Below are 140,160 nucleotides of genomic sequence, written 5' to 3'. Positions count from 1 at the left end.
CATGTTCTCCCCATCTTAACTTTCAATTTATAAAATAGTTCACGAATTAGTTCCTTTTTTCATTCTTTTTTTTTTTTAAACTAATTCGTAAATTGTTTTTCAAATTGAAAGCTAAGATATCATTGAGAATACTTGAAGCTTCTTTAATATATATGAAGTACAATTTATAGTTAGGCGAAATATAGACAAGACTGACTCACCCCACCCCTCTTAAGCTTTAAATGCTCCACGGTCCTCCCTAGTCCCCCCCCCCCCCCCCCCCCCCCCCATGGGCTTATGGCGTTTGTTTCTTTCCCTACCAAACAAATCCTAATTAATGTTGAACCACACTTATTTCCAAAAAAAAAAAGTGAACCCTGCAATAGTTGAATTACCTTATCCCTTTAGGAAAGTTATTGTGTGAACGAATTAATTTCACTTTTGGTCCCACGACTTTAGAGGATCTATCACTTTTGGTGCACAACTTTAAAAGTTTTCAATTTTGGTGCCTAACTTTGTTGTTTTTATCAATTTTGGTCCTTTCAACCAAATTGACGACGAAATATTGCCGGATTATATATTTTTAGGGGTAAAATCGTCATCCCAAGGAAACATCTTCAATATCTAAACAAAATCACTCTAAAATCATATCTATAGGTGTTTGATCGATGAGAATAATTGAGAAGACGGACGGAAACTAGACACAGATCTATGAGATTTATAGCATCGACGATTGCCAAACTCTTATATTTCTCTTAACATGATTTTTCTTTTGTTTAGATATTGAATATCTTTCCTTGGGATGACGATTTTGCCCCTAAAATGTAAAATCCGGCAATATTTCGCAGCCAATTTGGTCGAAAGGACCAAAATTGATAAAAATAACAAAGTTAGACACCAAAATTGAAAAAATTTAAAGTTGTGCACCAAAAATGATAGAACCTCTAAAGTCGTGGGACCAAAAGTGAAATTAGTTCTTGTGTGAACCATGGTCTACATAGTTGTGTAAACTATGCATATAATATACATTTTTAATATGCTAAAAGTACATTATTTATGTACTGAATGTACATTATTTGATAATATATAAAAATATATATATATACTTTCAAATAATATACTTTATGTATACAAATAATGTACTTTTAGTATATATTAAAAATGTATTTTTTATTTATTGTTCACACAAATGTGTGGATCATGGTTCATGGAATAATGATTGATCTCGTTATCATCTCGACGTTCGACATTCTCACCGTGGCATGGTTATACCAACTATGGAGTAAATTCTGATAAGAAATTAGAAATATATAGGAATAAGTCTTGTGTAAAATATTTTTTTAGTTAAAATATAAGGGATGTTTGGTAAATAGTTGTTAGCTGATTAGGTTAGTGAGTTTGACTAGTTGATTGTAGAAATATGTTTGGTAAATTAGCTGTTAGCTAATAGCTGATTACATGCAAAATGACATTCTCAAAAAGTTGATTGGAAAAAAATGATTTGAACACCTTTTTGAATTTTAGTGTATTAGAGCAATAAGTTGTTACAAAAAACTAATTAATCAAACACTTATATTTGCTGTTTAACCAAGTAAAACATCTAATAGTGGTCGAATAAGTCAACATTAGCTAATAAGATAACTATGTTACCAAACAATAGATATTTCAACTAATTTGAAGTAATTGTAAGAGTCCAGAAATGGAAAGAAAAAAAAATGAGATGAGTCCCTCAAAAATCAGAACCAATATCAATCTACCACATCATAAAGATTCAAATTTAAACAGGGTAAAAGCACGCATGAAAAATTTGTGCAATATCATACCACGTGATGAGTAATATTTTAGCCACACATTGTGGTCCGGTCTTTCTCTGTCCGTTTAACAGTCCAGGTCCATCCGGTTCGCTTCGAGAGGCACAGAAGCTGGTCCAAAGGGAATCGTCACTTGTGGGAATCGAACCCGGATTATCCCAAAATTCACCCCCACAAAGAGAGCTCATTTGCCACTTAAGCTACCCTATTGGATTTTTATGTGTCTGATTTAGTTAATAGTGTTTCATTCAAGTTTTTTGTAATTTAATTTTTTTAATATTTAGCATATTATTAGTGAATAAATTTTATATATTTAGAATTACATTAAAAGGTATGATAAAAATTAAAATAACAATTTCATAATTTATAATAATTTTATTTAAAATAAATAAGTAAAAAAAAAACTTATTTGACTATTTCAATACTAAATAACAATTTCATAATTTATAATACTTTCATACCATGTCGCGATATTACAAATGACATCGGGAACGTGTCCGTTCACCATGTTAAGAGGTCAGCAAATCAGGTAGCTAGCTCATGTGTTGGCACGGGCAACTGGTTCTTCGTTTGTCTCGGGGCGTGATTTTCTGTGCCACCGATCGATATTTCCTATTTTGTTGATTATTAATGCATTCAGTTACTACCCTTCAAAAAAAAAAAAAAGAGATAAGTAAAACAAAACAAAGAAATAAATATACTATATTAAAGATTATTGCATTTTCCACTCCTTTCGGTCATTAAATTTGGTATGTGTTGATAATCTATTGAATCATTGATGTATAATAATAATAATAATAATAATAATAATAATAACAACAACAACAACAACAACAACAACAACAACAACAACAACAACAACAACAACAACAACAACAACAACAACAACAACAACAACAACAACACCACCACCAACAACAACAATAATAATAATAATAATCCAAGTGTTTTGTGGTTTGATGGCATCACTGTGGCTATTCCAAACAGAATGTCACAGGTTTGGGTCTCATCCACATCAACGATGTCGGTATAATCATGTTGAGCAAATACTATAATTATTATTATTATAAATTACTTATACACCAATCCCACACGGTCCACACAACTGCCTGGACCACCGTCCAAACACACATAAATTATATTATTTAAACTCATAAAATATATTATTCTAACACATAAATTACATTATTCTAAGTTATAAAAACATTATCTTGCCTCAGAAATTTCATTATTCTATCACTTATAAATTACATTATTCTAACACATAAAGTATGTTATTCTAACTCATAAAATACGTTATCTTATTCCAGAATGTTCATTATTATAACACACACGGAAATAACTAAAAAAAAAAATTTAATTAACATCAAAACAACATCATTTTGAACCCTAGTCCACACTGTTAACCGTGATTTACCCATATACACGAGTAGGTAATTTTCATCTAAGATGGGGGACTTGAACGTACAGCGCTCGCTGAAATTTTGGAGCCCACATTGACTTATCCTGTTTGATTTGATACAAACATTGGTACAGTTTTGTTTTCAATAATTGCATATTTCCTCAAAATAAATAAATAAAAGAGAATACAATGACTATTGGACTATTACTCATCATTTTACATATATTCCTAACATGGTAAAATCTTGACACTCAGGATGTGTTTGGTTGGTGGATTTTGCCCATAGGAATAGGTATGAAAGTGATTGTTGTTGTTTGGTTGATAGGTTTTTAGAACACTATTATGAATTTCGAATACCCCATCAATTGGAAAACTCATACCCAAATACAATAAGGGTTTCATTCCCTTATTCATTCTCAAGCACTACTATTAGTAACCATTCTCATTCCACTCTACTACCAAACATGTTAAATACTTTCACTAAAACCCATTACCATTACCAAATATTTGATACCCATTCCGATTTCAATTCCTATGTGCGAACCAAACACACCCTCAAAGTTTTGTCAAATATTCTTTAATGTATCAATTTTATCATTTGTAGAATTGTAGGTGAAACACAAGTTTCATGGTCTTCACATAGGAGTGATAGGACAGTAGAGGTAATGCATAATTGCATAACCAATTTGGGATATAAAATGACATCAATTTGTCAAATCTCACTTAAACATATTAGTCTCTACTTTTTGTACAAATAAAATCAATATTAAAGATATATTATTAAAAAATATCACGTTGAAATCTTTTAAATAATACTCATATTAATATACTTTTTTAGTATGGTTGGAGTATTTGATGTGGTAATAATAATAATTCAAAAACTAGCTTGGAAAGATTACGGAGATGAGAAATTAAATAATTCAAAAAATGTCTTCTGACAACAAAAACCTAAGACTTTTTCTATCAAATTGTGCATTTTTTTCGTTGACCAGAATGATTATTTTTTATTGACTTTATTTTCTTTGAATACTGAAATAAATGAAAATCTAGAAAATGACTTTCAGAAGTCATTATTGAGTTTCCAAACAAACCCTTATTTAATGTTTATCGGTATAATGATTTATTTGCATTATTATTGTAAAAATAAACCTATAGTATTTTAAAAATGAACCAATAGTATATTGAAACTGAAGCTAATATAGTGACTTAGTATTAATTTTTTTGAAGCAAGAAACTAAATTTCATTAAGAAAACTCAGGAATAAAAAAAATCTAATAAAACTATCAATATGGGTGTCATTTAGAAAATCTTAATTAGAGCTTTCCATTGATATATTTTTATATATTAATTTTGTTTGTATAAAAAAAAAGATATAAATAAAATAAGCTTAAGTTGGAAAAAAAAAAATTTAACTTGGTTCACCTTGCAAAATGCACCCCGATCCATAGTATAACCATCCATCCAAATATCTCTATCAAGTTTTATGTTCCCAAGTTTAATTTATGGCAAATTATATCGTGCACCAGGGCGCACAATGCATTGTGCGCCCTGGCCAAAACGACGTGCGCCCTGGCCAAAACGACGTCGTTTCCCGTTTCTGCCGTTAACTTCTAAAAATTAAAAAAAAAAAAAAAAAAAACATGTTTCTGATAGATAGAATTGTATAGTAGAATACACATAAACTCTTAACATATTACACATAATACATAATACACAAACTCTTAACATAATACAGATAAATTCTTAACATAATACACATAAACTTTTAACATAATACACATAAATGCATAACAGAATACACATATACTCCTAACAGAATACACATAAAACACAAGTGTTAAAATAAAATTAAAAAAAAATTAGAAGTTTAACATAATACACAGAAACTCTTGACAAAATAAATGTAAACTTTTAACATAATACACATAAAACACAAGTATTATAAAATAATAATAATAATAATAATAATAATAATAATAATAATAATAATAATAATAATAATAATAATAAACTGTAACGGGATTAGACGGACGGAACGGTGTCTGTCGCGTCAACTCTCCACACAACTTATAAAAATGATGTCATATTTAAGGATTGTTAATTTATTGGTTGACTATCTGTTACCATTTTCACTAAGTTTACAAAATAAGGTGTTAGTTAATGGCATCTCTAACCATTCTTTCTTTTTCTCCCCATCTTGTGGGTTACATTACTTTGCATCATCTATTATTTCATTCACTTTTTATTATAATTATAATTTTTAATTTATAATTATAATTTTAAACTTAAATGTATATATAAATAAATTTCAAATTTCAATGTTAAATCAAGATAGATTTAAGCAAATAAATAAAATAATTTTTGAAATGAGAAATAAAAATTTTGAATATTAAATTAAAATAAATAATAACAATTTATTTATATAAAAAAAAAAAAATCATTGGTGCCTCGACAATCAAAATGACGATTGATTGCTTGCACAAACGGAATCCCCTCAGTCCTCTCTTACTTTTTTTAGAGAGAATTTTCTTTCTGAAGAAAGCTTCTTTCATCCCCTCCAACCTTTTTTCTTCTCTTTCTCTCCCTAGTCTTCTTTCTTTGAAGATGTATTAATTGTTTCTTTATTCAATATAAATTTTTTAGCCTTATGGTAGGATTTCTTTCATGCATCAATTTAGTTAATAATTCGATGATAATGACAATCAACCAATACTATATAATTAATGTTTGGAGAATTTGTCGTGTTTGAAATTCAAAGTTAAAAAATTTTTAATTTCACAAAAGACTAAAAAGAGTGAAAAGACTTATCTTTAAATAAGTAATACCAAATCTTACCAAAAGATTCCTAATTTAGAGAAAAAATATAATGATCTCGTAAGATTTGATAGTGCTTATTTAATAAAGAGAAGCCTTTTATGAAGGATTTTTTCAACTTTGGAATTTCTAACACATCAACTTCTCCAAAAAATTAATTTTTTTAGTAGAGATAATTTCATATTTTGTCATAGATTTATAGGTCACAATTCATTTTAAGTCATTTTTTATTAAAACATCCACTTTTGGTCCTAGTATTATTGTGACATGACCATTTTTGGTCCTTTATCAACAAAACAGTTTAAATATCGTTAAATACAATAGCATTTCAGTATTCAATTATAAATTTTTTCAAAAAAATAAACATAAAAAATATAGCGGTTCAACCTACTTTATATATATATATATATATATATATATATATATATATATATATATATATATATATATATATATATATATATATATATATATATATATATATATATATAATTGAAATGTCTTTGTATTTATCGATATTTCCACGATTTTGTTGAAGGAGGACTAAAAATTGTCATGCCACAATAATACTAGGACTAAATGTGGATGTTCTAATAAAAAATGACTAAAAAGGTCCGTCACCTGTAAATCAATGACCAAAAATGAAATTAACTTTTTTGAGTACTACTGACTCTGTTACAATGCAGTATCCCCACCTTCACAAAGTTGGTTCGCAGCCTAGATCGTATGTTGGTATTGTTGTCCATGAGTGTCAGGTGACTATGGCGCAATTTACTACATGTCAGTTACGTTTTATTCCTAGGCGTTTAAATATTATTGCTCATACTCTAGCATCAAAGGTCTATGACCAGGATATTACTATGTTTTGGGACGATGTCCCTCCTGATTTTATTATTACGCATATTCAATAATAAAATTTCGCCCTATTTTGCTTTCAAAAAAAAAAAAAAAAAAAAAAAAACTCACAACCTCCCATATAAGATATTAACTCGGTGCCACTAGACCACAAGGTCCTTGGCTCCAAAAAAATAATTTAATACTCCGTAATACATTATCATCTGGTTGTTTGGTACATAGAGATTTCAATTCATTTCCTACCTAATCCAAAATACATTTAATTTACCTGTGTAATACTTAGCTATGCTAAGCCTTAATCCAAATATACTGAAAATCACTTATGTGAATCCTATTTCTTCATTCAATTTTATAGATGAAATTGAAACTTGATCGGGTTGTTTGGTACATGGAGATTTCAATTCATTTCCTACATAACTCCTTAACTTCTAAAATTGTCTTCTTCTTTTTTTTTTTTTAAAGCTTAAGGTAATCTCAGTTTCGGCGGACTAATCCTAAGCTCACAAGACCAACCCCTAGAATCACTGCGGAGATAAATCACGAGTCGTGCAATCAGCTCAAATCACCAGCTAGTCTTTATGTGCACATAAGGGATCCAATCCAGACCTTCTATCATCTTTGGGCCTTTTCCGATCCCCATACATGTTTCCAGTGAGATTCGAACCTCCACACTACGGAGATAAATTTCCTTATTTGTTTGGAGAGAATTGCAATTACCACCCCTTCCCACAAGAATTTATATTCCATGTCGGATGGGAAGAAAAATATAATGAATGGACAAATTTACCCTTACTTTGCTTGCCAAATACTTGTGTTTACTTTGTTTTAATTTGCTTCATAATAATAATAATAATAAATAAATAAATTGTTAATATTTAGTATATAAAATTGTAAATATTCAATATGTTAATTATGAATATTCAGTATATAAATTGTGAATTTTTAAATTCGGGTCCACAAAATAATTTGCCGCTCACAGCCATTATGAAAAATATTGTCCATGATTTTTTATGAAATAACTTGGGCTTCACTTGACGTATATTGGGCTCGTCGGTAATCATGGCCCAAAAGATTTTTGGGTTGGGTCAAAACTCATTTGTTTCTCAAAAATAATAATAATAATAATAATAAAACATTTCGTAATTAACATATTATATACTTTTAGTTAATAAATTATGTATCCATTACAATTAACATATTGTGTATATATAATTAATATACTATGTATTTACACAATTAATATATTATGTATTTGTAATTAATATATTATGTGCATTCAGTTAATAAATGTTAAACTATAGGTATTATGTACATGTATAGCTATTATATATAGTATGTGTCAAACTAATGTTAATATGATTTAACATATTGCATATATCCGACGCCTAGTGGCACATGGAAGTTCTTATGATACACTGAACTTTTCATTTATTAATGTTGAGCCAGCTTGTTTCTTGCACCTAATCGGTTAAAGTAGCAAAGAAAGTAAAGACTGAGAAAATATAAAACTTATCAGTTGAGTTTTCCATCTCTCATAAATATTCATTTTTCTCATATTGTATGGTATAAAGCTCCCTAAGAAATCTAAGATGATCGAGAAATGAATGGTTAACTTTCTTCCAATTCCAACCACGGCCATCCTCCATACTCCGTCACTTTCATCATTAATTGATTAATTGATTGTAGTAGGAACAAATTTTGTAGTATTGGTTGTGGTATGATGACTTATTTATAGTGTTCACGTATGTGTACATGTTCATGTAAATAGTTATTTTGAATTTTAAATTCATCTCCAATTAATTAAGAGAAAATATTTGATTCACTGGCATTGTGTATAGGTGCTAATGTGCTATACAACAGCGGTGAAAATTTTGATAATCTTCTTAGGAATTGTTTAAAGGTCAGATTAGGAATTGTTTAAAGGTCAATAAACAATTCCTCGATACCCAACTCGAAGAAGACAATGATGTCGTCCTCATTGATGGCGTGTTTTCTTATTGGTGTAGAGGTGATGTTCTAAAAACTGGATTCAAATTTGGGGTCAGATTATGTTGTAGGAGAAGTGGAGCTAGTTTTGAAGGTCAGATTATGTTGTCCAGAACAACTTTCCATACATCAAGATCATCGACATCGCATGCAACTACTACTCCGACAAAAAACCCGTCATCGTAAACTGGATCAAAGGTCGAGGAAAATAAATTTGATTAATATTATTTAGTTTGAATTGGTTATAATAATTATTTTTAATAAAAAATAATTATAATTATACTATATTAAAATTATTATAATTTGCATAAAAGGGTTCAGTCAAATTTGACTTTACAATTTAATGAGCTGGTGCGTTCTGGTTCACCGTTGTTGCATAGCACCTATAGAACGCCGGTGCATCAAATATTTTTAATGTTAGTCTTGGAGATTGTAAAAGTCATCTGCAACCAAAACGAGTGTTGCTATTTGTACCATCATCTAGTCAAAAGTAGGTGTAAATCACATTGAAATGGTAAAAATGACAAAAAGTGCAACAATCTTATAGGTGGTGTAAATAGGGGTGTTGCTATTTACATGTTATATATTAATTATTTTTCAACTAATAATATTTAGTAAACTTACAACTTATTTTACCATAACTAATTGTCTACTATAATAAAGCTAGACCATTTTGGAAAAAAAAAAAATTATTTTCATTTTCCCGCCCAGTGAAAACAACGTAGTTTTGATAGATTTGTAGGATATTAAAATTAGCAGGCATGAATGCATTTATTGTGTTTACATTTCCTGCAAAAAATAAAGTATGCTTAAAATTTTCAAAAACAACGTGTTTTGAAGTGAAATTCTATTTGCACCACCATAATGGCTATTTACACCACTCTTTGATAGGTGTGATAGCTTTATAAGTGGTGTAAATAGAAAATTGGTATTTGCACTACCTTCATTAAATTTAGTCTAACATTATGGTCCGTTTGCTAGCAGGAAATTATTCTCTGTTTTCATTCTCTGTTTTCTGTTTAGAAAACTTGTTTACTATCACTTATTTTTTCAAATTTATTTTTTAGATTAACGTTATAAAATTAACACACGTTTAATTTCAAGTGATTTTTAGATCATATATTTAAAATATTTTTACATATGTTTGGTTTAAATGGATTTAAAAAAAAAAAAACTTTTATGTCTAATATATGTAAGATTTTTACATTTGATAACTAAACAAAAGTTATATATGTATATTAGTATATAACATAATAGCTAAAAAATATATTCGAACCAATAACCTACTAAGTTCACCTAAAATTTATTTTAGATAATATTAATATTTTTGAGCTAATATTTAAAATATTTGTTGGATATATTCATTTGAATGACATGTATATATAACACGTTGTTTTTGAAAATTTTAAGCATACTTTATTTTTTGCAGGAAATGTAAACACAATAAATGCATTCATGCCTGCTAATTTTAATATCCTACAAATCTATCAAAACTACGTCGTTTTCACTGGGCGAGAAAATGAAAATAAATTTTTTTTTTCCAAAATGGTCTAGCTTTATTATAGTAGACAATTCCTTTCCAGTGAAAGACCCTACTAGGGTCCTTAGAATATCTAATTAGGAAAGATATTTTTAAATGAAGAACTATTATTTAAAATGAAATTTTGAAAATTATTTTTTAGAAAGAATTTCATTTCTTGGTGTATAGTAGACAATTAGTTATGGTAAAATAAGTTGTAAGTTTACTAAATATTATTAGTTGAAAAATAATTAATATATAACATGTATATGTGTTTTGTGTTGTAATTTTTTATATCTTGTATTATGAAATTTTATACTTTACGAGTATAAATTTTGTACTTTGTCGTTTCAATCTAAAGTCCATAATATTATGTGGATTTTGGTCCATAATATAAATTGGCGATGTAGTAGTAGGAGGAGGTATGAAAAGAAGAATTCATAAAATTAAAATTTTATAAATTTGTTGAGTTAATAAAAAGAAATACTAAAAGGGAATAAGTAGAAAAATGAATACGACGAAGTAGCTTTCTCTTCCGTTTGTTTTCCGCAAAGCGGCGAACCGCGAGAAATCATCGGAGTGCTGACCCCTTTTTCCAAGGATTCAGCACCTGTAAAAGTCTTCATTTGTAACGCGAGGGAGGAAATTAAATTAAACAAGTTTCTTCTCCCATGGTTGGATTGTTGTAGTAGTGTGTTTCATTCTCGGAGATCTTCAATCACGGTGGCTCTTCTTGGATCCCTGCCTCCCAATCCCACCTTCCAAATCCATCACCGCCGTAGACCCTTTTCTCGCAATCTCGTTCTGGTGGGCGACAAGCGCCAGATCCCTTCCCCTCACGGCGGCAGGGGCGCCTTACCCTCCGAAGGGGGCTCCCCTTCCGACCTCCTCTTCCTCGCCGGCGGAAGTCCCCACTCCCTTCTCTCCATTTCTTTTCCCCTGGTTTCTGCTGTAACTTGTTAATTCTCTTCCCTGGATTTGTTTGTTTGTTTTTCTTTTTTTTAATCCTCACAGTAGTACATACAAAGGTTAGATACATATTGATGTTGACTATCAAGAGGGTTCCAACCGTCGTCTCCAACTACCAGGACGACGCCCCTGAGGATTCCAAACCGGAATCCCTTGGTTGCGGCCGCAATTGCCTCGGACAATGCTGCTTGCCTGGTATACATATTTTCTATTTCAATTCGATTTCATAGAATGTAGCATATATAATCTGTCATCTGAATTAGTTGGGTCGAAACCTAATGTATAAAAAATAAAACTTGTTTTGATCACCTTCTTCCTTTATCGTGTATTTGAATGATGTTTACTTGCTTGTTTCAGTTTCCTGCCTTCCATTATTTGCATTCAAGAATGATGAGCATAAGTGTGATGGTGATTGGAACTACTTGAGTTATGGGGAGTGTCCGATTTCCTTTCTAAGTGATTTGTTGCTTGGACAGTGGGAGGAGCGAATGAGCCGGGGATTATTCCGGTATGATGTGACTTCGTGTGAGACAAAAATTATTCCTGGCACGTTCGGTTTCATTGCACAGCTCAATGAGGGGCGTCATCTGAAGAAAAGGCCTACAGAGTTTCGTGTTGATCAGGTTCTTCAGCCTTTTGATGAGAATAAGTTCAACTTTACGAAAATAGGCCAGGAAGAAGTGCTTTTCAGATTTGAACCGAGCAATGACTGCAAATCCCATTACTTGCCTAGTGGACTAGTTGATGCTCGTTCTGGTTCGCCTACTGTTCTTGCTATCAATGTAAGGCTTTTTTGGGCCTTTTGTGTGTCGGTAATATAGTAACAAGTCATTTTAGACCTGATTGCATGAATTTGTGTAGTTCAGGGACCTAATTGCATCTTTTTTGAGTTTGATGGCCTAATTGTAGTTTGGTGTGCAGTTCAGTGGCCTGTTTGACCCTTATTCCTTTGGTTTATGATGTTTCGTTCTTCAGGTGAGTCCTATTGAGTACGGACATGTGCTTTTGATTCCTCGGGTTCTTGATTGCTTGCCTCAGAGGATTGACCATGATAGCTTCTTCGTTGCAATGCACTTGGCTAAGGAAGCAGCCGATCCCTTCTTCAGGGTTGGTTATAATAGTTTGGGCGCCTTTGCCACCATTAACCACCTCCACTTCCAGGTAACTTCTTCATCCCGTATGTTGGAAAGGTAATGTTTTGGTACATATAAGTCGATCTAATTCTGTTCTTTGCAGGCGTATTACTTACAAGTTCCTTTTCCTGTCGAGAAAACCCCAACTCGCGAGATAATGAGGGGGAGGGAGCAGGGTGATGGTGGAATTGTAGTCTCTCAGCTATTAAATTACCCTGCCCGTGCTCTTCTCTTCGAGGGCGGGAGTACAGTGCGTGATTTATCTGATGCTGTTGCGAATTCTTGTATTTCCCTTCAAAATAATAATATTCCTTTTAACCTTCTCATTTCTGAACGTGGGAACAAAGTATTTCTCTTTCCTCAGGTACATTCCAACTCCGTCTTTTTAAGCTCTCGTGAGTTTTCCATATATGTGAGTCGGTGAAACGTACACTTTTCTTCAGTGAAATTCTGAAAATACGGAAACATGGTTTGTCTGATTGCTTGTTCCTTTGAGGTAGTCTAATCTTTACATGGATTTCGATAACTTTCTGTTGCATTTATTAATGATATGCTGAACTTTAGAAGTATGGAGGGGGATATTTATAATCAGTTCTCTTATCTTTGAACTTAATTCTCTGCGGATAAAAGAAGGAACTCATTCTTTTGGTGAATTTTCAAAGTGTTATGCAGAGAAACAAGCATGTGGGAAAATCGATCAAGAAATCTTGGATACTTGGGTGAACCCCGCTGTTTGGGAAATTAGTGGGCATATGGTGTTGAAGAGGAGAGAGGATTACGATGATGCGTCGGAGGACTATGCATGGAGGCTGCTTTCTGAGGTTTCTTTGTCGGAGGAAAGGTTTGAAGAAGTGAAGGCTTATGTTTCTCGAGCTGCTGATTTGCTGTTGGACTCCGAGTGTAGCAATGGCGGCTCCCAACCGTGGGAAACGTACCCTGAAGCCTCGTGGACCGCCACAAATGAGCTGTCGTTTACCTCGAGACTGTCGGGTGCTACGCTGAAATTCTGTTAGATTCTAAAGGCGAAGGCGGCAGTGGCACCAACCAAGGGGTAGGTAGGTGTCCCGAACTCTCGGTTTACATCGAGCCTGTCTGGTGCTACACTGAAGGGCAATGGGAATGGTTCATTTTCAGAAATTTGTTTGGATACGTTAGGTCTATTACAGATTTGGTCAAATGGATTGTGTTTGTGGTTGGGTGGAACCCTGAAATTCTGAAAATGACCTTCTGTTGTATGTTATGTTAACCCTGATTGATTTTTTATTTTTTTTTTTAATATTTGTTTTCAAGCTTACGCCAGATTAATCCTAAGTCCTCTGCACAACAAGATTTTTGTGTTTACATTTGTCTTGAAAAGGATTATCGTTTGATAAATGGGTTTCGATATGAACAAAGAGCAATGTTGAACCAGCGACTCACTTTCTTTTTTTTTTTTTTTTTTTTTTTTTTTTTGTGAGTACTACTGACTCTGTTACAATGTAGTATCTGTTCATAACTACTTCTCAATCTACCGAAGCATAAATAGTCAATATCGTCCTCGGTACTTTTCATTTGGAAGAACCACTTAATGTCACTAAAATTTAATATTATAAATTCTTCTTTTAATTTTATAAGATTAAACAGACATTCAAAATGTGATTGAATATACAGATTAATCATTACCATTAACTATGAGAGTCGTATGAAAGATACATGCATATACATTCAATGTACAATAAGTAATTAAATATAATCATTCAATAATGAATATTTTTTTTTTGTCTGACCACAAAGTGTCTTGAGCATGTTCTAATTATAAGAGACACTTTTAAGCACATACCATACTGAGATTATTGGAATACTTTGAATTCTACTTGTGTAGTATGAAAGATAAAGAAAAACAATTCAATAGTAATTAAATGTGTCAATGTCATATTATCGGATTATTGGAAACTTGTTGTTTACCTACTAATAATGCTACTCGCATAGAGTATAGCATTAATGGTTCAATTGCATAATTTTTTTTTTTTTGTTCAATGATCTAATTACACAAAGTATAAAAGTTTAATCGCCTAGTTTTGTAGGTAAAAAGGGGCAAATTATTGTGTGGACCATGGTCCACACAATGTTATGTGGATCATAACAAAAGGTACATTTTTAATATACTAAATGTACATTATTTTTGTACTGAATGTACATTATACAATATAATGTATACTTAGTACAAAAATAATGTACATTATTTTTCTACTGAATATACATTATTTTTATATTAAATATACATTATTTTACAGTATACAAAATATGGTCCACAAGTTTGTATGGACCAAATAATGATTGGTAAAAAAGTTATTAGTTTTGTTCACATTTGGGCTTTAGAAAGTTTCAACCAAATGAGAATATGATTACTTGAAAAGTGAGAAAGATATTTCAAATTAGGAAGGGCAGGGAAGGTAAAAATTTGTGTGAGATTGTCTGATTTTTGCCCGTGAAATGAGTTGGTCAAGATGAAAATGTAATATTAATACTAAGAATGAATAAAGTATTTGTTACTTATAAGTACTTTTTGAAAAAAGTTGTAATACTTTTACATTTTGATTTAAAAGTATTACATTTTTCAACAAAAATTTTACACTTTTCGTTATATGCAACATCTCATTCCTAATTAGTATTACATTTTTTAGTATAAATATTACATTTCTATATTGATCTAACCTGTCTTATAAATAAGGATCTGTGGAACGATCTTACAGACAAGTTACTCATTTAAAAAACTTTCATTAAAATGTGTATGTAGACAAATTAAATATTTAATAACTTTTTCTTTTTTGGAATTTAATCATTACATTTTCAAAGTAACATTGATTACTAATTTTTTTCAACAAAGTTATATTTTTGGAAATTCTATTCACTCCACCTCTTTTACTATTTGCACCACCTATTTAATAGTCAAACCACTTTATAGGTGATGCTCATTAAAAATTATTATTTGCACCACCATCATTTAATGTGGTCAAAGACTAATATTTATTTTATATATATATTTTTTATAATCAAATTATTAATTTAAAATAAAATAAAATAAAAACTAAACGTCACCTTTTCCGGTGAGAAGGCAACACTGCCTCCTCACCGGAGAAGGCAACTGGGCAGACAATCTCATCTTCTTTGGCGAATCAACGATTGAACAGGCACTGGAGATGAAAAGTTGCATTGATATTTTCTGCTCAGCATCAGGCCAAAAAATCAGTCTTCAAAAGTCCTCCTTATTTTTCTCAAAGAACACACCTGTGGCAGAACAGCAAAGCATCATGGAAGCAACAGGCATACCGAATATTACTGATATGGGAAGATACTTGGGTGTCCCGTCAATTCATGAGAGAGTGAAGAGCGATAGCTTTACCGGAATTCTAGAGAAAGTTCAATCCTGTCTTGCAGGCTGGAAATCAAAGTCATTATCGTTGGCTGGATGTCACGCCCTAGCTCAATCGGTTCTCACTTCCATCCCGTATTTTACTATGCAATCTATGTTGATCCCAGTTGGAGTTCTCGCTGCTATAGAAAAACTAATTTGTGACTTCCTCTGGGGTAGCACGGAGGAGGCAAGGAAATGTCACCTTGTCAACTGGGAGACCATTACGCACATCAAGTCCAATGGTGGACTGGGGTTACAAAGCCTGAAACATATGAATCTGTCTTTTTTAGCAAAACTTGGTTGGAGAATAGTTCAAGATGAGGACTGTCTTTGGGTAAAACTACTCAAAGCGAAATATGGTGTTAGATCATCGGACTGGGCGTCATGGCAGCTCAAAAGCAACAATTCAAACGCTTGGAGGGGAAATGGTTCGAGCACTCTATTTTGGGTGGACAAATGGCTAGAAAGCAGGCCTTTAAATGAACTGATTATAGGGATCTCTTCTGCCGATTTGACGAGGACCGTATCTAGCTACTGGATTCCCAATTTGGGCTGGCACTGGGATCAGGTAAATCATCTCCTCCCTACTAGAATACTCAGAAAGCTGACTACTTTTATACTTTGTGAAGAACCGGAGGCCTCGGATTTAATTGGTTGGGAATTCAAACCCAACGGACTCTTCTCTGTTAGCTCGGCTTACAACATTGCTCTGGGCGCGAGGGAGTCTTTGGATGCTACCAAGTGGAATAGCATTTGGAAACTTAAGATCCCCAATCAGATTCACTTCTTCCTATGGTTGCTAAGGCATGAAAGAATAATGACTAACCTGAACCGGACCAAGCGTGGATTAACCAATAATGATAAATGTTGGCTATGTATGGACTGCACTGAGGATACTAACCATGTCATGCGTCTCTGCCTGGCAGCGGAGGAAGTTTGGAAGGTTACTCTACCCATGGTGCATGAAAGGCTTAGGAATCGGCCGTTTACAAGTTGGATCGATGAAGGTACCACCCTCAAAGACAAAGGCAGTCATCCATGCCATGACAGTACCATCTTTGCAGTCACGGCATGGTGGGTGTGGAAGTGACGCAACGATGCTATCTTTAATGGTAAAGTGATCCCGATTGAGTCGAAAACTGCAATTATAAGGGCCCAGGTGAACGAAATTATAGGCGCATTTGATAGAGTAAGGGGATCTAAACCGGCAGGTAATTCGCTGGATTGGAAAAAGTTCTGTTGGACAAAGCCTCCTGACAATGTGATCAAAGTTAACATTGATGGATCAGTCATCCCGTCATCCTTCGCAGCTGGGTGCGGGGGGAGGGGGGCATAAGAGATAGTCTGGGGGAATGGAAGTATGGTTTTGTGGCAACCATCGGTAACTGTACTACACTGGAAGCAGAGGCATGGGCTTTGCTCAAAGGAATTCAACTTTCTGCAGACTTGGGTTTCAATCGGGTGCTGTTCGAAAGTGATTCGAAGGAAGCAGCCGATTTTATTAACAGCGACAATCCCTCTCGTATTGCAGCACACAACATTCTGATTGCATGCAGAAAAGAGCTTCGAAACTTCGAAATTTGGCAGGTTACGCACATCACCCGAGAACAGAATTATGTAGCTTATGCACTTGCTAAACTTTCTCGACATTTTAGTGATGGTCTGTATAGACTTCCTGAGCCTCCTGACATAATTAGAGGCTACTTAGAGGATGATTTGGCTGGGTTCCCCTGTGGTGGAATACATATATCTCTATATAAGTTGTTATTTGGGTTTCCCCCTTCCTCTTAGATATTAAAAAAATAAAAAATGTCTAGCCTCTATGTTCAGCTGGGTTAGGGGATTATTAGGGTTGTGAATTTAATCTTTTGGGAACAATTATTATTTTCAATCTGAAAATAACTTTCAACAAGTGCGTACATCAAAATTTTGTGTGTGTAAGTAACAGTTGGGAATATATGTAATATTTTCCTTTGAAACAAATCAATTGTTGTCCTGTTCTCATAATGTTTACCGTTAACACTCTTTGTTGGTTATTTTGTGCGATTTCTCGGGAATTCACAAAAACCCCGATTTCACAGGACGCCCATGACTCTTTAATCAATCTTTCCTATATAATCCCTTTCTGGATATCATCAGTAGCCAATCGACAACATCAATCAACAGAACAAAATCATCGTTCTCAATTCGATCGCCATTATATTCCCGCTTACGTTGTACACGACCAGCTGATCTGAGAGCAATGGCTGATGATCCACAGGATATCGCCGACCGGGAGAAGATCTTCGCACGCTTCGACACCAACGGCGACGGCAGAATCTCGGCGGCGGAGCTAGGGGAGACACTGAAGGCGCTGGGGTCGGTGACGGAGGACGAAGTGAAGAACATGATGGCGGAGATCGACACCGACGGCGACGGCTTCATCTCCTTCGACGAGTTCACGGAGTTCGCCCGAGCCAACCGGGGCTTGATTAAAGATGTCGCCAAAATCTTCTAGTCGCCGATCGATCTGCTAGTATATACATCACATCATGGTGGATTTGTATGCATCTATATATATATTTATATATCTATATATCTTGTTACGTTTCTTAAGAGTTGTCAGTGTCAAACAACGTTAAACTTACTGTAGATCTTCATCAGTTAATGAATACATGCATTCTAGTCTCATATAGTTTTGTTAACACATCATCATATTCAATAAAAATAATTTTCCATCTTTTCTTCATCATCTCCTGTTAATTTAATACTTCAATCAGTGTCCAACACTACTACAGGCATTTTATAGCCGATGTTAAATCATTCAGCTATATACTAATAGCTGACGTTATAGAGAAAAAAAAAAAAAAAAAAAAAAAAAACCTACAACGTCCGCTATCTTTATAGCTGACGTTGTAGTTATTTTTAATTTTTTTTATCCTCATATTTAACAGCTCTAACACTTATTTAACGGAAAGGAAGGAAAATAACCACTTCAAAAACAATTGAGGGGATAAAATGGTTACATAAACAACACAGGGGATAATAATATGCTAAACAACACAGGGGAAGTTAAAGGCCTGTTGTGTAGTAGTGCAACTATGATTCAATTCCATCAAGTTGTCTTTTTAACTTCAGTATGCACACATCCTTTGTTAAGAGAATTAAACAGTCTTGCATTAAAAAAAAAAAAAAAAAAAAAACGTCCGGATTAAAAAATACAAAAAAAAAAATTCAATTTGAAACAAATAACATTTTACACCTCTAAAATATTTAAAGGCACTAATTACTAGTTATGCTAGTTAGGCAGAAATACGTAACGTCTTGCCATTACTCCACTAGAATATATATATATATATATATATATATATATATATATATATATATATATATATATATATTAGGGAAAATGGTATTTTTTTCCCTGTGTTGTTTACTTATAGCATATTTTACCCTTGTGTTGTTTATGTAACCACTTAATTCCCCTCAATTATTTTTGAAGTGGTTATTTTTCTCCTTTCACTTAAATAAGTGTTAAGGTTGTTAAATATGAGGGTAAAAATGTCATTTCACTTATAATAATAATAATAATAATAATAATAATAATAATAATAATAATAACAACTGTTAAATATGAAAATTTCCAGGATTTTTGTCGTCGACAAACATGCCGCCGCAGGGAGATTATATAGAGCTGCACAGGAAGAGAAATGGCTACCGCCATGATCACTTCAAACGCAAACGCAAGAAGGAGGCTCGTGAAGTTCACAAGCGATCCCAGATTGCCCAAAAGGTAATGTTCTATTTCTGTCTCAAAAAAAAAAAAACGACCCTTCCATTATCTAATAATAATAATAATAATAATAATAATAATAATAATAATAATAATAATAATAAGTGAAATGTCATTTTTATCCTCATATTTAACAGCCCTAACACTTATTTAACGGATAGGGAGGAAAATAGCCACTTCAAAAACAATTGAGGGGGATAAAATGGTTATATAAACAACACAGGAGAGAAATATGTTATAAGTAAACAACACAGGAAGAAAAAATGTCATTTTTCCTTTTTTAAATGTACATGCCAATGAGCCAAGCCCGGCCTAGTCCAGGGCCAACAATTAAAATATGGCCTATACATATTATAAAATGGGCTAGCCAGTCCGTATATAGTAGCAAATGGACCGGGCTGGATCGAAAATGGATTTGACTTCGGGCTAACCGGTTTGATACATCTAGCTTATGGTAGTGGAACACATACAATAATTTATTTAATTTGTATATGTCAAATTTTATGCTAGTAGACTAATACATGTTAAAGTATAAACAAAGAATGAGACTTGTTTAGATTAGTTGTATCTTGTGATATATGATGGTTTTATTGAGATCGATAAGTATAGAAATATAGAAACAACGAGGATGGGTTATAGCTAACTATGCTATAAAGTATAAACAAGAATCAAACCCAGGCAAAAGGGGTTAAGAACATGAGATCAAGACCACTAGACTGCAGTGCTTGTCGTGTCTAGATGATGACTTATATAGTGTCGAGAGCATTCTGGATTGTTGACAAGTGTACGACAGCGACTAGCCTTCCATATCCATCTTCTCCGTGTCCATGCCTCGTGCCTTCACCCACGTCTCCACTTCCCTACCACCCCTCTCTACCCCTTACTACCACCTCCAGCCGGTAGGGTCGCCGTTGTCGTGCCCGGGAGCGCACCACCCCATCTACCCACGGCCCCAGCTAGTCGGCGGCCGGTGGTTAATGCTGCCAGTCCGAAAATATAGGAACAAATATAAGGTGTAGCACCTTGGTACACAAGTGATGGTGTGGCTTGGCGGGTTGAGGCGTACCTGAAACAGTTGGGAGGGAGTGACTAAATTGATGTTGGAGCGTTATACTGTGCAACCGTGTGCACCATGCATGGTGCACACGGTTGCAAAAACGACGTCGTTTTGACGTCCAACTTAATTTTTTAAAAAAAAAAAAAAAAAAAAAAAAACAGAATTGCATAACTACACATCCATAACTTCATAATTATACATCAAAAATTGCATAACTACACACCCATAACTTCATAACTATAAATCCATAATTGCATAACTACACATCCATAACTTCATAACTATACATCCAGAATTGCATAACTACACATCCATAACTTCATAACTATACATCCAGAATTGCATAACTACACATCCATAACTTCATAACTATAAATCCAGAATTCCATAACTACACATTCATAACTTCGTAACTATACATTCAGAATTGCATAACTACACATCCATAACTACATAACTATAAATCCAGAATTGCATAACTACACATCCATAATCTTCATAACTATACATTCAGAATTGCATGCATAACTACACATCAATAACTTTATAACTATACATTCAGAATTGCATGCATAATTACACATCCATAACTTCATAACTATACATTCAGAATTGCATGCATAATTATACATCCATAACTTCATAACTATAAATCCAGAATTGCATAACTACACATCCATAATTTCATAACTATAAATCCAGAATGTGAAATTATAAAATTATGAACATATGTTAACGTAACTAACAACAATCGAAAATAATTTTTTTTATTTAAGTAAAACGACGCCGTTTTTGCATTCGTGTACACCTTGCATGGTGCGCTCGGATGCACAGCATAATTTGCCATTGATGTTTGGTTGAGCTTATACAAAATGCTAAAAATGCATATATAGAAAATGATTAATTGTGACAATTACCATTAATAATTGATCATGTCACTCATTTTTAAAGATAGAGAAACAAAACTGTGAATATTTTATTAATTTACATATTACATTTTCGCGTTTTAAATCTACAATAAGTTGTTTACATGCCTAATATATACTCCGTATAATTTTAGATTTTTAGACCTTTTATCCAATCAGATGTACCTCAAGAAGGACTACCTACACAAAATCCGCAAATTATTTTGTAGACCCGAGTCCACTTTGCAAAGTTAATTCAGTTCAAATGTTTACAATTTATCTTTTAAAAATTTACAATTTGTGTACTACGAACTAGGGGTGGGCATTTCGGTTCGATTTATCCGAATCGAATCGAACCGAACCGAATTAATAATAGAAAACCGAACGGTTCGAGATTCTTATAAACCGAACGGTTCTGTACCAAACAGAACCGAATATCATATGATTTTTAAAATAATAATAATAATAATAATAATAATAAGTAAATTCAAGTCCCTTGATGCCTGCTCCGCCGTTTAGTTCTTATTCTCACAGATATCTCCCTTAAATTTTTTATTTGATTTCTTTATAGCTTATTCTCTACATTGCACTTTTGTTGCTTGTCGCAATTGTTCTTTACCTCACAATTATATCTAACTTGAGTTATATTTACAATATTCAGTATTTTCCTTAGTTTCATGTTTCTATAAATTTAATGTGCTTTACAGTCATTCTAATTTTGATTTCCAGTGCACTAGAATTATTTTCTAGTACTGGAATATATTGCAAGTGCACTAGAAATGACGGATTGTGTCCAAAAATTAACTATATAGTACTTTACCCTTGTTCTTCTAATATCAACTATACAGATAGATGATTATTCATCTTGTCAATAAAAATATTCCAAATGAACCAACTAAAGAGTCGGTTGTGCAAAAAAGTTAACTGATGCTTGGTAATTAGTACTTAGTATTGTGTTTGAATTTTGGATTGCTATTTTGTTATATAATGTTTAGAATTTGGGTTTGGATTATGTGATGATGTGAATATGTATTGTTTTGTAGTATGTTCGAAAAATTAGAAAATGTTGAAATTAGGGGATCTTGAACCGAACCGGACACCGAACTGAATTAAATCTTAATCGAAACCGAACCGAACTCTAATGTTAAACCGAATGGTTTAACTTATTTAAAACCGAAAAACCGAAACCGGAAAAAAAAAAAAGAAAAAAAAAACGAACCGAAACCCAAAACGCTCACCCCTACTACGAACACAATGTTAACACATGTAATTGATTACCTTGTTTTGTATTTACAAGTCCCTTTTAAATACTGCAGTCACACAGTATTAACATATTATGTGTTTGACTTAGAAACACGATTTATATCATAGAAGTTCAAAATTTCAATACTAAAAATACATAATATATACGTCGTTTAGGACGAGGATCCACCTTGCAAGGTGGACCTTGGTCCATGGTATAACAACTCCACAAAATCATCTCTCATTCAAAACATTTTTATTTACGGATAAATTTGCAATCACTATTCGTTGCCTATGGTTAATCAACTCAAACTAAAAAGATACATCATACGTGATTGTTCTTACATTTTGGCCACAATCTCTTGTAGAGCCGATGTGAGATCGTGTCATTGTTCACCCCTTGAGAAGCCTCGCCTCCGAACTCCGGCACCGGATGACTGGACGGCTTTCACTCCGGACTCTTCCGGTTCTCTTTGAACCTTATCAAGCACCGGATGTTACTCAAGTCAAAACCCTGACTCCACCACAAAAGTTAACTCCTGAATAGAGATTTGACCCTAACTTAAGTACCACTACCTTGTGGAGTCGATGTGGGATAAAAAATTAATACGGAGTAACATAATTACAGATTCCTAGTCAGAACAAATGGACAAATAAGTTAGCACACAAAGTCACAACTGAAACAAAATTATTGTTTTTTTTAATAACTTGTTGCATTTGTCGCATCTAAATATAATAGAAAATGTTTTTATTTATTTATTTTTAAAGTACGTAGCTCTGACCAAGTGCTTGGTAGAAGTTGTTATATGGAGTAGGTGATGATCTAAGTACATAAGAGATGCCCTATTTATACTAAAGTTTAAAGTCCATAATAACTTATAACAAGTGGTTTTGATGTTGTGGGTTTTGGTTGGCTCCCGTGATTGATTGGTCAGACAACACATTAGAGCATTCATACTAATTAGGTTTTTACACTATTTTTAAGAAGGTCATGTAGGATAAAGGAGATGAAATAGAGGAAGAGGATAAAAAAAAAATTAAAAACAAGCTGAATACTGTAGGCGAAAAATTATATATATATATATATATATATATATATATATATATATATATATATATATATATATATATAAACTAAATTTTTACGCGCCCAGAAACCTTTTCTTTTATCTCACCTTGTGGACCCCATAAAAATTTAACTTTGCAGGAGAAAAAAACATAGAAAAAACCTTCCTTCTCATCCATCACAAAATCATATATTAGTTTTTTCTTTCTCAAAAATTGAGAAAAACAACAGATGTGGTTGCTCTTAGTGTTTTTAGACGGTTATGTCAACTTGTGTCAACAATGTTACAGGTGTAGGTCAATTGAATTAATTCTTGTATAGCAAGTTGAGGTGACTATACATTTTCTTAAATATCCAAGTTAATTCATGTCTTTCCAACCCAATTGTTATATCATGAACCAAGATCCATCTTAGAAGATAGAGCTAGTGTATAATAACAAAGTTTAAGGTAACAATGTGTTAGTGGTACATTTGCTATTAGCAAATCATTGATGATTTATGTGTTTTTTTTTTTTTTTTTTTTTTTTTGGTCACACTTGTGTGAGACTATCTTACGAATTCTTATCCGTGAGACGGGTCGAGTAACAAAATGACATCGTTTGCAACTTTTTCCGTTAACAACGGTAGATGACAAATTATGTTATGATCCACGTAACAACCTCTCACGTTATTCAATTTCGTTTTATGCACATTGAAGTATCATTATTACATCACCACTACAATATCATTATAATTCGGGATAAGGGTCAAATAGACCCTCAATCTATACTAAAATGTGCAATTAAACCTTTGAACTTTAAAAAACTCCAATTAACCTCTTGAACTCCAAAAACATAAGCAAATAGCCACCTTTACCTATTTTTACATGTTCTTTACATTTTATATTATATATATTTTTTTAAATTAATAAAAATATTTTAACACCATTAATATTTTTTATCGATGTCGTAATAGTCGTCGTTGTTGACCTGTCTGAAGCTGTCGCTATTTACCTACTACCGTCGCCTTCTTCCAAATCTGAAAGAAGGCAGCGACAACCTTCTTCCAGACGTGATGTTCTTCTTCAAAATTTGGAAGAAGGTGGCGTATGTGATCTTCTTCCAAACCTGGAAGAAAGCTAATACTGTCTTCCAGGTTTGGAAGAAGGCAGTGACACCCTTCTTCCAAACCTAGAAAAAGGTCACGTCGGCTAGCCTTCTTCCAGATTTGGAAGAAGGCAACGTCGACCTTCTTCCAAATATGGAAGAAGCCACCAGCGACATTTTTCCAGACTTGGAAGAAGGCCGCGGTGTTTTTTCCCAAAAAAAAAAAATGAAAAGTGGTAGTGTCTGCGAATGACTGACGGTGGCCGAGCAGTAGGCACTTACGGTGAGGCGCCGATGGTGGACGACAAACGAACCAAATATGGGATATATATATATTTTTCATTTTAATTTGATTATTATTATTATTACTAATTAAAAATAAAATTTAATACAATATATCATTTTAAATAAATATGTTGAAGCCACATCAGCTTAGAAGATCTAATCATCAAGTAATTTACTGGTTGCTTGAAGGTAACCTACAAAATAACCTAATTGCACTTTATTTGTAAGTTTTAGGGTTTGATTGGAGCCTTTTGAAGTTGAAGAGTTTAATGGCACAAATCAATATAGTTAGAAGGCTTATTTGACCCTTAACCCTTATAATTCAAATACATTTTCATTTAACAATATACACTCAATATGTAAAACATGCTATTCAGTTGTATTTTATACACAATGTAGATTTATTACAACACTACTAAAGTATTATTATTCTTCAATTATTCAACTACGATTTCATTTGAAAATATACACTCAATATGTGAGCTATGCTATTTAATTTCATTTTATACACATGGTAAACTGTAGTTTTATTGCAGCAGCATCAAAGTATCATTATAAGTAAATTACACTTTTATTTAATATATTTACAATATGTAAGACTTGCTATTCAGTTTCATTTTATGTACAATATAATTTCATTACGGCACCACTAACAAACGTGCAGGGCCATTGTAGTCATTTTGAATCCAGTGCAAAACTGATATGAAAAGTGAAAACCAGCGAACGAGTCAATGGACGAAAACACTGAAAATCTGTCAGTCTGTCAGAACCAACTCCATTCAATCATAGTTCATCCCAAACTCCGATCTCTCTCTCCCTCCATCTAGAGAGAGAAAATCTTTCGCCCAGAGACCTCGCCGGATTTCTCTCCCCGTCCTCGAAACATATTTCTCAACGTAGCCGGTAGCCCTAAAGCTTATACGGACACTAAACTCTGGCACTGTGTTAAAGGTTTGTATCAAGTTTCGAACTCTGTGACAGCGAGGGGGAATTAGGGTTCTACAAGGTGGGGGATTCGCTGGAGAATTTTGGATCGGAGGGAGTTTCGGGACCGGAATCGACTATGCTGAAGGAGGACTTGTCTATGGAGATTGATCCTCCGTTAAGGGAGAACCTTGCTACCGCCGAGGATTGGCGGAGGGCGCTCAACCAGGTCGTCCCCGCGGTTGTCGTGATCCGGACCACAGCTTGCCGAGCTTTCGACACCGAGTCTGCCAGTGCCGGCTACGCAACAGGCTTTGTTGTGGATAAGCGCCGGGGAATTATACTCACTAACAGACATGTTGTTAAACCTGGTGATTGATGCATATATAGATATATACCGTTTCTATTTTAGCTACAAACATTTGTTTTCCTGCAACTAAAGGGGAAAGCTGAGTGTCAGTTTGGTAAATGCATTTCTTTTTAGTGGGGAATACTGATGTTTTATGATCACTTACGTTTTAGGACCTGTGGTCGCTGAAGCAATGTTTGTGAACCGTGAAGAAATCCCTGTCTATCCAATATATAGAGACCCTGTGAGTTTCCACACCTGTGCTTTTATTACATACATGATACATCCTTGGTGAATTTATCTGGTATGTTTTATTCCTTTGAGTATTTCCTCAAGTTCTGAAAGGTGCAGATTGAGAGTTAAATGAAAATGTTGACTATTTTCTAAAAAAGTTAGGAAATGTGAGTTCTTGCTATCCCAGAATATGAGATGGGCAGGGGTGTGGTGTTATAACAGTTGTTGAATATCTAGAGTTAGCAGTTAGGAGTTAGACCACCACAACTCAAGTCTAAATGTCATTATGCTGAGAAAAGATCCAAATTTAGTTATGTAGCTCCTGTATGCTGGGAGTTCTGAAAGTCAAGGTTACAAATATTTTGTGATGAAATCACTGACAAACCCAATTTAGTGTGAATCTGTTATCTAACAGAAATAACAGTATTGGATAATGTGGGTCCTGACTCGTTTGAGTGCTGCAAAATGTTATTGATTTGTCAATGGGAGTGAGTTTGGCAAATTATTAGCTAAGCCATGATGTACCTCAATAGGTATGCCATGGCAATGATGTTTAGATTGCTTATCACTAATGTTCATATTTTACTACAACAGTGGTTATAATGTTCAGATTTTATTACATTGATGTTTATGTTGTTAGTTATAATCTGAACATTATTGTATTAGAATCATAATTTTGTTGTTACGTAATCCAAACATCATAATAGGGCATATGTAGATACATATGTTATAGCGAATCCAATAAGGCTGATCGAGTTCAAGGAGCTAAAATCTGTGGGCTTGAGAACTCATCAAACTTGAGCTCATTTATTCATTTATTATAACTCTATGTATACAACATAAGTTGCAAAGATACACTTAGTTATTTTGAAAATTTATTCTATTTGAAACAAAAATCCATCTAAAATACTTGCTTTCTTAATTACTACTCCATTTGTTGGAGAGATAGTTACTACCTCTGCTTATCAAGAATATAGTTCATTTCTTGACTGGTGGAGGGACTGCAAAACTGCAATGCTAAACAACTAGCTAGGTGGCGTTGTTGGAGAGATAGTTACTACCTCTGCTTATCAAGAATATAGTTCATTTCTTGACTGGTGGAGGGACTGCAAAACTGCAATGCTAAACAACTAGCTAGGTGGCGTTGAAGAAAATATTATGTTGGTTGTTGAAGCCTCTACAATTGTTTTTCAGTAGCCTGGTTTGCTATGCACTTTGATCCTTGCATAAATATGCTTAATGCTTCACACTCTCATCACTCATTTTGCTGATGTGAATAACCTGTTGATCTTTTTCCTAGGTTCATGATTTTGGTTTTTTTCGATATGATCCTGGTGCAATACAATTTCTGAACTATGAAGAGATTCCTCTCGCTCCTGATGCAGCATGTGTAGGACTGGAAATCAGGGTGGTTGGGAATGATAGTGGAGAGAAGGTAATTATCATCAGAGTGTATATGTTTTTTCTCCAGTTTTATTTTCATAATTCCTGATGGTATTGATGTGTAGAAAGCAATAGTAAAAAACAGACACAGATTAATTGAGTTGGAGAAGCAGGAAAGATATGGTAGAAAAATAAAAGAAAATATGAAGTGTACATTCGATGTGCCTTTCTTGTGTAATGTGATGATCAGTTTGTCTGCCTTTTTGAGCGGGTCCTGTAGATTTGTTGGATGTTGGCCAATTCAGCATTTTCTCTTTTACTTGGTAGGTAGAAGTTTTTATGGTCCTTTGTAGTGGAGCTTTTGTTTCCTACACTGGTTTGTATTGCTTGGAGGTAGGCTGGAACAAGATAGGATCACAGTATTTTGCCTACAAGATTGAATGCTTAGCTATTACCAGAATGCAGAAAAGTTAGGCTTATTGTATACAAGAATATGAGTGAATTCACTTAATTTTATATGTATCATGGTACTATTAAACCCTTTTGCTGGGTACAAGGTGCTGGTTACTTATTTTCACAGAATGTGCGTCTGCATTTACTGGCTTCTTAAGTCCAAGTTTTGGAATCCTGTTCACAAGACACAAATTGCTGTATAATTTTCCTTGTTGAAGTATCAAAGTTCTTCTGTCTTTCCTGATAGAACCATGCAGCTGAGGCCTTCTTCTTCTTCTTTTAAATAATAAAATGTCCTGTATGACCATTCTTTTGTTTAAAACTGACATTTTTTTTAAAAAATAATTAAATGTCCTGTATCACCATTCTTTTGTTTAAAACTGACATTGTGTTTTGTGTTGTGAATTTACAGGTATCTATTTTGGCTGGCACCCTTGCTCGTTTAGATAGAGATGCTCCACATTACAAGAAGTATGCTCTCTTTTAACGTTCTCTCTCTCTCACACACTCTTTTTTTTCTGAAGTGATTATGCTGAAAAATGATGATTCTGGACTGCTTTTTAATATAAAGCTTCACAAGACTTCTTCTTCTGTTTAGGGGTGGCGATTTTTTGGTATTGTTTGCCATCTTCTCAAAATCTGATCCATCCATGATACATTTAAAAATTTATTATTTTGATAAAATATACATATAGAATTAAGAAGAGAATTAATTGGATAGTAATATTTGCTTTAAATAAATCCCAGTGAGTTGTAGTTTTGTAAGCTTTGAAATTTATAAGATTTAATTGTGGCATGCTGTAGTTTTGATGTAAAGGTCTTATGAATAAAGGTTAATGATTTGGATGCAAATGGTCTTTTGTAACTTATGATTCAGCACTTTGATTTGCCTGGGTATTCCCTCTCTCATATCCTCATTTCTTTGATTAATCAACTTAAGATTGTGTGGTTCATTTATTGAGGAAGCTTTATTTTCTGTTTTATAGTAATGCATGCATAGGGCATCATGTCTTTTGGCTGAAGATCTTTAACTTATCCCCTACCCCAATGTTAAAAATGGACAAAAAGAGTAGAGTTCAAGTAAATTCAAGTTGCTTATTTATTTTTATCCATGACGATATTATCTAAATTTTCTTCCATAGTTTACTTTTTTAATGATGATTTTACTTTTGGCTGCAGGGATGGTTACAATGACTTCAATACCTTCTATATGCAAGTGAGGATAATGATCTTACTAACCTTATTCTTGGGCTGTAATTGGTGATCAGGTGTCTCACCCACTTGAGATGGTAATCTTAACCTTCTGTTTTGTTACTTATCCACAGGCTGCATCTGGGACAAAAGGGGGTTCAAGTGGCTCTCCTGTAATTGACTGGCAGGGCAGAGCAGTTGCTTTGAATGCTGGGAGCAAGTCATCAAGTGCATCTGCATTTTTCCTCCCTTTAGAGCGAGTAAGAACATATTTTTGTATATGTTAATGGTTCTGTGTTTCTGATAACACAAAAAAATGTAGCTTTGTGATTCCATTTTCTATCAGATTTGTGATTCTTACATAGGTCGAATTAAAATATAATATTGATTCGCACTACAATTTTCTGCTGACATGCAATGCATTCAACTCTTTTCCACCTTTACATACTTGTTGGAGCCATACAGTTGATTTTTAATAAAGTTGCTTGAATTTGCCCATCAGTATGACATTCACATGGTTTTAGGTTGTAAGGGCTTTAAAATTTTTGCAAGAAGGAAGAGATTCTGCAAACAAATGGGAGGCAGTCACTATTCCACGTGGTACGCTTCAGGTCCGTTAGTTTGCATCCTTTTGAAGCTTTCATGCTCTTTATTCTTATTGTCTAAACTGAAATGTGAAATACTGGCTGGAGTATTAAGTATACTTAATTTGATGACAGTTTAAATCACTCTTCTGCCTCAGAGAGTAAACAATCACATTCTTGGGACATTTGGTTCATTTTCAGATTTAATATTAAATATTCATTAGGCATTTTCAAGGCCTTCCAGGATATTGGATATAGGGGTTTTGCTGGTTTAGATATCCTTTAGAAGCATTGGATGTTAATAAGTAGTTGAGATGCTTTATAAATGCTTGGTTATAGAATTTCAAATAAAATTCATCTTTTGGAGTTTAGGTCAAACATTCCTTGATATTCTTTCATATCCAAAGGTCAATGGCATTTGCAATTTGTTTTTTATTCTGTGTCAATGTGACTAGATTTATTGCAGTGTAATACTGCTCCCTCCTGGCTCCCTTGGCCTGTTAATGGTATGATTCAGGTTTGTATATTTGTGTCATAGGTGACATTTGTCCATAAAGGATTTGACGAGACCCGCCGTCTTGGTCTTCGAAGTGAAACAGAACAGGTATTTGGGGCTGTTGTTTTCAAGTTTCTTTATGCACCTCAAGTTAATAAATTAATCATGTTGCTGTTACTAAACAGTTGGTGCGCAATTCATCTCCACCGGGTGAAACTGGAATGCTTGTTGTTGATTCTGTGGTATGTCATCCTTGGTGTTTTTTAAAAGCATATATCTTGGTTTTTGTTTACCACTGTTTATTAGAGATTTGGGTTTATTTCAGGTGCCTGGTGGTCCAGCTTATAATCACTTAGAGCCAGGTGATGTTCTTGTTTGCATGAATGGGAAGGTCAGTTTGCACTCTATCTTTTGGGACACATTACCTTTATGAAAGAATTACATATACGCAATGTGCATGATGAGCTTTTAATGCAATGCATATTGCATTGAGTTGGTTGTTTAAGTGCACCGGGTTCAGTGTTTTTGTCAGATCAGAACCAGATTTCTTTGTTGTTTGTTGTCTGTCTTTTAGTGTTTGAATAGCTTTAATCATATTGCTAGCAGATATTGGAAAACTGTACATTTCCTTGTCTACAGATGTTTAGGAGCCATTTTAGGTCTGTCAGATACTCAGATGAAAGTTGAATGTTGCATGCAAACTATTCTCATGTAGAGCGCAGAACCTGCATTTTATCATTTTGAGCCGCATGACATCTAAAGTTGAAATTGTAGATAGTGCTTTCAAATGCTTAAGATCAAAGTACATGCTATAATTTTTATTTTATAAATATAAAATTACTCAATAATGTTTATTGGCAATTTGGCAGAGAACATCCTTGCTTTCAACACCACACTTTTCCACCTCTTTTTTCCTTAAACATCTAAACTTCTTGTTAAACGACCAGTGTTCTGTTCTGTAACTTAATTCTACAAAATCACTGCTGGAACCATAATGGGTTAGAATCCTACCATTGGATATGCTAATTTCAAGCTGTATTTGATAAAACCATCTGCATCAATTGCCTGCCCCAACCTCTGGTGGTTTCAACTGTTGTTTTCCAATTTAATTTCTTTGACAGTAAGACATTGCTTGAATAGTTCTGTTTTATTTTGTTAGGTTTGGGTGTGTTTTATTTTCTTAGGTGATTGGATAAGTCTTCATATATATATATATATATATATATATATATATATATTTATTTATTTATTTATTTATTATCACAGTATTTAATTTCACTTGCAAACTTCGATTGCAGGTGATTACACAATTCCTCAAGATGGAAACTCTACTTGACGAGAGTGTTGGAAAGATAGTTGAACTTCAAATTGAAAGAGGCGGTGTCTCATCGACCATTGCTTTGATGGTGAGTTTATAATTCTGCATGGTTAATCACCATGAGATTTTACTTCTGGTGATTAGCTACTCCATGCCTCCTTTTTTGTATGGGTTAATTTGTGCGCAATTTAAGGAAATATAGTTCAAATAGCGTTAGTTTCTTATGTAGGTGGTCGTATATTCTTTAGATAGTCTCTATCTATGCAACTTCTTTGTTTAGCTTATATGTAAGTTTTTTTCTGAGGTTTATTCTTGTGCTATATCAATCCAAACCAGTGACTTATTCATTCAATTAATTTCAGGTTCAGGATTTGCACTCAATAACTCCTGATTTCTTCTTGGAAGTTAGTGGTGCAGTGATACACCCCCTTTCTTATCAACAGGTTTGTAATATTTATCAGCTCTTAAAAAAGATAGGTATGTATTGTGCCTGAACAAAAGGGTAGGGTGGTATAATATATATTATACTCCGTATGTAGCAACTTCTTCTACTCCACATTTGAATGGCTGAAGTTGCCTATGGTTGGGCACTATTTGGTTGACCTGTACCCATATGAAATGAAATTTTGAGTGTTGAATTAGTGTGGATTCGGGTTGAAAATTTAAAACCAAACTTTGTTCAGTCAATGTAGGATTTAGGTCTTTCAAATTAGTCCAAACATTAAAGAATTTGTCATTTGTATACATATGAATATATAATATTGCATTGTGTCAAAATCTGATAACTGATAAGTCATTTGTCCAATTTCCAATATCTGATTGAGGATCAAAGCTGTGTCCCACAAGATCATCTTCCAAGCTTCTTTCTCTTTTATAACATGAACAACAATATGAAAATGCACAAGATATAGTTTTCTCCATGTTATGTGCCCAATGAAGGTGATATGTGAAACCTGCAAATGGAGAACAGAACAGACTGCTTAGTGCCTACACCTCTCATAGCTACTGTTACCCATCATCCTGATTTCTGTGTTCTGGACTTTTAGAAATTTTTAGCTGTCCACCGTTGATGAAAATAGCAATTGAAACATCTGTCTGTTTAATAGAAACTTATCTTATGTCACCACTGGGCACTGACAAGTGCACTTATTTTGTTTTTTTAAGAAACTGAATCCAATTGTCACCCCTTTGTATTACTAGTTTACTACAGCTCTCAACCCCACCCCCCACCTCCAAAAAAACAGAAAAATTACTAAAGTTGTTGGAAAGGTGGGTCATTAATGTTACTTATCATTGTGAATAATTTCTGACTTTTCCCCCCTCCTTGGTGCAGGCTAGAAATTTCCGTTTTCACTGTGGCCTTGTCTATGTCGCAGAACCAGGGTTTGTCTTTAACTTCCATACATGCTTCTGGGTTATAAAAATATTTATTGATGCAATTTTTACATTTTGTTTGGAGGAGTAACTTATAACCTGTTTCCTATTGCAATAATTCCAATTCCAGATATATGCTCTTTAGAGCTGGAGTTCCTCGCCATTCTATCATTAAGAAATTTGCTGGTGAAGACATATCAAAGCTTGAGGACTTATTATCTGTCCTCTCCAAGTTATCTAGGGGTTCAAGAGTTCCATTGGAGTACATAAGCTATGCAGATCGTCACCGGAGAAAGGTAATTGCGGTGCCATTTAGATCCTATTTGTGTCCTAAATTGACATTGCTTTACTATTACTTCCTATTGCCTGACTTGTGAAACTTTTTTGTATTGGTGCAGTCTGTATTAGTCACAGTTGACCGCCATGAGTGGTATGCCCCCCCTCAGATATACACCCGTGATGACAGTTCTGGATTATGGATAGCTAAGCCAGCTCTACAACCTGACTCTGCTCTCCTTTCTGACATAAGTCCTGTCAAACAAGATCCATTGAGTCATTCTGTGTGTTCTGCTGCTGTTGAGGTTAGTCCAATGGACCACGTGCCTCAACATGTTAGCCAAGAGTCAATGGATGGTGTAACACATATGGAAACTAGTTGTGAAGTCATTGCTGAGGGACCACGGTCTCAGGATGATCTTGATTCTGGAACAAAGAAAAGAAAGGTGGAAGAAAACTCATCTGCTGATGGAACTATTATAGCTGATTGTCCCTTACATGAGCATAGGGAAGAAAGATTGGAGGAGTCGGGAACTCTAGGGGATGCAGTTGTTAGGGACTATCAAGGCGCTGCAACAGAGGCAGCTAATGCCTCAGTTGCTGAGCGTGTGATTGAACCCACTCTTGTTATGTTTGAGGTAATTATTTGAAGATTCTGTGTATTTCTCTTTTTGTGTTCTTTTGAAGTGGGACCAATCTTTTACGTGAATGAAAGCTACACAAAAAAATGCAAAATTGCAAACCAAATTGAGGTTATGGTTGGGAGTGTTCAACCTCAGTTGGTCTTGGGAGGTGTGCTTACTTGCCTCCTGCCCCTATTTTACCTTCTTTGGGGATCAATAAAATGGCTGCTTTGTTAAAAAGACATGCGCACTTTGTTAAAAATACACTCACACAAAAAGAGAATGCTTAACTACTTTTGCCATGGTTTGCATCTTTCTTCCCCACTGTGGAAGAGTGGTTACTTGGAAGATCGTTTGTGCAGTAGTTGCACCTCCTGGAAATAGCTTTGTTTTGTGTTGAAGCTCTTTTCATATGATCACTATGTATTATTCTTCACCTTAAGGTGCCATGCAAATAATACTGATAGGAATGTGGATATTTGAAGTTGGATTCAATTTATTGCTAAGAAGTGGAAAACAAGGTAGATGTTGAAGTGTAATAGGTGTTGTTCCAATGCTGTAGTTGTTATGTTGGCAGTGCCATTTTTACCATGTTGCTGTAAACTGTAAAGATCTATGTTTCGTGGAGGTTATGGAGTTGGGGTATTCATGTTGGATATTTGTACATACCACGGTACTGTATTGAGGTATGCTACCTGGGCTTGGTTATCCATGTTGGATACAGTTATCTGTCAAACACGGCTATGCCTGATTTTTGATAGATTTGAGTTGGAGGATCATGTGAACTATGAAGTACACATTTTCCACTCGATGCATGTCTGACACTCACATGGATCCTTGATACTGTCTTTTACACATATGGAATGGTCAAATTCTTTATCCTTCAACTGCCCTGTAATTCAAAAATGCATATTAAAATTTATGTATGTTTGATGTTGCATCTCTTTCTCAATGCATGAACCTATCAATAATTTTGAGTGTATCATGTACTGTTCAGGTATTTAAGTTTAAGCATAGTAAAATCTAGAAAGACTCCAAATTCCCTGTGATGTCATTGTAGTTGACTGTTAGTTTTGATGTTTAGGACTTCTGTTAATTTAATTTCTAAGTTGACTATTTTCTGGTGTGAAAATTGTAGGTTCATGTGCCATCATCATGTATGCTGGATGGTGTCCACTCACAACATTTCTTTGGAACTGGTGTGATTGTATATCACTCTCAAAGTATGGGCTTGGTTGCTGTAGATAAGAACACTGTTGCAGTGTCAGTTTCTGATGTCATGCTGTCATTTGCTGCTTTTCCTATTGAAATTCCTGGGGAGGTAACTTTGTTTAATCATTACGCTTGTGAAACATAAATGTTTATTGTAAAGCAGCTTATTTTTTTTAACAGGTAGTCTTCCTTGATCCTGTACACAACTTTGCTCTTGTTGCATATGACCCTTCTGCCCTTGGACCTGTTGGTTATTCTGCAGTTCATGCTGCTGAACTTCTTCCAGGTGAAACTCACAATTTTCCTTAGTTATGTGTGTTTAAACACAATTTTCGTCATAGTTCCCTGTTACATATTTGGAGTAAATGACTTGCTTGCATTTTGTGGATACTTTTGAATGTCTATATGCATAGCTTGAAAGATGGCAATGCTTACAGATTTACTTCTGGCAGTACCCTTTTGATGGGACATTAAGAAAATTTTTCCACTCAAGCTTTTTAATCGTTGACTTTTTGCTGAAACAATTGTTAAAGAAAGCATTAAGTTTACTGATTGCATGTCAAAGAGGGTAAAAAAAAGTGAGTTTACAAATCCCAGGTTTGTTTTAAGGGCAGTTCTCAATTAGTTTTAATACAAAAAGGAAAATGTTGAATTATAAAGTTATTAGTTGATAATTGCTATTCTCTGGATCTCTGGTATCCTCAAATAAACAAAGAAAAGGAGCAGTGGATTAACTCCTTAACTGATACCATAATTGGTATGTACTGCCTGTTAGCACCTTCACCAGAAAAAAAGGATGATCTATCACCCTATTTGAGGATTAGCTATAGGTTGTTAGCTGATTGTATTAACTGATTTGACTAGCTAACATTAGTTATTTGTACAATGATTAGCTGTTCATAAGAAGATGGTAGGTATAATTAGTCATTAATAGCTATTAGATGTTTGAATTTATAAAATGGCATATAAGGACATAAGTATATTTTATTGTTGTCGAGTATTCTTTTCAATAATTTATTTTTGCATATCTATTTTATAAAAATATATTTTAAAAAATAAATTTTATATAAAGTGTGGGTATTTATTTATAAATAAAGTGGTAGGACTGTCCCTTTTTTAGACTCCCAAAAGCTCTTCTGGGATAAAATAGCTAATTTAAAAGCTGTTTACCAAACACAAAAATTAGGCCAAATAGCTAAAAGTTGTTCATTTAGTTGCTTATCAAATGGGCTTATGTCCTGTTTATGCCATGACAGTGTTGCACTGTATTTTTGTGCTAATTAGCTAATTTAAAAGCTGTTTACCAAACACAAAAATTAGGTCAAATAGCTAAAATCTGTTCTTTTAGTTGCTTATCAAACAGGGCCTATGTGCTGTTTATGCCATGAGAGGCCATGAGAGTGTTTCACTATGTTTTTGTGCTAATTAGCGTCACATTGAAAAAAATAAAATTAAAAATAATCTGATATTAATTGTTTGACCTCAAAACAAAATTAGTAATCTCTTCTATGTGAGTAAATCATAAATTGAATATGGTATTTTACGGTGATCACATGTTTATAAGCATTGTTTCAGAACAGAGTATTTTATCCAAAATGTTGTCTTTTACTCTAACTCATTGGTTGTAAACAGAACCCTCACTTCGTCGTGGAGATTCAGTGTCACTTGTGGGATTGAGCAGAAGCCTGCAGGCAACATCTAGGAAATCAATTGTCACAAATCCTTGCGCTGCCCTGAATATTGGATCAGCTGATTGTCCACGGTATAGAGCAATAAATATGGAAGTCATTGAGCTTGACACTGGTATGTTAGAGTCAACCTTAAGCATTCTGATCTGATTTTTTTTTATCTTTTTTCTTTTTTTCCTGTTGTCTGGAGCATTTTTCTCACCTTTAGAAAATTTCCATGGTATTATCCTTGCTGTTTCAGATTTTGGTACTACATTTTCTGGCGTGCTGACTGATGAGCGTGGAAGGGTTCAAGCCATATGGGGAAGCTTTTCGACTCAGGTTGGTATACTTAACTATCTATCAAAAAAGCCAAATAAATTAATAAAAAGTGCATGTTCTGTTTACTCATGAGCTACTCTTTTATATAAGTTTTAATGGATGTATCTGCATTTCCAGCTCAAGTATGGTTGTAGTTCATCTGAAGATCATCAATTTGTCCGTGGACTTCCAATTTATGCGATAAGTAACGTTCTTGACAAAATCATTTCTGGTGGTAATGGGCCTCCTCTTCTTATAAATGGTGTCAAAAGGCCTATGCCACTTGTGAGAATATTAGAAGTTGAACTTTATCCTACTTTGCTTTCCAAAGCCCGCAATTTTGGATTAAGTGATGCTTGGATACAGGTGAGCTGCTTTTGGCAAGGTTTTTATTTTTTATTTTTTTTATTATTGCTTGTAATTGCTTTCTCCTTTCCTGCTTATCTGATGTATTCTTTACTCTGTATAATGATGTCAAAAGGTGTGTGCAGGCAGACAAATTCACACACCCTTGACTTTAACTAAATATGTGATGATTTTTTTAAATTTAATTTAATTTTTTTGAAAGGGGGGTGGGGGTGCACATATGGTCAGAGCCAGTATTGTACCCTGGTGGTTCAAACTGCAGATATTTGCTGTATGTTTAGTTGAGTTTTACATTATACATGGTAGGCATATATTTAGCATGATATTAGGGATTGATGTGCATAATCTTAGGGATTGAGTTCCAATCCCTACCATAGTATATATTTCTTGTATAGTATGTGTATTCCTTAGTCTGAGAAGTATGAAATATACAGAGTTCTCCTTTTCACAAGTTTTATAAGGCCATACTGCAAATTGCAAAATGAATATATAGTTAAATACTTGATATTCTTGTCCTTGATGTTTGTAGGAACCTTTTAATTTTCAGAAGATGTAATTCTTGATTAAATTGTTTACCTGAGTGTGATATTCTTCTTTGGAGTGAGTATTTAGAATACCATGTGTTTTCACGTTTGCCAATCTGAAAAATTAAATTGACGTATTAATAATGCTAGTGAACAAATCTTGTGCTTTTCCTTCCAATTACTACTGCTTTGCAATTTGTCAAATTCACCAGCATTTCTAAAGTTTTTTCATTACCCTTTGATTTATTGTATTAGGCCCTTGTGAAAAAGGATCCTATTAGACGGCAGGTTTTGAGAGTCAAAAGTTGTTTTGCTGGCTCAAAGGCCGTAAATTTATTAGAACAAGGTGACATGGTTTTAGCCATCAACAAGGAGCCAGTTACCTGCTTCCGTGACATTGAAGATGCTTGCCAAGCATTAGATCGATGTGAAAACAGTGATGGCAAATTGTGCATGACCATATTTCGTCAGGTTGGCAAATATGGCCATTCATTTCTCTCTACTTAGACCCACATTATTTGCTCTCAGCTACTGAGGTCATTCTTGTACTGTATTCCTCAGAAAATTGTTATTGTCTGTTAGGGGCATGAAATTGAACTCGTTGTGGGAACAGATGTGAGGGATGGGAATGGAACCACCCATGGAATAAATTGGTGTGGGTGTATTGTCCAAGATCCTCACGCTGCAGTCCGTGCACTTGGATTTCTTCCCGACGAAGGCCATGGAGTATATGTGACAAGGTCAGGATTTTAAGTTCCCAAGTAACCGACATACAATATTCATATGAACTACCCGACATCCTCAGATTAGCTTATGATATTGTTGAAAATTGAGTAAACTAATAGCATACCAGTGGAAAAGAACCCATGAAAGTGGGGATGTGAAAAAGTTGATTTTTTAAGCTTAAAACATAGAGGCTGATTAGCTTATGACGAATTTCAAACTTTCAGGTGGTGTCATGGGAGTCCCGCTCATCGGTATGGTCTATACGCACTTCAATGGATTGTTGAAATTAATGGGAAACCAACTCCTAATTTGGAGGCTTTTCTTGAGGTCACCAAGGTATGCCAATCCCAATTAGTTTTTTCATTTTTATTTTTTACCCATGGATATATATATTTGCAAAACACTAGAGAATTATCTCTGTGAAAACAAGCTCGGAGCTATACTGGACATCTCTCTTGTAGTCGTTTTATATTCCTAGTAAATTTAATGGGAACTACTATTATTAGTAATGATGTTGCAACCTTATTTTGATAACAAAAATTGTTATCAGGGATTAGAGCACGAAGAATTTGTTCGCGTAAGAACAGTACACTTGAATGGGAAGCCTCGAGTGCTCACTTTGAAGCAAGATTTACACTACTGGCCAACATGGGAACTGAGATTTGATCCCAAAACTGCTATGTGGCGACGCAAGATTATCAAGGCATTGGACACTGCTGTAATATGAAACTTTCTGGCTTTCAGCTAGAGGCTAGAGCTTTTGTCCAGGTTTGCTTTAAGCGAGCAGTAGAATTAGAGACTGCCTCTCATTTGTTGAACAACCCGTATGCTATATATTTGTTTCCTGGTAGCCCATAGTCGGACATATAATGGAGTACTTTTATTTATATCTATACATGGGGTCATAGTGGGTAAGTTTATAGATTTGGGTTCAACTGCTTCTTCATATGGCAAAACATCTTACGGACTATATATACACACTAGCAATTCGGTTTAAATAATAAGTGGAAATTACATATAATTTGCAGTCTATTTTTCTTATACTGTGATCCTTCTTCTGGGTACCTCATTTTTGTGATTATGAACATGACAGTGGATTTTCAGGTTGGCAATTGCTTAGCTTTAAGAGGAAAAAATCGGAATAGAAGCATAAATAACATTCAGTGCGATCACTAATTGTAAGAAATCCTGAATCGTTGTTCTATTTAGTTGAAAAATACAAGTCTTAATTTATACAAACAAGAAGATTGATTATAGGGACGAGAATTATATAATCAGGGAAAGTAAATAAAAAGATAACTAAATTAGGTAAGAATAAATTCAATATCGCTAATTACAGATACTAAAATATACAAGTCCATCTTCGTAAGGATGTTCGCAATCTGTTTCTTTGTTGGAATGTAGTTGAGTATAATGGTCCACGAATTCACCTTCTCATAAATGAAGTGCCTGTCTATTTTAACGTGCTTTGTTCTATCGTGATGAACCGGGTTCTTAGCAATGCTGATGGCAGCATGTTGACACTTAAATTTTGATAAATATTAATTATTTATCAATATTAGTATATTTGAATATATTTGAAATATTTTAGATAATATTGATATTATCTAATTTGTTTAATTTGTTAATATCAAAAGAATTTGAGCTTATCAAAACTCTCTATCCTACCGCTATAAATAGGGCCTTTCATTTCTATGTAATCACACATCCTAGGAAAAATTATTGAAAGAACTCTGAAACTTAGAGATCACAATAAAAATGTGATCCTGAAAGTAAAATCCCCACCTCCATAATGATCATGCCTACGTCTATTGATCCAAACTTCCATTGAGGATCAAGCCATTTGAACCCGAAGGCCCTTCAAGAAGAACAAGCTATATATACAAGCCCTTCTTTGAAGATCAAGCCACTTGAAACCCGGAGGTCCTTCAATGGTGGAGTGTTCAAGGCATCCAATTGAAGAATCAGAGGAAATCCAGAGATCTTGTACCCACACCGCATTAATACTTGACATGTAATCGGAATTTTGAATATTAAATATATATTCAATTTTCTTTGTTCACACCCTCACATATACCTAATGCCAGTGCACGGTATTATGATTCTCCACTATTGTGACAACTAACTGTTTTTTGCTGCGCCAAGTGACTAGATTTCCCCATACGTAGGTACAGTAACCACTAATCGATTATCTATCAGTCAACTCTCCAGCCCAATTAGAATCCGTGTAGTCTTTTAGATCTCAGTTGTCATGTTTTCTGAAGTGCAACCCAAGACGTACCTGGTGTCATTTTGATGTATCTTAGAATATGATAAACATCTTCCAAATGCTCCTCATTAGAGTTATGCATATGTTGACTTACAACACTAACAAAGAAAGTAATAGAGAGATAAATTAGTTTTCCACCACTAATCTTTGATAGCTTCCCCTCTCTACTAGAATTGGTTCCCCACTCCGATTTGTTTTTAAGTTAGGGTCCCTTGGAGTATCTGTTGGCTTACTTCCAAGCATTCCAGTTTCGTTTAGAAGATCTAGGATGTACTTTCGGTTTGAGATATAACAATCCCTTCCTTAGATCGAGCTACCTCCATCCCAAGAAAGTATTTGAGGAATCCTAGATCTTTGATCTCAAACAAATTCTGATGTAAGAAATCTCTTGAGGTTTGAAATCTCACCTAAATCATCTCCAGTTAGGATTATGTAATCCATATAGACAATGAGAATTGCCAGCTTTCCTGTTGAAGAGATTTTAACAAACAGGGTATGATCAGCTTGGCACTGAGTGTATCCAATTTTTAGAATCGACTTTGCAAACCTATTCCATATTTAGAAAGGTTGTTTTGAGTTTATAAAATTATTTTTGAAAATTTTTAGGGGGTCAATCTAGTATATGAAATTATTTTCCATATTTTGAAAGGTTGTCTAGAGTTTATAAAATTATTTTTAAAATTTTTTCAAGGGGTCAATTTAGTATATGAAATTATTTTCCATATTTAGAAAGGTTATCTAGAGTTTATAAAATTATTTTTGAAATTTTTTAGGGGGTCAATCTAGTATATGAATTTATTTTTCATATTTTGAAAGGTTGTCTAGAGATTATAAAATTATTTTTAAAATTTTTTTCAGGGGGTCAATCTAGTATATGAAATTATTTTCCATATTTAGAGAAGTTGTCTGGAGTATATAAAATTATTTTTAAAATTTTTTCAATGGGTGAATTTAGTATATGAAATTACCCCTTATACTAGGTTGTCTGGGGACACCGTCTGACAAAAAAAAAAAAAAAAAAAAATTGGGGACAAGGTTGTACTAATGTTGGGCAACTAGAGTATTAATATTTTTTTTTGGGGGGGGGGGGGGGGGGGGGGGAATTAACTAATTATATTCGTAATTGTTTCTTCATGACTTCACTTGTGCACTTGTTTTACACCCAAATATGACAGCTATATCTTAGGGAATCAGAATATTTATGTGTTTGGGAGAAGAATATTTATGTTTCATGCTTGCGTACGTAGTAGCTTTCAACCAAAACCCTACTTTTGTTTATAAATTAGATAGAAGAAAGAGATAAAGGAAGCTAGCTAGGAAAGGAATCATATTACTACCCTAATATTCTTCTTGTTTCTCTTTTAATTTAATCTTAATATCTTCATTATTCCTTAATAATACAATTTATTTTTCTTTTTTTTACTCTATATTAATATTTATTAGAACCAAATAATTATCTCTTTAGTTTTATAGGTGATAATAAGTAGACATTTTTTGAATTAGCTAAGTAGTGTTAAACGAATTCCCGGGTGTTTCACTTTTTGACTTGCATTATTGTGACCTCAAATCCAAACTTTGTTTCCAAAAGATTGAATCCCCAACTTGAAGAGTCTCACGTTCCGACCCGACAGAATACTTTGGAGGATGTAAATGATAGTAACTCAACTGAACACTGATGGTCGAGTATGTGAAATATGATTCGGTTACAAGTTTATTTTTTACCAACATTTTTTTAGTCCAATCCAGGATTAGGCCTTTTTTTTGGTTGATAAATCTAACCCAAAAGTATACTTATATAGAAAAACACAAAGGTACAACAAAGATCCAAAATCATAGGTATAGTACAAAAAAAATTGTTTTTATGAACACAAACATAAGAAATATTCTCCTAAAATTTAGGTACATATGCTTTATATATATAACAGTACACTTGATGTCTTTCAAGACAATAAATAAATTACATTATTAGATCAAAATTAATTATTAGTTAACTAAAAAAGTAAAATCCCACAGCCAATCACCATGAGAAACATGACGCCTGATACAAAGACGTTGCTACGGCGGCGCAAAGCGCCGGAGTAAATTTTCAGGTCAAACGGATTATCAGTGGGATAAAAGTAATTCCAGCCTCCCGGAGGGCCGCCTGTAGAGTATACAAACCTCGGCGGCGGCGGCGGAGGAGACAACCCCGAGAAGTACACGAACCTGGGAGGCGGCGGAGTTTCCGGCCGTGGAGGAGTAGTGGTGCACTTTGGTGGCGGCGGCGGCGGTGGCGGTGGCGGTAGCAGCTGGCTGCATGAATCCGAACACGGACATTCTCCGCATTTTACGCTCAAATCCGGCAGTTGTGGCGCCGCTGCGTCGGCGGCGGAAGCCGCCATAGCTAAAAGTGGGAAGATTACCAAAAACAACATCACAAAACACGTCTTCTTCCCTCGTCGCATAATGTACATTTGTGTGGATTTATGTGGTCACTTCAATTTGGTAATGTTGTTTTTCTAGCTTGGCTTCTTGTTCTTGGCTTATAGAGGGGGGAAAAGAAAGCTAGCTAGATAGATAGGGAGTAAGCGGTGGGAGAGCATATTAATGCGTGTGTAGGAAGTGAATGATTTGGCTAAGATAGAGTTGGTGCATGTTGCATTGCATGAGCTACCAAACCAAAGGTGTGTGTATATATATACATACATACATATATAGTACATATGTATGTATAAATTATAATTTATCTAAATATTTACGACCATAAACAAACTTCACTAGTTTAATTCTCGTACCTAGATAAGAAGATCAATAAGTCATTCTTACTGAGAGTTGGACGAGTACAGTTAAACTCTAACGTATAGTTGATTAACTTGGCTGGAATTGTTAAAAAAAAAAAATCTATTTATAATTGATGTGGAGTGGGAAGAGGGTACGAAAGTAAGGCTAGGAGGGTTGGTTTGGTTAGGTCAAATAAGGACTTTAATGGGATGGCGACTTGGTATTTAGCAATGGATGACCCTTATTTTATTGCTATATGGGGAAGACCATGAAAGCCATTTGGATGCTGATGCTCTTAATATGTAGGGTCATTTTCTACTTCAAATATAAATGCGGATGAAGCTCGCACTCCCACAATTTAGGTCAATTATTTTTAAATAAATTTATAAGTTTTGCTTTGTTAGCAGCTGTAATGTATATGCACTATTGTACAAACATAAAATTTAAACATTTAAAAAAAAATGTGCTTGCCAAAAAATTCCTCATTTTATGTTTTTGTTAGAAGGTAGAAATCCAAAAACTAGGTTTTTGTCAATGGTGGTTGAAATTTTCGACCACTTTCTTGACCACCAACCGTGATTAGAAAAATTGAAAATAGCGCGTTGACTAGGATCACAAGGCGGAGTTTACATAGTGCACACTCTCGGATAGTGACTACGGATTTCTCTCGTTTTACACTTGCAATCGCCCTTCTGCCCAGCAACGAAGCAATCTAACTACTTACAAATGTAGTAAAATGATCACCAGCGGCAGTGTGGGAGCAACCTCTCAAAGTGAGGGGGGTTTCTTGTGCGCAGTGAGCACATGTCTAGCCTCTGTAGTTCATGTTCAGTTGAGTTACCATGATTTACATCCTCCCAAATGCTCTGTCAGGTCGGGGTGTGGGGGGCCCTTAGGGTTGGGGTTCAACCTTTTAGAAAAATGTAGTAAAATGAAGGCTAATGTCACTTATTATAAAAGTATTCACTCTAAATTGCATATATGAAATAATTAATGTGATTTCATCCTGTCGACTTGTAGCGAAGTCAATTCACAAGTTGTATCAATTATAGTAGAATTTAGTGTAAAAACTGTAAAACAAATATATATATTTTTTTTCATGAAATTCTATAAGGATTAATCGATCATTGCATATATAATACATTGAGAGTAATATACAGGTAGGAAAATTTTGTATAATTAAAATAAAAAAATAAAAGATTGGATAAAAAGTGAAGACTGGCGTTATTCTCTCTTTTTCTCTATTAATAATTGTGTGTATTTATTTATTTATTTATTTACTCATATTTTATTAAATATATAAAAAGATATATGCAAGGTGGCTGGCAAAGGCACATAGGATCTGTAAATATGCCAACTGCGTGCTAGTGTTACACAGGTATCTGATACGCCTCTGCTTTCTTCATCAAACAAAAGTTTCGTTGCATCACATAAATAAATAAATAAATAAATAAATAAATAAATAAATAAATATAGAGAGAGAGTCCGGTTCAGATGAGAACTATTGCTAAGGTATGAACCTATGAACCTGTGAACTCCTATGTACCGTTGATGTGAAATTAGACGATCAAAAAAACATATATGTATATATATATATATATGTGTGTGTGTGTGTGTGTGTGTGTGTGTGTGTGTGTGTGTGTGTGTGTGAGATAAGGGTCAAATAGACCCTTCAACTATAGGTCAAAGTGCAATTAGTCCCTTAAATTAACAAAACTTCCGATTAGACTCTTCATCTTTTCACTTTTATGCAATTAAGTTAATTAGCGGGTTACAACTAAATTAATGTAATTTTTTTAATTTTTAAAAATAATTAAAATAACAAATATATATTTTTAATTCGAATAATTTAATAATTTTTTTTTTAAATGCCACCGCTTTGGCTTTTCCGTCCAATTGGACGGAGAAGAAGCCCACCCAAGCCCTTTTTTTTAATTAATTTTTTTTTTAAAATAAAAATCAAATTTACTTGTTATTACCCTATGTTTACTTACAAATTGAGTTAATTGCACAATTTTAAGAAGTTATGAACTTAATTGCATACAAGTAAAGAGATGAAGAGTCTAATTGGAGCTTTTGTTAGTTTATGAGGCTAATTGCACTTTGACTTATAGTTGAAGAGCGTATTTGACACTTATCCTTTTATTTATTTATAAAGAAATCACATATAGGGCACTCTAGATGAGGTTTGATGATATATGGAAAGAATCATTTTAGCTTTTTTCAGTGAGAGTTGTTTGATAAATTCCAAAGTTAAAAAGCAATGTTTAGCGTATGAATTAGTTTGAGAACAAACTTTTCAAGTTATTAACTTGAGAACTAAGTCTAATAATTTTCGTGCTGGATAGGATCCTTTCATGGGTTTTAAGACAATTGGGTTAATAGGAAAAATGTCTACATCATCTCACCCACATTTTCATAGATTTTGATTCACCACAAATTTTAATGAATTGAATCGAATCAAATATTCATATTTTTTTTAATATAATTCCTTGAGTGCATAGGAGGATACGAATAATATCATTTTTAAAAACTTTTTAATTATCTAGGCATATATCTTGATTCTTTTCCTCCGTTTCAAGTTGAAATGGTATTATATAAGTGTTGTTGTGGTGAGTGAACACTAATAACAAGCACAAGAATTGAAAAGGATTGGCTAAGAATTGAATTGAAGTTGGCGCATCTCAACAACGTTGTCCAATAATCAGTGTTGCAAAAATTGTGCGGCGCTAGGCGCCCATCAACCGCTACGAGGAATGTCAGAATCGGCCTCCTACGCGGCCGGCCGGCTAGGCGGTCTAGGCGGCTGCTTAGACCGCCTAGCCGGCTGAACCGGCGTTTAATTTTGGCAATAATTCCAACCCCATCATATCCACCGACAACGAAAAAGCAGTTTTGGATTGCATCAGTTCAGTCATAGAACTCACCATATCAGATGTGTGGTTGAGCTTAAACAATGGCCATCTTAATTCTTACTCTTTGCCAGAATCAGCAATTTTGGCCTTACCAATAGCTGCCTATTTGGATTATATTGGTACAAGTGTTGTTAACATACAGTACAACTTGCTCCTGTGGTGCTAACTTCAAGTAAGATTTAATTAATGTCTAATGCATTAATTATTTGGCCTTTGATGTAGTAAATACGATGATTCCTACATGGTCGGATCGTACGAAGATCGTATTCTGCTCTGCTTGTAGAATAAATAAATCAACCCTCTTTTATAAATTGTCCCAATAATTTTAATAGAGTTCTTTTACGGATTGCGAGTTGTCCTAGTAATTTCAATATGTACGGGTTACTGGGATAATTCGTAAAAGACGGGTGATTTATTTAATCATTATAAATAAATTAAAAGAGAGACCAATATTGAAATTAGTGAATTGCCCCTCTATTTAACACCGATTTGACGGAATAACAAACGGAAGACTACATTTAGCAAAAATACAAAAGTTTGGGACTACGTTAGATCACCAAAATCGTTTAGGACGAAATTGAGAAAAATCACTATAGTCGAGGACCATTTTTGATATTAACTCTATTTTTAATATTGAGTATATTTGGCGCTCATCACACACAAAAAAAGGTATTTGTAATAAGTGACAGTTCTTCAGGGCATTGTATGTATAAGTCTCCTAACTAGACATAATTTGTTAGTTTGTTGAGATTATTTCTTCAGCATAATCTCAAAATTTTCAGGGTTCAAAATAAACTTGAAGAACTTGCCACTTTAACTGCCAACATATTGGCTACTTTCTCCCCAGTACTAGGTTGGTTATATATATATAAAGCTATAGTCAAATATTTATTATACACTTAGTTCTTGAAGTTAAGAGTTAATTTATTTTTTGTTTTAAATTTATATGTGTCATTTTACTTTTAGTCATTTTTTATCAGAACATCCTCTTTTGGTTCTAGTATTATTGAAGCATAACCATTTTTTGTCATATGTTTTTGCCAGCAATTGTTATACAGTGTATCGAACCGTGGATCACACAACACTGTGTGGACCATGATCATCGAATGAAATTATAGTAGAATTAAAATGATGCGCTATAATGAAACTAGTGTGTGTGGAGAATAAAACTAAAAACAGAACACATTATTGTCAAATAAACTGTAATATAATTAAAATGATACTTTAGCGTTGCTATAATGAAACTAGTATGCGTGAAAAATGAAACTAAAATTCAGAGACATACAATACCATATATTATATTGTCAAATGAGCCTAAAGTGTAATTAAAATAATACTTCAACATTACTATAATTAAACTAGTATATTGTCAAATGAAACTGTAGCAGAATTAAAATGATACATTGGTATTGTTATAATGAAACTAGTGTATGTGAAAAGTGAAACTAAAAAACATAGCAATATTATTGTAAAATGAAACTTTAGTGTAATTCGGATGATACATACTTTCACAACAAAATTTGCCATCACGCCCAGTGGGACTCAAACCCACAATCGCTTGATTAGAAGTCAAGCGCCTTATCCATTAGGCCATGGGCGCATCTCAACAATAATAAATGGGTGCATTAACCATTTAACCACATCCCTTCATGGTAAGCCAACCCAGTCGACGCCCAACAATTCTCCTCCCGCTGCATTATGTTTACTTCCCAGTGGGTCACCCATCCTGTGATAGCTCTAAGCACGCTTAACCACGGAGTTCTTTGGCTATCTGGTTGTCATATCTTACTTAAAATCAATTGGTGATAAATATGTGGATACTAACCATTTAACCACATCTCTCCATGGTAAGCCACAATGTCACGTCTCAAATCGAACAGGGACTAAACTCGGTCAACTCGGCTGACGACAACAATTCATCTAAATGTCATGCACATACGTGATTCTCACTTGGTCTCCTTATATGGGACTACTAAATAATGTAACTCTTTTCATACAAAAGGAGTTGGAGCAAGCGTCTCCCAGCATTTATCGTGTCCTACCTCAATTTAAATTCATTCTTCCAAAAGGCTGAACCCCAACCCTATATGGGACTACTAAATAATGTAACTCTTTTCATACAAAAGGAGTTGGAGCAAGCGTCTCCCAGCATTTATCGTGTCCTACCTCAATTTAAATTCATTCTTCCAAAAGGCTGAACCCCAACCCTAAGGGCCCCCCACACCCCGGCCCGAAAAAGCATTTGGGAAAATGTAAATCATGGTGACTCAACTGAACATGAACCACAGAGGCTAGACCGATACTCACTACGCACAAGGAGCCTCCCTCACTTCGAGAGGTTGCTCCCACACTACCGCTGGTGAGACTCGATCCCTGATCATTCTTCCAAAGTTTCACTTCTATGACCAGTTGAGCTACCCATGCATGCACCTCAATTTAAATTCATGATAAGTGATTTGGTACGTGATATTGACAAAAAGATCAATACTTGGACAAAAGATACTGCTGAAGAGAAAATATCAATTTTGGTCACACGACTATAGGGGCTTTGTTAATTTTAACGCCTAACTTTTTAAAGTGTCAATTTAGTACCTTGAGTATGTAATTTTTATCAATTTCGGTCATTCCAATCAAATTTGGCAGGAAAAATTTAATCCAACATTTAGTTTTAAATCTGAGGGGCAAAATCATCTTTTCTATCCTTTCTCCTAATTAAGTTGTTGACCCGGTTTAGCGACAAAGACTCCTATTGTTTGAAGAAGCTTTCCTCAACATTGCGTCGTGCGTTAACAACTGCGGCGTTATCGGAAACCCTGCCACCAACAATCTCAGACAGAAATGCTTCAACGCCGTCTCCACCTCCGTTTCCGTCTCAACGACGACAATTCCTCATAAATTCTCCGACAAATCTCCTACATCTATCGTCCGGAGGTCGTCGCATGAAACAACGCGAGAGGATTGGAGGTTAGCAGGCGGTGATGAAGCCAAGGTCGATAGTTCGCCAGTTCCACCTAGGAGAGAGCGAGGTGAGCCGGTGTTCTGGTTGCCGGAGAAAGGTAGGATTGACCGAATTCCGATGCTGTTGCGGCGAGCTTTTCTGCGGCGAACACCAGTACTCTAACCGACACGACTCCAGCTACGACTACAAAGCTGCTGGCCGAGAGGCGATCGCCCGAGAGAATCCAGTCGTGAAGGCCGCTAAGATCATCAAACTTTAAACTGGAAAAATAACAAACACCAATCTATGCAAAATAGGAAGATGTTGCTATTATTCGAAGGAATTACCTTGCTCAACGAAGGAGTCTTTGTTGCTGAACCGGGTCAACAACTTAATTTGGTCAACTTAATTAGGAGAAAGGATAGAAAAGATGATTTTGCCCCTCAGATTTAAAACTAAATGTTGGATCAAATTTTTCCAGTAAAATTTGACAGACAATTTGGGCGAAGTGACCAAAATTGACAAAAATTACATAATCAAGATATTAAATTGACACTTTTAAAAGTTAGGTGTTAAAATTAATAAGCCCCATAGTCGTGTGACCAAAATTGTTTCTCTACTACTGAAAACATGATACAATACGATGTATGTACAGAACTTTCTAAGTTTTTGCTTCATACACTATGTATTCATCTTTTTATTTTTTCCTCAAGCTAGCATTTTATAACATTAAATTATTAATTACTTAATTACCTGTCTTACCTTTTTCACTCATAATTAGATAGCACAATCCACTCCTTATGGCAGCGAAAAGGAGAAACATATGTGCCAACAAGAAACAGCTTGGACTCTTCATCTCCTAGCACCACAATTTGGCCACTATCAGACAATTGGGTATCCAATATATGGTTGGGTACGATGATCTTCAACAAATTATATGTGTGTCTATATATATATATATATATATATATATATATATATATATATATATATATATATATATATATACTTTTTTACAAAATATTACAATTAGCAATTATGGTTATTTTTTTCAGGTTAAAGAGGAAAAATATATATTTTTATACAAAGAAAACACATTAAATGGGTTCGAGAGAGTGGCGGAGCCAGAAAGTTAGGGTTGGGGGTTAAATTTATAGAGGAAATTTATCATCTTAGTCGATATTAATACCAACCACACAATATTATTTTATATATATATATATATATATATATATATATATATATATATATATATATATATATATATATATATACACACACACACCATATATGATTGTGCCAATTATTATTGATAATTATTTTTAATTATACTATATGCAATAATATATGAAATATATAATTATATGAGTACCATCATTAAGATTCTCAAACATTACTTTTGAATTTTTTACATGACACAAAAATTATACAATAGTAAAAAAAAAGAGGAAAAATTATACTTTTAATCACTAAGTTATAGGGTAATTGAATAATTTATAATTATTATATTAGTCATGCTTACTTTTCGTCCCTAAAATATACTCCGTAATTGATGTTGCAAATTTCGTTCCTTTACTAACAAAACATTAGGAACGAAGTATAGCTTAGAAAGGAAGAGTGACCACAACCTGTTATTAAAAGGACGAAATTTGCAATGTCAATTATAGCTTAGGGACGAAAAGTGAACACGACCAACAATTATGGACGAATTTTACAATTATTCCATAACTTAGGGACGAAAAGTGTAACTTTCGAGTTCATTTAATATATACATAATAGATTTTTTTAAAAAAAAAATTAGGAAGGGGGCCAAAAGTGTAATTTATCCATATTATAATAATATATACCTATATATTTACTCAAAATTAGGGGGTGGGGTGGGGTGGGGTGGGGGGCAAAAATTTTACCAGTGCTCAAAAAATTATTGACATATGAAAGCAAGAATACAACAATTGAAGGATGGGTCTTGCTAAGCAAAGGATCAGAAGTGATTGTCTATGGACATGGAGTCAAAATGTTGCGAGCCATGAATGACTACACGATTTGGAAGGAAAACATAGCTACCAAAGGTTTTGGCCAAGCATTTAAAGACCACCACAAGATGCTTGTTTCTTCCTGTTTTTGTTGCACTCTTGAATAGTCACCATATTTTTCTTTTTTCTTTAATTTCCAACTCTTGATCAACCCTCATAAATAGAGGCACAAATTGACTCTGTTTGGCTGAGCTTATTTAGAATGTTATAACTTATTTTAAGCTACTAATAAGCTATAAGCTTTGTTTGGTAATGTTTCGAAAATAAGCTAGTAGCTTAAAATAAGAACTTATTTTTAAAAACTACTTTAGATAGGGATTCAAAAATAAGTTAGGAGCTTCCTAACTCTTTTTTTTCATCTTTATCCTTATTATTTTAAATAAATGATATCTTTTACCCTTTCCAATTAAAACTTTTTTGACATTTTCTTCTATATTTTTATTGAGCAAATACCAATTTTGGTCTCACGAGTATTAACAAAATGACGGTTTTGGTCCACATGTTTAATTCCTACAAATTTTCATCCACGGCTATTGTTTTAGTACCAATTTTAATCCACGACAATTATTTTTTTACCAAAATTCGTCACGTCGGACACCCATCTATTTAAGACATCCTGAAATCTAAAACTACTAAGGGCATTTTCGTCCCTTTCAACTTAAGATTCCAATTTGAGCATAAATAAATGAATTTAAGCCCGAAGATCGATCCCAATTCGCAGTTCTCCTCCTCATCCAACCTTAATTTGAGGAGGAAAACTGCGAATAAAGAAATAGATCTTAGGGCTTAAATCCCTTTATTCATGCTCAAATAGGGATCCTAATTTGAAAAACACGAAACTACCCTTAATAATTTCATATTTCGACATGTCTTAAATGAAAGGGTGACCAGCGTGATTAATTTTGACACTAAAACAATAATTGTGGATGAAAATTGGTACTAAAACAATAGTCATGGATAAAAATTGATAGGAATTAAACATGTGGACCAAAACTGTCATTTTACTAATATTCATGGGACCAAATTTGATATTTGCTCTATTTTTATTATCCTCTCCGGCAACTCTTCACCGCCTAATATAGCAAATAGATTACGGTAAGAAGAGGACAAAGAAGAAAACTGACCCTAAAATAATTTTTTTAAAATAAAATAAATTATTTTTTAACTGTTTGATTCAATTGGGGTTAAGGTTAATCAACAAGGGGAAAAAAGTATAATAAATAAGCAGATAAAAAGTTGTTTATGCTCTCTGCTCTATGATCAACTCTCCAACAGTCCAATGAAGAGACCTGCCATGAATTATGCCTTAAACTATTCAGCTCAGATATCGATAATTACTTCGTTATGAAGTGTTATTAAAAAATTCTTTAAATAATGTGTCATTAAATTATAATAAGGGAAAATGACATTTTTTCTCTAAATTATATATTAAAAGCACATTTTTCTCCTGAATTATTTATGTGTTCACATTAGTCCTCCAATTATTTAAAAGTGACGATTTTTTCCCCTGATATATTAAAATAGACATTTCTACCTTTAAAATAAACATTTTATTTATTTTTCTTCAACAAATTATTCTTCCAAAAGGAAGCTGAACCCCGGCCCGACAGACTTAAGAAACCCCCTCACTTTGAGAGGTTGCTCCCACACTGCCGCTGGTGAGACTCGATCCCTGGTCATTGTTCCAAAGTTTCACCTCTATGACCAATTGAGCTACCCATGAGGGCTTCTTCAACAAATTATTGCTTATACATACGGATGCTCAAGACTTGGTTCGAACTTAACTGGACACTATAACAATTAAATCGAAAGTTTTCGGTTATGATTTAGAACCAGAACTCATTATTTGGATTGTTTCAGTTTATTAAAATCATGAAACAAAATAATTGAATCCTGAACCGTAAATCACCGGTTCAAATCGGAACAACTACTATCATTAACTTAAAATTAGAATTACAATATTTGCAAATTGTGTATGTTCTTTTTCGCATTTATTATGATTCTCACATATAAGTATATATGATCGTGATTTGATTTTGATTTTGAGCCGCCAGTCCACGGTTCCGGATCCAGTTTGAACTGTTGGTTCGAACTTTCTTTTAAAAATTTATTTTTTATTTTTAAAATAGTCTAAATTCAACTATTAATGTATTTTATTTTTTTATTTCGGAAAATGAATTGGCCGTTCCGTTTCACGAAATTAAACCTCATTAATTTGTGGTAAATGTTAAATCATGATTTAACATGAACCACATAATTAATGGGTGGCTTACATTTTTTCCAAACACTTATAACTATAGGTGCACCTGGACGTGTGGTGCGCGCTGAATGGTTCTCAGTTCTCTCCTTGACGGACAATCTACACTGAACGCGATCCTGCATTCTACTTTGAAATATATATATATATATATATATATATATATATATATATATAATATATATATATATATATATATAAACCAATGGAATTTATAATCTTAAAGATTATAATTCCAACCAGTATATATACAAAATAAGGAATTTATCTGTTTGAAACATAATCCCGCTTACTTGAACCGATAAAACACGAACGAAACACTCTTTTCTTAAAACTTTATTTGTTGCCTCCCAAATCGAATCCACTTTGACACGACCTAAATTGAAGTGGACCCCACTAATAACTGTACCACAAAATAGCTACTTAAAATGTCATTTTATGCTATTTTTTTCAACAATTTTTTATAAAAATCGCAATATAATAATCATTCTTCCCAAAAGATTGAATCCCCAATCCCAAGGGCATCAATATAACAATCATGACTTTAGTATTAGACTATTAGGCAACCCCACGGCGGTTTGCGAGGTTTTTTACTGGGGTGTTGCTATTTGCACCACCCTTTGACCAAAATGGGGTATAAAGTAAATTGAAAGTATAAAAAGTTAAAAACTTATAATAAATACATAGGTGGTGCAAATAGCCTAATGGGTGGTCAAAATGCTATTTGAGATTCCAGTTCCTAGTTGATTCCCTCTTCCACCTTTTATATCTATCATTAAAAGTAGGTAGGGTGGCCGTCGATCGATGAATTGAGAAAGATAGGACCGAGAATTCTATTGAAATAGACAAAGCTATCGATGGTCACATTGAGACGGAGGGAAGTATGCCCCCTTCTTCCTTTTTTTGTTCGGATGAGACGGCAGTGAGCAATCGATAGAGAGCAAGGGATGCTAGCGCTCTGATCCTAGTATTCCTCGCTTCAGTAGATTTAGGAAGCTTTGGCATCCGGACATTTCACCACCTTAATTAAATCACATTTATTAAGTTTAAATAATAATTAATTAATTCAAAATTTAATTCATTAAAAAAAAAATCATGCCTTCTCCGGTGAGATCGGAGAAGGCAACTGGGCTGCATTCTCACCTGAGAAGGCTATATGGGTCGCCTTCTCCGGTGAGAAGGCGACCTCTGGGTTGCCTTCTCCCCTTCTCCAGTGAGAAGGTATGTCCATCGCCTTTTCACCGGAGAAGGCGAGGAGTTTATCCTTTTTTTAACAAATTAATAATTTAATTGTAAATAAATAAATAAATATATATATATATATATAGTGCCGTATTTTAAGTTTTAGTGGCCCTGTTCTGGTAAATAATTGTGGCCCTACCAAAATTATAATTTTTAAAACTAATACATGTAAGTTTCGAACTTTTAACCTCCAAGTTAAAATACAATAAATGCACATTCTTACCATCTCTTCATGAAACCATTTAAGTTTAATTGAAAACTTTGAATTTTTATTTCTAAACTATTTAGGTAAAAATTAAATATTGGACCTCTAAAGTTTAGGGCCCCTCTAAAATTGGGGACCCTGTGCGGTAGCCCAGCTTGCACAGCCTAAAATCCGGCCCTATATATATATATATATATATATAGTCTTTGACCACATTAAAGATGTTGGTGCAAATAATATTTTTTAATTAGCACCACCTATAAAGTGATTTGACCTATTATATAAGTGGTGCAAATAGTAAAATAGGTGGTGTGAAAAGACTTTCTCGTTTTACTGGTATTATTTTTAAAAAAAATGTCAAACCGCACACTAATTAAACTTGGCTGGTAATTTATTACGGAGTATTTTTTTAAAAAAAGTGGTCAACAAAGATTGCTTGGTTTTCAATCTTTTACTCAGTCATACAATCTTCTTTTTACACTAAACTTTACGGGTCAACCACGAGTCTACACTCTACACCACAGTGCATTTCAACTTTTAATCCAAGTCATTACTTATGACTTTATGAGTTATGACAAATGGACCATGATAAATAACCATAAGAGTTAATACTCAAAATAGTCCGGTGGTCGGCGATTGTCCCGCGACAATATAGTCCTCCGTCGGCACGCTGAGAATTGATGAGCAAATTGGAGGGTTTGATATCACGATGAACAATTTTTCGGCAGTGAAGATAATAGAGGCATGAGAGAATCTAGTGGGTGAGATCAGCTAAGGAGGATGACAGTCGCGGGACAATCGCCGACCGCCGGACTCCAACATTGCAAGCCTATTGTATTTTTTTTTTTGCGTACATTTGCAAGCCTACTGTATGAATATATGCATAAAGGAATTGAGATACGAATGTATAAACATTGTGGAATACGTATGAATTGTGTGGAATACATATGAAATTACAAAATTGACCTTCTAGTTAACACCTACTTAACGGATTAACAAACGGAGGACTATAGTGAGTAAAAATACAAAAGTCTGGGACTATATTAGGTCACCAAAGTCATATAGAACGAAATCGAGTAAAACCACTATAGTCGAGGACTATTTTGAGTATTAGCTCTAACCGTAATTAGAAAATCTATAACAGATTAGCAGTAATTAGTGTAATTTGCAGTAAAAAAGGGTGGTCTATGATCAACAGTTCAATTTTGAAAGATGAAATATTATAACGATCCATCAAATCCGCTCTGATCTGTTAACTAAATTCGTCAAATCCACTTTGTGATCCCCTAAATTTAGGCATGATATGATTTAATCATAACTATGATCATAAATATAATATAATTGGAAGTATTACATACTTAATACTATGAAATTTAATGTAGAGATTGATTTTAGACTAATAAGGAACAAGTTTTTTTTCTCTATTAAGATTTTCTCTTTAGTTAATTTTTTCATATATATTTGCCCCCAAGGAGAAATTTCTTCACCCCAGGGCCCACACACTAACTCGACGGGATAGTGGACGGATAAATCATGGTAACTAAGTGTCTCACCCACTACGTAGGGTGTAACTCCTGCAATATAATGCGACTATTGGAGCTCGATCATGTGTCTTTATTTATAATCTACCATCTAAAAATTAACTGATCGAATTGCAGATATATACACTAATTTTTTCATATTTTTCTCCTAAATAGTGTCTATTGGACCAACTCTTTTTTTTTTTTTTGGATAGATGGAAGAGATGTATTATGTAACGTCGTAGCGCTATATTCTAACAGAAGCTTCAGCGAAGACTGCAATTGTGAGTCAAGTCAAGCCTCACTCGGTAGTCTTCTCCACAGTCTTAAGTCACCTCTGCTCCTTTCTCCCATAATCCCATTCCATACCTAACGTTTCCATTTATAGCCACCTTGAACTCGATCTTGTTTCACTTCAATTCTCAATCCTTAAAAATTGCCAGATCGAACTAGGATCATCGATCACACCCCGGTTTGAATTGCCAGAATCCATAAATCACATCTATAGTTTATTACCACCTCTACCATGGCGATTTTTTCCATTTCAGCCTTGTTTTGCGGGTCTAAAAGGCCGGCGACGAAGTCACGGAGGCAAACCGGAAAGCTGGGCGAGAAGAAGCCGATAAAACTTCGCAGCGGTATAAGCAGCAAGGCTCTTTTGATGTCTAAAATGATATCTTGGAGGAAAGTGGAGGATGATGATAACGACGATGAAGACAGGGTTTTGGATCGTGAGAACGATGACGATGATCGAGCTATATGGAAGAAAACCATTGTTAAAGGTGAAAAATGTCGACGCTGGGATTTTTCAGGCAAGATTTCCTATGATTCAAATGGAAATCTTATACTGGAATCTTAATTAGCTAGTCACCTCGGCAGCCGCACAAGAACTCAGCAGATAAGGCCAAATACGTGTTCATAAAGAATCTGTTTATTTTGAGTATAATCTGGTCATCTAGATTTGTCTATGAATCATTGAACAAAGCCCGTGCTGGTTATATGTTTATTTGTTTGGTTTTTCTTGTAAATGGAATCATGATCCCGGAGGAGAATAAAACAGTGAAATCATTCATTATGCTTAAAGCTAATTATATTAAGAGTTTTTTTTTTTTTAATTCTTTTGAAATGGTCACTAGACTATACTAATTTTATTATTACCATCCATGATTTCTAATATCACCCAATAGACTATACTATACATTAAACGACTATCAAATTTGAAAATTGATATGTAATTTCCATGTTTTTCAATCTTTCTGGAGGAACTCGAAAGTACTACTATTATATATTGTTTGTTTACCTTTAATTTCCTATATAATTTTGCATTGATATATAATCAGATTGGTTCTAACCTGATTATGATTATATATATATATTAACAAATCTTAATTATCAAAGAGGGTTGAGGATTGATTAGACAAGATAATAGTGATCAGCATATATCATAAGAGTTTTGCAGACAAAGATGAAAGATTTTGCGAGCAACCTCGGCTTCGTCTCTGCCCTCTCCAATCACCTTCTCAACCTGATTCCTCGGCAGCCTAATCTTCAACTGAACAGGGCCGCCGGAGCTCTGCCTCGCCGCCGACACATCAGACATTGATCTCCGCTTTAACATCAGACACTCGAGCCGGTCCTTTGCGGCGCGGCCAGACATCGCCCTTTCCTCGTCCGGAAACCTGGGCAATTCTACGAGAAAGTAAACCTTCTTAGGCCTCAACTCTTGTTGAGTCTCCAGCGGCTTCGCTCTGATCCCGGAACGCTTCACCGATTCCGAATCCAACAACACGTGGCCTGGATAATCCTTGAGAACGTCGAAAGCTGTGGCGGTTGTTGCTCTTAATTTGAAGGTTTCGCCGCTCATCTTCATCACCTTGGCTGTCTTGCTTCCTCCTCCAATGTTGTTCCCCATTTTTCTGCTCTGAATCTGAATCTAAACATGAATCTATTGTTGATAGATATATGTACGTTGGAGATTCCCACTTACATTAAACCACAAAGAAGTGGAGACGACGGAGATTCACAGCTTATCCTCGTATTCTCGCCTTACATTCCCTTTCAAAAGGATCGGCCATAATTATTAGCTTTTGCAGAAATCCTCAAATCCATAAGTGGGAGAGTAAAGTTAAATGGTCCCCGATCATTGGCACGCCTGTCGCCTGCCCTCCACTTCAACTCATTTTCCAACCGTATGGAGTAATAAAATATGTGCAAATTATAACATCAACCACAATATACTTCAAATTATACTCACAATTAATATATTATGTGCATAATAGTCCCGAGTCTGAGATTACAAATCCAAAAGACTAATCTTCCGTCTCAACGGTCAACACACTAAGTGATAAGGGAATAGGTGCTGAACCACCACGCCAACCATGTTGGTCACAGAGAGCATTTATATTATACAATTCACACTCCTAAGGGTCTTGTATATAATAGTGGTGCAAATTCACGGCTCAAATCAACTTTGGACAAATGTTTTTTCAAGTCTTTTCACCTCCATTTTTCAACTTAAATTGGTCTATTTCGAGAATCAATTTCACATTCGCTCATTATCTATTTTTGAACATATAATATATCAATTTCTTTGTGTCACTACAAAGAGTGCAGATTTACTTTGACCCAGTCCAAATCGAAAGTGAACCCACATATATTTATACTACAAAATAGTTACTTAAAAATATTATTTTATACTAAAATTTCAATAATATATTAACTATATGTACATAATATATCAATTGTAATATGTATATAATTTATTAACTGAAATTAGTTTTTTTTTTTTTTTAACTGTATACACAATTATTTTTATTATATACTCCGTATATAATAACGTTGTGGAACTTTTTTTCAAATAAAAATAATAAAAAAAAACGTTGTGGAACTTGGCTAGCAAAGGCTTGGTTAGGCGGAAAACGAAAAATTATGGGCAGAAGGCTCTACCAGTTGTCATGGCTTCCGTCCATCTTCAGATTCGCCACAAGTCAAGGATTCTCCAATGCAGGCAATCCGTTTCGTAATGGCTCAGCTTTCTCCTATCTCCTTCAAGCCCAAGGTTTGCGGCCTCTTTCAGAACGCGGATTACCTGTTTGTCAATTTTCCTCACAGAAAAATGGAAACTTTTTACTCTCTGAATAGCTGCAGTTTCTATACCGTGGTTTCAACTGTGTGAATTAATTTAATGAAAGCATTTAGATTCTTGATGAAGTAGAAAATATAGCCTGAATTTTTAGTAATGCTTTGTCCATTTGTTTATTGCAGCATCGCGATCATATGCTCGCAGTAGACGTTACTATGATCTATTTAAGGGTCGTGTACCTGGAGCCAAGGAATTCAGGAAAACTTGGGCTAAAGAAATGGAAGATGAGGATAACTGTTTATGGACTGGAAGTGAGGACGAGAGTGAGCCTGAAAATGGACCAAGTTCTTTGAAGAAGGAAATCAGAAAGGCCAAACAGCGAGCTATAGAACACTCAGATCGAATTGATGCAGATGACAGTGATGAGCTAAGAAGTGTGTGGTCTGGTAGTGATGAAGATAAGACGCTGTGGACGGGTAGCGAAGGAGATGATGATGATGACATTCCTACAGAAGCGTACCCGAATGAGAAAAGTGATGAGTATATAGATAAACTGTTTGAGTTTGATGAAAAGCCAAAGTATCAAACACTCTCTGAGGCTTTAAAAGATGAGGAACCTGAGGAGTTATCCCCCGGAAAGCAAGCTAGGAAACTTGCAGTTGAAAATGCCCTTAAGAAATTGAAGAAGGGGCCTGATGGTAGGTACATCAATGTGTGGGAGGTCATGAGTGATCTGGACATTCTAATAGGGGCTTTTGAGAACATCATTTCAGGGCCAGAATATGCTGAACTCAGGCAGGGGGGACCTAAGAAGTTGAATATGCAGTTCTTTAAGGACATTCAAGCTCGTATGAGAGATCCAAACTATAAGTTCTCTCCCGAACTAAAGTTAAAACCGAAGAGCAAAGTGGTACCAAGAAAGAAGTGGCAGAAGGTAGAATCTAGACGTAGGAAAGCCCAGAAACGCTAGCTAAGTTGTAGCCTTTTCTTGGCATCCAAACTTTTGTAGGTATGAATGTCCTATCCTTGTCTTTGATCATTCCATTTTCAACAAGCATGCATAGATTATCTTTGTCTAGAAGAAAATCCTTGAACATTAACCTTGATTCTCTATCTCTTTAAGGTGATTGAAGAAATGGAGCTGGCATTTGTAGAATTTAATGCAGAAAAGTGTTTCAGCTTTAATTTGAGAATACTTGGTAGGTACAATAAACACCCAAAGACTGATTCTTTATATAATATAATGTTACTGCTATGGATAGTCTATGAGACTCAAACTAGGATGCTTTATATAATATAATGTTACTGCTATTGATAGTCTATCATACTCGAACTAGGATGCTTTATTTGATATAATGTTACTGCTATTGATAGTCTTATCAGACTCGAACTGGGACGGGGTGATCAATTTACTCAAATATGGTAGCTATTCATGTTCATGTTCTGCCAGTAGCCGATAGGTGGAACCATGTCAAATTTATGATCCATCACCATCCTTGGTTGATTCATGTACACATTGTCCATGTGTTCGATGGGATGCATTCTCTGCATATAGGGGTTCACTGTCATGGGAGATGGATTCCTGTACTGGTACACCTGCATGTTATTCATCATGTTGTATGGTGGATAATGATATTGTTGACCAGCTAACTCTGGATGTTCTTTCCCTTCCATAGTAGTAAAATAGGGAAAGTTAGATTTGGGACCTAGGGAATCCATCATGGAATTCTCCTTTCTTCCCACAATGCTTGCATAGTCCTGATGTACATGTGGATTATCCATCTCCATTGTTGTAGAAAACTTCTCGTCTCTTTCTCCTTCCTGGGACTCAAATGCCATACTCTGTTTAAATGGCTTTTCATTGCCCAGAGTCTCATAGAGTTGGGGTAACATAGGCTGTCTCTTGGATGCCCTGACACTGTTGATTTGGCTGTGAACTTGGTTCTGGTAGTTTTCATCACTCAGCCACTTAAGAAGTTCCATGTTGTGGTAATCACCATTGAGGAGCTCTGGGTTCTGGTACTCACCATCCCTGTATTCAGATCCTTTTTCTTGGTTTGCCAGTTCTTGAAGTGACAAAAGCTCTGCATGTTTGCCTGATTTGAGTAGCCTCATGATCACTATTTCAGCATCAACATTCCCAGATACTATAACCTTCTGCTCTTCAACATCCATGCTCACCTGGTAAACCCCTGAGTAAAAACCCCACACAACACTATAGTTTAGGCAATCAAAGAATGACATTTTTCTAGAGTACTAAAGTAAAACATGGAAGATGGAACAAGAAGGTTTCATACCTTCAATCTTCTTGAGGAGTTTCTTCACTTTCTTCCTGCACCCTGCACAGTTAATCTGAACTTTGAGAACATGGGTCTGCAAGAACAAGAAGAAAAAGACAGAAACATGTTACAGAAAGAATGAGAGAGGCAAATGTTAAAGGAAGGGAATGTGAGTGTGACCTGAATCTTCAGAAGCTCAATTTCATCAATAGCAGACATTGCTAGCAGTGTTTAGTTGCTTTGTTCTCTTTTGGCAAATGAAGGGTGTATTGCTTCTCCCTACTTTTAGCTTGTTTATACTGCAATGATATTACATTATTTTGCCACACTATTTCTCAAACTTCTTATGTTTTTTGTCCTCTTCAAATAACAGTGAGTAATATATCCATGAATTGTTGTACCTCTTACAATACAGAGAAGGACTGGAAAATGGCAGTGTTTGTTTGTGTGGGAGAGAGCAGAAAAGTGTGATTTGACCAATGGTCAGAGATTTTGGATTGACAGCTCGACTTACAGGAGTTTCAGAAACAGGCATTGTGTGTGAAAGGATCCTAGTTACATCAAAACTACTTGATCCTATGGCAGCAGCACAAGGCACTTGGTTCCAAACTTTTCTTTTTCCAAGAAAAGATTAATACTCTCTCCAATCTCATTTTGTTCATTGTCAAATCAATACTTCATTTTCCACTTTTTTCTTCTTTTTTTTTTTTTAACAATTTTGTATAATTTTTAATTTTAATTTTTTATATTTCATAAAACTCTTGTTTTTGAATGATGCTCTTGGTATCCAAGACAAGAGGGATTATTGGGCTCCACATTGGGCCATAGTCCAATATTGGACTGGGCTTTAATATAATAAAATCTTCCAAGTTTTAATGGGCTGAAGTTAATTACCCACATTACAACTTGGAACAAATCGAAATCATTTTGGGAAAAGGGTGAAATGGGCCATCAAATTTTACTTAAATTCATGAACATTTTATTTAGGTGTAATGAAACTCAAAAATTAGTTAGTGATTTGCTATCACAGGTCGCTAAGATTCCAGTAATCCTCTGACAAAATTTCGGTGCCATTTACAATTTTTTTTTTTTAAAAGCCACCAGCGACTAATTGTCTTCTCACACCAGAGAGGCAACAAGTGGTTTCTTCAGTGAGAGAAGGCGACCATCCCATATATATATATATATATATATATATATATATATATATATATAATTTAGTGCCTTGTAATTAAATTTGAGCCATTAATCTTATCTAAATCAACGTCCAGGATTAACAATGATTAAAAAAAACGCGGTGACAATTTGATCTTTTTGCATCTAGGTCAAATTTAAGGTGTGTGGTTTTTCTTCTTACGGTGCGTGATTTTTGTGCTTAAGGTTAGTGGTTTTTGTACTGTGTGGCTTAAGGTGCGTCAGTGTTGAAAGCTTAAGTGCGTCGATCTAAAGCTTTAGATGCGTGGTTTGTGTGCTTAAGGCACGTTAGTTGTTGAAACTTAAGGTGCGTCGGCGTAAAGCTTTAGATACGTGATTTTCCTTCTTAAGGTGCATTGTTTTTCTTCTTAAGGTGTGTGATTTGTATGCTTAAGGTGCATCAGTTGTTGAAACTTAAGGTATGCCATTTTAAAACTTTATGTGCGTGATTTGTGTTCTTAAGGTGCACGGTTTGTGTACTTAAGGTGTGCCATTTTAAAACTTTAGGTGCGTGGTTTGTATTTTTAAGGTGCTTCGTTTGTGTGCTTAAGGTGCGTGATTTGTGTACTTAAAGTGCACTATTTTAATGCTTAACGTGCGTCTTTTTGTGTTAACGGTACAACCGCACGGGAAGCTATCTTCACAACAAAACTCATCCCTATATATATATATATATATATATATATATATATATATATATATATATATATATATATATATATATATATAAAGGGATTGGAATTTAGTGAGAATTATTGGAAAAAACACGTCGTTCCCTTGGAGTTTAGTGCATATATTATCTTTGGTGCGGCGACATGGGGCTAGGATGTTCTTAATACAGACACCGGCTCATGGTTCGATTATATGCTTGTGTGTGTATATCACACATTGATAAATTATACGATTGAATTAGCGTAAAATAAGCAAAATCAATGAAAGTTTCGTAGTTGGACCGTCACAACATAAATATTGTTGCTTTATGCGAAAAGTTCGTATTTAAGTAGCAAGATTATCATAAAGCTAGCTTTAATTTATTATCAATGTGCTTACGTCATATTTTATATAATACTCAACTACTTTATAGTTTTAATTTGCATTTTACTGTTTTTCTTTTCTCTTTTTCTTTTTCAAACTGTCACGGACTCGTTTCTCTTAGCTTTACGAAGTCACGTGCGGCCTTAACTATTTTTCCCCTCTAAATAGTCAAGTCAGCCTCTCGTTTGACCCTCGAAAGTATGCTAAGTAATCGGTAGAATGGCTAGAAAAACAAGTAGGCAAGAATATCGCAAAAGTACTTGAGAGCTTTATTGCTTCCTTCTTGGATTCCTTCTTTGGGTGGATTACAAATGAGCCCCTTGTGAGGTATTTATACCTATTCCACATGACGAGGGAAATCACAACCATTATTTGAAAATAAACCTCGCTTCTGCGACAAGAGAGGTAAATATCAATAGAAATATTCGACCAAGAAAGTGTTGACAAGAATCAAACTCATGATCTGTTTTTTTTTTTTTTTTTTTGTACTGTAATCCAGGATTTCCACCGTCGGTACAATGACTGATCCACCCTCTGAATTTTAGGCATCTTTATTGGACCAAGCTTAAAGTCAAGTATCAAACCCAACCTTGATCTTTGTTTAAAGATAAAGGATGAATAAATCATTTTCAATCAACCACACACCAAGTTGTTGGGTTTGTGCTATGGTGCACACAGATGGTTTTTGTTCAATTCTATTTTGACGTGTCACTTTATATTCTATTCAATGCAAAATTCTACGTAGTATTTAATTATTCGCATTATTGTCGGCAACGCGTTTAGTTGCACTTGATTTATGCATGGTTGGTTACATTGATTCCTTTTTAAGCTTCAAATGCGTATATAAAAAGTCATACTTAAAATGAAAATTAGTAGTCCTATACAAATGTGAAGGCTAATTTCATATGTTCATTTAGGATGATTAATGACTAAAAATTAATGAAAAATGAAAAAAATACGATGATATTTTTGTGATTACAACGATGAATTTGAAAATATTTAATAGTGTACTCGTGAATAACTAACGGTGCATACATATGAGTGCACTGTCAATTGTATGCAGATGCACTATTAGAGTGTTTAAATGCACCGTTATAGTTACAAAAATATCATCACATTTTTTTTTAAAATTTTCAGCTCTTGATAATTCTAAATGAATGAACAACGTTAATTTGCACGTTCTCACAAAACTATTAGTTCTGATCCTGTTCATATACATGTGCTCACCCCCATATATATATATATATATATATATATATATATATATGTATATATATATATATATATATATATGAGATAGTATGATATAAGACATTCTCGGCATAAAAGTATTGATTAGAGTGGGTTTATAATATTCCGATTAAAAATAACAATAATACACCATGGATATTACTTTATTTGGATTCCGAGTTAGTGGGTGCAGGTAAATACGGTGGCAAAGCCAAGATTTAGGATAAGATCCGATATGTAAAATAATTCTACTCAACAGTAATAATATATATGGCCGGTTTTGCCTCATCCAGAAGAGAAAGCCAAAAATTATGGAAACAGCTTTGGCAATGAGAAGTAGAGGTGATGGAAGAATTAATTTTATAATTATAAAGTTCTAAGTTTAACTTTATATAAATGATATGTATTGTTAATTTTTTTGATTTGAATTATTAGTCAGATACAAACAACATACATGTTGTATTTTTTCGATTAGGGGACACAAGGTGGACTTCAATGTTTCATTCATAATATATTTTCATGTAGATACGATGATAATTTTTTGTGTAAATCAAAGCTTTGAGATAATTTTTAAAATTGATTAAATTCAGTTCAAAATATTTGAAACGTTATCACTTTTATCAATATTTGCCGTTTTCATATGTGAAAATTTTGGGTTAGATTTGGTTGGTTTAAAAAAAGAAAAAAGATCAAAAGTAATTAAATTAATAGTTGATTGCATTATATTATAGTTGGAGCAAACCATTTGACCAGTCCCCTACCACTTATAGGACGTTTGGTTGGGAGTAAGGAATTAGGGTGGAAAGGAATTGTAATTCGGTGTGAAAAGAATAAGGTGAGAATAAAGTAGAAATTCAAATTACATTGTTTGGTTGGGATGAATAGAATTATTGGGTAGGGAATGAAAGAAGTGATATAAAGATTAAAATGTCCTTGTGTAATAATAATAGTAGTAATAATTAAGGGTACTTTTGTCATTTCATCCCTTTTTCCTTTTCCCCCAACCACCGAATTGCAATTCATAGGGTGTGCCCATGAATTGCAATTCAGCAAAAGGGGGGAATTGCAATTATGTGGAATTGTAATTCCCTCAAACCAAACGGTGTAATTGTGGCTTTCACTGAATTGCAATTCAACTACAGTCAAATTACGCCCAACCAAACAGGCCATTAGTGTGCTGACAGTAGGGACGGTGGATTAGTCTTCTGGCTATCGGCTGGAGGGATACCTTTGGGTAAAAAAAAAAAAAATTATAATTGAGAGGTTGATAAAAATGATATTAACTGTTGGATATATATTTAATTAATTGCACATCAGCCATGCCATAAACTTTACTAGATTGCAACCACGGTAAAGTGCACTATCTAGCTAATAAGCTACTAATAAAGTAGATATTGATATTCATCGCAATTATAACTCAATATTCATTGAGATCTTGAGCAATTTATATTGTAGTAAAGATAAGGGTGAAAAAGTCAATAATGAGTGGTACGTTGATTGTGATTGTAGTAGAAGAAGATAATGATATGGATTAATGATGAGTTTATAATTAAAGAAAACTTTAAGTTGCTCAATTATAGCAAGTCGCATCTATATTTTGATTAATGAAAAAATCAACTACTAATTGAAGGTGTATTTAATTAGTTAAAGTATACATGTTTTTGACCTTAGTCGACAAGAGACCATAAAAAGTTCATTGATGACCGTTTCAAATCAAGAAGGTCAATATGTAATTTTCACAAAGAATCAAACTTAGAACCTTATGGATTGGAACTTGAAATCTGGAACTGAGAAGCCTAAGCCCCTAAAGCAATAGTGTAGTGGCTGTGCAGTTGTATTTGAAACTCTATTTTAGTAATAGGGTGAGAGTTTAAAACACCTTTTTGATGTAAAAGTTTGATGCAAAACTCCTACAAGAAAGACACTAAGGGGGCATTTGGTTCACGGAATCTTGGATTACCCCAGGTAATAGGATTACCTCCTGGAAGATAATGTGAGATGTTGGGAATGTAAGATTACCTTGTGTGTTTGGTTTGGATGGTGTAATATAATATTAACTTGTTTGGTTCAAGGTTATATTTTAGGTTATATAGATCAATTTACAATAATGTCCTTAAATAAATAAATAAATAAATATATATATATATATATATATATATATATATATATATATATATATATATATATATATATAATGTGTGTGTATTTATTTATATGTATGAATGTATATCAATGCTTAAATATTAAAAAAAAAAAAAACTAAATATGTTCTCAACAAAAAAAAAAAAAACAAACTAAATATATAAATATACACATGTATATTTAATTATATAAACATATATTAATTTCATTATTATTATTATTATTATTATTATTATTATTATTATTATTATTATTATTATATAAGGATTGGCAAAGTTGGAATAGTTCAAGGTAATCTAAGATTACCTAAAAAAAATGAAGGTAATCACATTACCTTGAAATATTATCGCCACATCAGCTTTCAGGTAATATAACATTACCAGGTAATCTTATAACTTGAACCAAACAAGGTAATATAACATTACCAGATTCAGATTACCTAGGTAATCTAAGATGACCTGAATCAAATGGCCCCTAAATGGTATAAATGAATAGTGTTCAGTCAGGGTGGTAAAATAGGAAAGGCAGTGTATAGTGTATAGTGTATAGTAGCATTTAAAACACTGGAAAGTTGAAGAAGCTTCTGAAGAGCACCTATATGGCTATATTCATTGCTACTTATTGAAGTTCGAGTCAAAAAAGTTTTTTTTTTTTTTTTTTTTTAAATAAAGTTAAACAGCCATTAATCAACTCCAATGGCCACACATCAATGTTCAGCATCAATCCACAGTGTTAGATGATGCAAATATTCAAATTTATGACATAGGGATTAGTTTTAGTATTAAATTAAATGATATATTATGTCTCAATTAAAAATTTAAAATAATTCGGAGTAGTTAAATTATTTATTTATACATATATGGGAAGATTCACATGTAAAGAATCTCACAAGTAAAAAATAAGATGAGATCTTTATAATAAATTAATCTTGATCGAATGGACAAAAAGACGCACATTTTTTTTTGTCTTTTTCCTAATATCTATAAACGTTTTTGTTAACCGCCTTCTACTCTTCGCATGTTTCATTTTCAAATCTCTGTTCTTCTTTCTCTATATCTAAATTTTCGGTGCATAAATTTGCAACATAAGGCATCCTCAATAGTGAGATTTTTGTGGTGATTTTTGTGGTGCCAAGTAGAAGAGAGGAGAAGGAAAGAGAAGAAGAAGAAGAAAAAAAAATAGTGGTCTGACACAGGAAAAGTTAAATAATATACGTACTGACGTGCCAACCGGCGTGTGCCCTAGGTTGGGCGCCATAGCCAATGTGCAATGCGCATTACTGCGCTTCATTTTCTCTTTTGCTGTGCTTTGAGACGCACAAAAAACCCACTCTTTATAGGAGGAACTATAATCTTCTCTCTCCTCACCTTCTCTCATCCACATCACTTATTTTATTTTAAAAAACTGTGCAAAATGCACTAATGGGATGGCCTAAGGTGCATGACTTTTCACCTTAAGGTGCACACCTTTAAGTGTAAGGTGCATAACTGTATAACTTAAAATGCATAAATTTGCACCTTTAAGTGCATAAAGTTAAAAATTAGTGTTATAACTTTGCACTTGAACACATGTTTAAACTGTAATGTGCATAACTTAGAAACTCGGGTGCATAAATCTCCACCTTAAAGTGCATAAATTTGCACCATAAAGTGCATACCTTTAATTGTAAGGTGCAAAATTGTATAACTTAAAATACATAAATTTACACATTCGGGTACATAAATTTGCAACTTTAGGTGAAGGATGAAGCAGACCAGTTGGTCGCCTCCTCCAAACGCGACCGGCGATCGTTCAATCGCGAGTAATTATTGCCGAAAAAGTTATCGGAACTCTAAGTAACATGTAATTACAGGTTGCAATCGATTTCTGGACTTCAATGCTTTCAAATAACATGTTGATAAGTTTATTACAACTTTTAAAAATTTAAAGATTAATTGATTATTTTAGTAAAGTTTATGGACCTATTTAATTTTACCCTTTTCCCTTAACTTTTTGAAATTTTGGTAATAATTAATACCAAGTCCGCTGGGAATAGCTCTTACATTCCTAAGAAAAACTGAAACACCTACTCAAACTTAATTTCTAAACGCTAATAAATATGTATATATAGTTATAGACCACTCATCAGAATATTGTAATCCATTCCACTTCTACCATGATGCTTTCGATGTGCATACATAACTGAATTAAATTTGTTTTTTACTGTAAAAGAGACTTAATTTGCATGACTTCTGAGTTCTGATTTCTTCTTTCTTTTCTTGGGATTTCAGCCTCCTGATAGTAAGGAATAAGGTTGCCAATTAAGTTTTTGTGGATCTTATTCGATGGATTCAACTAAGAGAGTATTAGTAAAAATTAAATGTGTGACATTAAATACCATCCAGAATCAGAACATTTGTGATGCGCACAAAGGATGCCCACTTTGGCACAATCTCTACACTGCAACTGAAGTTCGAATCTTGGTCTCTTCTCTCAAATACTGCCTACTGAACCATTGAACTAAATCCGTGCGGAGTAATTTAATCATTCAAGTGGGTGCCAATTAATTAACTCTTAATTGGGAGTAATTTAATTTTAGGAGAAATGCACAATAAAAACTTTTGCATAAGTAGCAAGTGGAGGAGTACAAACTATGGAAATCTTGCCAAATACCACAAGTGGAGTTTACCCAGTACACACCCTCTGATAATAGCTGCAGATAAGATTTCTGGATCTCGTCATTCAAAAAAAGAAAAAAAAAAAAAAAAACATGGTCGATCTAGCTGCTAATAAGGTAGCTTGATTCCCATGCATGCATGCACAGTGAGATTACATAATGGAACAAGCGTTAGGGTTGTCGTCACTGAACATGTAAGTGATGCGTTCTTCAGTGGCATTAGGGGGAGGCAATGCCTGCGGAACATTCTTAACATAACCAGAAGGTGCTCTCTTGTCGTACGCCTGAGAGGCGTAAGGATAGTAGACGAGGTTGTAGGGTACATATGGCCACATTTCTGCCCTTTTTCCGGTGCTCTTTATCTTCCCAAGTACCTTCTTTGGATCTATGAACCCACTCACTGTCACCCTGTGCTGTTTCCTGTTCACCTCCACACTTTTCACACCTAATTAACCACTCAATTTACCAAACATTAATTTACATACCTAATTACAAACCTTATCTTGTCGGATAATTATATACCTAATTTAATGCAAGTTTCTATGGTGTCGTTTATCCAAAAAAAAAAAAAAACATAAACTGCACCTTTCATGTTTTTGACAGCATTCTTGACTCTTCTTTCACACCCATCACAGTCCATTTTCACCTTTATCTCAACTGTCTGAGAAAGAAGAAAACCCAACTCTACTCTAGTGAAAAGAAGCGGGCGTATGAAGATCTAGTACTATACGTCTAGCATATATAATAACCACAAAATCACAAACATATATATATAATACGACATAGAAATTAGCTAGCGTACCTGCATTGGTTTCCTTTTCTTTCTTCTGGTGGTGATAGTGCAGAAGTTTGAGAGATAATCCAGAGCTCCCATTTTCACCTCTCTCTCTCTCTCTCTCTCTCTCTCTTGAGTGGCAAGCAAATTAAAGCAAACAAGATGGTGAGATGAAGAGAGAGCTTAAGAAGAGCAGGGATCAAAGACAAGAATTTTGGGTGTGTGTTGGGGCGGTGGGTGGTGGGTCTGTGACACCCATTGCTAGTTGGAGTGGTTTATAATAAGGTGATTTGTGGCTTTGTGGGACTTTAACTTTCGATGGCTAATTTTATTTTGGAGCCCAAATATATAACACATTTGCCCTACTCTTTAATTTTAAACATTTAACTGGGTAGTCTGGAAAATACTTTGGCCATGTTTGGTAAAATGGTTGTTAGCTGATAGCTATTAACTGATTGGGTTAATTAGAAGGTATAAATAGTTGATAACATTAACTGATTGTAGAAAAGTATTGGTAAATTAGCTGTTAGCTGATAGCTGGTATAATTTTTTTCTCAAAAAGCTAATTAAAAAAGTTGCTTAGAGTAGATTTTTGAATTTTAGCCTTTTGAGTTGCAAAAAGCTAATTAACCAAACATTTATATTGATATTTTAACGAAATCAAACAATTAATAGTGGTCAAATAAGTCAAAATTGACCTATAGGCTATTTTTTTTTTTTTTTTTTACCAAACAGGGCCTTTATTACAGCACCCAAACCAACTCATTTCAACATAATCACTAAATATGTCAACCAAGTTTTGACTCACCATATAAATCAGCCATTCAATTAACACAACTATCGATTTCACTATGCACACTGCTAAGAAAACATATCATGTCTGGCTATCCACTTTGAAAGTCTTAATATTGCTTCAAAATTAGATAAATGTTATGTTTGATAGAGCTTATAGCTTATTTTATAAGCTACAAATAAGTTAGCTATGTTTGGTAAAATATAGAAAACTTAAAATAATATGGGAAAATGACACTTTTTACCCGAGTTATATAGTTATAGCACTTTTTCCCCCTCAATTATTTAGGTAAGCACATTAGCCCCCTCAATTATTCTAAAAGTGGTGTTTTTTCCCCCCTGATATATTAAATTGACATTTATACCCTTAAAGTAAACATTTTATTTATTTTACTACTCCAACAAATTATTGCGTATACGTAGGGATGACCACGGTTCGGTTTGAATTGAACCGGATACTAAAGCAATCGAATTAATAGTTTACGGTTATAATTCAGATCTAGAACCCAATATTTAAATGTCAATTTATTAAAATTACGTATCAAAAAAATTGAATCTTGAACCGTGAATCGGCGGTTCCGGATCTGATTCGCGATTTTGAACCGTCTTTATTTTAAAATTATATTTTTTATTTTAAAATAGTCTAAATTCAACAATAAATGTATTTTATTTCTTCAGTTCGGAACATGAACCGTCCGTTCCGGTTCACGATTTTAACAAACTCTAAATATCGAATTTCGATTCTAAATTGTAATTGGAATATTTCGGTTTGGTTGCTATAGTGTTTGTTTAGTTTGAACCAAATTATGGTCATAATTTGTTGGAGAAAAAAAATAAATTAAATATTTAGTTTAAGGGTAAATATGTCCAATTAACATTTCAGGGGGGAAAACAGCCACTTCAATCATTTAGGGAGAAAAAATACTATATGTATATAACTCAGGGGGAAAAAGTGCCATTTTCCCAAATAATATCTTATTTTGAAACACTATCTGAAATAGCCTTTCAAAATAAGATAGCTAGCAGTTTTTAAACTTTCAACTAGTTAACTTTTAAACTAGATATGCCAAGAGTCAAAAATGTAGATCATTAAAGCTATAATATAAATTGTTATCTATATCTGCCATTGAATTCTAAAACCCTATAAGAGGGTTAGATTACTAAGTTCATATGTACTAATAAAATATCTAGTGAAGAAAAGAATAATGTGCATTGAAATAAATATAAAATAATTTAATGAAAAATAGAGCCCACAAAGAAGGCTAATGTGCCGTGAAATCATGAGTACCCAACAATGCTTTTAGGTATTATTATTATTATTTAAGAAAATGGATGTATGAATATTGGGATATATGTTGTAAAGCACTTTTGTGTTTGCTTTCATTTTCATTAAGTGGGTGTGGGGTTTGCTTTAATCCATTTAATTATATGCCAATCGATTCAATAATTGTGTTGTGTCGTCTGATTCTATCCTTCGCTGCCACCAATTGCTTTCAGTTTTTGGTTGGACTTTATGCCCCCATTTGCGCATATACTCATCATTTCGGTGCATTCTTAGACAACATAAAATAAAATAATAAAACAGACGGACACAGTATCAATAAACTATGATGCACAAAAACTCTTAACAGTTCTGCTTCCTTGTTTTGAAAACGTTCCCACATCTGAAACTTCCCAAAACTCGTTTTGTGGTCAAATAAATCAGCATTATTTCATTTGCAAGCCTTCAATTTGCATGTTCCAGTTGCTTTCTATAGCATATTTGAAAACCATATCAGACTTTTTCCACAAAAAAAAAAAAAAAAAAAAAAAAAAAAAAAAGCAATAAATGGGAGAAATCTCATCAGGTTAGACTTGAGAGTGGGTGCAGTAAGAACTTACAATGTGTTTTTAACCATTGTGCGTCTTTATTATGTGCATGAGCTGCTCTGTAATTGCGCCTTTTTAAGTCTTTGGCCTCGCAAACCATTCCAAAATGCAGTTGCATTTACCGCTTTTTTGCCTGGGAGCTGAACTTCCAGTACCTGAATGTAAAATTGATGGTTGCAGTTAAAGATACAAGTCTACAACCATTGTTAAATACCAAGCACAATTTGTAACAGGAATTGGAAAGAGAAAGGACGAGATTCCTCACTTCAAGTGCTGTGCCCCCACCACATGGAACTATCAGTGATCCTTTACTGAAGAACAGGTCATCGGCTTCACCATCCTGAGCTATTCTGCTGTTGTAAACCCTCGTGGTGATGATTTTCAGTTCTACAATGCTAGTCTGATTACTTTTGGAATCAACGACCGCAAGTCTGGCTCGAGTTCCGGGCCACCCTGCAAACGCTCGAACCTAAAAGCTAGGATAGCATGTCATTGATTGCTCCGCAATCAACAGAAAAATTATGAGCATACCTTGTTGTGAAGGACTATTGCTTCTTCATCAAAGGATAGCCATGACTCATCAGGACTTATCTGCAGGACAAGCCAAAAATCACCTAACCATCTTATATCTATGTAACCCAAAGAATTTTACAAGCACCACATTCAGACATCACACTCAACTTGAAGATAGCAGCTCTAATATGTAATTCATGCATACAGATATATTAAATTCTCAAATAAATATTTACAAAGTTACTCTGTTCGTAAAGCTTTTCTTGCTTTTACAGTGACTTTCCATTATTGTAACTAATTCCACTAAAGGTTATATACCTTTGGAGCCAGGGTAGCCATAGAGTCATCTTGGGCATGTGCTTTTGCCCTAGCTGACCCATCAAAAATTGAGGGAAGCTCCTGGATTAGAAGTTTGGACCCTACATATTATCATAGATCAACATTTCAGAGCTGCTTATTAACATCTGATAGCAATGCTTTGAGAAAGACCGTATAGAATGTTGAATATTAAAAATAAAAATTTTTGTAATAAATTAGTCCAGGGATGGTAAACTGTATATCTGAAAGCTTCACTTTAAAATAGCAATAAATCAAAAGAAAATGAATGCTTATCATCAGGTGCCAACTTATAAAAAGCACGAATAAGAAACAAATATAAAGAAAGTGACCTAGAGCAAAGAGCAGCTCAAGTAATTCTGGAGCCTGCAAAAAGAAATTTAAATCATCAGTCTAGAAAAAAAAAAATTAACCCAAAAAATGAATTTTGGTAAAACTTATGGAGTAATTGTATAGATAATGTTAGTAATATGCAAGAATAATTGAAGTTTACTGAACGGTACTCTAATTCAAAAGATCCCATAACAATGAACAGGTTTGTCACACCCCAAACAGGAAGGAAAAAGATCTCATTAAAGTTAATCACTGTTACTTTTCAACATTGGACAAAAATTCAGCGTCACAGAGTGGAAATAGGTTTCAGATTCATAATGCAAAGAAAAAGGGGAAACACAGGAAAAGAGAGAAAAAATCATGAGACCTTTATTTTATCATCAATTTCCACTTTTTCACAGGCAATAACTGGTCCAGCATCAAGTTGGCGGACAGTATATGCTAATGATACCCCTGTTTCCTTCACACCATCCTGAAGAAATAATATTCAAAAACTACAATTAAAAACTAAATCTAAAATACAAATGCACTTAGATACTGTCATTAAATATTCATGAGAAACGAACCTGCAGTGCTCTTTGAACAGGGGCAGCACCACGGTATAAAGGCAGCAAACTTGGGTGTACATTGACAGTTCCTAAAAGATAATTACAAGATTGGTCAAACCGAAAAACAATATTGGGCAGTTGCGAAAGACATACAAGCATTATAAAATATTCAATAGCTCTTTTTCTCTAAAATTGAATAAATGGGTAAACTTGGAGAGAATTACCAATCATATAAGAAAAGCATCATGTCTTAAAGTAAATTAGATACTAAGATAGTCTATTGAAACCCTATCGATGTACGCTTTAATGCTTTATTGCAAATTTTTTCTCTTTTTCCTTTACTAACTACACTTTCCATTTCGTTTTAGGACCATCTCTATCATTAATCAGCAATACTTAAGATGCCAGTCAATTGGCTGAAATGCCACTCATCATTAAGAGTAAAAAGTTTTTGAACTGACAAGAGCGATGCCAGTGTCAGGAATTTTTAACATAATGGGGCTCATCCTGGATCTAGATAAGGACTTCAATGAAGTAATGTCTATACAGCAACATTTTCAGAATGTAGCAAATGAAGAGTGGAGAAAACCCCTAGCCATTCTTTGGCTCCAACCATAAGTCAAAGTAGTTTTCACAAAAGCAAAAGCTAGTAAAGTATTTAAATCATGGAGACAATTCATTCACCATATCAGAGGAGCTCCACAGGAACACTCATGGAAAATGAGAAGTGAGTTTTAATTGTGAAAGGTAATAAACATCTATGTACTAGGTAAGCATTTTTTCACCAAACAAACTATTGCATGTTTCAAATCTTCTATGAAAGAGATTTATATTCATTTTTGGTCCTTTTGGAATCAATTGAAAGCAGCCAAAATATGTCCTTCAAGAGTTATGTTATGACATTAGCTTGTATTCTAGTTAGGAAGGCATGCTCTAGAGTTGGCCAATGACCTAGTCAAGGGGAGAACAAGTTAGGAGTTCAAATCCACTATTCCTCCCTTAGAGGCTAGAGCCACACACCACCACGGCACCACCCCCATAAAAAGAGCTTCTGTGTTGGAAAACATCCACATTCAAGTCTCAATTAAAGAAACAAAAGTGTAACAGTAGGAATGTTTCATTGAGGAACTCAGTAAGTAACTCAATGATGTTTCATTGAGGAACTCAGGAAGTGACTCAATGAGTAGCTAAATATACAAAATACTCCATAGTACAGTAATAGAAAGCAATTTTGACTCACCCTTCGATGGAATGTTTAGAAACTTCGTTGGCAAAATGTTCCCATAAGCAGCAGTGACACAAAGTTCAGGCTCCAAAGATTTAAGGTTTGAAAGAAAGGGTTCCTGAAATAAAGAAACTTAACTTATACAATGTCCTCGTAAAATCTAGTACTGTCAATTGCTAAATGAAAAAGAATCTTCATCATCCAAGGCATACTATGAGATCTAACACTTATCAATAAGAGAAAGCAGAGTAATAGAAAACTCAGCACAAATTTTGCATCATCAAAAAGAGAATACATGCTTGCAAAACACATTGAAAATCAAAATTACCTCACCAGCTTTCACGGGCGTGAAAATCAAATCAGATGCAAAGCCTCGTTCAAGAGCATGCTGTGCAACTGGTGAAGGCATAATTTTCCTTCCTCTATCTCTTCCAGAAGGAGGCTGAGTGACAATTGCTGTAACCTGAGCACCAATATCCCCCAATTTCACTTTTTACACAATCTTCAATACTAAAACTCAACTCATGAACCACATGTTCATAACTATGTCTGAACGAAATAAATTGATGAGGCACTACTTATTTTAACACATCCAGCAGTTATCATCAAACTAGAAGTTAAGACTACAGGAATTTCATGCGGCATTGATAAATACCACAAAGCCATCATTGACTCAGATGCACAACCAACCTAGAAGTCGGTAAAAAGTGTAACGAATCAAAATTGATATAAGCAAACAGCGAGGAAATGTGCTGAGTGGAACATAAGCAAAATTGGTTAGAGAAATCCAGCATAGTTCATGATATTCACTGTAAATTCGAATCTTAGAAGTACCAGTATAAAACTGAGAAATAAGTGTGTAACCAATACCTCAACTGAGGAGTCAGGGACGGCTGATGCATCGAATAAAGCATCGAGAACTGGTATAGATACCTGTGAGATGCATTACCAGTGATATCATCTATCTGCAAATACTGAGATGCATGGAATAGGATAATGGCGTAGTAGCGTCTACCTGAGGGGAACCTAAGAAGACAAGTCGATTCTTCTTAGAAATGGACTTCACGGCAGAAGTAGTAGTAGTAGAAGAAGAAGATGCGGCGGTGAAGCAGCAGAACCGCCGTATCATCACCGACGACGATAGCATCATCCTCTTACTCTTCCGCGGCCCCGCTTTTTTTTTTTTTTCCCGTCCGTTCTTATTTTTGTCAATCCGAAAGAGAAGGGTAGAAATGTAAGGAGAAACCTTTTCACATTTTATCTGTATATATATATATATATATATATATATATATATATATATATATATATATATTTTCTCGCCTTGGGTTCAAATTTGAGGTCACAGTTATTCCATTCAATCACAAGGTGGGCATTTTGAAGCACATTTAGTTTGTTTTTTTTTTAAATGTAAAATAAGCCCTCATTACAATTACAATTAAACTCATAAACATGTCATTTTAATACATTGAAGACCAGTAACCAGTTAATGACCTACTATTACATGTCCGACATCCTTTTAACTCATTCCAGCGACATTCCGATCAACTCCGACGAATTTCCGATCAACTCATTGCAATGTAGTGATTGTTTTAAATTTTAATAATGATTAGCGTTTTTTTTTTCTCCTCTATTTTACTTTATTATTACATGCAAATATGCAATGGAATGAATTCAAGTAAATACAAATATTTCGAGGACCCTTGCGTATTATTAGTGAAGATAAAGATTGGTTTAAAAATGAACAATACTCCTAATATATCATATGTATATATCCATCCAGCTCCTTGCCTAGGTTGTTTTTCTTGTCTCAAAAACAACATAGCCATTGAACTCAGTAGTCAGTGCCTCAACCAGAAGGGATCATAACCTCTATATTGCCGTTAGTTACTCCAATCATTAGTCTAAAGTAAGGTAACAGTTATCCTCTCCACTCTCCAGCATGCCACATTTCCTGCTCACACACAAGGCACAGCCTGAATGGGGTTTACATCTGCAGAACTCCATATACAGACCTCTAATTCTAGTTTCCCGGAAGGATTCGTGTATGAAAATGGGACGAGAAGGAAATCCTGTGGTGTAAACCCGGCTTCAATCCTGCCTGGAAAATTCTGGGCGAATGATTTCAGCCTCAGAGAGCTGCTGCTTCCTTTTTCTGAGACGAGATCGTACGAGTAATGGCTTTTTGTGTTGCTTGGGCGGATGCTGGTAACCATCACCCTATGCCCGATAGTTTCAGTTCCCCTGGAGAGAAGAAACAACATGCCATCTTGTTCCGCTTGCAGTACAAGGAAAGGCTCGTTCTTGCCCACGCTCACGCGTATAGGACAATCGTATTGGAAGCGTCTCCCTGAATCCCAGTGTCTGCTGCTGAAATGATGTGACAGCTGTATTGACGAGTCCATAAAATCGCAATTCCTAATGGGGCATACACACGGTGCATAGGCGCAGGACTCTTCATGGTCTTTCCGATTCACATAATCCATGGTTGCTATGCATCCATATTTCACGTTTCCACAAGGTGCTTCATTGGAATTAGCAGCCACAATATTCTCACCAAGAAGCCCTTCATCGCCATTAATGTGAACATTTTCCTGAGGAAAGATATCAGCAATGCATTCATGTAAATAACCAACCAGGCAGCAAGTCACAAAAATCAAGCTGATCAATGAGACATTGTAAGGATATCAAGGTCTATTTTAGTTAATAAACCTAGGTTACAACATGAAGGATAAATACCTCCTCTGCAAGGATATCTTCATTTTCTTGGTCATCCATATCCTACCAAGTAAACATTTCCACGTCATTAACACACCTAATAAATTAACAAAATCTAGCAAAAACTAAACAAATGAGATATATCAGCTTCATTTAGCAAAGCTCATGATTAATACTTTGGCTATCCATGATTTTATTTCATAATAATCTTCACCAAACATGTAAAGTATTTAATTTATACTGAAAATAATCTACACATGATGATGGAAGTATGCCCAGAATGCGAAATGCACACAGTGCTTCTGGTTTAAGAACTTAAGGAGTACAGATATAATTCTATTTTACAGCAATATGGAAGTAGTTAAGCCTGGGAAGATTACTAGTTTAATACATTAGAATCCAAATTGCATGATCAGGTTTAAATGTCTAATCCCAATGATGTGTTCAGAACAAACCTCATTCGTTGGCTCCATAAGTCTTAGTGCATCACAATTGGTCAGTGCATGGTATCCCATTGAACCCATCCCAAGCCCTCTTTCCTTGCAGACACACTGCATTAGAACATTGATATTGAATAATCTGAAAATACAGCATTCTCATAAATCAAACTAAAATTGTTACCTCGCCTAGCCCATAACCTCCAATCTCTTTTTCTAGCTTTTCTCTCTCAGTAATTTCCTCTTCGCCCCATGAGAATAAACAAGGAAAAGCCACTGGGGCTAATTCATATGCTGCTCTGACAGCGATGCTCTCATAGTAAAAGAGCTGTAACCCATTGAATTGAAACATCAATATAAATGTCAACTTTTTTATAGTGGATAGAGACTGTGAGTTAATAAATACTAACCTGGAGAAACAGAAGACAGCCCCCAACTGCACGTTGCTTTCCTTGACGATAGCGAGAGACCTCCCTTACTAACCGATCGAGCAAGAATTTTCCCCAGTTGTATTGATGGATCATGTCCATATTTGTCAAGAAATGGAGAAATGAAGGACTGACGTCCAATCTTGCAGTGGGGCACAATAAAGTTCCCAATACATAAAGCACAAAAGATCTCTTGAAATCTTCTCCTGCATCTGGAGATGTCATCTGCTCCTCCAACAGGCGCACTGAAATCCCGCGATTTGTTGCATTGTACTTCTTACGTAGTTCTAGAATTGATTCATCAGGTCCTGAATTAACTACATCTTCCCCACTAGCAGCTAATCCCATAACAAGTTCCACATCCCGTGGAGTTAAAGGAACCCTCTCGCCACAAATTTCTAAAGTGCATCTTACTGTATTAAATCTTTCCAACAGCCAAAGACACAAACTCCGCCGAAGTGTCCGACATCTCAGACCGAGAATACTGCCAAACCCCATGCTCTTTACAGAAGCCTTCTGGTCAGATGAGAGCCGTTGTAACACATGTAATAAACGGCCAGGGGAGCATCTTGTCACTAATTTACTCTGCACAGAATTACCCAACATTCATATGAATAAAAGTAACTAATGATAATAAACATATTTGAGTGACAGAAAATCAAAAACTAACTAACCATGCCAGGGGGTGATATGGGAGAGGCGATGATTGGACCAAAAAAAAAAACCACACACACATACACAAAGAAATAGAAAGTGTCCAGCGAAGGCATTTAATTTAGATCTTTATGTTCTCTAAGTCTTGATATGTGTCTATATCAGCTGAAAGTAAAGGGTAAAAAAGTGCCAACACAAAAGGACACTTTAAATTGTTGAAAAGTCCTGCAGCTTTTACCAAGGAGTATGGATGCCTTTGAAGGATAGGAGCTACTACTAAATATGTACAAGGATACTGAGAGGGTTGCTGGGTCTCAGTAGGCATGGAGTTGGTTTAAAGATTATCCTGGCTGTATTGGGACTGATTAGTAGTTTAAGATTATCCTAGGAATAGTGACAAAGTAGAGTTAATTTCAATTTTAGTCCACAACTATGGTGACATTTCCACATTTATTTCTACTTTTTTCCTTGACTGCTAATTATGTTCTGTTTTAAATATAGAATTCTCTGGTTCCTGGAAATTTGATGCTTTCACTTCTTCCCTGTTACCTCCTGTGTGGTGACTATGTCAACCCCTCCCCCTTAAAAGGGAACCAAAGGATAAACAAATACGAGTAAATAACAACCTGTTTTCTTGGCTTAGGAGCACGAGCAGGTGCAGTGCTCAAGTATTCATCCCACACCTCACGGGCACGAGTAGTGTATTTTGCTTTCTCTTCGGGGCCCATCAGCTTCCAAGCATCTGATGCTGCTTTAGTGGCCTGTATACAAACAAGCATTTCATTCCTTTAGAAAGACTACCATAATGAAAACGGAAAAGGAGAAACATAGTCATCTTATAGTTTATTGATAAGCCACAATTGCTTACAGCTTTCAAGCCAGAAGATTCAGGGTGTGAAGCACTGTACTCTTTGATAAACTCGCGGCTAACATTATTTCAAAAGTTAGTATGGCAGCACCATTATCTAGAGCATGAAAACAGAAGGAAATATTGAAAAAGCATCTCGAATTCAACTGATGAACGTGTTACCTAAAATGCACCCAAGAACAAGCAGGACGAGTATACTCTACTTTTTTATTCTTCTTCTTGCTCCCTTCAGCCTCACTCTGATCTCCATTCTTTCTCTTTCCCATTACAGAATCATCTCCTTCACTTGGTACCTTAAGAGTTAGCAAAATATAAAAACAGGTAAGCTTATGTCCATTTACACCCATAATAATCAAACACTTATTCATTGTGTATCATAAATTTATCTCAAATGTTCTTTGCATTAGATCATGAACCGTTATTAAACTAACACAACATATATACACAGAGGCAAAGAGCTAGCAAATAATAACTGGAGATATAATTCATTAAATGCGCCATAAATCCATCAAAAGGAAAATTAGAATAGAAAGTGAAAATTAAGGAGTTATGAAACGAAACCATTGTCGGGTGAGGAGAAGAAGCTTTATGGTTGAGATCAGGTGTAGGAGACTCCAGCTTGGCGTGTGATAATTTAGGGTTCCGGCAGCATTTCAGTAAATGAAGTTCATGCTCGTCGTGTAATGCCTGATCGACAGAGAGAAAGTGCGTTCCGTCGCCGTCGTTCCCGGCTTGCCGCCGTTTCAGGCTTTGTGCATATTAGGGTTGTACCTCTCCAACTTGCATCATATTAAGGTACCATTGCACGGCCCGTCAAACCGGTTTCTTTTATTTTTTTATTTCTTGACTCGATAAAGTTGTTTTTTTTTTAAAAAAAAAGAGAGAGAAAGATGTTTATTAAGTTAATTCTCTTTTTTATCCTATTTTTATAGTGGGGTTTAAGTTTCCGTGCTAATGAATGCTTCCCGTGCAGTTGTGTGAGTGATTAATGTGCGAGTTTTGTAACTAATGTGCGTGAATCTTTTGCTTAAAATGTGTGAAGTTTGTGTTTAATGTGCATAAGTTTTGTACTTAAGGTGCGTGAGTTGTGTGCTTAATATGCGTGAGTCTTTTCTTAATGTAAGTTGTTGTTGAAACTTTAAAGTGCATGAGTTTTGTACTTAATATGCGTGAGTTTTGTGCTTAAGGTGCATGAGTCTTGTGCTTAAGGTGTGTGAGTTTTGTACTTAATGTGTGTGAGTGTGTACTTAATGTGAGTTGTTGTTAAAACTTAAGGTGCGTGAGTTTTGTGCTTAAGGTGTCGTGAGGGTTGTGCTTAAGATGCGTGAGTTTTGTGCTTAAGGTGCATGAGTTTGTATTCTGAATGTATTTTGTTTGTGTGTTTAATGTACATCTGTTGTGTATTTAAAGTGTGCCAGTATAATGCTTAATGTGAATTTACTCGCACAATCGCACGGAAAACAACACCCACACCTGATCCCTTCCCTTTATAGTGGTATTAAAAAATTATCAAAATTGGTCATCACTTGTTGTGGCGGTATCACTTTTTATCCTCGTTAAAGAATTTGTCAACAAATCATCTATTAAGGTGTAAATAAGTAATTTCTTTTGCTCTGTTTCTCACCAAAGCCACTCCACCATTTTCTCTCACCACCACGTCAAAACTCTAGGGAAACAACTCCTTCTACAATGTTGTTGTTGAGCTTGATCTCATCCAACCTTGTTTTGCTTTGCCTATGCTTTTATGACCTCACGGCATGTTTGGTTCATGGAATAGGTCAGGAATGGAATAACATTCCTTAGAATAGACCTATTCTATCGTTTGGTTGGATCATTTTATCATGGGAATAGCATGTTTAGGAATGGGCTATTACCTTCACAAAGGTAATAACCATTCCTAAGGGGACCTTGGTATTAGCTATTCCCATGCCCTTGGGAATAGCTTTTTTTTTTTTTTTTTTTTTTTTGAAAATGCCCTTGGGAATAGCTTTTATATCACAAATACCAAAAATACTATTTGCACATTATGTAATATTTATATTTATTTAATAAATATAATGTATTATATAAATGTATATATTTAATTAATTATAATTTTTATCCATCAATCTATCAATAAATGTATATATAAATATATATATATATATATATATATATATATATATATATAATAAAAATAAATTAACTGTATAAGACTCCTTAATTATGGAGCCTTAGCTCCTAAATTAAGTAGTCTGCTCATCTGCATGCCTAGCGGATGGGCATTGCAAGCTTGCCTAACGGATGAGCATTGCAATTGAAATTATGGAGCCTTGAGCCTCCTTTTATAGGAGCCTCAAGGCTCCATTTCTTACTTCTCCAACCGATGTGGGATAAGTGAGAAAATAAATATAAAAATAAATATGTATTTGTATAATAATAATAATAATAATTATTATTATTATTATTATTATTATTATTATTATTATTATTGTTATTGTTATTGTTATTCTCTCTCACACACACATGCATATACATGTATATAAATATAAATATATATATAACATTCAGTATATCATAATCATATTTATAATAATTATTATTATTATTATTATTTTGTATAAGGGTATTTATGTCTTTAAAACCTATTCCATTTCTATTCTTTTAATCAACCAAACACTGGAATACAATTACTAAAGTCTATTCCTTCAGCCAACCAAACAACATAATATAATTCATATTATATTCCTTACCTATTCCATTCCATGTGGAATAGCCTTCCTATTCCCTCCAAATTCATTCCGTGAACCAAACGCGCTGTCAATTCTATAGGTATCATATCCCTCAAGGAAAAAAAATCATCATCTCCCATAAATTCAACCGCATAAAAGAATATGAAGAGCAACTTGATACCACCATGAGTCACGTTCGCACGATAAAGCCATAACGACTACTAGAGCAATCAAAGTGGATTACGGTGCAAGGCTCACCAATTTGACAGGCCTACCAAATGCTTACCAGCTAAATTCTTAAATTTAATTAAAAGTAAAAAATCAAAAAAAAAAATACTTAACAGCTTTTAACAGTATTTGCAAACTTGCAACAGTTGCAAGTTTGCAAATACTGTTCATTAACAAAAAAAAAATAAAAAAAAAATTAACAAATTATGTGGCAGTTGCAACATCATCTTGCCAATATGACATTGGCTGGGATAATCCCAGCCTTAGGCCATCCCCAATAAAAATTTTTACATGAATTTTGGAATAGTAAAAACTTGTTGTTGAGTTTTTAACAAATGTGATGGTTGGTTTTTTGATGTTTTTTTTTTTTCCTGCAAGTTAGAAGATTTTGCAGAGCTGTTGTGTGTCTTGCAATTTGTATTGCGCCACCTGTCCTGCCATCTTCTCTTTTTGCAGAGCTATTCGCCATCTGTCCTGCCATCTTCTCTTTTTGTAGAGCTATCGTAGAAAATAAGATTTTGTTTGTTTGTTTTTTTTTTTCTCTTTCTTATACTGTCTTCTCTTTCCTAATCACTCTTACACAAACTCCTCAAAAATCACACCATCTTCTCTTGCCATGTCCTTTTGTGGGGTAAGACGGACTAACTCGATAGGCTAAACTTGTTTTGACAACTCTAACCGCTATTACTAATTGAAATTGTAGGCTCAAACAAAGAGTGAAATCAATCTAATTGGGGAAAAGGGTTTCATTTACTTGGGCAGGGTTTAGGAGTTTGAGACGAGTGTATGAATGGAAAGGCTAGGAATTGGAGCTTGATGAGACACATTACGATTTTGGAACAAGTTATGAGATTGGATACGAGTGGAGCTTGAAATGGTTAAGAATATGATTGAGGGGCTCTTAAATAGTAATATGATTGCCAAGACCTTGTGGTCTAATGGCACCCGCATTGGATTTCTATATGGAAGGTTGTGAGTTTAAGTCTCAGTTGATGCGTTATTGACTCTTTGTGCTTCAGTAGGTTGAGAAAATAATTATGAACAAATACTACATTGTAAAAGTAATTTTGACTCTATTACAATGTAGTATAGATAACAACAACGCATCCACTAAAGCTCGTTCTCATGACCTCTCACATAGAAAGGGTCACTGCATCCACTAAAGCTCGTTCTTATGACCTCTCACATAGAAAGGGTCACTACATGTCATCTGAGCACAAGGTGTTTGACACATTTCCTCTAAATATTTGAAAAAGCTATTTCTATTTTTTTTTCTTAAATTTATAGCTGATAATTTACTTTTAGTCTTTTTTTTTTTCAAAACATCTTTATTTGGTTCTAGTATTATTGCGTCATTACCATTTTTTGTCCTCTATAAACAAAACAATTTAAATTTCGATCCGTAAAATACAAGGGCATTAAGGTTTTCAATTATGAATTTTTTTTAATAAAAAAATATAATTGCCCAGTCCACTATGTATAAATTAAAAAAGATCAATATATTTTTGTATTTAATGACATTTCAACGATTTTATTGACAAAAGACTAAAAATGATCAAGTCATAATAATACTAAGACCAAATGAAGATGTTTTGAGAAATGAAGACTAAAAATGTTGTCTATAGGTGTGGAGTACACTAGACACCCAATAATTCAAATGGATTGTTAGGGTTTCTTGACTTAGGAAATGGAAGAATGTCCACCGTTCATCTTCTTATTTGTTGGATATAATTTCAAGTAAAGTATAGTGTTAACTGATTTTGTCTTTTATCTATCACTTCTTTTAATATATTACTCATTTTTCTTGACGCTATCCATATTTGTAACTCATACAACAAAGCCAATATATTTAAATTCAATATAACTATGAAACAAAAATAACAATCACCAAAAATAACAATAGGATTGTTGACATAATTTATATTTAAATTTGTTTTTACTTTTGTGTAAATTAGAACCAATAACTCAATTACATATAAGCCTATCAACAAAAAGAAACAGACAAAAGACAATGACAAATTAAACATCCAAATACAAATTAACAAAACTTAGATTAATTTAAATACAAAATAGGGAATAAGGTTCAAATTGGCCACTAAACGTTACCTGAAAATGTAATTAGGCCACTGAACGAAAAAAAGATGCAATTAGACCATTGAACACCTAAAAAGGTGTAATTAGGCCACTGAACACTCCAAATGTATGCAATTTCACCGGATAGTAGGTTACCATCAATTTTAGCAGGTTACCTGCTTACGTGGCAGCTTAGTTGGCATTTTTAATAATTTTTAAATAATTTTTAATAATAAATTTTTTATAAAAAATTGAAAAAAATAAATAAAAAATTTTTAAAAGAAATTAAATTTGTTTTAACTATTTTTTTTTTTAAAAAAACTTTATTATTAAACTTTATTAAAAATGCCAACTCAGCTGCCACGTAAGCAGGTAACCTGCTAAAATTAACGGTAACCTGCTATCAGGTGAAATTGCATACATTTGGAGTGTTCAGTGACCTAATTGCACATTTTTTTCGTTCAGTGGCCTAATTGCATTTTCAGGTTACGTTCAGTGACCAATTTGAACCTTATTCCTACAAAATAGTATCTTACTCTTTAATACCATACCAAGTATAATAAATATTTAGATAATTATATTTTTACAAAAGTACAAACATTAATTTTAATGTCAACAATAATGAACTTCTCTTATATATATGATATATATGATATACTTTAATTAGCTTCCCATAGGCAATACTAACGACCTATGGCCGGCTTCCTCAACAGTAAAAGCGACTGAAAATCAACAATCAATCACCTTCTTCAATGACAAAGGAAATAAGCGAATGATCAACGATCATAGGTATTTATCTAAATACTATAACAAGATAAAATGATCCAATCCTCTACCAGTTCTTAATGCAAACTTCCAACCTGATTTGATCACAAGAATCAGTAATATCACTCATCGGAACCATAAGAAACGTCTTCAGAGGTTTATTTGGATCCCAGTTTGGGATATTTTCTGCCACCGATTCCAATTTGATAGAGGTCTCCCCACCCTTTACCACAAGTTGGTAAGGGAACCTTCTGGCTGACGACCCAGGAGCAACGCAAATCACATTCACAGCACTGCCAAAACTGCAGAAATGATGGTTCACCACAAAGATGGTACCTTCAATCTTGTCCCGAAGGTATAGGAACCTCTGGTTTTTCTTGAGAGAGATCGGTTTAGGGGAATAGAACTCAATGGGTTTGGCTGAATTATGGGTGCGGGTAAAGTGGGTATATAGGTCGTTGGAAAACTCAAGAAAATTACAAGCTCGCATAGGACATGAACATGGAGTATAGATGCATAGAGCCTCGTGCCTAGAGAGCTTGCTGTAACTGAGAGAAGCATTGCAGCCGTAGCTTGCATTTGGGCATGGAACTTCCACTGATTCGAGAACCTTCTCGAGAGCTCGACAGCGGTTGTTTCCAATCGGGCAAGCGCAAGATGGGCAGTTGGAAATGTTAGTGGAGCAACATGCACATGCTATGTGCCCATTTTCACACTGCATCATCATCCAAAAACAGGAAAAGCAGAATGGGTTGATTATTAGCTTATTTGACACTTTTAATTTGGGGAAAAATGGATGCGAGTAAAATATGAGCATAATGAGAATGATGAAGAAGTATAGAGACCTGAAACACGGGAATGGTAAGCGGATTGAAGCAGATAGGGCAATCCAAAACATCTGGATCAGTCAGATTCATAGAAGTCGATTTTTTCTCCGTCATACCCTCTGAAACCCTACAATTCGTCCCCCTAACGTCTTCGTTCATCGGCGCCATTTCTTCATGTTCATTCTCATCGTCCTCTTCTTCTTCTTCCCCTTCCTCTTCCTCTTCGCCTTCTGCTGCTTCTTCTTCTTCTTCTTCTTCTTCTTCTTCTTCTTCTTCTTCTTCTTCTTCTTCTTCTTCTTCTTCTTCCCCTTCCTCCTCCTCTTCGCCTTCTGCTTCAATCTCCGCACATTTGGAAGGTCCAGGAGGAAGATTAGAAGAAACGGTTCAGCGCTTCTTGGCTGTGGTTTCCCCAAATAGAGCTCTGTGAAGGGAACGCTGAGCCGTTACTGCTATGCTTCTTTTGTTTACTTTGTTGCCGCCATTGATGGTAGCATCAATTGAGTTCTTCATATTTGAGTTGTTGCCTGTTAGAAGGAGTGTTTTCAGAATCCTTATTTCTACTTTTCTAGGGAGCAGGTGGATGGTCTAGTTATGAGTTTTTTGCACTTTTGGTCCCACGACTATAGTGGCACTGGCAGAGTTGATCCACGACTTTTGAACCTTGCAATTTTAGTCCACGACTATTGATTTTTTTGCAAAAATGATCCTTCCGGCCACTTTTTCGTCAAAATGTCACCGGAAGAAAAATTTTTCGTTTTTAGCAGGGGTAAAATTGACATTTGACTTGTCTCCAAAAAATAAATAAATAAATAAATTAGCGTTTGACTTTACTACTCCTCTTATTCACCAAAACAACAAACAAAATAAAACCCCCCCAATTTCCCGAACCCTACATGCGAACAAGAGTCCATTGCAGATGCAGCAGAAGCATAAACATGCATTTCGGAGAAGGCCTCCTATCGATTCAGACATGTCCGAGTCAGAGTTGACTCAAGCAATTCTGAAATTCGAAGAAGCTTACGAGCAAGCAGAGAATGCAAAGTTGCAGCAGATGGTGGTGATGGAAAAGCAGAGAATGAAGTTTGTAGATAATGAAGTTTGCAGTAACTAGGAAGAGTTTTAAATTAGGTTGGTTAGTGTGCATTTTAGGCAAATGACTAATGCTCTTGTTTCTTTTACTCATTATGAATGTTCATGTTGTTGAATAGAAATGTGTAGGATCATTTTAGTTTGGCAGATCTATGGTCAATGCTGAACATTGTTGTATCATTATGTTACTTGTGAAACTACAGCTCGTGTAGAATGATGAGAAAAAAATTGTAGTTCATTAGTGATCAAGTGAAATTTAATACTTCCACCATGCTTTCTACTGTATATGATATGCAACATTATCTTTTGCATGTTGTCCTTGTTGCTGTTTTAGATTACCCACAATCAATTCTCTGTTGTGTTATGCTCATCAATAGACAAAAATCCATCAACCATAGACAAAGAAACCATAAACAGTCTGCTGTATTAACCATAATCAGTGTTTACAATTTTAAGACAACAAAACTGCATTGGCAGTATAACAACAGTTTTGGCATCATAGTTTGACAAAATAACATGCCTAAAATCATAAACCATTACAGTTTTGGCATTACAAAAAGAATCATAAAAACCATTACAGTTTTGGCATTACCAAAAAAACCATAAACCATTACATCAGTCAATTTTACTTGGAACTAGATTTGGTAGAACACTTTCTCTGAACTGGAAGTTTCACTCTAAAATTAGTTTTGTTCTTGGCTTGAATTAGTGGGGCTTGAACTTGGGCTTGAAGTGTTTCTACATGTGCTTGAACTGGTGGGGCTTGATCCGAATCTCCTTGGGGTTGAATTGAATCTGATTGGGGTTCTTCTGATTGGGCTTGTTCTTGCATTGACAGTATAAGATCATCCAAATTGAATGAACTTAAAGCAATATCAAAATCATATTCTTCTTGTGTTAAAACATCACGGGCTCCCATTTCCTGAAACCATAAACCATAAAACATAGACATTAAACCATAAACCATAGACAATAAACCATAAACCATAAATCATAAACCACTGCTTACCATTGGAGCTGGAATGTAAACATTAGGCTCAGTGGTGTTTTCAACAACTGGCTCTGAAGTGTTCTCAACAGTTGGTTGTGCTTTGTTATGAACTTGTGGTTGCTTCTTGGATCTCACCCTTTTTCTGGGATTATTCTAAACAAAAACAACAACAATAAGTAAAATTATTAAACTAAACATATAAAGATAAATAAAATAAAGTAATTAAAGCATTACCAGTTTTTCTGTCAAACTTGGATCATTAGGACATCTCCTATTATTGTGGCCAGACTGTTTGCAATTGGAGCAATGTAATTTTATTTGAGACCTTGCCACTCTTTCTCCATCATTTTTTATCTTGTGACTTGCTGTCTCACCTGCTGACTTTTTCCTTAATATTTGTGGCCTCCCTACTCTGGCAGTGTACACAGGAGGTAGGGGTGGATTTCTTTCACGTATAGGCCAATCATCAGGGCCAGCCATTGGTCTAATACATCCTTCATAAATCTTCAAATATGTATCTTTAGAATAACAGGGGTGGATGTACTCAGTTACATGGCCTTTCCCATGCTTAAGCCAAATTGCACGAACACCATGCTCACATGGAATACCAGTGAGGTCCCACTTTCTACATGAACAGGTTCTTCTTTGCAAATCCACTCTATGTTGTGCCTCATACATACCTCCAATCTCAAATAAATATGTGTCACATTGATATCCTGTATAACCAGCTGCTTTTTCCTCAATAATCTTAACTTTCTCCACAATCCTAGGGCAAATATTGCCAGTCCACTTACTCACTTTTTCCCTATTGGCAAATAGCTTGGTCATTATCTGCTTTCTGATTAATTCAAGGCACAAAATGATAGGTTGTTTACGTGCATCAATAATTACAGCATTAAAACTTTCACAAATATTGTTCACCAACATATCACAATGAGAAACACTTGTGAAATGTGACCTACTCCATTCTGTTGGACTCTTATTAGATAGCCAAACATATGCATCCTCATCCAATTGTCTAAGTTTTCCAAGTGCAGTTGTATATTTGGGCACAGTTGTTGCTTTGGCATAGTCCCATAGTGCATCCTTCAATGCCTTTCCTTGAAATCCCGCAACCTTCATATTCCCATGAAGGTGCCTAACACAAAATCGGTGCTCAACTCTAGGCAAAACCACTTCAAATGCTTCTATTAAACCCTTTTGTTTATCTGACATGAAGGTAAATTCATGTTCATTCCCCTCACTGATTTCTAAGTCTTTTTTTAAGAATTCTAAAAACCACACCCAAGACTGTTTTGTTTCACCCTCAACAATGGCATATGCAACAGGAAAGATTGAGTCATTAGCATCAAGTCCAACTGCAGTCAGAATTAACCCCCCAATTCCAGACTTCAAATGAGTTCCATCCACTCCCAAGATTGGCCTACAAAATTTGAAACCTTGCCTATATCCATCCCAACACATGTACAGTCTAAGGAATCTGTTTCCCCCCACAAAGTTCAACATTGTCACTGAGCTTCACCTCACAGATTGTCATAGGATTAGTCCTGATAATTTCTTGGCGGTAACTCCAAATCTTTTTGAAATTATCATCTAGATTACCCCTAATTTGAATTTTAGCTTTCTTCATTGCTCTATAAGCTTGATGTGTACTAATATGAAACTTTTCATCTTTACACACCTTTTGCCTAAATTTTTCCATTTTCCAGTCATCATGATGTGCAATCTCCTTACTCCACCTCTTTGCAACTACAGTTGACGTTGCTCTTGAATTCTCAGAAGTCCAACAACATCCATCATGTTTATCTGTCAATCTAAGGATGCTCCAATTCAAAGAATTCTGTTGCTTTCTTAAAGTTACTGTCCAAGGACAACTACTATCCCTACATTTAACAACTAGTCTGGCTTTGTCATTCTTAACAATTTTTACATCTTTTCCATTGTTAAAGGCATAATTGGTCACAGCTTCCTTAAACTCTTCTTTGCTAGAAAAAGTCAATCCTAGGATTAAATGAGGCTCTTTCATATCAGTAGCTGCCCTAAAAACAGGCCACTTACTACCCTCTACATCACTATCTGAGTCTTTTAATGATGCATCATCAGATAGATTAGGTTCGTCCAAATTTCTCTCCCAACTATTCACACCAACTGGTTCACTAGAAATACCTTCTACCCCACCAAACTCAACTGTAGAATCCACATTCTGATCAAATTCAAAGTCATCAATATTTGATATGTTACCATCTATTTCATACTCACTATCAGTATCATCACTTTCTGCATCACCGTCACTACCATTATCACCAAAATTATAAAAACAATAATCAAATTGTTATAAGAAGAAATGAATAATTAGCTAAGACATAATAGTAATCAAATTGCTGGCACAACAAAACAACAAAAACAATATGTTCACTTGTAATCAAATTCACTAGGCAATTTTAAATATTTATCACAAATTTTTAAGGAAATGTTTGTGGGTACTGAAATAACATATGGTAACTCAATGGTGCCAGACAATGGTTGTGAAGAATATTTGAACCATATCTAAGGCATTTACTGGTTCGAAATACAATATTTAGATTTAAGCCATTTGTTCCAATTTTCCAACTCCAAGGTCTGTTGCTTGATTTAAGCCATTTGTTCTAGTTTTACAACTCCAAGGTCTGTTGACACTGGAGTGTGGTCCCCATTCACAGAACACATGCCACATGTTACAAGTAAACATTATAAATTGATTACTGGTCCCCAGAACACATGGTCTCCATCTATAATACTACAGGTTTGCAATACACTTAATATAAAAGCATATTCTGCACTTTTCGTACTAGGCAAAATGTATATAATGCACTGTAAACTAGTATAGACATATCAACAAAATTCATAGCAATAACACCATACAAACACCCACAAATATAGACACAAATATTTTACAAACTAAAAGTTTGGACATTGAAAACTTACCATCACTCCTCAACCTACGCGGAATCATTCTTGAATTTTTCGCACTGGAGAATCAAGCCACGAAATCCAAGCGACTATTTGTGACTGTTGTTGTCTTGTTCGCAGGTAGGGTTCGGGAAATTGGGGGGGTTTTATTTTTAAGTCAAACGCCAATTTATTTATTTATTTATTTTTTGGAGACAAGTCAAATGTCAAATTTACCCCTGCTAAAAATGGAAAATTTTTCTTCCGGTGACATTTTGACGGAAAAGTGGCCGGAAGGACCATTTTTGCAAAAAAATCAATAGTCATGGACTAAAATTGCAAGGTTCAAAAATCGTGGATCAATTCTGCCAATACCACTATAGTCGTGGGACCAAAAGTGCAAAAAACTCGTCTAGTTATTTTGGAACAAAAACGCAGACGCAATGAACCTTCTGGGCCAGATGGTGAGCCCATTTTTATTAACCTCAATGGGCCGGAAATTTGTCCAAAAAACTTGTCAGGACTAGACCTGTGATTCAAGCCAGCCCAGAACAATGGGTATCATGTCATGGAATTGTCGTGGGCTTGGGAACCTAGCGACGGTTCAGGTCTTAGTGGACCTGGTCTACTTAAAGTAGCCCAATATTATTTTCCTTCAAGTCCGAATAAAATTCACTGGCAAAATTTATACTGTGGATTCGTGTTCACAATATAGTCCAAAACGACGGCATTCCAGTTTTTTTTTTTTTTAAATTGATTTTGTCTCGGCGTTAACGGCGTTATTCGTTTGTGGAATTATGAATGTACAATTATGGAATTATGAACACAGAGTTCTGACATTATGAACTTACAATTATGAACACATAGTGATAAAATTATGAACATAGAGCTCTAAAATTGTGAACATAGAGCTTCAAAAATTATGAATGTACAGTTATAAAATTATTAACACAGAGCTCTGACATTATGAACTTAAAGTTATAAACATATAGTGATAAAATTATGAACATAGAGCTTCAAAAATTATGAATATACAGTTACGAAATTACGAATGTACAATTATGCAATTATGAATGTACAGTTGTGAAATTATGAACACAGAGCTCTGACATCATGAACTTACAATTATACCCATATAGTAATAAAATTATGAACATATGCTCCTATAACAAAGCGGTCTGAAATTAAAAAAAAAAAAAAAAAGAAAAGTGGTGGAAGATAACGGTGCCACTAACGGCACTGTTACTGTGTCCACAATGTATGCTGGACACGGGTCCATAGCATAACGATTGTTTATATCCTGCATTGTGCGGCCTGATGCAAAACAACGTCGTTTCATTTTATTTTATTTTTTTTTGAAATTTCGCTATTTCACCCTTCCGATCCATCTCGTGATATCCCCTTCCAATTTTTTCTCTCTCTCAAACTTTACAATCTTCTTCTAAAAATTCAAAATAATATTATTTTTTACTTCATTATTACTTGTTTATATTGATTTTTTCTATGATTTTTTTATCCTTCGAGAGTATCCCAATGCATTCTCTGCACATCCTCAAGACCTCCACGTTAATCCTCTCAAAATCGAATTTCTTCATTTGTTTAAAAAACACATTTCTCTGCGAAATCATATACACCTCATAGAACTCATTCTCATACCCCGCGGAGATCAGGACGGTGGCAATGCGATCGATTTTCATCACAACCTCCCACGAAAATCCCGAATACTTCTCTTATCTGTCGGATTTCGATCCACCGGAACTGACATTCTCATCCTTGTCATTGAACGAAAACAATGTACACACTTTAGCTAAGAAAATGACTATTTTAACCCCTACACTACGCCTAATAAATTGATAATTAACGGAATGATCAATTTTAAAAAATCACATTAATTGAAGGACTATTGCTAGAATTAACTCATTTGTAATTTAAGTATTGAGTATTTAATTTGAATTTGAGTACCAAACGTTTCCGAACTCCAACGCACCAATCGATACAGTTCCCCATATTTCATACGCCGCTGCCTCTCTCTCTCTCTCTCTCTCTCTATATATATATATATATATATATATATATATGAAAACGTTATTACCTCCAACAGCCCAAATATGATGAACTCAACTGTCATCAATGGCAGCAAAGCTAATAGCGTAAACAAAAGAAGCCTACCAGTAAATGCCCAGCATTCCGTTCTTGAAGCTCTATTTGGAGAAACCACAGCGAAGAAGCGCCGAACCGTTATTTCTTCTTCTTCTGATTCTGCTGCTTATTCTTCTTCTTCTGGTTCTGGTTCTGGTTCTTCTTATTCTGATTCTGCTTCGTCCTCTTCGCCTTCTGCTTCTTCTTCTTCCCCTTCCTTCTCCTCTTCACCTTCTCCTTCAATCTCCGCATATTTGGCAGGTTCAGGAGAAGAAGAAGAAGAAGAAGAAGAAGAAGAAGAAGAAGAAGAGGTGCTTCAATCTGCGTCAATAATGGCGCCGGTAAACGAAGACGTTACGGGGACGAATGGTAGGGTTTCAGAGGGTGTGACTGCGAAAAGATCGATTTCTATGACTCTTACCGATCCTGATGTTTTGGGTTGCCCTATCTGCTTCCTTTCGCTTACCATTCCCGTGTTTCAGGTCTCTGCACTTCTTCATATTCCAAAATAAAAAGCGTCAAATAACCTAATCAACCCATCAAATATTGACACATTTTTCTAATTTTTTCTACAGTATTATTTGATTGATCATATTACTTTATGTACTCAGAATTTCCTTTCATTTGCTATCGTACTTTGAGGGAAGATTGATACGGCTGCAATGTTCTTCTCAGTTATAGCGATCTCAGGAGGCACGAGCCTCGATGCATCTATACTCCATGTTCGTGTCCTTTGGGAGCTTGTAAATTTCTTGGGTTTCGTGTTCTTTGGGAGCTTGTAAATTTCTTGGGTTTCGTGTCCTTTGGGAGCTTGTAAATTTCTTGGGTTTTTCGAAGACCTATATTCTCACTTTAGTAGCATCCATAATTCAGCTGAAGCCCCTGGATCGTCAGCCAGAAGGTTCAGAGAGATATTATTGATTCTTGTGGTCAGCTCAAGTTGGAAGTTTGTATTAAGGATGGTTCGAAACGCCTGTGATAGCTAGCTAGGGAGGTATGATCTTATTTGTGTCCTTTTTGCAGGAGGGTTTGGTGTTGTCTGAACTCTATATGTTGTCTAAAACTCTAAAAGGACTGGATCATTTAATTTCTGTTTGTTTAATGTATTTTAATTAACTTATCTTGTTATAGTATTTAGATTAACCACCTGTGAATGGTGATGGGTCGCTTATTTCTTTTGTCATTGAAGAAGGTGATTGATTGTTGGCTGTTAGTTGCTTTTGTTGTTGAAGGCAAATTATGTTGGAGAATCGTGCACGGTTTCAAAAGTGTTCATAATTATGAATAGAGTTTTTTTTTCAAAATGGTCGCTCGACTATCGCTCATTCTCAATTTTGCATTTCAACTTTCAATTGCACCCAATGTGGTCCCTAACTTTTAAAAACTATCCCAAATTGGTCCTCCGTTAAGTTTAGGGTCAATTGTGATGATATGATTTTGTCTTTTATCTATTACTTCTTTTAATATATTACTCATTTTTCCTGACGCTGTTCATGTTTGTAATTCATACAATAAAGCCAACATATTTAAATTCAATATAACTATGAAACTAAAATAGCAATCACCAAAAATAACAATAAGATTGTTGACATAATTTATATTTAAATTTGTTTTTACTTTTGTGCAAATTAGCACCAATAACTCAATTGCATATAATAAGACTTTCAACAAAAAGAAACAGACAAAAGACAATGACAAATTAAACATCCAAATGCCAATTAACAAAACTTAAGTTAATTTAAATAAAAAATAGTAGTATCTTACTCTTTAATACCATACCAAGTACAATAAATATTTAAAAAAGTGCAAACATTAGTTTAATTTTAATGTCAACTATAATGAATTTCTCTTATACATGATATATGATATACTTTAATTACTTATTTAAATACATGGGCATTAAATCTACAATAGGCGTGTAAAAACTAGTAAAGTGAAGAAACGCCTTCAATGGTTTATTTGGATCCCAGTTTGGGATATTGTGGGCCACCGATTCCAGTTTGATAGAAGTCTCCCCACCCTTTACCACAAGTTGGTAAGGGAACCTTCTGGCTGACGACCCAGGAGCAATGCAAATCACATTCACAGCACTGCCAAAACTGCAGAAATGATGGTTGACCACAAAGATGGTACCTTCAATCTTGTCCCGAAGGTATAGGAACCTCTGGTTTTTCTTGAGAGAGATCGGTTTAGGGGAATAGAACTCAATGGGTTTGGCTGAATTATGGGTGCGGGTAAAGTGGGTATATAGGTCGTTGGAAAACCCAAGAAAATTATAAGCTCGCATAGGACATGAACATGGAGTATAGATGCATAGAGCCTCGTGCCTAGAGAGCTTGCTGTAACTGAGAGAAGCATTGCAGCCGTAGCTTGCATTTGGGCATGGAACTTCCACTGATTCTAGAACCTTCTCGAGAGCTCGCAAGCGCAAGATGGGCAGTTGGAAACGTTAGTGGAGCAAGATGCACATGCTATGTGCCCATTCTCACACTGCATCATCATTCAAAAAAGGAAAAAATATCAAACAGGTCTACCCTTAAGCTACTATATATAGCAGAAAAAAAAAATGGATGTGAGTAAAATATGAGCATAATCAGAATGAGGAAGAAGTGCAGAGACCTGAAACACGGGAATGAAGCAAATAAGGCAATCCAGAACATCCGGATCGGTTATAGCCATAGAAGTCGATTTTTTCTCCGTCATACCCTCTGAAACCCTACAATTCGTCCCCATAACGTCTTCGTTCATCGGCGCTATTTCTTCATGTTCATTCTCATCGTCCTCTTCTTCTTCTTCCCCTTCCTCTTCCTCTTCCTCCTCGCCTTCTACTTCTTCTTATTCTTCTTCGATCTTCTTCTTCCCCTTCCTCCTGCTCTTCGCCTTCTGCTTCTATCTCCGCATATTTGGAAGGTTGAGGAGGAAGATTAGAAAAAACGGTTCGGCACTTCTTGGCTGTGGTTTCCCCAAATAGAGCTCTGTGAAGGGAACGCTGAGCCGTTACAGCTATGCTTCTTTTGTTTACTTTGCTGCCATTGATGGTTGCATCAGTTGAGTTCTTCATATTCTTCATATTTGAGTTGTTGCCTGTTAGAAGGGGTGTTTTCAGAATCCTTATTTATAGGCAGCGGCGTATGAAATGTAATAAATTAAAATATTATTATTATTATTATTATTAATTATTAATTATTAATTTATAATTTATAATTTATAATTATAATTTATTACATTACATTAAAATCAATAAACAATATTTTATATTGACACACATAATAAGTAGTTCGTACCCTTTTACGCTTTTTCTACTAAATCATTGAACCAAACTCGTGCGGCCTAAGTAGTTCGTACCTATTTTGGCCAAATGGATATGAAGACCTCGAAAATAACTAAATAAGTTAGCGATTCAGTTCACATAATTAATCAAGTCAAAATAGCCATAGCCATAACAATTATAACAACAGTTACAAATTAAATTAAATATGATGGTATTAAATAGTAATTATCATATAATTATGGAATATAAATTATACCTTGGAAAAATGGCACTTCTTCCCCCTAAGTTATATACTTATAGCACTTTCTCCCCCTGAATTATTCAAGTGGCTGTTTTTTCCCTGAAATGTTAAATGGACATATTTACTCTTAAAATAAATATTTTAAATAAATATTTCATTTATTTCCCTTCTCCAACAAATTATGACAATAATTTGGTTCAAACCAAACAAACACTATAGCAATCAAACCGAAATATTCCAATTACAATTTAGAATCGAAACTCGATATTTAGAGTTTATTAAAATCGCGAACCGGAACGGACGATTCATGTTCCGAACTGAAAAAATAAAATACATTTATTGTTGAATTTAGACTATTTAAAATAAAAAATAAAATTTTAAAATAAAGACGGTTCAAAATCGCGAACCGGATCCAGAACCGCCGATTCACGGTTCAAGATCCAATTTTTTTTATTCATAATTTTAATAAATTGAAATCCAAATATTAGGTTCTAGATCTGAATCGTAACCGGAAACTTTTAATTCAATTGCTATAGTGTCCGGTTCAGTTTGATCTGAACCGTGGTCATCCCTACGTATACACGATAATTTGTTGGAGAAGTAAAATAAATAAAATGTTTACTTTAAGGGTAGAAATGTCAATTTAATATATCAGGGGAAAAAATCACCACTTTTAAAATAATTGAGGGGGCTAATGTGCTTACCTAAATAATTGAGGGGAAAAAATAACTATAAGTATATAACTCAGGGGAAAAAAGTGCGATTTTCCCTTATACCTTTAAGGAGCTTCAAGATCCACTAAATATGTCATGATTAGGGATCACTATTTATATCATCCCATCAATCACGTTTCCACCAATCAAAATTATCATGTCGCTTATAACGCTCCATTACCATACAATGTCATAATTTATATAACATATGTAGATAGATTTTAAATTTCATCAATGGTATAATTTTCTATTATTTTTTTTTTGAATGCTACTAGCTCTATTACATTGTAGTATCTATTCATATACTTTCTCAACCTACTGAAACACAAAGAGCCAATAACGCCTCCACACTGAGGCTCAAACTCATAACCTTCCAAATGAAAGTCCAACCTAGATACCATTAGACCACATAGTCCTGGTTGATTTTCTATTATTTAAAAAAATGGATATAGAAATTTACCAAATTTGCAGGTGTAGTGCAACAGCTCTTCTGAATATGGAAGTTTCGGCGGTCACACCTCACACAGAGAATATGGATCTTGTTCCTCCTCTTCTTGAAGCTCCCTATTCTCTATACCATTGCTATGCAGTTGCAGAGAATATTTCCTTTTGTTCTTTGTAACTTGATACTGTTTGTATTGAAGAGAATGTGATGTATATATAGGTGTTTAGATATGATTAAGGGTAACAGTTATGATTTTTATTATATTACCAATTACCAATTATCAATTAAAATTAGGGTTACCATTTTACATTTGCTTACCAAAAAATTATATATAGATACCTAATTTATATTTGAAGAATATATTTACCTAATTTATATTTGAAGAATATATTTACCTAATTTACGTAAATGAATAATATATAATATATAATTTCTATTTGCTTACCAAAAAATTATATATAGATACCTAATTTATATTTGAACAATATATCTACCTAATTTACATAAATGAATAATATATAATATATAATTTCTATATTTTGATAATTAATTAAATTAAAAAATTAGAATATTACATAAATGCCCTTAAGTTTTGGGGAAAAAATTTGAGAAGGAGGATTTTTCTTTTATATATATATATATATATATATATATATATATATATATATATATATATATATATATATATATATATATATATATATATATTAATTGAAATAAGGGTCAAATTAGTCATTGAACGTAATGTGAAAATGCAATTGGCCACTCAACTAAAAAAGTGCAATTAGATCATTCAACAGTGTAAAATCTTGCAATTTGTCCCTAGTGACCTACAATGGCAGGTTATTACCAATAAGTAATTAATTAAAATTTTTTTTAAAAAAATTATTTTAAAACCAAAGAAAAAAAAATAGGGTCTCCAACCAAGATCCATGGAGACTATCTTGTCTCAATGGATCCGGAAGCGAAAGAGGGGACAACGACCGCGAGGCTGGGCTTCCCAGCTCCCCTCCTGGCGACGAACGGTGTTACGACCAGGAGCAGCAGCAGTGACAGAACTCGAAGAAACACGACGACGAAGCTTTGGGTGTTATGCAAATCGTCGATTGGTTGGCATTGCGACGGCGGACGGTGGGAGATGACTGCGAGGCGAATGGCGACGACGTTGTCATTATGATGTTCGGCCATGACGGTGGTCCTACTCCGATCTCCGGCTCGGCTCGGGGTGGTAGAGCTGATGGCGGTGTTTTGGGTGGGAGAGAAGACAGAGAGTTCGATGGTGGAAAAGCAGTGGTGCTTTCGGCCGGTGACCTCTCTCTCTCTCCATGACAGTCAGCGTCCGTCTCTCTCTCTCTCGTTGGTGTTGCATCCGTGGCTGTCTTTCGTATCTAGATTCATGGAAACGATCGGAGACATTTTGTTTAAATTTTAATTTTTTAACTAATTACCTGTTGGTAATCTGCCACTGCAGATCATTTGGGACAAATTACATGATTTTACAATGTTGAATGATTTAATTGCACTTTTTTTTAGTTGAGTGGCCCAATTGTATTTTTACGTTACGATTGATTGTTAATTTGACCCGTATTCCTAATTAATTTATCAATCGTTATACCTTACACCACGGCGCGCGTAGCACTGTGCGTCGCGCGCCTCCCAAAACGACGTCGTTTTGGGAGGCACGGTAGGAAGTTGCTGTGATTATGTATATTTGCTCATACAATTCTGTATATTTGTTCATACAATTATGTATATTTGTTCATACAATTATGTACATTCGAATCAGGAAATTTTTGTATATTATGTTAAGAGTTGATGTGTATTATGTTAAAAGTTTATGTTTATTATGTATTATGTTAGATTATGTGTATTATCTTTTAAAAAAGAGTATGTATATTTTGTTATATAATTATGTACATTCATGTATACAGTTATGTGTATTCTAGTATAACATTATGTACATTTTTGAATAATGATTTTTTTTAAAAAGAAAAATTAACTGTCAAACACTGGGGCAGAAATTTTCAAAATAAAAAAATAAAAAAATTGAAACGACGTCATTTTGTATCTGGACGCACAATCATATAAATTGTCTTAATTTATTACATTAAAATCAATAAACAATATTTGATATTGGAACACATAAATGTAGGGGTGTGCAGCGGACGGGTTCGGGCGGATCGGATTGGGGAACCGTTCATCCGATCGGATTTCGGATTGGGGAAAACTACCCCAATCCGGTCGAATTAAGAGGGAAATCCTTTCGGATTTCCCATGTTCGGATACGGTCGGGTGGGGGTCGGATTTCGGTTTGAAGTCGGATTATAAAACATACAAAAAAAAAAAAAAACTGTAAAAATGTTCAACAAACTTAATAACCCTAAAATAAATTACCAAAGCTATGTAGGCATTTAGATACACAATTACATATTGCAGTTTCCAACTTTGGCTCAAAAAGTAAAAATGAAGTTCACAAAAATACACACAATCAACAATTCTCAAACAACACTAAACTACTAAGTACTAATTACTAAAGTACTCCGCAGTCAGCAATCAGCATTCAGCATTAGTCACCATTCACCAATCAGCCTTCAACAATCAGCATTCATCCATTCCTCATCTTCCTGCTCAATTATAAAATCATTAAAGGCTTTAAACTTTAAAGCCAATAAAGACAAAGAGAAGTAGAGAACTAATAATAATTAATAACAAAGGCTCAGATTGCTTTTTTTCATATCATTTTAGAGTTGGGGGCAAATTGCTTCATGAGTTTTGTCTCAGAGCAACATACCAAACACCCAAAGTCCTTTTAATTCAGACAAATGGTGGAAGCATCATCATAGCCCTAACTAAACAGAAAGGAGAATATGAGAGGAAGGGAAGTGATATACCAGAATACCAGAGATGTAACTGAGTAAGGGCAGCAACATTTATAAAAAAGTTACCAAGCCACTTAGCAATTAGCAGTTCTGGAATCTTACCTGAGTTGCCTCAAAGAGTCCACACATTTATCAATCAAACTAAACAGAAAGTCAGAAAGCATTCAAAGCAATGTTATATAAAAGTATTACAGCAATTGTTGGGAGTGTTCCAACAGTACTTGGTAAAGAACCAGCAGCTCCAGTGGACAATTCTGCACAAAAAGGAAAAACAAAAAAGAGTTTAGAAAAGGTAACAATTAACAATTTATAAAGTTGAAACCTAGAAAGTTAGAAAAAAAAAAAAACAGTACCCTTCTCTAATCTTTCAACATCATCCAAGTTTTCCTCAACAGAGATTAGATGATTGGGTGCCCTCAACCAATCTTGTGCACATACTAGGGCTTCAACAATTTTAAGAGTTAAGGAACTCCTAAAGGCATCTAATACCCTACCACTAGTACTGAATGCACTCTCAGAGGCAACAGTTGAAATGGGAACAGCCAGCACATCCCTTGCCATTCTAGAGAGTATAGGAAATCTATCACTGTTGACCTTCCACCATCTTAGGACATCAAAGTCCACATTTTCTTCATCTTCCACTAATTTTTCACTTAGATAAATCTGGAGTTCAGTTTCTTTACTGCTTCCACCAGACTCCATTCTCTGTTTTTTAAGCTGGCTTTTCATTCTAGCCTGAGGTTTTCCAACTGAAGTTTGAGAATGGACAGGTTCAGATTGGGTAGATTGCAATTGCACAGTAGGGGATGCAGACTGCACATGGTAGGTGGCTGTATAATCATTAAACAGCAGAACCATAGAAGATTGAACCTTTTCAAAGCATGATTTTCCTTCTCAACAGATCACAACATCACAGTCCATACAAATCACAAAATCACAATCAGAAAAACCATAATCAAACTATCAAACTAACAATCATAAATTAGAGACAAGTGAGTAAGTAATCTGGAACTTCTCAACAGATCGCAACATCACAGTCCATACAAATCACAAAATCACAATCAGAAAAACCCTAATCAAACTATCAAACTAACAATCTTAAATTAGAGACAAGTGAGTAAGTAATCTGGAACTTCTCAACAGATCACAACATCACAGTCCATACAAATCACAAAATCACAATCAGAAAAACCCTAATCAAACTATCAAACTAACAATCTTAAATTAGAGACAAGTGAGTAAATAATCTGGAACTTCTCAACAGATCACAATATCACAGTCCATACAAATCACAATCAGAAAAACCCTAATCAAACTATCAAACTAACAATCTTAAATTAGAGACAAGTGAGTAAATAATCTGGAACTTCTCAACAGATCACAACATTACAGTCCATACAAATCACAAAATCACAATCAGAAAAACCCTAATCAAACTATCAAACTAACAATCTTAAATTAGAGACAAGTGAGTAAGTAATCTGGAACTTCTCAACAGATCACAACATCACAGTCCATACAAATCACAAAATCACAATCAAAAAAACCCTAATCAAACTATCAAACTAACAATTTAAAAAACTAGGGTTTAGAGAATAGAGATTACTTCGTTTCTCTAAATTAAACCCCCGAGAACAAAGGGAGCGAACTGCAATCCACCGGAGTATCGCTCCCACCGGAGACTCGCTTGGGGCTTGAGGGCTACCGGAAACGAATGGGGCTTGAGAGCTTCCACCGGAGAATAATAGCTTCCACACTACAGACACTCACACTCTCAGAGTCTCAGAGAGACTGTCTGAGAGAAGCTGAGATTCTGAGAACTGAGAGTTCTCTGGAAGAAGGGAACGAGAGACTGTGAGAGAACTAGGGTAGAGAGAAGAGAGAAGTCAGAGAGTTCTCTAGAAGAAGGGAAGAGGCGAAGACAGAAGAGCTGCGCAAATGAGATTAGGGTTTGCGAATTCTCCGCTACTTCTTCTATATATACTTAGACTACACGACGTCGCATTATACGTAGGCTTAGTCTAATTCGGGTGATCGGACGGGTTCGGGTGGAAAATATACCCCCCTCCCCGACCTAATTAAACCGGCGTCGTTTTTCTCCTCGATTCGGTTTTGCCTGATCGGGTTCGGTTTCCGATCCATTCTTGTGTGTCGGGTTCGGGTCGGTCGGATTGGGCGAGTTGGGCGGGTTATGCACAGGCCTACATAAATGGCATAATAAGTAGTTCGTAGTTCGTAGCCATTTTGGCCAAATGGATGCGAAGACCTCGAAAATAACTAAATAAGTTAGCGGTTCAGTTCACATAACTAATCAGGTCAAAATAGTCATATAGTAATTATCATATAATTATGGAATATAAATTATACCTTTAAGGAGGTTCAAGATCCACTAAATATGTCATATTAGGGACCACCAATTATATCATCTCACCAATCACGTTATTCCACCAATTAAAACTATCATGTAGCCTATCACGCTCCATTATACCATAAATAAAATGTAATACACTGACATACGACTTGTTTGGTTTGTGAACATAAATTTTTATAATGTTAAATTACTTACAGTGTCCCTGTACTATAATGTTTTGTTCAATTTAGTTCTTATACTTTTATTTTGTTCAATTTAGTCTTTGTACTTTTAAAAGTGGTGCAATTAAGAACAATAGTTAACGGTGTTAATATTACCGTTAACTCAGGTTACGTGGTGCTGACGATATTTATAATCCTATTCATATATTACTTCATAAATATTTAAAATTAATTATTTTTACCACCAATATATTAAATTAGATGTCCAAAATAAATAATTATAACCATGTTCTTAATGAGATTTGAACAATTGTTCTTAGTTTCATCACTTTTTTTAAGTAGAGGGATTAAATTAAACAGAATAAAAATATAAGGACTAAATTGAACAAAACACTATAGTACATGGACTTCATAGGTACTTTGACCAAAATATTACCATGCACATGCACAACAATAAAATATCATTATATTGTCGTTATAACTTTTGTTATCTTTTTCATTATTATTATTACCATACACATGCATACACAATATTTTTTCGTATTCTCCAAGAATAATAATTTATGTAGACATTATATATTGGAGTACTATAAAAAATAAATTAGATTTCGTTTAGATTTTAATTAAATGTTACCATAATTGTGTATTTGTATTTAGTAATTTATATTTCTTATACCAAGTGGCTTGTGGTACGTAGATATTTTTTTTTTGAAAGCTACTGGCTTCTGTTCATATACTTTCTTAACCGACTGAAACATAAAGAACCAATAACGCCTTCACTGAGGCTCAAACTCATAATCTTTCAAATGGAAGTCCAACCCAAGTACCATTAGACCGCATAGTCCTGGTAGAGAAATCAAGAAACTTAATCAGTTTAATTTTTGAAATTATGACTTAGGTTTTATTTTTTTATTTGATTATTAAAAAAATTACATTAATTTGACACATTGACTAAGGGTTGACCGAGAACGAGAATTAATCCATGCCGGTAATAGGAATGGAGAGTATAATCCCTGCCCCGTCTTGCTCCATTGTCATCCCTACATATCATGGATAGATGCATAGACCATAGAGCTCTGTCACCCCATCCATACGTGTGTCTTGCCAGGTGTCAAACTCTCCCGCCAAACCACATCTACTTACCTAAATGGCTCCCCCTACCCAATTTTACCAAACTCATTTCATTTCTTTTGTCCTCGACAGGGATCCTGATCCCTGTCCCAACAAAATATTTACTAAGTGATTCTAAAACTGTACTATTCGGTTTCGAATACATCATCATTATCTTCCTCGCTAGCTCCTATTACACCATGCACGTCTTTTCCATATTACCTAGACATGCATGGACACCAGGTGGCATTTAATCTCCACTTCAATTTACAGATGTCAACCCCACATTTCACTAAACACATGCACTAATTTCTTGATTCTTAATTAATTGTTCTATATAATGTTTCAACCAAATTAAACGCCTCTAAGTACTTCTCCATACTTGAGATCGAGTTCTGAAGCTGCATGCCTAAGTAAGGAAACCAAAAATGAAAGATATGAAGAACTCATCAACTAAGGCTACGATCAAAGGCAGCAGCAGAGCTAATAATAATAGCTTAAACAAAAGAAGCATCGCAGTAACCACTCGGTTTTCCCTTCGTGAAACACCCAAGAAACCCAGAACCACCGCTACTTCATCTAAATCCCCTCCCCAACCTGCCCACCATCAGGAGATTGAAGCAGAACACGAAGAAGACGAGGAGGAGACAGAAGAAGAAGAAGAAGACGATGACTACAATGAGGAGGAAGAAGAAGAGGAAGAAATGGTGCCGGAAAACGAAGATGCAGGGATTGTGGATGGGGTTTCAAATGGTGTGATGAGTGGAAAAGGGAAAGGATCCATTTCTGCGACATTAATCGATCCAGATGTGTTAGATTGCCCAATTTGCTTCATGTCGCTTACCATCCCCCTCTTCCAGGTCTCTCTCTAGTCTTTAGTTTCTAATTCTAGCTGGAAAGTATCACACAGATCGAGTTGTTATATATCGTTCTTGATTATATATGCTCATATCCTTTCTTTTTTTGTTGTTTTGGTTAATAATGTAGTGTGAGAATGGGCACATTGCATGTGCATCTTGCTGCATTAAACTTATCAACAAATGCCCATCTTGCGCTTCCCCAATCGGATTCAACCGCTGTCGAGCTCTAGAGAAGGTTGTGGAGTCACTGAAAGTCCCATGCCCAAATAACACCTATGGCTGCGAGGAATCTATCAAATACAACAAGCTTAGAGACCACGAGCCTACATGCATCCACACTCCTTGCTCATGTCCAAATCGAGCTTGTAAATTCCTGGGCTCTTCAAAGGAAGTATATACCCATTTCACTAACAGACATGTTCAAGCAAAACGCATCACTTTCAATTCTCCTAGACAGATTTCTCTTAAGAAAAACCAGAGGTTCATATATCTTCAAGAGAAGACTGGAGGGGTGGTCTTTGTGGTGAACCATCATATGGATCCTCTTGGTAGTGCTGTGAATGTAATCTGCATTGCGCCTGGATCCTCGAAGAGGAGGTTCCTTTATAAGCTTGTTGCAAGGGGTGAAGAAGAGAACTGTGGCTGTAAGGGTGGCAGTGGGGAGAAGACCACGTCTATCAAACTGGAAGCCGTGGCAGAGAACATCCCAAAGTGGGATCCATCTGCAGCTTTGAAGATATTTCTTCTTGTTCCGGGTAATGTTATTAGTGATTCATGGGATCACCTCAAGTTGGAAGTTTGCATCAAGGACTTAGCATGAGATTCCATGGACACATATATGTCTGGGTTTCTTTTTTGTTTTGTTTTTTGGTGTGTTGCTGAACTTAACTCTATTATTATATGCGTGCATGTGTGTAGGTGGAGTTTTGGTTTGTAAATTGTAAATGGATTTGAACGGATGTTGCTGTTTTGTAATGATCCTATATTGTTGTCACAAAATCTCAAAACTCAGAAACACAATTTATATTCTATATGTTTATAATTCCAATACTAAAAATACAGAATTTAGGACCAGGGTCCACCTTGGTCCATGGTATAACAACTGCATCAGAAATAAAGCAAGACCAGCAACATCAACTGCATCAGAAATAAAGCAAGACCAGCAACATCAGTTAAATTACATTAACAAACTAAAAGAATCCAGTCCTCTACACATAATATATAATAACTTTGTTCAGTTTATCTAAATACCAAAGTTGTCCCTGTACATATGTAGACTGGCCTCCTGGAGTTTTATTTGTCATTTATGCAAACTTGCAACATGAGCTGATCTCGAGTCTCAGTAATATCACTTGGAACCACAAGAAATATCTTCATAGGTGTAAATGGTGACCAGTCCGGGACATTTTCTGCTAGTGATTGCAGTTCGAAAGTCGTATCGCCATCCCATACTATTAGCTTGTAACAGAAACTTCTCTTTGATGATTGGGGTGCAACGCAGATTATATTGATAGCACTGCCAAGACTGCTTTCATCGTTATGGTTGACTACAAAGATGGTCCGTGTAGTCAACTCTTGAAGATATATGAACCGCTGATGGTTCTCGACAGAGAGCAGTTTAGGAGAATTGAAAATGAAGCATTTAGCTGAAGATGAATGTCTGCTAAAGTGGGTATATACTTCCCTCGAAAAGCCAAGAAAGTTACAACTTTGGAGAGGGCACGAACAAGGAGCGTAGATGCATGTAGACAGATGCTCATTTTGATTGCTATAAATGAGAGATTCCTTGCAGCCATACTTTGCATTTGGGCATCGGACTTTCACAGACTCGAGAACCTTCTCAAGAGCCCGACAGCGGTTGTACCCAATTGGCCAAGCGCAAGATGGACATTTGTTGCTAATATGAATGCAGCAAGATGCACATGCCACGTGGCCATTCTCACACTATATTATCATCCAGAAAGATAAAACGGATGTGAGCCAAATGTATTCTATATAAGCAGTTTGACATGTCACCATATGAAAGATTAGCACTTTAAATTCAGCCAGAGTAAGATCAATTGATCATGGATTGCAAATAATTAAAATAAAGTAGTATAGCTGCATAAAGCTTCTTAAAAAAGCATCAGAATGAGTTCACTGTATAGCATTTGACACTATCACACTAAGACACTCCCATATATTGTCAGAATTCCCTCTCAACCCCATATGCAGTCCTCCCTTACCAGTGTGAAATGATAAAAGGGAATCGTTAAAAGCAAATAAACACAAGTACAAAAAAAAATTAAAAAATCACACAAAAATAAGCTATGGCATATAGGCTAACCCATATATTGAACCCTAAATATTTCATCAGGATTCAGGAGAGACCAGTCTTGCCTGCATCCTGGCCTGTTTTCAAATAGAAGTTTTTGATCATGTTAAGTGGCATTGTGGCAATTTTGCAAGCTTCTTGCATCGACCTTAGTCAAATTAGATTTTACAATTTCTGAGCCCTAACATACACACATCACTCATCACTTAGTGCAAAGTTAGGGTCTTTAGGGGTAACCCAGCCAAGTTAGTCGGAGAGGCCTATTGGCCTTCTTGTGCAACCTAGGCTAGTTTAGCTCCCTGTGGTCCTTTGACGACTAGGGCCACAACGCATGATTTAGCCCATCTGTACCCGCGAATAGTGGCTGCAGGTTTCCTCGTTACTCGAAAAAGTTAGGGTCTTTACATTAGGTGCATCAAGACTATTTCAGCCTAAGCTGGTTTGAAGTGGCACAAGGACAATCAAGGATCCATAGAAGTGGATACTACCTGCTATTAGAACAGTTCGTAAGGATATTAATACTTCAACAAACCTTTTGAATTAACAAGCCCTGCCTACAGGTTCGACAATTAGGGTTTTTTTCTCCTTCAATTAACAATTAGGGTTTTTTTTCTCCAGATATTCCAAACAAAATTGCGAAGAAAAGGTTCCAATCTTTCACGCAAAAACACACATATATGAGCACAATCGAGAAGGATAAAGAAGTACAGAGACCTGAAATACGGGAATGGTAAGCGAATCGAAGCAGATAGGGCAATCCAACACATCCGGGTCGGTTAGTTGAACGTAAACCGATCCGTTCCCACTCTGATCCTCTGAACCCCGATCCGTCTCCGTAAAGTCATCGGATCCCGGCACCATTTCCTCACGCCCATCCTCATCGTCCTCTTCTTCTTCTTCTTCTTCCGCTTCACCTTCCTCCACCTCCACCTCCTCCTCCTCTTCGTCTTCTGCTTCTATCTCTTCAGGTTCAGGTTCAGGAGAAGGTTTAGACGGAACGGTTCTGCGTTTCTTGGGCGTGGGCAAAAGAGACGGGCTGCGAGTACTGGGTCCGGCTCCCAAATCGTCCTCAAAGAGGGAAAATTTAGTCATTCTTGCATATGCTGCGCTTCTTCTGCTCACGCTATCAGCGCCGCTGCCTTTGATACTAGCTTTACTGCAGTTTTTCATATCTTATCTTTATGGGTAAAGAATACACTCGGCCTCGGAAGTTAAATCAACCTTGTGATTTAGCAATTGAGCAATCCAATTTTAGTTTCTACGAGTATTAATAAAATGATAATTTTTATCTACATATTTAATTCTTACATATTCTCATATGTAATTATTGTTTTAATGTTAAAATTCATCCCTTATCTTAAATTAGTAAGGGTATTATCATCTTTTTATAATTAAGATCACAATTCAAACATAAATAACGTGATTTAAATTCTAAGAATCTAATTCGTCGTTTTCCTCTAGATCATTTTTAATTCCTTCTGAAATTACGAGCCGAGCTAATAATGGCCGTTAGCGACTACCAACTTTTCCAAAATAAGAAGAGATCTACTAGAGGGCCGGTCTTAGCCATGTCTGGCCAAGACGACCACACAAAGCTCTCAATTTTTAGGAACCCAATATTCTAACATTCAATTTAATAATAATAATAATAATAATAATAATAATAATAATAATAATAATAATAATAATAATAATAATAATGTGGGGCATTGAAATAGTATGTTACATTAAATGATATTGAGATCATCTAACATTTCAATTCATTATTATTGCAAACTCAATGTCTGTTTTTCATATTGAACATTGAATGTGGTCAACGTATTTCCGATGAAAATGCCCTCCCGCAAGAACCTGAAAACAACGTTGGCTCCTATAGCTTTTTCATGGTAGAAACTAGAAAACAAGTTCCATTTAATTTAATAGCATATTCAAGAAGAGTTTTATGGAGTAAATGTAGAATTGAACATCCCTATAAACCATTTAAGAAATTATTGTTTTAAGGATAATACTAGAACATTAATCTAGTTGATAGAAATTATGATAAGAATAATAATTTTGAGAAGAATTTTATTATTGAACAATTCGATTTATGTATTTATATAAAGATACAAAGAGTTCTAATCAGGAGGATACTGATAATAAAAGATAGATTTACAATACTACATAGAGAGTGACAATGAAGTGGAATGTAACTAGAATACAGAGTCTCTTTGTGCTTTAATAAACTAAGAAAATAGTTATGAACGATACTACATTATAACAGAGTTAATAGTATTAAAAAATACATATATAAACTCTTAATACGTCACCTCAAGCTTAAGGTTCTTGAACCTTGTTGTGGTTAGTGGCTTGACGAAGATATTTGTCGGTCATTCTTTTGTAGAGATGTAGTTTACTTGTACCTCATTTGATGCTATTTTGTCACGAATACAATTATAGTCTATTTCAATATGTTTGATTTGAGAATGAAACACGGAATTTGCACATTTTCATGATTTTTAACACAAACACAATATAAATTCACTATTATAAATACATAAACTTAATACCATAAACACATAAATATATTATTAAAAGTGTATATAATTAGGGTTGATGATGTCATTTTTATGTAATTACAATATTATTTTTGTTGTGAATCAAGACAGGAGAGAGATATTCTTATTGATATCTTCCTACAAATGAAAACATATAAGCCTTTATATACGTAACAAACTTGACTTTTGATAAATCTAAGAGACGCTTAACCCTACAATAATAAAATATTTTACAATTTGTTATATATATATATATATTCTTATGTAACTAGGTCACCATATAATTTGCCATGGAAAAGGGGGCGAGTTTAACGTGAGAGAAATTGTCGTATTCTGTATTTATTCCTACATACTTCAGCGTATCTTCATCGTACGGACTACCGAGGATTTTGCTTTTCCCCCTCCCGCTGACGCGCCGCCGTGGCGCCGCCACTGCCCATATTTTCACGAAGAAACAGAACTTTTAAACACAATTTGGCTCCTTCAACTTCACCTTTGCTTCAATAGATTCCGTGAAACTGTGAGTATTTGCTGAAGTTTATGCTGTGTGTGTGTGTGGGTGTGTGTATAGCAATCTATGGGATTCTTATTCTATCTATGTGCTGCGATTCTTGAATAAATTCTGGGTTTGTGAAAAAATTTCTGGGAATTTTATTACCAAACTGTTCTGTTGGGGGATTATCGAAGCTCACTGTTCAATTATTTTGGTAAAGGTTTGATCTTGTTGTGATAAAATGGAATCGCTATTTGCTGGAACTTCGGGTTTGGTGAAGAACGATGGGGCATATCTACTGGATGCTATTCTGCCATTGTTGAAGCTAATTTGCTTGACTGTTATTGGTCTGATTCTTGCACACCCAAAAACAAAACTTGTTCCCAAATCCACTTTCAGGCTGCTTAGCAAGCTTGTATTTGCTTTGTTCTTGCCCTGCACCATCTTTATTAACCTAGGGGAGACAATTACTCTCCAGAATTTTATAAACTGGTGGTTCATACCTGTGAATGTTGTCCTTAGCACTGCCATGGGTTGTTTATTGGGATATTTGGTTGCAAAAATATGCAAGACACCACCAGAATACCTTAGGTTCACTGTCATTGCCACGGGTTTTGGGAACACGGGCAATCTCCCTCTCGCGATTGTGGGTTCGGTGTGCCATAGTGATGACAATTTTTTCGGTCCGGATTGCCAGAGCACTGGGGTGTCATATGTGTCTTTTGCCCAGTGGGTTGCAGTGGTTCTGGTTTACACTCTTGTTTATCACATGATGGAGCCCCCGGTGGACTACTATGATGTGGTTGAGGATGGCGTTGAGATTCAAGAACAATTGCCGCCTGTGAATGATCTGAGTAGGCCGCTTCTCGTGGAAGCGGAGTGGCCTGGGATGGAAGACAAAGAAACCGAGCATTGCAAAACGCCATTCATAGCAAGGACTTTCGCGAGTGTCTCGGGCGTTTCACAAGGTTCACTAGAGGAACTTGAGCTCCCGGGGGAAGTAGCTTTAAGGAGTCCAAAATCGATTCGATGTTCGGATGATTTGGAAGCGGCTCCAAGCACCGTGGAGTCGATTAGGTGCTTGGTAGAGCCACGGGTGGTGAGGAAAATAAGAGTTGTCGCTGAACGAACCCCAATCCAGCACGTCCTTCAGCCCCCAACACTGGCAACCCTACTAGCCTTCATCGTCGGAATGGTTCCTTCCTTGAAATCCATCGTTTACGGGGACGATGCGCCTTTGTCCTTCATCACAGACAGTTTAGACATAATGGCACAAGCAATGGTGCCTTCGGTTATGCTGATTCTCGGGGGAATGCTGGCCGAGGGTCCAAACGAGTCTAGACTCGGCATTAGAACTACGGTTGGGATCATCATTGCAAGACTTCTTATCCTACCCTTAGTGGGGATCGGGGTGGTCGCCTTGGCTGATAAAATTGGCATTCTGATCCCCGCAGATCAGATGTACAGGTTCGTGCTTTTGCTGCAGTACACGAGCCCGAGCGCCATCTTGTTGGGAGCTGTGGCGAGGCTGAGAGGCTACGCGGTTAGTGAAGCCTCAGCACTTCTGTTCTGGCAACATGTTTTGGCATTGTTTTCTCTGTCAATTTATGTCATCATCTACTTCAAACTACTGTATTCTTATGTTTAAGGTCAGCTTATTAATTAGATCCTCTTTATTGTTAGCATATACCTATGTTAAATTGTACTCAATCCATAATATGCTAACAGCTAAACAGTTAGTATTTCATTGTATCTAATGATATTTCTGCTTCTAATGTCAAACTGCTTCACCTATAATCTGCACCTAAGCAAATTGCAATTGTTATGCTGTGGAACCGTGTCTAACTTGCAAGGTGGACAGGGTTCTATGTTCATAATTACTGACTCTATGTTCATAATTTTTGAACTTCATATTCACAATTATTGAACTATATATTTACAATTACAAAACTTTGTGTTCATAATTTTTGAACTTTATATTTACAATTATGACAGTTTTGGAACCCTGTCCACTTGGCAAATTGTATGACAAGAAACCTAAGGTATAGTAGCATTATCAACGACACCCACCAATAACTTATTACGTATTAGAATACTGAAACAACATAACTATATAAGTGAATGTATGTAATAACATTATAACAACATGTATATAAAGCCCAACTTAAGTTTTTCTTTTTTTGGTCCAATAATCTTATTCTTCAAAATTTTATATTATATATACATATATTCAAATATAATTCATTACACAAAAATTGTTAAAAAACCTTCATAGTTACGTTGGTCGGGGTGTAGGGGATCCTTAAGATTGGGGTTTAGCCTTTTGGAAGAATTACAAATTACCAATATTATTTCGACTCCCCTGAACTCTGGCCACATTATGTTTATTTTTTGTTAAATTCTTTATTTTATTTTTATGTATTTATATATTTTGTTAAATACTTATACATATATTTTATATTAGTAAACATAAATTATATAATATGAAAGATTGTATTAAGACAATTAAAACAAAACTAATATGGACACCTATATATATATATATATATATATATATATATATATATATATATATATAAAAGGATTGAGATTATTATTCATATAATGTAATAAGGATTAAGTTTATTATTCATATATTCATAATGTAGTAGGATTGGACTCCCTATTCCTAATGTAAGAAGGATTCCTATTTCCTAATATGATACGGAGTATTTCTTTTCCTTGTAGAGTTGCTAGTAGAAAATACGTATAAATAGACCCATACATGGGGAGGAGAGTACAAACAATATTTAGCAATACAATCCTAATATTCTCAGTAGGGAAACTGTCTCCGAGTATGAATTCCGATCATTATGCTATTTTAGGGTTACCCTCCGGCGAGGAAGGAGCCAAGCTTTCTGATAAAGAGATAACTAAAGCCTACCGTATAAAAGCTTTGGAATTACATCCTGATAAAAGACCTAACGATCCTAACGCCCGTATCAACTTTCAGAAACTGAAGGACTCGTACGAAATTCTCAAGGATGGGAAGGCTAGAAAACAGTTTGACGATCTGCTCCGAGCGAAACGTGACCGGACGACGAAACGGAAGTTTAGGAATGATGCGAAGCGGGAGAAGATGATGTCAGATCTGGAAAGAGCGGAAAAGGAAGAAGAAGAGCGCATCTGGAAGAAACTGCGGGAGGAAATTGCAGAGTTTCGTGCGAATCATAAGAGGAAACAGGAAGAGGAGTTGGCTTCCATGAATGCTAAAAGACGCGCCGCCGCCTATGCCGCCGCGTTGGAGGGAAGAGAACGAAGATGGGCCGTGGAGGAGTCTTGAGAGGTTTCAGGCGCACGAAGATTTAGTGTTGGAGAATATGAGAAGGGCTGCTGAGAGGCAAAAAATGGCACAAAGAGGTATTACTGGTAATGGAAATTGAAAAGGAAGAATAATTTTATAATTTCCATACTCTCAGTTATTATTATTATTATTATAATAATAACTAGTATGTCACATTTTACACAAATTAATATTATATTATTGTTATTTTGAATGCTACTAACTCTATTAGATTGTAGTATCTGTTCAAACATACTTTTTCAACTTAATGAAGTACAAAGAGTCTTGGTCTCATTGGAGAGGTCACTACATGCCATCTGAACACAAGGTACTTGACAATATTATATTATTATAATATCTTATACGAAGTATATTATTATAGATGGACAGAGTATATTATGAAATGTTGTATCAAGTTTTCTTTAATACTCCATAACAAATTACTCTTTAATTTTATTTTTTTTTATAATTTAAATCGTCTTCCAACTTAGTATTTAAATCATATACATAACATCTAATTAGTACTCCGTATTTACGAATTAAATTAACACTCTTCAAATTAATTCATGCAGCACCAATTTCTTCCTTAAGCAACTTCTGTAATGATATTCAAATTTAAATACACAGGGTAATTTAGTAAATTACTTGTGTAAATCCCTATGCATTAGTTCATTGTATTGGAAAGGCGGTGGGAAATGAAACAAAGTACCATATTCCATTTTTGGTATCCGACACTTTTTATCTCTTCTACCCCATAGAATTTTCCTCACTCCCCCTCATATATATATATTAGGGATAAAGTAAAAATAAGTCACTGAACTATTTGAAAAACAGTGATTAAGCCATCGAACTCAAATAACCCTCAAATAAGTCACTGAATCTGGGAAAAAAGAGCAAATAAGCCATTGAATCCTGAAAAAAGAGCAATTAACATTTTTTACAGGTTAACCCAGGTTTTTGCTAATTGGATTGCCAAATGTTTATTTTATTTACGTTTATTATTATTATTTTTATTAATATTATCCACTTAGATAGTATTATATTTTAAAGTAATTATAATCAAAATAGTTTTGTCTTGTCGAGATTTGATTTATTTATTATTCTTATTTTTTCATTGGATCTTTTGTTTTAAAAATAATAATAAATAAATAAATTAGATCTATACAAAACAAAACTATTTTGATTATAATTACTTTAAAATATATTACTATGTATGTGTATTATAATAATTAAAAAAACGTAAATAAAATAAACATTTGGCAATTCAGTCAGCAAAAACATGGAGTTAGCCTGTTAAAAATGATAATTGCTCTTTTTTTCCAGGTTCAATGGCTTATTTAGGGGTTATTTGAGTTCGATGGCTTAATTGGTTTTTCCCAAATAGTACAGTGGCTTATTTGTACTTTATCCCTATATATTATTAGAGAACTTCAATTAAACCTCGTTCATCTAGTAATTTGTCACTTTATCTGCACGAGTAGTTTGATTGATTTTTACATGATAAATTATAGACGACGCTAAAATCGAGCCTTAACATTCACAATGTTGATATCGCACCTAATGTGGTAGATTTTTTATGGACACCAGACAGTAATTTTTTCACTTGATGAACAATTAAATTATCGTGATTTACCACATTTACAAATCATGTCGAGCCAACATGTGAATGTCCCATGCCGGGTCAAAATGTGAAAATTTCAAAATGAGAGATTGCGCCTTTTGTGGACAATACACCTGTCACTCCCCCATCAACTCATCAAGTGACCGCTGGATTTATGGTTGTATCGATGAACATTAAAGAGGCTGCTATGTTAGAATTTACTGCCCCAAGCGTCAGCTCTGCAAATCTTTGCTTAATTTTGTTACATAAGTCAGAGACTCGGAAACTCGGATTGGCTCAACAATTGTATCCATTGCCATCAATACTTCTTTCACTATCATCTTTAATGGGTGTTTATATATTTGTTCTGATAATTTTGAGCCATAACAGCGACCTCTTTCCAAAAAAATAAAAATAAACAAATAAAATTCTACACTTGTATCCAAATATCACATAACGAGACTAATCTAGTTAGGTTTTGATCGGTTGGTCAGTCCGTATTCCCAAACTAAATCAAATTTGCTTCGTTTGACTCTTACTTAAAAAAAAACTAGTCAATTATTTTACGGAGTATGATTTAAACTTACAGTTATATCGTTAGTTCTTACCAATTGTTCAAACGGGTGAATGGTGATTAAAAAGATATATATTTTTCACTTTGTGAATTAAATAGATTATTTATCATAACTTTAATTTCATCATCACAATTAACAAACTTTTTCTTTTGAAATAACTAACTATTATTAATTATTAATTCTGATTAGAAATTTGTAAACATAATAATTTAAAAATGATGACATAATAAGCAAAACTAATTATTAAAAAAAAAAAATTATAATTAAAAATAGCAATGCCATATGAACATCAAAAGATGCATGCAATAATATTTCCTAAGAAGAGAAACTTTCACTCAATCTAATAACGCCAAAATGGGGAAAGCTAGTGGGGCTTTCTTGCCGTTAGAATCTCTCCCTGTTTCTTCGTGCGGAGAAAATGGAGAGAAGGAAATTAAACGTGACAACTGACATGCAAAGATCTCTTGCATTATTTGTTAATCCAGAAACCCAGAGAGTGCATTCTGAGAAAAGTTGGAAACCCCCAAGTTTTTAGAGTTTGATTTTTGGGTAGGAAAGAGAGTAGATACTTAATGCACAGAAGAAGGAAGGAATGAGGAAGAAAGAGTAGAAGCCTGGGTGCCTGGGTTAGGCTTCCACTAGATTCCTTTTCTTTCAATGGTGTTTTTCCCAAATCCAATGCCTTTCTTGTAAGTCTTCCCTCCCCTTAATTATCACCCATTCTCATTAGTTCTTCCAACTTTCCTTGTTTCCAGTGCCAATTTCAGGTCATTGAACTTTCAATTCGTTGTTTTTTGTCGTATTTCCCTCGTTTTTTGGTTACGAGGGAAACTCGCAAGTCACTACCGGGATATGCATTAGGTAAATCTAGCATTTTGACTTTAGTTGGCAAAAGACTACCAAAAAAGCCGTCCCCATTGGGAGTTAAACTTGTACCCTTGGTTGGGTTGCCCTTGTATTTTCCTTTTTCGTTGACATAAAGAATTGTGGTTCTTTTGCATTTTTTGTCCCTTGAAAAAGTGTGGGTATTGCTGCTTTTTCATCCTTTTATGTGATTCTGATGTAAAGTTTTGTTCTTTAAGTCATCGGATACTATAGCTCCTAGATGCCAATCCCTTTTTCTTTCACTTTTGTTAGTTTAAGAGTCGCATAAGGAAAAGTTTTAAACAGTTTCTCAATTTAAACTACTTGATTCAAACCTCTTCATTCATTGAATCATTGGCAGGCTTTCCTTTTCTAGTACTCTATGATCAAGTTTGAGTTATTATATGATATGATTTTGCATTAATTGTGGTTGATATTTCTGTAACTATGGTTGATTTACATATCATCTGTTGGTGATGCAGGATGAGTTAATTGTGGGTTACTTTTGAGCATTCATTGAAGGAGTTATTTGACAGAGAGTTGACAATAATAAGTGTATGTTTTTCTTTCCCAAAATCCTTTGGAAAACCATTGTTTTCTACTCAATTGGTTTGAAGAATGGGAGACCATTTTGTGTTACTGGTAGACCGGTTGCTGACTGAATCCAGCCTTGAAGCTGCTATCCAGTGTAAAAACTCGTTGCAGCATCCCTCGTTGTCCCCCGGTGAAGATATGAGTACTGATTTTAATTCCCATAGGATGGACATTAATGTAGGATCATCATCACCGGCAGAATTGGTACAGTGTAGGATTTGCCACGACGAAGATGAAGATTGTAGAATGGACATACCCTGCTCTTGCCGTGGAAGCCTAAAGGTAACACGTGTGACATTGTTATAGTGGATGCCATATTTCTTGTATTTAGGCACATGAATCATCTCTACTGTCATCTTTTCTATCTTGCTTGATATATATGCAGTATGCCCACTATGAATGTGTTCAGAAGTGGTGTAATGAGAAGGGTGACAATGTATGTGAAATTTGTTGCCAGGTTGGTCTTGTCTTTGGCCTGATTTTACTCTTTTCCTAAGCAATTTTTTCCCCAAGTTTCCACCTTTATGTTATATAATACTTGCTATATTCCCTTCTGTAGAAGATTGGTCTAAGTTTGTGTTTGTATGTATGAACTTGAGTGTGCAGCCATACAAGCCGAGTTATACAGTGCCACCAACTTTGTTGCATTGCGGTGGGATCCCAATGAACTTGAGGTACACACACGCATAATACCCATATTGGGAGTGTTTAGTAAATGGCTGTTAGCTGATAGCTGTTAGCTTATTGGGTTATTGGGTTTGACTAGTTGATAGCATTAGCTGATTGTAAAAAAATGTTTGTAAATTAACTGTTAGCTGATAGCTGATTACATACAAAATGAATTTCTCAAAAAGCTGATTGAAAAAATTGTTTTGAAAGGTTTTCGGTCTCTTGCTGATTGGTATCATTCCTGTGGTTACCTCAACAGGGGTTTCAGAGGACATTGGGAGATTTCCAGGGAAGGCCTTAACAATCCTGAATTCATAGCAATGTTTTCTGCAAACCGCAATTCTATGGACCCAGATTTTGATGAGTACTCAGACCATGCTCCCAGAAGCTTGATATACTGTCGATTAGTTGCCATAACTGTACTTTCTTTCTTCCCCTCCACATAGTATTTTGTTCATCTGCAGTGTTTTGAATCCTTCGATTCAATTCACACATGGTATTATGTTGTGTTGTGTATATATGCAGTTTACAATGCTTCTGATGTTTCGTCATACTCTTCCGATCATCATTACTGTCGTGGGAGATCACTCCGTCGCATTGCTTGATGTAAGTTCTGCATTTTGGTCTTTGAAAACAACATTTTATGCCAATAGTAAAAGGAATTGAAGCATGTGGTCCTCTCAACTAAAAGCTTAAGCTGATAGTTGGATTGCACATTAATGGCTCAACACGCCCCCTCACGTGTGAGGTGGGTTCCAAACAACGTGGACCGTAGTCGCTTATGGGTGGAAGTTTATTGACATGTTTTGCAGTTACTGATGCTGAGTATTGGAATTGTGACGCCAATATACATCGCGGTGAAGGCTTTTCAGGCAATTAGGCATAGACTACGTCAACGTCAGGTAAGCAAGAACGGCCTATTGGTCTTTTTAATTTGAGTCTGTTAACTAATAAGGCTGGTTCTGGTTCTTGTGCACACCTTTAGTCACTCAATATCGATCTTTATAGTACGTTTTTTGGTGTGTTTTAGGATGCTCGTGACACCGACACTACAACGACAGATGAAAGAAATGAACAACAGCATCCGCCACACCTCGTACATGTTCATTGACAACTGCAACCACAAACAAGACACTTGACCATTGAGCCATGACTTAATTGACTTATTAACCTTCTTTGGTTCTTGTTTCATGTAAGAAATTGTATAGCTAGAAATCATCTCATTGTATTAAGAATTCATGCCCCTCATAATCCTCGGATTGTTTGCTAGCTGTTTGATCTTCAATGTTTCAGAAAGAGCCAAGAGGGCTTGACCCTACTTTACGATGGAATGATCTTTTTCCTCTCTTTTGATACATAAAAGTTTAGGTGAAAGCAAATCAAAGCAAAGTAACAAGACATGTATTTTAAGGAAATGCATATACTGGTAGATTGAAGCAAATTATATCACTGTTGCAAAAATCGGTCTAGGGGCTAGGTGCCCCTAGCTAAGACGAATTACCCTCTAGGCGCCCAATTTAGCTGAATTAACGGTGAACTCGGTCGAATTCGGCTGAGTTAACTCGGCCAAGTCGTCCTTCCTAATATATATATATATATATATATATATATATATATATATATATATGACATACACCCACTGTTTTTTTTAGTTAGCTGCCTAGAGCCCTAGACGCTACTCTACCGTCCTACTAGCGCTTAGCGCCTACTGCAACCATAAATAATATATAGGAAGCACATGCAACAATATAACATCTAGAATTCTAAGAATTGATGATTATAAATTATTTAATACTTTAATATGTAATAGAGTCAGTAGCATTAAAAAAAAAACTAAAATATTAAATATTAACCTAAAAATATCTAGAATTGTAAATTATATAAAGATTTAAAGAATCAAAGCACAATTCGACAAAGGCACAACTCAAAAAGTATTAATATTTAGAGTAGATGATTTTGTTTTGTTTTGATTTTTTCTTTTAAAAACATTTTTTGAGTTCGCAGTCAATTTGAACGATTTAGGATTATTTTGTTCAAAATAATGTCGTTTTGAGTGAAATAACCCTTTAAAAAAAAAAAAAAAAACAGAACACTAGCTAATCGGATGCCTAGGTCGCCTAGATGACTGCCTAGTCTGCCGCGGCCTAATCGACACCTAGGAAGCCTAGATTCCTAGAACACCAATTACGGTGAAATTTTAGGCCACCGGCTAGTGTCAATGCACGATTTTTGTAATAGTGACTAGTGACTTAGTGAAAATGTAGTAGTAACTTAATCAATATATACAATTTTAACTTAATATAATCGTAGGTTTATTAAAAAACTTTTAAAAATCAAAATGGATGTTATTTGAAAGATTTTTCAATTATAACTTTTTAAATCTTCTATAATTTTGTATATGTTAATTTTATTTGTAAAAAAAAAAAAAAAAGATAAAAATAGGTTTTAAGTTAAAAAAAAAAATAGGAAGAGAAGTATATTAATTTATTAAAATTAAAATTTTAAATAATTTTAAAAATTTCTCAACCACTAATATCTCAATCAATCAGAATAAGTTTACATAATAACTTTCTTTTATTATAAGTTTGAACCTGAAGCATAAGGATCTCTCACTGCTTCTATAATTAGAGATAGGTGGAGGAGGTAAATCGCGGAATATATATATATATGTGTGTGTGTAAAATAGATAATGAAATTAATCCATCAATTATAAAGGTGAGTTGATGCCACCAAAGTGATTATTTTTACTATTTATGTCATGTCAGTTAGTCATTAGTTATGTTTTAAGTTTTATAAATGTTTTGATTATTGATGTTAAAAATAAAAATATGTGGCACATAAATCTAGAACATATTAAATAGATACATATTACCATATTGATGTTCATTGACATTAACATCGTTTACTTTAACATATATCTTTAGATAAATTTAAACTAAAGTCTAAAATTACAAACTAATATTCATCCATCACAATATTTTTTGGAAGTCAAATTAAAGATGAAAGATAGGGTTAGAGAAGACAAAAGTTGAGCATGCTTGAAAACGAGTAGGCTGCGGCCTGCGGCAACAACAACATAACGCGGTTTGAAGTTGAATTTCAAACCAACATACAACATATAAATCATGTTTTGTCCATATCTATTTATCTATATATTTTATATGAATTTAACCCATTACTTTTTTATGCTTTAATTATTTAATTTCTCTTTATTTGACAGCAATTATCAACTATATACTATATAGTATTCAACAACATTTGTCCTCATTGATCTTCTGGTGACAAATGGATTGAATTAGTCTTACTAGTAACCATCAATTAGAATTGTCAAAATGGATTGGAGGGACAGAACCCGTCAAAGCCTGCCATATGGCGGGACGGGCTAAAAAACCCGTCAAAATACAGACCTAAGAGAGGTCATTCTGTCCTGTTCCGCCTTAAGCCTGCGAGTATAATATTTTTATATCTATTCTAAAATATTTAAAGAAACTTGAATATGTAATTTATTAGTAAAAATTTATATTGATCCGATTTAATAAAAAAACACAATGTATAATATAATGCAAACTATAACATATTTGTACAAAAATAGATGGAATAAAATTTGTAGTTTTCGTCCTTAAGTTATACGATAATTATAGAATTCTTTCCTAATTGTTGGTTGTGCTTAATTTTTGTCGCTAAGCTATCATTGACGTTGCGTTTTTCGTCCCTTTACTGAAAAAACACTAGGGACGAAATTTGCAACGTTAGTATATCTTAGGCCTTAGGGATAAAAAGTGAGCACGAAAAGTTAATAAAAGGACGAATGATTCAACACCAATGATAGCTTTGTAGCAAAAAGTGAGCACGACCAACAATTAAGAAAGAATTCTACAATTACCCTAAAATTTAGGGACAAAAAGTCTAATTTTCTCAAAATAGATTAAAAAAACTTATTAACAACACTTCTATATCGTTTTTCCAAAAGGTTGAATCTCAACCTTAAGAGCCCCCACACCCCAATCCGACAAAGTATTTGGGAATGATGATGTAAACACTTCTATATCATAAATAGATGTGTGCGTAGTTCAACACATTGTGGTTAACCGTTTTTAACTAAAATATTGAATTCAATTAACAGTTAATGGTTTTTAATTTTTTTAGTTATCGGTTAATTTATATTAGTTCGAAAAGTGTCGTTTAATCAAATTGTTTGTGTGATATATATATGATTTTTAAAATAAATCATACTATTAGGTTATGCATATATTAATGTAATATAATGATTATTTTGTGGTATGAAACTATATGAATTCAAAAATTTTATTTATAAATTTTAAGAATATTTTAATTTTACTAAAACTTTTCAGTTAATCAAATAAGTGATCGATTTGCATTTTTTTTTTGAATAATTCAGAAGTAGGATGTTTAGTTCGATTAGCAGTTTAAGTTGATTTTGTGTGAATCGGAGTGTGAGGTCCTGGGACGAGGGATTTTGCATTTAAAGGTGAGGGTAAGATTAAGATCCCACTAGAAACATGTATGGAAAAGGTTTAAGGAAGCTGGAAGGTCTGAATTGGATCCCTATTCGTACATAAAGATTATGATTTGATTAGTGAGCTAATTGCGTGACTCGCGATTTACCTCCGCAGTAGTTTTAAGGACGGGGTCTTGTAAGTTTAAGATTAGTCAGCTATATTCACCTGAGTTTTTTTTTTTTTTTTTTTTTTAAAGATATTTGTTACGAATTGCACAAGTAAAAAACAACAAACGTGCAGTCTTGTGACTCTTGTCTACCGACTACTGTTGAGATACTATTATGCTCAATTGAAAAGGAAAGTTCTTTGTTTTGAAGGAAAGACAATATATACTTTCGTGGAAAGGTGAAATAATAGTTTTTTTTTTTTTGAATGTGGTGAAATAATAGTTAGGTGTTTTATTTTTATATAAAAATATAAACTATAGTTTGGCTTTGAATAGCACAAGCCAAACTATAACAAATGTTTGCAATTAATCTCCTACATTCTCGAACACAAAGAAGATCTGAATCTTAATATGCAATTCAGACTAATGGAGATATTATCTATGCACAGAAGAGTCGCAATAGAGTCCGACTTAAGTAGCAAGATTATTAACAATATCAATGAAGTTTCAGGTTCTCCAAACGAATTCAGTTTCAATCTCAAAAAACAGTTAAAGATTCAAGTTTCGTGTAGCATTGAAAATTTGTTTCAATGTCTGATTGTAAAAATGTTTTATCATTCTATTCATCTTATTGTAAACTTTTCATCGTATGATTAATGAATTTGCTCTTTTATTTCAAAAAAAAAAAAAAAAAAAAAAATCTCCTACGTTATTATTAACGAGCCATACCCATACCCGCCACTATAATATTCTTCGACCAAACTTCCATTCCTAACATGTCACATCACTAACGTATTCTCCAGCTGCTACCTCTTCTCTATATAATCTTCTCACTTTAATTTCTGCTTCCCAACACAAACCAATTAACTCAACGTGGGAGACACATGGCATCACCTTCTTCTTCAATATCTCTCTCAACACCCTCGCCGCCGCCGCCGTCCGCCGGAAACAGGCCCGGACCTCGCCGTTCGTCGCTCAAAATCCGTGCTCGGACCTACAGATCAGAAGAAGGTAATAAACACAACACCATTATATCATACATATATACTTAGAAATGCATTTTTGTCTCTCTATTATATTGTTCGTTATTAGCTGTTTTAGTCCTTAATTTTTTATCATTCTAATATGCACTCTTAATTTTTCTAAAAAAAAAAAAAAAAAACTTAATTTTAAGGGAGAAGGTTGTCAATTTTCTATTTTGCATATAAAATATAAAAACTGAAGAAGTTATAAAGAATAAAAATAACGAAATTTAAAAAATACATACATACTAAGTAAAATTTTAATAGACTCAATAACTAGTTTTATTGCAGTAAAGGTTAAAACTGTAAATTTTTGAAGAGTTAAAGCGTGTATACTGTAATCTGTAAAAAGTTTACGGATTAAAAAGACTAGCAAAGTACAATTGAGAAATTAAAAATGTAATTTTGTTTATATACTATATAATTAGCAAAGTACAATTGAGAAATTAAAAGTACAAGGTCTTTGATATGTGTATATGCAGGGAGAGGAGGGCATATAGGGGATGCAAATTTGAGAGTGTTGAGGGAAAGAATAGAAGAAGTGAGGGTGAAGGAGAGACTGGAGAGATGTTTGGAGTGTGAGTTTGGGTGGAATTACAATATTGCCATCAATGACTGCGACAAGAAGATGGCGGCCATGTCTGCATTACTGCAACTTGTTTGTAATGTTGGTGGGACTATTGGGTTCACCATTCTGGGCTGTTCTTTCTGCCTTTACCTTACTTCAATCTTTATTCATTTCACTCTCTAAGACCATCTCCAATCAACACATAGTAAAATGATATAGTGGCAAAAGAAATCGCACTATTGGTCTCCAATCAACACACCAAAACTTCAAAAGTTTTGTCGAGGATGAACAGTACTACGCCATATTTGACACTGTTCATGTGTGGCAAAACTTTTAAGAATTTTTTTCCTTTTATATATATATATATATATATATATATATATATATATATATATATATATATATATATATATATAGAGTTAAATATTTAAACATATATTGAACAGTATTAAAGATCTTATCAAGACGATCAAAACAAAACTAATATTGAATATACACTAATTAAAATTAAATTGCATAAAACATAATGTTTTAATTTATTAAATTACATTAAAATGCAACTATATGTTATTATATTAAAATAATAAAAGTATTAATATAATTTTTAAATTTATGAAAATATAAATTATTTTAGTGTAGGAATAAATTTAGTGTAAATGGATTGTTGATGAAAAATTTAGTGTAAAAATATGTTGGAATTTCTTTTTTGATGTAAAAATTTGTACATATTAAATTTGGTGTTTTGGGTTAGAGATGGTCTACTAAATTGTAATTAGCAGTTACATTACACAATAATGATTGTAATTGGATGTGGATATATATTATCAGTCTTTATCTATTCACTTTATTTACTTATCTTCTTTGTATTCTGATCCAATTTCAAGATTCAATAATTTTTGTTTTGTATTTAATGAAATACTTCATATAATTAGGGTAATACTTGTGTGAGACGTCTCACGACTCTTAATTTGTGATACGGGTCGAATATGTGATCTCATTAATACTATACATTGGAAAAGGTATTTGTAGACAAATTGACGTAAATTATGCAAGGTGAACACAATTCCAAAACTGTCATAATTATGAATATAGAATTTAAAAATTATGAACATAAAACTCTGGACTTTGGACCTTATTTTTTGGGCTAGACATCTCAATAGATAGAAAAACTCCTTCAAACTTTTCCTTTTGGGCCAAAGACGGCCTCATTTATTGAGCTGGATACTTATTACCCAATTGTCTTATATAATAATTTTTATGCGGTGTAACATGGTGCACACGATTGTAAAAACGACATCATTTTGGCGTTGAATTTAAAAAAATTTTGAATATGTAGTTCATTCATCTTGAATATATAGTTCAAATTATACACAACATAACGCCGTTGACGAAAATTAAAACTGATTTTTTTTTTATTCATTATGGATATTTAGTTCATTCATTTTGGATATATAGTTCAAATTATGCACAACATATTCATTATGGATATTAGTTCATTTATTATAGATATTTAGTTCATTCATTATGGATATATAGTTCAAATTATGCACAACATAACGCCATTGGCGAAAATCGAAACTGATTTTTTTTTTTCATTCATGCTGAATATTTAGTTCATTTATTCTGGATATATTGTTCAAATTATGCACAACATAATGCTGTTGACGGTAATCAAAACTGAAATTTATTTTTAAAGTCGGATGCGCGTTTTTAGACAAAATGACGTCATTTTTGCATGGTGCACACGGTTGCACACTTGCAAAGCATAATTTGCCCTTATTTAAGGTTAAGTGCATTTTTGTTCTTAAAATAACGAAGAATAGCCGGATTAGTCCATCAATCATAGAGGAGAAGCGAAGTCATCCATAATCATGTATTAAAGTAATTGTTTTGGTCATTTGTTGGCAAATTAGTGTGAGTTGTGTGGACCACGATTCAAAATGATGTTGTTTTGATATTAAAAAAATTATAATTTTTGTTTCCCGCGTGTTAAAATAAGTAAGCTGACAAGATTATAGAGATATGATGAAGGTGGACAAAGGGAACTACTCAGTCCGTAGCTGCTACAAGAAACTTTTTGTTTCCCAAGTCTAACTGTCTCCAAGTAATTACTGAAATCGAGAGTCGCTGGTTGGTCTCTTCTTTTGACTTAATTATTAACGAAAATACGACATTAGGGAACTAGTTAGGAAATTTATAAATCTTTACTTTTTGTTTATTAAACGATCTGCATTAGGGTTATTCATGTGTTAGCTAGGAAAGCCCTATCAAAATTAGTTTTTGCGGCTTGCTTTTCTTTTCCACTTCCTTCTATTATTCATGCTCTACAAGTTGGGAAGAATTAATGAATGAAGTTAGCTTTCTTTCAAAAAAATCTAAAAAAGTCACCTGTGGAATTATGATTCATTCAACTAACTGCTTTATTAATTTAAAAAAATAAAATACTATTTTCTTTAAAACGGATAATGCAAATCGCTCCAAGTCTTATGTCATAATTCATAAACTCATAATCATATTATTATTACCTGTAAATTTCATATTTTTAGACAATTAATTTGTGCAGGGGAAAAAAAAAGCACCAGTAACTACTCTGTATAAAGAATGAATTGAATTTCCTCTTTGCTAAAATCCAAAAAAAAAAAAAAAGAAAAGTGAATTAGTAATCCAATGATCATCTCGAATAAACTGGTTCTTCCATGATGGTCTCTAACATAGGCTTCTTCGACCTGCACATAGACAGCCGGTGCTTGAACTCCGGCGCCGACAACTCTTCGATGTCATCCAAATTCAACCTAGGCAAATCGTCCCGATTATGACCGCCGTCACTGATCAACTGATGATCAGGCAGTATTCTCACGCTTCCACGGGATACCCTTTTAGCGGCGAGGAACAGAACGCCCATATCCGCCGCGGTGACGGCGGAGTTCAGCCGCTTCATGGGGAACATGGCGTAAACGCTGCCCATCTCCAGATCCTCGTCGGCGTTGAGCGCCGAGAATCTCCGGCCCATCTGTAAACCCCTGGCGCTCACCACGAAGTGGTTCGGCGATTCCAGCATCAGCTCCGCCGCGTTGGTGGGCTCGTAAAAATGGCGTATTTCGCCGGTGGCGAGAATCACCTTCGTTCCCCTGCTGGAGTTCCTGCCTGCCGGCCCCGACAAGGTGCAAGAAACGTAATTGCCCATTTCAAGAAACCGTACAAAGAACCCAAAAAACAGCAATTATGTTGGCTTAGAATTAATCTGGTCAGCTGCTTGAGCAACTCGCGATTTACCTTTTTCTAGTGACTCTTAAATAAGAGTTCTGGTGACTTGCGATTTTAACTCTTCTCGCTAAGCAGCAACTCTTGAACAGGAATTCTGAAATTTAAGATCAGTCTAATTGACTGTTTGAACGTAACAACTCTTGAACATGAATTCTGAAGTTTAAGATCAGTCTAATTGACTGTTTGAACGACTAATGATTTATCTCTTCTAGCGATTCTTCGAAAGTAGCTCGGGGAACTCAATGTAGGAGGAATGAACGAGAAATGAAGAATGCAATACGAGGAGAAAAGTGGGCAAATTAAACAAGAGTTTTGTGTTGGAGATGGTTAGTGGTGTGGTGTATAGGGGATATATAGAGGCGTGTTTGGGAGGTGAGATAATATTAAAAAATTGAAAAGGCTTAAGGCCAGTTGTAAATGTGGTATGGGTTGACAGTGGAGATGGGGAGTTGAGTAATGCCTCCGCGTCCGGTGGAACCGTGGAAGTGTGGGTTTACATTTGTTTTTAGAAATCCCCAGTCTAATGTTAGCTTTTTAGGTAACTTATAATCTTATATTGCGTGTGGAGCCCATGTCTTGTTGTTCTTCGCAGGATCATGTTCCAAATGCCTAAATTATAACCATTTGATTCGTGAAAAACGAATTCAGAAAATTTTAAAATAAAATTTTATAGAAACAGGTGTTTAGCAAATGACCCGTAGCTAATTAAGTTAGTTAGTTTGACCAGTTAAAAGTATTATCTAATTATAAAAAAAGTTTTTGATAAATTAATTGTTTATTTTCATTATTAAAGACGTTCACTAATAAAAAAATTTTTACTTTTCTCAATTTTTCAAATTTCGACTTATTGTCTCAATAAGCTAATGTAATAAGTCATTTTACCGAACATTTATAGGGTGTTTGGTAGTCAGGGAAGTTTGAACATTCATGCATGGGAATTTAAAATGTTGGAAAATTATTCACACGTTTGGTGTAATTTTTGACTTATGAAAGTTGGGTCAATAGGAATCTAATTCCATAATATCAAGGAAAGTAAACCCACCTCTCACGACGATTGAAACTTGGAACCTTGTGATTATCAAGCTAACAACTCGACCAATTTAGTTAGGATTGTCTTTATATTTTTATTTTCTCAATTATATAATTCAAATTGTTTTAATCCTATTTTTAACAATTGTAAAATACAACCTTAATTATATATCATTTCTCTTTCAAGCAATCAAGTCTTGAATCTCCATTTAAAAAGAAATTTAAAAATACAAGCATTTAGAAACATATAGTTCCTTATTTATTGTTATCAAAATAATTAGACATACAACATAGTTTTCTTCTTACAATTTATATAATTACAAACTAACAAAAATTTCAAACATATAGTTAGAATGTAAAGCTAATTGCTCAGACAAATTATCAAGAAGTCAACTAACTCGCGTATTGGCATTGACAATCATCCTTGTAAGTTGTGACTAACGTGCATGTTTTAAAAAATAAAAAAATAAAAAATCTTGAAACTTTATTGTAATTGGTAGAAATTTGAAATTGTAGATGTCTCCTTTGCATAATGTTTTTGACAAAATCAAAAGTAAGAGTGACAAGACATTGCATACTTGGTAAAATAAATAAATAAATAAATAACTACTATAGTATATTGCAACTACTAAATTATTAATCTTAACAAAATTGTAAATTAACATTCTAACTTTATAAAATTGTTTAATTTACATTTTTAACTACTCATCCTCTAGTTAAAATCGATAAAGTGTGACTTGGTAATTAACATATCACTTGATGCTAATGTATAATATTTCTTTTCCTGAAATTAAACCAATTTAAAGAAAAAAAAATCTTCAACAAATAGCCACGGTCATGACCATTTATACAAATAAGTGTGTTAACACCTCTGGTTGGTCACAAGATCAAATCTCAAGAGGAAGGGCTTTAATTTTTTGGGTTGAAATTATTTGAAAATGTACAGAATATATATTACCTGATAAAAAATTATGAGTATTTCAAAAAAAAAAAAAGAATAAATAAATAAAGCTAGAAGATTTGAAACAAAGGATTTTTTTAAATATATTAAATTATGTGTATTCTGTTATGAGTTTATATGCATTCGAAACAGAGAATTTTTTTTTAACAACTTAACAAAACGATGTCTTTTTGAAAGGCGCAAAACGCACAATACTATGTGCACCCTGGTGCACAGTATAACGATTGTAGGTAACATGATTGAAGGTTATTTACGCGCGAGGCGGTTGCCGCGTCACGACCCACGAGATAAATAATAAATAGTGATGGGATTATGTATTTATTATATTAATTACTTACACAGCGTGATGCGGATGTTTAATCTAAATCTAATCACTAATCATTTGGTACGGTTGTTCACGCAAAATGAGGAATTCCTAATTCCCAAGCCACCACAACTTTAATATAATGGAACATGGAACCTAGTTTAAGAATCTCACCGTCACAACTCTACAATTTTTGTTAATATACACCTCACTCTTGCGTATACTCATTAATCAATTATACTACACTACTACCCCGTAGTATAATCTACTGCACTACTCTCTGTACATAAAAAATATACTCCCATAATTTATGGATTGAATTTGCACTTTGAGTTTAATTTAGAGGCAATTTTTTTTTAATAATTCATTTCTCTAGCTCTAGTTACTAAGATTAAGAGAAGATCGCCTTGTGGTCCTAACTGACTATTAAGTAAATCAAAGATTATGGATTTAATTATCAAATCAACAACCTGACCAACTCGACTAAGAATGTCAAATAATTGATGATATTCTTATCATTCGGCAATAGTGAATCAAACAAATATATATATACTCCGGCAAAGAGTTTGTAGCACAAAAATAAGGCAAACATATTTTCAATTATTGGCATCTGCAACATAATATATAATGGAAGGGAAGAATCCTCATCCGATCCAGCCTGGAAATCTTAGATCAGGTGGAAATGCAATATAATCGAAATTCAAAAACAGCAGCTGCAGCAGTATGGGGTTTGTGTTCTCAGTGCCTCTGGCAAGTATATAACTTATCTGAAGAAGCAAAAAGCGAAACAAAAATGTAGCAGCAGCATGATGTGTGTGATCAACCACTGGACTCCTTGGCAATCTTCTCAGCCTTGGCCATCACCTCATCTATGCCTCCCACCATGTAAAATGATTGTTCCGAAAGGTCATCATACTTTCCATCCAGCACACCCTGCTCACAAACACCTACCACTTTAAACATTTGAATCATATGCCTAAATACATTTTGAGGGCAATGCTAAAGATCGAGTACCTGGAAGCTTGTTATGCTCTCTTTCAACTCCACATACTTTCCAGGAGCACCTGTAAATACTTCTGCCACGTGGAAAGGCTGGCTCAGGAACCTTTGAATCTTGCGTGCGCGAGCAACAGTGAGTTTGTCGTCTTCACTTAACTCGTCCATTCCCAGGATGGCGATAATATCCTGCAGATTTTTGTAGTTTTGGAGTACCTTCTGTACTCCTCTTGCAGTATTATAGTGGTCATCGCCAAGGATATGGGGAGAAAGCATGCGGGAGGTGGAATCCAAAGGATCAACAGCCGGATAGATACCAAGCTCAGAAATCTGCATATTTAAACATAAGAGAAGAGCAGCCATGACAAATTGCTATTGTCTACTCAAAAATACGAATACTAAATACCTGTCGGGATAACACAGTTGTGGCATCAAGGTGAGCAAAGGTGGTTGCAGGAGCTGGATCTGTCAAGTCATCAGCAGGAACATAGATAGCTTGGACAGAAGTAATTGACCCCTTCTTAGTCGTGGTGATACGTTCTTGAAGTCCTCCAAGGTCAGTAGCTAAAGTTGGTTGATAACCAACAGCAGAGGGGATACGACCCAGTAAAGCAGATACCTCAGAGTTTGCCTAAGTCATGGCAAGAGGCAAAGGACAACCACATTAGTAAACTCATATGCAATTGGAGTGGAGAACATAAAAGATGATTTCTTTGGAAGTAGCTCACTTGAGTGAACCGGAAAATATTGTCAATGAAAAGTAGCACATCTTGGCCCTCAGCATCCCGAAAGTGTTCAGCAACTGTCAGCCCAGTAAGTCCAACACGGGCGCGGGCACCAGGGGGTTCGTTCATTTGACCATATACCAGAGCACATTTGCTCTCACTCTACACCAAATACAAAAGCAAAATCAACCCAGGTTAGAGAGCTAAAGAACCTTAGAGCAAATATGTATTCTAAACCAAAGCAAAGAAAGAAAAGGACCTGCTTGTCCCCAAGCTTAATAACACCACTCTCAATCATTTCTCTGTACAAATCATTACCCTCACGTGTACGTTCACCCACACCAGCAAACACCGAGAAACCACCTGAGAATCAACAAAGCAAGAACTAAAAATTTAAACACACACAAAAGATTGCAATAGGTCTGACAAAATCTGATTTCATGGTGAACTTAAACATCATACCATGAGCCTTGGCCACATTGTTAATAAGCTCCATAATAAGCACCGTCTTCCCGACACCTGCACCACCAAAAAGCCCAATCTTCCCACCTCTTTGATATGGAGCAAGTAGATCAACCACCTGTTAACAGTAAAGGGGTATAAGACACTCCTTCCCAATAGTTCTATGATATGGAATAAGCCACCCATCGATTCATTTAAGATTTAAAATTAGAAGAAATCATAGTCTGCAAATAGTTAGGGGTTATAAAATGTTTTGAAACAATTCTTTCCAGAATCAATAATCCCGGCAACATAAACAATAATCCGAATTGTTTCATAGCATATGGTTCAAATATGTATCACCTTGATTCCAGTTACGAGGATCTGTTGTTCAGTAGCTTGTTCCACAAAGGCTGGAGCTTCTCGGTGAATTGGGAGATAGTGATCCGTTTCTTCATAAGGTGAACATTTCAGAAAAAGTTAGAAATAGAATAAGACATACAAAAAACAAAACATCTGAAACATCACGGATTAAAACAACATTTCACATATCATATGTTCTTACTTAAATCACCCTTCTCATCAATAGCCTCTCCAATGACATTAATAATCCGGCCAAGTGTTGCCCTGCCAACAGGCACCTGAAATTGGAGAAACTTATTAGAAGGGAAAGGAAATACTGAAACAATTTTACGTATACATGAAGGCACAATAGAGAAATATAGGACAGAAATGGAGTCAAATGCAAACACAGAAGAAGCAAGTATGGTGGAATTACAGTGATTGGAGAGCCAGTATTGAGGACTCTTTGACCCCGGATAAGCCCTTCAGTTCCATCCATAGCGATAGTCCGCACCATATTCTCTCCCAAATGCTGGGCCACTTCCAGCACCAACCTTATCGGATTATCCATAACCTCCAGCGCCGTCAGGATCGGCGGCAAACCTTCATCGAATCGTACATCAACAACGGCACCAATAACCTGACAAACGCTCCCAACAGCGCCGGCGCCGGTGAACTCGTCAGTGATCTTACCGCCGGTCTTTTTGGTAGACGGCGATCCAGAAGGTCGCTGTTCAGGCGCCTTCGCCGCCGCGGAGGTAGCGTAGTTCACGACGCGATGGAGCGCGTGGCCGGCGGGTGAAGGAGAGAGAGGCCGAGGCTTCAGCCGTGGACATTTGAAGGACGGTTTTGAGCGGAGGAGAGAAGCCAGGAGACGCCGCGAAGCCATTGACGAACCTTAGATGGATTGTAGGGGTAATATTTGGTGGAATTGCATTTGAGAAGTGTGAGTGAGAGTGAACGACTTTTATCGGCAGCAGAAACTGGAAAGAAGAGGAGGCGGCGGTTCCGGCGGAGGAAGCGTGACATTGTGCACCGGCGACGAGTTCAAACGATGCAGAGCCGCCACGTGTATTCATCCCCGCCATTTTAGTCGTTCGCCATATTTACACATTCCTCCATTTCCCCTACTCTTTTGGAGATTTCTGCAATTCTAATCACAGTGGCCCAAAACCCACCATGTTTCGTTAATAAGCCGATAATGATTGAATATCAATTTTACTGGGCCAAAACTAATGCTTTGAAATGGGCTTTGCAAACAGTGAATATCTTGATCGGCAAATTACAGTCATTACAATTTACAAGGTGAACTATGGACACTATACCATAGATTACGGCCCACTTTGCATTATTTTTGAATTAAACTTTAAATTTTGCATAATTACTATTTGAGTTAACAATAATAAGTACTGTTTAAGCACCCATGGGCAGCTCAGTTGGTCATATGAGTGACATTTGGGAGCAATGACTCAAGATTGAGTCTTATTTTTTGTAACACTGCCCAAAATACAAGCTGTTATTAGTCTTCTTAGGGCCAACCGCGATTTTTGTAACACTGCCCAAAATACAACTTTCAAGTCTATCCGTAAAAGCTGTTATTAGTCTTTTTAGGGCCAACCGTGATTTTTGTAACACTGCCCAAAATACAAGCTGTTATTAGTCTTCTTAGGGCCAACCGCGATTTTTGTAACACTGCCCAAAATACAACTTTCAAGTCTGACTATCCGTGAAAGCTGTTATTAGTCTTCTTAGGGTCAACCGCGATTTTTGCAACACTGCCCAAAATACAACTTCGAATAGAGATTGAAGACTTCAAAATAATACTAATTTATAGATTCAAAGATTAATTAAAAATTCAAAAATGTATAAATTATTGATGTCTTAAGTTGTAGTCGTATCAGAAATTGTTTTGACGAAATTCCAGTGTGCAACAACTTGGATTGATTAGTTGTTAAAATCTCAATATAAAATGAGACATGCATTGTTGTGGCCTCTTTTTATTTCATTTACAATATGAGATATTGGTTTGACATTTGAAGCCTCTAATTAATAACACTTAAAAGTTTGATTATTGTTGTGGTCACATTTATTGTTCACATCTGATGACCATTTTCACGTGCCCAGATCGTCCTTGCTAAAAGCTCCATCTGGATATGGATATTCAAGCCTTGTTGGCTTGTTATGTCACAAGTTAAATTATATCATTCTGACGTGGCTATATTTATTGTATTACAACTTTTAATATAAAAATTTTGTTGCATGTAAATATAGTATTAAAATAATGTTGCACATTTCTTCTATATTTTTCTTCGAATCTCTCTCTCATTCTGAAGCTAAGTAACATTATTTTATTGGATTTTATATATATATATATTTAAGTATTAACTAAATTCATTTTTTAACTAGATGTTAGGTCCCAACTAATTTATAGTAACCAATGAATAGAAGTCAAATTATGACTCATGAGGAGAAATAAGGGAGAAAAAATTTAAGAGGGAAACAAATATTGTTCATAGTATTATTATTTTCAATAGGGAAAATTAAAAATCATAACCTGAGCATCTCTACCAGTGATTTTTGGTGGGGCTTTTGAGAAAAAACAAAATTTAGGTGGATAAGGAGAGAGAGTGAAAAAAAAAAAATCTTCCTGCAACAACTTGGTTATTGGCATCCTTGTCGAACCCACTAGATGCTCTGAAGCCTCTGATTTTTGCGTCTTGGTCGCGTGAAGCGCACCCAACACTCGCCCGCTGGACGCGTTACTAACGCTTCACTTTATTTTTTTTCTATTTTTTTTTTGGTTTTTAGCTTTGTTTGAATTTGTTTTCTTTTTCTTTTTCTTTTTCTCTCACCTCCCATCTTCTCTTTCATAATCACAACGACAAAAACTCCTCAAAATCCACAATTGTTAGAGATGCTCAACATCCTCAAGAGTTGATAGTTTTTGTCTGATTTTTTTTTCATCTAAAAGCAATGTTGAAAAAATCGCTAGGCGCCCTCTAGGCGCCTGGGGACCGCCTAGGGCGCTTAGGCCACCTAGGAAGCCGAGCGCCTAGGCGCGATTTTTGCAACAGTGTCTAAGAGAGAGGGGAATACCATTACACTAATGGTAGTTACCATTCTAAACCTAACTAAATAATAAAATCAATATTTCTATTAATTTATTTTTCACCAATCAAATAATAAAATTAATCTTCTCAATAATTTTTTTCTAAAATTTTAAATTCTATTTTTTCTCAATTATTTTTCACATACCGCACCTGCCGTAAAAGTTTATGTTACTACTTTTGTACAACTACACCGATATAAGAGCATCTCCAATAGGGGATTGTTCTTAGTTTTTCAAACAGTAAAAACTAGGAGAGGAGGTTTTTAATAAATGTGGAGGAAGGGGGTTTTTAGGGTTGGTTATCCTGCAAAAATGGAGATTTTGTCAGATTAAAAAAAAAAAAAAAAAAAAAAAGAGGGCGCGTGTAAGGGGGCGATTGAGAGTGGTCGCCAGCTGGCGGCCACCCTTAATGACCTATATGTCTCTACACAATATTAATAATAATAAAAGTAATAATAATTAAGAAAGAATAACAAATAGTAAAATAGTCATGTCATCTCATTTTTTCTTTCCAACTTCCATTGAAAACAAAATTTCATATCTTAAGGGACCAACATATCATCAATTCCCTTCACCGACCAACTTATATTGTTCGTCCGCTCAACATAAAATTTACTTTTTAAACAAAAAAAAAAAATTAAAAACACCAACAGCTTGGTCATCCGTCCAATAAGGTGTTGCAACGCTGTAATGTTCAAGTCTCTATGTCGTCTCTGCGACAATTCTACTGCCCAGCTCTTCCTGCAATATTCATAAAAGCCATAAATTGCCCTTCTAAAAAACTACCCTTGTTAGCACTAAACCTTTGCAGTTAATTTATACCAATGTATGAGGGCATACTGGAAAGTCTATTGATGAGTTTTACTATTATTTAATATTTGTAGACCACTTTTCGAAATACATTGGTTATACCCCATGAAGCGTAAGTCAGATGTTTTTATAATATTTACTCAGTTCAAACAATTTGTGGAAAAATTCTTTGGCTTTTAGATTATTTCTATTTACTCAGATAATGGGGGAGAATTTGTAAAACTTATACCGTTCTTGAACACTCATGGTATTTCTCATTTCACTACCCCACCACACACTCTTGAGCATAATGGTGTCGCAGAGCAACGACAGACGACACAGACATGTCGTTGAAACCGGTTTGACGCCTAGGGCTTGGTACTTGGAGCTTTCACAGTTCCTGTTACGGTGTGGCTTTGTGAAGCCTCAAGCAGATGCTTCTTTATTTGTCTATTCTACTAATACTGTCATTGTTTATTTCCTGGTGTATGTGGATGATATTATCTTAACAGGTAATGATGTTGCATGGCTCGCTTTGTTGACACTCTGTCAGCTCGGTTTGCTCTCAAAGATCTTGGCCCCTTACATCACTTTTTGGGCATTGAGGTGGTTCCTACACCTGCTGGTCTGTTTCGGACTCAAAGTCAATACGTCACTGATATTCTG

At 34.7% G+C, this 140,160-nt stretch overlaps 21 protein-coding genes, 1 non-coding gene and 1 pseudogene across 36 annotated transcripts; 11 read left to right on the top strand and 12 right to left on the bottom strand.

Moving 5' to 3' along the window:
* The first annotated feature begins 10,874 nt into the window (after positions 1-10,874).
* Positions 10,875-13,731, top strand: LOC109177940 (GDP-L-galactose phosphorylase 1-like). Its single transcript, XM_019327447.1, has 5 exons — positions 10,875-11,530; positions 11,693-12,117; positions 12,311-12,496; positions 12,572-12,832; positions 13,131-13,731. The coding sequence occupies exons 1-5, from the start codon at positions 11,410-11,412 to the stop codon at positions 13,479-13,481; spliced, it is 1,344 nt and encodes a 447-aa protein (XP_019182992.1). The 5' UTR covers positions 10,875-11,409; the 3' UTR covers positions 13,482-13,731.
* Positions 13,732-17,931: 4,200 nt separating this feature from the next.
* On the top strand, positions 17,932-18,532 carry LOC109177941 (polcalcin Nic t 1-like). The gene has a single exon (XM_019327448.1). It carries the CDS (start codon positions 18,105-18,107, stop codon positions 18,357-18,359), a length of 255 nt encoding a protein of 84 aa, XP_019182993.1. The 5' UTR covers positions 17,932-18,104; the 3' UTR covers positions 18,360-18,532.
* Positions 18,533-26,017: 7,485 nt separating this feature from the next.
* LOC109177809 (protease Do-like 7) lies at positions 26,018-40,322 on the top strand. The gene is made up of 24 exons (XM_019327278.1): positions 26,018-26,569; positions 26,721-26,791; positions 28,082-28,216; positions 29,030-29,088; positions 29,797-29,833; positions 29,943-30,068; positions 30,333-30,419; positions 30,931-30,996; positions 31,074-31,130; positions 31,214-31,279; positions 32,187-32,294; positions 32,569-32,649; positions 33,540-33,589; positions 33,711-33,876; positions 33,979-34,494; positions 35,618-35,800; positions 35,872-35,977; positions 37,324-37,494; positions 37,621-37,700; positions 37,818-38,045; positions 38,825-39,040; positions 39,152-39,309; positions 39,520-39,631; positions 39,846-40,322. Exons 1-24 carry the CDS (start codon positions 26,338-26,340, stop codon positions 40,020-40,022), a joined length of 3,288 nt encoding a protein of 1,095 aa, XP_019182823.1. The 5' UTR covers positions 26,018-26,337; the 3' UTR covers positions 40,023-40,322.
* A 3,038-nt stretch (positions 40,323-43,360) lies between these two features.
* Positions 43,361-44,231, bottom strand: LOC109177810 (leucine-rich repeat extensin-like protein 3). The gene is made up of 2 exons (XM_019327279.1): positions 43,724-44,231; positions 43,361-43,693 (listed from the first exon to the last, which is right to left on the bottom strand). Exons 1-2 carry the CDS (start codon positions 44,015-44,017, stop codon positions 43,556-43,558), a joined length of 432 nt encoding a protein of 143 aa, XP_019182824.1. The 5' UTR covers positions 44,018-44,231; the 3' UTR covers positions 43,361-43,555.
* A 4,535-nt stretch (positions 44,232-48,766) lies between these two features.
* On the bottom strand, positions 48,767-48,839 carry TRNAR-UCU. Its single transcript has one exon. It is a non-coding gene; the product is annotated as a tRNA-Arg (tRNA).
* Positions 48,840-49,683: 844 nt separating this feature from the next.
* On the top strand, positions 49,684-50,458 carry LOC109177573 (annotated as a pseudogene).
* Positions 50,459-58,805: 8,347 nt separating this feature from the next.
* LOC109177538 (uncharacterized protein At1g66480-like) lies at positions 58,806-59,527 on the bottom strand. Of its 2 annotated transcripts, none has more exons than XM_019326918.1 (2): positions 59,422-59,527; positions 58,806-59,361 (listed from the first exon to the last, which is right to left on the bottom strand). In XM_019326918.1, exon 2 carries the CDS (start codon positions 59,344-59,346, stop codon positions 58,867-58,869), a length of 480 nt encoding a protein of 159 aa, XP_019182463.1. In that variant the 5' UTR covers positions 59,347-59,361; positions 59,422-59,527; the 3' UTR covers positions 58,806-58,866. The 2 variants fall into 2 exon arrangements, with proteins under 2 accessions (XP_019182463.1, XP_019182462.1); XM_019326917.1 differs by having other exon boundaries at positions 58,806-59,367; positions 59,422-59,521.
* Positions 59,528-60,315: 788 nt separating this feature from the next.
* On the top strand, positions 60,316-63,496 carry LOC109177520. 6 transcript variants are annotated; one of them, XR_002053598.1, is made up of 4 exons: positions 60,316-60,492; positions 60,699-61,525; positions 61,640-61,715; positions 63,211-63,496. XR_002053598.1 is itself a non-coding variant. In XM_019326892.1 (3 exons), exons 1-2 carry the CDS (start codon positions 60,363-60,365, stop codon positions 61,484-61,486), a joined length of 918 nt encoding a protein of 305 aa, XP_019182437.1. In that variant the 5' UTR covers positions 60,316-60,362; the 3' UTR covers positions 61,487-61,525; positions 63,173-63,495. The 6 variants fall into 6 exon arrangements, 2 of the variants coding, with proteins under 2 accessions (XP_019182437.1, XP_019182436.1); XR_002053597.1 differs by having other exon boundaries at positions 63,173-63,496; XR_002053596.1 differs by lacking the exon at positions 63,211-63,496 and adding an exon at positions 62,559-63,121.
* On the bottom strand, positions 61,930-63,014 carry LOC109177571 (heavy metal-associated isoprenylated plant protein 37-like). Its single transcript, XM_019326958.1, has 3 exons — positions 62,976-63,014; positions 62,814-62,889; positions 61,930-62,708 (listed from the first exon to the last, which is right to left on the bottom strand). Exons 1-3 carry the CDS (start codon positions 63,012-63,014, stop codon positions 61,930-61,932), a joined length of 894 nt encoding a protein of 297 aa, XP_019182503.1.
* A 7,516-nt stretch (positions 63,497-71,012) lies between the features above and the next one.
* LOC109177624 (heavy metal-associated isoprenylated plant protein 21-like) lies at positions 71,013-72,121 on the bottom strand. The gene is made up of 3 exons (XM_019327036.1): positions 71,855-72,121; positions 71,638-71,713; positions 71,013-71,497 (listed from the first exon to the last, which is right to left on the bottom strand). The coding sequence occupies exons 1-3, from the start codon at positions 71,924-71,926 to the stop codon at positions 71,205-71,207; spliced, it is 441 nt and encodes a 146-aa protein (XP_019182581.1). The 5' UTR covers positions 71,927-72,121; the 3' UTR covers positions 71,013-71,204.
* Positions 72,122-74,056: 1,935 nt separating this feature from the next.
* On the bottom strand, positions 74,057-78,667 carry LOC109177509 (methionyl-tRNA formyltransferase). The gene is made up of 12 exons (XM_019326877.1): positions 78,459-78,667; positions 78,314-78,376; positions 77,772-77,906; positions 77,459-77,561; positions 76,237-76,307; positions 76,038-76,142; positions 75,670-75,703; positions 75,320-75,420; positions 75,020-75,079; positions 74,754-74,957; positions 74,501-74,643; positions 74,057-74,370 (listed from the first exon to the last, which is right to left on the bottom strand). The coding sequence occupies exons 1-11, from the start codon at positions 78,591-78,593 to the stop codon at positions 74,530-74,532; spliced, it is 1,125 nt and encodes a 374-aa protein (XP_019182422.1). The 5' UTR covers positions 78,594-78,667; the 3' UTR covers positions 74,057-74,370; positions 74,501-74,529.
* Positions 78,668-79,122: 455 nt separating this feature from the next.
* Positions 79,123-83,320, bottom strand: LOC109177844. Of its 2 annotated transcripts, XM_019327312.1 has the most exons (9): positions 83,110-83,320; positions 82,711-82,841; positions 82,549-82,606; positions 82,307-82,441; positions 81,009-81,611; positions 80,783-80,926; positions 80,617-80,712; positions 80,183-80,224; positions 79,123-80,037 (listed from the first exon to the last, which is right to left on the bottom strand). In XM_019327312.1, exons 1-9 carry the CDS (start codon positions 83,110-83,112, stop codon positions 79,402-79,404), a joined length of 1,848 nt encoding a protein of 615 aa, XP_019182857.1. In that variant the 5' UTR covers positions 83,113-83,320; the 3' UTR covers positions 79,123-79,401. The 2 variants fall into 2 exon arrangements, with proteins under 2 accessions (XP_019182857.1, XP_019182858.1); XM_019327313.1 differs by lacking the exon at positions 83,110-83,320 and having other exon boundaries at positions 82,549-82,645; positions 82,752-82,822.
* Positions 83,321-88,392: 5,072 nt separating this feature from the next.
* On the bottom strand, positions 88,393-89,320 carry LOC109177570 (E3 ubiquitin-protein ligase SINA-like 7). The gene is made up of 2 exons (XM_019326957.1): positions 89,171-89,320; positions 88,393-89,040 (listed from the first exon to the last, which is right to left on the bottom strand). The coding sequence occupies exons 1-2, from the start codon at positions 89,318-89,320 to the stop codon at positions 88,393-88,395; spliced, it is 798 nt and encodes a 265-aa protein (XP_019182502.1).
* A 6,948-nt stretch (positions 89,321-96,268) lies between these two features.
* LOC109177569 (putative protein TPRXL) lies at positions 96,269-97,081 on the top strand. Its single transcript, XM_019326956.1, has 2 exons — positions 96,269-96,560; positions 96,942-97,081. The coding sequence occupies exons 1-2, from the start codon at positions 96,269-96,271 to the stop codon at positions 97,079-97,081; spliced, it is 432 nt and encodes a 143-aa protein (XP_019182501.1).
* A 1,094-nt stretch (positions 97,082-98,175) lies between these two features.
* On the bottom strand, positions 98,176-99,369 carry LOC109177568 (E3 ubiquitin-protein ligase SINA-like 7). Its single transcript, XM_019326955.1, has 3 exons — positions 99,122-99,369; positions 98,919-99,015; positions 98,176-98,706 (listed from the first exon to the last, which is right to left on the bottom strand). Exons 1-3 carry the CDS (start codon positions 99,367-99,369, stop codon positions 98,176-98,178), a joined length of 876 nt encoding a protein of 291 aa, XP_019182500.1.
* Positions 99,370-107,849: 8,480 nt separating this feature from the next.
* Positions 107,850-109,288, top strand: LOC109177846 (E3 ubiquitin-protein ligase SINA-like 7). Its single transcript, XM_019327314.1, has 2 exons — positions 107,850-108,350; positions 108,478-109,288. Exons 1-2 carry the CDS (start codon positions 107,919-107,921, stop codon positions 109,168-109,170), a joined length of 1,125 nt encoding a protein of 374 aa, XP_019182859.1. The 5' UTR covers positions 107,850-107,918; the 3' UTR covers positions 109,171-109,288.
* Positions 109,289-109,485: 197 nt separating this feature from the next.
* On the bottom strand, positions 109,486-111,859 carry LOC109177847 (putative E3 ubiquitin-protein ligase SINA-like 6). Its single transcript, XM_019327315.1, has 2 exons — positions 111,379-111,859; positions 109,486-110,294 (listed from the first exon to the last, which is right to left on the bottom strand). Exons 1-2 carry the CDS (start codon positions 111,832-111,834, stop codon positions 109,644-109,646), a joined length of 1,107 nt encoding a protein of 368 aa, XP_019182860.1. The 5' UTR covers positions 111,835-111,859; the 3' UTR covers positions 109,486-109,643.
* A 1,606-nt stretch (positions 111,860-113,465) lies between these two features.
* On the top strand, positions 113,466-115,469 carry LOC109177949 (protein PIN-LIKES 2-like). The gene is made up of 2 exons (XM_019327461.1): positions 113,466-113,721; positions 113,915-115,469. Exon 2 carries the CDS (start codon positions 113,936-113,938, stop codon positions 115,340-115,342), a length of 1,407 nt encoding a protein of 468 aa, XP_019183006.1. The 5' UTR covers positions 113,466-113,721; positions 113,915-113,935; the 3' UTR covers positions 115,343-115,469.
* A 941-nt stretch (positions 115,470-116,410) lies between these two features.
* On the top strand, positions 116,411-117,118 carry LOC109177651 (eukaryotic translation initiation factor 3 subunit A-like). The gene is made up of 2 exons (XM_019327065.1): positions 116,411-116,509; positions 116,687-117,118. Exons 1-2 carry the CDS (start codon positions 116,459-116,461, stop codon positions 117,014-117,016), a joined length of 381 nt encoding a protein of 126 aa, XP_019182610.1. The 5' UTR covers positions 116,411-116,458; the 3' UTR covers positions 117,017-117,118.
* A 2,322-nt stretch (positions 117,119-119,440) lies between these two features.
* On the top strand, positions 119,441-122,752 carry LOC109177549. Of its 7 annotated transcripts, none has more exons than XM_019326937.1 (9): positions 119,445-119,880; positions 120,538-120,610; positions 120,831-120,931; positions 121,035-121,106; positions 121,256-121,323; positions 121,578-121,737; positions 121,844-121,924; positions 122,131-122,220; positions 122,349-122,752. In XM_019326937.1, exons 3-9 carry the CDS (start codon positions 120,896-120,898, stop codon positions 122,427-122,429), a joined length of 588 nt encoding a protein of 195 aa, XP_019182482.1. In that variant the 5' UTR covers positions 119,445-119,880; positions 120,538-120,610; positions 120,831-120,895; the 3' UTR covers positions 122,430-122,752. The 7 variants fall into 7 exon arrangements, with proteins under 7 accessions (XP_019182476.1, XP_019182482.1, XP_019182479.1 ...); XM_019326936.1 differs by lacking the exon at positions 119,445-119,880 and adding an exon at positions 120,702-120,743 and having other exon boundaries at positions 120,461-120,610; XM_019326931.1 differs by having other exon boundaries at positions 119,441-119,880; positions 120,538-120,931.
* Positions 122,753-126,774: 4,022 nt separating this feature from the next.
* Positions 126,775-128,380, top strand: LOC109177635. The gene is made up of 3 exons (XM_019327051.1): positions 126,775-126,955; positions 127,449-127,717; positions 128,297-128,380. Exons 1-2 carry the CDS (start codon positions 126,829-126,831, stop codon positions 127,715-127,717), a joined length of 396 nt encoding a protein of 131 aa, XP_019182596.1. The 5' UTR covers positions 126,775-126,828; the 3' UTR covers positions 128,297-128,380.
* Positions 128,381-130,129: 1,749 nt separating this feature from the next.
* LOC109177929 lies at positions 130,130-131,230 on the bottom strand. The gene is made up of 2 exons (XM_019327426.1): positions 130,999-131,230; positions 130,130-130,725 (listed from the first exon to the last, which is right to left on the bottom strand). The coding sequence occupies exon 2, from the start codon at positions 130,716-130,718 to the stop codon at positions 130,206-130,208; it is 513 nt and encodes a 170-aa protein (XP_019182971.1). The 5' UTR covers positions 130,719-130,725; positions 130,999-131,230; the 3' UTR covers positions 130,130-130,205.
* Positions 131,231-133,651: 2,421 nt separating this feature from the next.
* LOC109177927 (ATP synthase subunit beta, mitochondrial) lies at positions 133,652-136,760 on the bottom strand. Of its 2 annotated transcripts, none has more exons than XM_019327425.1 (9): positions 136,033-136,760; positions 135,820-135,895; positions 135,618-135,706; positions 135,276-135,393; positions 135,073-135,164; positions 134,817-134,975; positions 134,495-134,719; positions 134,107-134,418; positions 133,652-134,025 (listed from the first exon to the last, which is right to left on the bottom strand). In XM_019327425.1, exons 1-9 carry the CDS (start codon positions 136,483-136,485, stop codon positions 133,912-133,914), a joined length of 1,638 nt encoding a protein of 545 aa, XP_019182970.1. In that variant the 5' UTR covers positions 136,486-136,760; the 3' UTR covers positions 133,652-133,911. The 2 variants fall into 2 exon arrangements, with proteins under 2 accessions (XP_019182970.1, XP_019182969.1); XM_019327424.1 differs by having other exon boundaries at positions 135,073-135,176; positions 136,033-136,759.
* Between the last annotated feature and the right edge of the window lie 3,400 nt (positions 136,761-140,160).

The sequence above is a fragment of the Ipomoea nil genome, unplaced genomic scaffold, assembly GCF_001879475.1.
Source record: "Ipomoea nil cultivar Tokyo-kokei standard unplaced genomic scaffold, Asagao_1.1 scaffold0805, whole genome shotgun sequence".
NCBI lineage: Eukaryota > Viridiplantae > Streptophyta > Magnoliopsida > Solanales > Convolvulaceae > Ipomoea > Ipomoea nil.
This window is presented reverse-complemented; position numbering and strand designations above follow the sequence as displayed.

Excerpts from the sequence above, each read along its gene's own strand:
- LOC109177940 (XM_019327447.1), top strand. The coding sequence starts at position 11,410 with ATGTTGACTATCAAGAGGGTTCCAACCGTCGTCTCCAACTACCAGGAC. Across the intron at positions 11,531-11,692 it reads CGGACAATGCTGCTTGCCTG|TTTCCTGCCTTCCATTATTT; the intron begins GTATACATATTT and ends TGCTTGTTTCAG. Across the intron at positions 12,118-12,310 it reads CTACTGTTCTTGCTATCAAT|GTGAGTCCTATTGAGTACGG; the intron begins GTAAGGCTTTTT and ends TTCGTTCTTCAG.
- LOC109177941 (XM_019327448.1), top strand. The coding sequence starts at position 18,105 with ATGGCTGATGATCCACAGGATATCGCCGACCGGGAGAAGATCTTCGCA.
- LOC109177809 (XM_019327278.1), top strand. The coding sequence starts at position 26,338 with ATGCTGAAGGAGGACTTGTCTATGGAGATTGATCCTCCGTTAAGGGAG. Across the intron at positions 26,570-26,720 it reads CAGACATGTTGTTAAACCTG|GACCTGTGGTCGCTGAAGCA; the intron begins GTGATTGATGCA and ends CTTACGTTTTAG. Across the intron at positions 30,997-31,073 it reads TTCGAAGTGAAACAGAACAG|TTGGTGCGCAATTCATCTCC; the intron begins GTATTTGGGGCT and ends GTTACTAAACAG.
- LOC109177810 (XM_019327279.1), bottom strand. The coding sequence starts at position 44,017 with ATGTACATTATGCGACGAGGGAAGAAGACGTGTTTTGTGATGTTGTTT. Across the intron at positions 43,694-43,723 it reads CTCCGCCGCCGCCGCCGAGG|GGCTGGAATTACTTTTATCC; the intron begins TTTGTATACTCT and ends GGCCCTCCGGGA.
- LOC109177538 (XM_019326918.1), bottom strand. The coding sequence starts at position 59,346 with ATGGGGAACAACATTGGAGGAGGAAGCAAGACAGCCAAGGTGATGAAG.
- LOC109177520 (XM_019326892.1), top strand. The coding sequence starts at position 60,363 with ATGGGCAGAAGGCTCTACCAGTTGTCATGGCTTCCGTCCATCTTCAGA. Across the intron at positions 60,493-60,698 it reads CTATCTCCTTCAAGCCCAAG|CATCGCGATCATATGCTCGC; the intron begins GTTTGCGGCCTC and ends TGTTTATTGCAG.
- LOC109177571 (XM_019326958.1), bottom strand. The coding sequence starts at position 63,014 with ATGTCTGCTATTGATGAAATTGAGCTTCTGAAGATTCAG. Across the intron at positions 62,890-62,975 it reads TTGAGCTTCTGAAGATTCAG|ACCCATGTTCTCAAAGTTCA; the intron begins GTCACACTCACA and ends TTGTTCTTGCAG. Across the intron at positions 62,709-62,813 it reads ACTCCTCAAGAAGATTGAAG|GGGTTTACCAGGTGAGCATG; the intron begins GTATGAAACCTT and ends GTTTTTACTCAG.
- LOC109177624 (XM_019327036.1), bottom strand. The coding sequence starts at position 71,926 with ATGGGAGCTCTGGATTATCTCTCAAACTTCTGCACTATCACCACCAGA. Across the intron at positions 71,714-71,854 it reads AGAAAAGGAAACCAATGCAG|ACAGTTGAGATAAAGGTGAA; the intron begins GTACGCTAGCTA and ends CTTCTTTCTCAG. Across the intron at positions 71,498-71,637 it reads TGCTGTCAAAAACATGAAAG|GTGTGAAAAGTGTGGAGGTG; the intron begins GTGCAGTTTATG and ends GTGGTTAATTAG.
- LOC109177509 (XM_019326877.1), bottom strand. The coding sequence starts at position 78,593 with ATGATGCTATCGTCGTCGGTGATGATACGGCGGTTCTGCTGCTTCACC. Across the intron at positions 78,377-78,458 it reads TCTTCTTAGGTTCCCCTCAG|GTATCTATACCAGTTCTCGA; the intron begins GTAGACGCTACT and ends TGCATCTCACAG. Across the intron at positions 75,704-76,037 it reads AAATTGATGATAAAATAAAG|GCTCCAGAATTACTTGAGCT; the intron begins GTCTCATGATTT and ends TTCTTTTTGCAG.
- LOC109177844 (XM_019327312.1), bottom strand. Across the intron at positions 80,927-81,008 it reads GCTGTCTTCTGTTTCTCCAG|CTCTTTTACTATGAGAGCAT; the intron begins GTTAGTATTTAT and ends AATGGGTTACAG. Across the intron at positions 80,225-80,616 it reads TTATGGAGCCAACGAATGAG|GATATGGATGACCAAGAAAA; the intron begins GTTTGTTCTGAA and ends TTTACTTGGTAG.
- LOC109177570 (XM_019326957.1), bottom strand. The coding sequence starts at position 89,320 with ATGGCGCCGATGAACGAAGACGTTAGGGGGACGAATTGTAGGGTTTCA. Across the intron at positions 89,041-89,170 it reads TTACCATTCCCGTGTTTCAG|TGTGAAAATGGGCACATAGC; the intron begins GTCTCTATACTT and ends ATGATGATGCAG.
- LOC109177569 (XM_019326956.1), top strand. The coding sequence starts at position 96,269 with ATGATGAACTCAACTGTCATCAATGGCAGCAAAGCTAATAGCGTAAAC. Across the intron at positions 96,561-96,941 it reads AATCTCCGCATATTTGGCAG|GGAAGATTGATACGGCTGCA; the intron begins GTTCAGGAGAAG and ends TCGTACTTTGAG.
- LOC109177568 (XM_019326955.1), bottom strand. The coding sequence starts at position 99,369 with ATGAAGAATATGAAGAACTCAACTGATGCAACCATCAATGGCAGCAAA. Across the intron at positions 99,016-99,121 it reads AGAATAAGAAGAAGTAGAAG|GGTTTCAGAGGGTATGACGG; the intron begins GCGAGGAGGAAG and ends GACGAATTGTAG. Across the intron at positions 98,707-98,918 it reads GCTTCATTCCCGTGTTTCAG|GTTCTAGAATCAGTGGAAGT; the intron begins GTCTCTGCACTT and ends GCTCTCGAGAAG.
- LOC109177846 (XM_019327314.1), top strand. The coding sequence starts at position 107,919 with ATGAAAGATATGAAGAACTCATCAACTAAGGCTACGATCAAAGGCAGC. Across the intron at positions 108,351-108,477 it reads TTACCATCCCCCTCTTCCAG|TGTGAGAATGGGCACATTGC; the intron begins GTCTCTCTCTAG and ends TTAATAATGTAG.
- LOC109177847 (XM_019327315.1), bottom strand. The coding sequence starts at position 111,834 with ATGAAAAACTGCAGTAAAGCTAGTATCAAAGGCAGCGGCGCTGATAGC. Across the intron at positions 110,295-111,378 it reads TTACCATTCCCGTATTTCAG|TGTGAGAATGGCCACGTGGC; the intron begins GTCTCTGTACTT and ends ATGATAATATAG.
- LOC109177949 (XM_019327461.1), top strand. The coding sequence starts at position 113,936 with ATGGAATCGCTATTTGCTGGAACTTCGGGTTTGGTGAAGAACGATGGG.
- LOC109177651 (XM_019327065.1), top strand. The coding sequence starts at position 116,459 with ATGGGGAGGAGAGTACAAACAATATTTAGCAATACAATCCTAATATTC. Across the intron at positions 116,510-116,686 it reads ATACAATCCTAATATTCTCA|AAACTGAAGGACTCGTACGA; the intron begins GTAGGGAAACTG and ends ATCAACTTTCAG.
- LOC109177549 (XM_019326931.1), top strand. The coding sequence starts at position 120,674 with ATGGGAGACCATTTTGTGTTACTGGTAGACCGGTTGCTGACTGAATCC. Across the intron at positions 121,107-121,255 it reads TATGTGAAATTTGTTGCCAG|CCATACAAGCCGAGTTATAC; the intron begins GTTGGTCTTGTC and ends TTGAGTGTGCAG. Across the intron at positions 121,324-121,577 it reads GGGATCCCAATGAACTTGAG|GGGTTTCAGAGGACATTGGG; the intron begins GTACACACACGC and ends TTACCTCAACAG.
- LOC109177635 (XM_019327051.1), top strand. The coding sequence starts at position 126,829 with ATGGCATCACCTTCTTCTTCAATATCTCTCTCAACACCCTCGCCGCCG. Across the intron at positions 126,956-127,448 it reads GACCTACAGATCAGAAGAAG|GGAGAGGAGGGCATATAGGG; the intron begins GTAATAAACACA and ends GTGTATATGCAG.
- LOC109177929 (XM_019327426.1), bottom strand. The coding sequence starts at position 130,718 with ATGGGCAATTACGTTTCTTGCACCTTGTCGGGGCCGGCAGGCAGGAAC.
- LOC109177927 (XM_019327424.1), bottom strand. The coding sequence starts at position 136,485 with ATGGCTTCGCGGCGTCTCCTGGCTTCTCTCCTCCGCTCAAAACCGTCC. Across the intron at positions 135,896-136,032 it reads ATACTGGCTCTCCAATCACT|GTGCCTGTTGGCAGGGCAAC; the intron begins GTAATTCCACCA and ends CTCCAATTTCAG. Across the intron at positions 135,394-135,617 it reads TCCTCGTAACTGGAATCAAG|GTGGTTGATCTACTTGCTCC; the intron begins GTGATACATATT and ends TACTGTTAACAG.